The sequence below is a fragment of the Loxodonta africana genome, chromosome 1, assembly GCF_030014295.1.
Source record: "Loxodonta africana isolate mLoxAfr1 chromosome 1, mLoxAfr1.hap2, whole genome shotgun sequence".
Lineage (NCBI taxonomy): Eukaryota > Metazoa > Chordata > Mammalia > Proboscidea > Elephantidae > Loxodonta > Loxodonta africana.
Genome location: NC_087342.1, coordinates 16,733,170 through 16,876,511, shown reverse-complemented (window position 1 = coordinate 16,876,511; position 143,342 = coordinate 16,733,170). Strand labels below are relative to the sequence as shown.

At 39.7% G+C, this 143,342-nt stretch overlaps 1 protein-coding gene and 1 pseudogene across 7 annotated transcripts; both read left to right on the top strand.

The window, feature by feature from the left end:
- Positions 1-23,910: 23,910 nt before the first annotated feature.
- On the top strand, positions 23,911-117,369 carry OSBPL11 (oxysterol binding protein like 11). 7 transcript variants are annotated; one of them, XM_064293235.1, is made up of 14 exons: positions 23,912-24,334; positions 24,458-24,759; positions 47,861-47,929; positions 58,286-58,461; positions 59,464-59,543; positions 61,598-61,774; positions 70,879-71,080; positions 75,103-75,248; positions 79,278-79,418; positions 85,794-86,292; positions 88,551-88,737; positions 100,913-101,095; positions 107,295-107,448; positions 114,690-117,359. In XM_064293235.1, the coding sequence occupies exons 2-14, from the start codon at positions 24,614-24,616 to the stop codon at positions 114,753-114,755; spliced, it is 2,226 nt and encodes a 741-aa protein (XP_064149305.1). In that variant the 5' UTR covers positions 23,912-24,334; positions 24,458-24,613; the 3' UTR covers positions 114,756-117,359. The 7 variants fall into 7 exon arrangements, with proteins under 7 accessions (XP_064149570.1, XP_064149305.1, XP_023407457.1 ...); XM_023551689.2 differs by lacking the exons at positions 23,912-24,334; positions 24,458-24,759 and adding an exon at positions 24,773-25,446 and having other exon boundaries at positions 114,690-117,360; XM_023551691.2 differs by lacking the exons at positions 23,912-24,334; positions 24,458-24,759 and adding an exon at positions 24,774-25,151 and having other exon boundaries at positions 114,690-117,358.
- LOC111751452 (5S ribosomal RNA) lies at positions 29,739-29,857 on the top strand (annotated as a pseudogene).
- Positions 117,370-143,342: the final 25,973 nt, after the last annotated feature.

Here is a 143,342-nt window from a genome sequence, read left to right as displayed (position 1 = left end):
CGGAAGATCTAAATATCACAGTCAACCAACTTGACCTCATAGACATATACAGAACACTACACCCAGCAGCAACCAAGTATACTTTCTTTTCTAGTGCACATGGAACTTTCTCTAGAATAGACCACATATTAGGTCATAAAGCAAGCCTTAGCAGAATCCAAAACATTGAAATATTACAAAGCATCTTCTCTAACCATGAAGCCATGAAAGTGGAAATCAATAACAGGAAAAACAGAGAAAAGAAATCAAACACTTGGAAACTGCACAATACCCTGCTCAAAAAAGACTGGATTATAGAAGACATTAAGGATGGAATAAAGAAATTCAGAGAATACAATGAGAATGAAAACACTTCCTATCAGAACCTTTGGGACACAGCAAAAGTGGTGCTCAGAGGCCAATTTATATCAATAAATGCACACATCCAAAAAGAAGAAAGGGCCAAAATCAAAGAATTACCCTACAACTTGAACAAATAGAAAGAGAGCAACAAAAGAAACCCACAGGCACCAGAAGAAAACACATAATAAAAATTAGAGCTGAACTAAATGAAATAGAAAACAGAAAAACGATTGAAAGAATTAACAAGACCAAAAGCTGGTTTCTTGAAAAAAATCAACAAAATTAATAAGCCACTGGCCAAACTGATGGAAGAAAACCAGGAGAGGAAGCAAATAACTGAAATAAGAAATGAAAGGGGTGATATTACAACAGACCCAACTGAAATTAAAAGATTCATATCAAATTACTATGAAAAATTGTACCCTAACAAATTTGAAAACCTAGAAGAAATGGATGAATTCCTAGAAACACACTACCTACCTAAACGAACACAAACAGAGGTAGAACAACTAAATAGACCCATAACAAAAGAAGAGATTGAAAAGGTAATCAAAAAACTCCCAACAAAAAAAAGCCCTGGTCCGGATGGCTTCACTGCAGAGTTACACCAAACATTCAGAGAAGAGTTAACACCACTACTACTAAAGGTATTTCAGAGCATAGAAAAGGATGGAATACTACCAAACTCATTCTATGAAGCCACCATATCCCTGATACCAAAACCAGGTAAAGACACCACAAGAAAAGAAAATTATAGACCTACATCCCTCAGGAATGTAGATGCAAAAATCCTCAACAAAATAGTAGCCAATAGAATTCAACAACATATCAAAAAAATCATTCACCATGACCAAGTGAGATTCATACCAGGTATGCAGGGATGGTTCAACATTAGAAAAACAATTAATGGAATCCACCACATAAAGAAAACAAAAGACAAGAATCACATGATTTTATCAATTGATGCAGAAAAGGCATTTGACAAAGTTCAACACCCACTCATGATAAAAACTCTCAGCAAAATAGGAATAGAAGGAAAATTTCTCAACATAATAAAGGGCATTTATACAAAGCCAACAGCCAACATCACCCTAAATGGAGAGAGCCTGAAAACACTCCCACTGAGATCGGGAACCAGACAAGGATGCCCTTTATCACCACTCTTATTCAACATTGTATTGGAGGTCCTAGCCAGAGCAATTAGGCTAGATAAAGAAAGAAAGGGCATCCAGATTGGCAAGGAAGAAGTCAAAGTATCTCTATTTGCATATGACATGATCTTATACAAAGAAAACCCTAAGGAATCCTCCAGAAAACTACTGAAACTAGTAGAAGAGTTCAGCAGAGTATCGGAATACAAGCTAAACATACAAAAATCAGTTGGATTCCTCTACACCAACAAAAAGAATATCGAAGAGGAAATCACCAAATCAATGCTATTTACAGTAACGCCTAAGAAGATAAAATACTTAGGAATAAATCTTACCGGAAATGTAAAAGAGTTATACAAAGAAAACTACAGTACACTTCTGCCAGAAACCAAAAGAGACTTAAGTGGAAGAACATACCTTGCTCATGGATAGGAAGACTTTACATTATAAAAATGTCTGTTCTACCAAAAGCGACCTATACATTTAATGCAATTCTGATCCAAATCCCAAGGACATTCTTTAATGAGATGGAGAAACAAATCACCAACTTCGTATGGACGGGAAAGTGGCCCCGGATAAATAAGGCATTACTGAAAAAGAAGAACACAGTGGGAGGCCTTACTTTACCTGATTTTAGAACCTATTTTACCCCTACAGTAGTCAAAACAGCCTGGTACTGGTACAACAACAGATACATAGACCAATGGAACAGAATTGAGAATCCAGACATAAATCCATGCACATAGGAGCAGTTGATATTTGACAAAGGCCCCAAAACAGTTAAATGGTGAAAAGACAGTCTTTTCAACAAATGGTGCTGGCATAACTGGATATCCATCTGCAAAAAAATGAAACAAGACCAATACCTCACTCCATGTAGAAAAACGAGCTCAAAATGGATCAAAGACCTAAATATAAAATGTAAAACGATAAAGGTCATGGAAGAAAAAATAGGGACAATGTTAGGAGCCCTAATACATGGCATAAACAGTATAGAAAACATTATTTAAGAATGCAGAAGAAAAACTAGATAACTGGGAGCTCCTAAAAATCAAACACCTATGCTCATCCAAAGACTTCACCAAAAGAGTAAAAAGACTACCTACAGACAGGGAAGAAGTTTTTAGCTATGACATTTCTGATCAATGCCTGATCTCTAAAATCTACGTGATATTGCCAAAACTCAACCACAAAAAGACAAATTACCCAATTACACAATGGGCAAAAGATATGGATAGATACTTCACTAAAGAAGACATTCAGGTATGTAACAGATATATGAGGAAATGTTCACGATCATTAGCCATTAGAGAAATGCAGACCAAAACTACAATGAGGTTTCATCTCACTCCAACAAGGCTGGCATTAATCCAAAAAACACAAAATAATAAATGTTAGAGAAGCTGTGGAGAGATTGGAACACTTGTACACTGCTGGTGGGAATGTCAAATGGTACAACCACTTTGGAAGTCAATTTGGCACTTCCTTAAAAAGCTAGAAATGGAGCTACCATACAATCAAGCAATCCCACTTGTCGGAATATATCCTGGAGAAATAAGAGCCTTTACACAAACAGATATATGCACACCCATGTTTATGGCAGTACTGTTTACAATAGCAAAAAGATGGAAGCAACCAAGGTGCCCATCAACAGATGAATGGATATTTAAATTATGGTATATTCACACAATGGAATACTACGCATCGATAAAGAACAGTGAGGAATCTGTGAAACATTTCTTAACATGGAGGAACCTGGAAGGCATTATGCTGAGCAAAATTAGTCAGTTGCAAAAGGACAAATATTGTATAAGACCACTATTATAAGAACTTGAGAAATAGTTTAAACCGAGAAGAAAACATTCTTTTGTGGTTATGAGAGGGGGGAGGGAGGGAGGGAGAGTGGGAGACGGGTATTCACTAATTAGATAGTAGATAAGAACTACTGTAGGTGAAGGGAAAGACAGCACACAATACAGGGGAGGTCAGCACAGTTGGACTAAACCAAAAGCAAAGAAGTTTACTGAAGAAACTGAATGCTTCAAAGGCCAGGGTAGCAGGGACAGGGGTGTAGGGACCATGGTTTCAGGGGACATCTAAGTCAATTGGCATAAAAAAATCTATTCAGAAAACATTCTGCATCCCACTTTGAAGAGTGGCGTCTGGGGTCTTAAACGCTAGCAAGCAGCCATCTAAGATGCATCAATTGGTCTCAACCCACCTGGATCAAAGGAGAATGAAGAACACGAAGGACACAAGGTGATTATGAGTCCAAGAGACAGAAAGGGTCACATGAACCAGCGACTACATCATCCTGAGACCAGAAGAACTAGATGATGCCCGGCTACAATCGATGACTGCCCTAACAGGGAACACAACAAAGAACCCCTGAGGGAGCAGGAGAGCAGTGGGATGCAGACCCTAAATTCTCATAAAAAGACCAGACTTAATGATTTGACTGAGACTGGAAGGACCCCAGTGGTCATGGCCCTCAGACCTTCTGTTGGCCCAGGACAGGAACCATTCCCGAAGCCAACTCTTCAGACATGGATTGGACTGGACAATGGGTTGGAGAGGGATGCTGGTGAGGAGTGAGCTTCTTGGATCAGGTGGACACTTGAGACTATGTTGGCATGTCCTGCCTGGAGGGGAGATGAGAGGGTAGCTGGGGTTAGAAGGTGGCGAAATGGGCAAGAGAAGAGAGAGTGGAGGGAGAGAGCCAGCTGTCTCATTAAAATATGCAACGCCCCATAGGGTTTCCAAGGAGCGCCTGGCGGATTTGAACTGCCGACCATTTGGTTAGCAGCCATAGCATTTAGCCGCTACGCCACCAGGGTTTCCAAGGCTGTCTCATTATCGGGAGATTAATTGGGAGTATGTAGCAAAGGGTACATAAATTTTTATGTGAGAGACTGACTTGATTTGTAAACTTTCACTTAAAGCACAATAAAAATTATAAAAAAAAAAAAAAGAAAAGATGAGAGGACTTCATCTTCCTGCCCTGTGTGAATGACCATATTGCAAATGCTACCCTTATGATGGGCACTAGGGCCACTGGGGCTGAATATAAAAGGTCAGCGGGAACAAGGTCCCCACAGAGCCAGGCCAGAAAATAACATCCAGCTGGAGGCCTGTTGAATGTAGAGTCCTGGCCTGAATGCTGTGGGGAGGTGCCAGGGCAGGCAAGGGAAATGCATAGGTACTTTGCCCTTGGAAAAATCCCCATTGCACAAGCCCTTACAGGGCGCCTATTCTGTGCCAGGCTCTCTGTTAGGTGCTGGGATCTAGTAATCTGCCCTCCAAGAGCTCATAGCCTAGGGTGGGAGTAAGGTCTTATGTGAAAGAGATACTTCCTGTTGTGTTGTCTAAGACTGACATTAAAAACTTTATGTAAATGCAAACATGTGCCAGCATGAAACAGACCTACAAGCATAAAACACACAGTAGCAGTTTCTCAGCCTCTTGGGGGAAAAAAGACTGAAAAGAGGTAAAAATATCAAATAGACAACATGTGGGTTTTTTTTCTTTTTTTAAAATTTCTGCCCTACTCTGATCTGAATTCCCAATTGCCTTGGGCCTGTCCTCAGTGGCTGGTGGCCCTAGCACCCTTCTTGTTAGAAGTTTTCCATTACTTCACCATCCTGAGTCTCTCTTACTGCTGGAAAAGAGGCTAACAAGTGAACACGGTGTGCTACCTCCAGTTGGTACTAGGGTAGAGCAGCAAGAGGGTACTCAGGATCGCCTCCTCTCCCAAGCAGGAAGGTATTTTTCCAAGGCTAGGAAATTATTTTTTTTTTTAGGAAAACCTGGTGGAGCAGTGGTTAAGCGCCACGGCTGCTAACCAAAAGGTCGGCATTTCAAATCTACCAGGCGCTCCTTGGAAACGCTATGGGGCAGTTCTACTCTGTCCTATAGGGCTGCTATGAGTCAGAACCAACTCGACAGCAATGGATGGAGCGCTGGGTTACCCAAAAAGCAGGATAAGTGGCTGCTTAGCATGCCACTAAAGCACCCCCAAAACCGAAAAACCAAAGCTGTTGCCATCCAGTCGATTCTGACTTGTAGTAACCCTATAGAGCAAAGCAGAACTGCTCTATAGGGTTTCCAAGGAGTGACCGGTAGATTTGAACTACTGACCTTTTGGTTAACTGCTGTAGCACTTAACCACTGTACCACCAGGACTCCTTAAGCACCCCAGCCCCCAAATTATTTTGAGTTTGGTATATGACATTTCCGAACAGTCTTTCATGGGAGGAGTCAGAACTTTTTGGGCTTGCTTTCATTGATTTTATGGGTCGGTGTTATCTTTATTTTGAATTATATATGGGAAACACTAACATCTTTTCAATGCTTAGGGCTTTCATGGGTGCAGTTTCCCCACTGCAGGCCTCTGTGCTGTCATCGCGCGGGGGAGTTATTCTCATGGTGGGAATTCCAAGCCGTGTAGGAGGAAAGGTGGGGAGTAAGGTATGTGTGTGGAGGGGGCGGTGGGGAATGATGCTAAAACTTGCAAAATAAGGTGAGTTTAAGCTGGATAGATTTCTGTGTAGGAGTTTGATTTGCTTTCTAAAGGTATCTCAACCTTTAACTTTTGTGGTCACTATTCCTGGGAGATGTTCTATGTAAAAGGAGCAATGTGGTCAAATAATTTTGGAACATGTTGCACCTTATGAAGATTCTTGGTGCACATTAGCACAGAAAGTATTCTAAGAAGTCCTGTGATGAAGAAACCAATCTAATTAAAAAAAAAAAATCAGTGTTTCTCAAAAATTTTAAATCTGGTAACACCTCTTAAAAGCCCCAAAACCAAACCTAATGCTTTCAAGTCGATTCCAACTCATAGTGACCCTGTAGGACACAGTAGAACTGCCCCATAGAGTTTCCAAGGAGCACCTGGTGGATTTGAACTACCAACCTTTTGCTTAGCAGCCAGCACTTTACTACGCCACCAGGGTTTCCCATTAGTAACCCACAGTATTGTATGGAGTACATACTGAAAAATGCTGCCAAGTGTTGGCTTTTTTTGGTGATGGGATGCAGATTTTTCAAAAAAGTGATATTGGCACATGTCCTTTTAAGTAAATCAGTGTTCTCCGGCCGACTGATGAATTTGATGGAAATAATAAATTTGCATGCCATTTTGAAAGCTGCCCCAGAATTGATACCCACTCAGTGCATCCAGAATTCATACCCATATGATTTCACACTAATATTAGTTGCTTTTCTCTCTTTTGTTTTCTGTGGAAACTCCTAGCCTTCTCCACTCCATGACAGAATGATCAAGCGACTCCAGTTGAATCCGCATTTTTATGGGTTTCTGTGAGCAAACCACTGTTTTAAGATCTAATTTTACTGTCTGCTGTGTATTTGCGTGAAATACTTTTAAGTTCATAGGGATTCAGGGAGCAAGTGTAGGGAGAGGCAAAGAATGGGAGAAAATTTTTCATTTTATCAAAATCTGGGCACGGCAGCTACTCCTTCCTTTCTTCTCCCTGTTCTTTCTTCCTCTCAGACAAAAGCACTGGATGCCTCTATTTCTTTTACTCCCACAACAAGTTTTGAGCTTGGCAGGGGAGTCTTTTAGTGAAATGTTGCTGTTACAGCGTAGGGCTTCCCAGCTCGGGACTAAGCCCTGCATAGGTTCTTACCTTCTTTTGATCGAGAATGACCAGGAGAGGCTCAGAGGTTCCACGAGAACAAAGGTTTATTAGGAAAAGGTTCGTGAGGGAGAGATGGAGAGCAGTTTTCACCTATGCTAGCCTTCAGTCTCTCCCTGAACAAAGGATTTCTTAGGGCTTATAAAAAGGCATTATCTTTATTCATTATATGGGTGAAGATTTTCAGGAGAAGGGGAGGGATTATGAAAACCAAATGTGCGCGCAGTTGGAACTCAAGATGGATTTCCTCCAGAGGTTGCTGGAACCAAGATGGAGTCCGTCACAAAGGCTGCTGGGATGTCGAACAGGACTTATTCTGGGATGTTGTGCATGGGTGATGTCTCTGGATCCTGGTTCGAGTTCCAGCAAGGGATCTTCGTTCATGATTATCTCACGTGGAAGGTCATTCATAGGTTACGTTGCTTTTTACTGCGCATGCTCTGCACCTGGTGGGGGACTTGAAAAACAACTCAGGAGAGTTATCAGTAATTTATAGCTGGTCAGGCATGTAGGGATAGGAAATATGGCCCCTTATCTTGTCTAAGCACCTAGCTTGTTAGTCACAAGTAGTCCTCGAGTGCCAGCAGTAAAAGTTATCTGGTGGTCTGCGCTTAGGTTTAGATTCCAAGAATACTGAATCAGAGGTTATTTAATTACAGCTGGTCAAGCACACAGGGCCTTGGAATGTAGCCCCTTATCTTGTCTGAGCACCTAGTTTGTTAATCCCACGTAATTCTCAGGTGCTAGCAGTAAAAGTTATATGGTGGTCTGCACTTGTGTTTAAATTCCAAGAATACTGAGACAAAGGCCTTTTAATTATAGCCAGCCTGATCTCTTGCCTCTCTCATTGCTATCCTGGAACCCTTCAACTGAATTACCCAATTAGGGTGAGAAATTGCTACAGGATTTCTGGCTAAGCAGGAGGGCCGGGGGTGGGGGGCCACCTCCCCTCACCAACCCCCCTCCAAAAAAAAAACTTTTGCCATTGAGTGGGACTCATAGTGACCCTGGAGGGCAGAGTAGAACTGCCGCACAGGGTTTCCAAGGCTGATATCTTTACAGAAGCTGACTGCCACATCTTTCTCCCACAAAGCACAAAGGCCGGTGGGTTCAAAGTGCCAATCTTTCGTTTAGCAGCTGAGCACTGAACAACTGCACCAGTTCCTGGTTAATTGAAACTCTCTTTCACCACGGTAGTAAAATCTTTTGTGAATGTGGACATTTTGGCTTCTCAGACATTTCTTCTTTCTTTCTCTTCCTTTTTTCTGGCTACTTTTCCTCCTGTTCTGCCTTCCTCTCCTGGGATCAATACTCCTCCCTAGCTCCCTGCCTCCAGTTTGTGGCCTGTTCTCTTAAGGTGGCAGGTCCTAGGGAAAGCAGGTCTCTTGTACTTCAGTGAAATCAATCACCCTTCTCTCCCCTTCACATCAGGGTTGTTTGTTGTTGTTAGGTACCCTACAGCAACCCCATGCACAACAGAACAAAACACTGCCTGGACCTGCCCCATCCTTACAATCGTTATGCTTGAGCCCATTGTTGCAGCCACTGTGTCAATCCACCTTGCAGAGGGTCCTCCTCTTTTCTGCTAACCCTGTACTCTGCCAAGCATGACGTCCTTCTCCAGGGACTTATCCCTCCTGACAACACGTCCAAAGTATGTAAAACACAGTCTCGGCATCCTTGCTTCTGAGGAGCGTTCTGGTTGTACTTCTTCCAAGACAGATTTGTTCATTCTTTTGGCAGTCCATGGTATATTCAATACTCTTTACCAACAACACAATTCAAAGGCATCAATTCTTCTTCGGTCTTCCTTATTCACTGTCCAGTTTTCACATGCATATGAGGCAACTGAAAATACCATGGCTTGGGTCAGGTGCACCTTAGTCTTCAAGGTGACATCTTTAGAAAGAGAAAATAAAAATAACCACCATTTGCTCAGCACTAACTAGGCCCTAGGAAACCCTGGTGGCATAGTGGTTAAGTGCTACAGCTGCTAGCCAAGGGGTCGGCAGTTGGAATCCGCCAGGTGCTCCATGGAAACTCTGTGGGGCAGTTCTACTCTGTCCTATAGGGTCACTATGAGTCAGAATTGACTCGACGGCACTGGGGGGTGGGGGGGGGGCACTAGGCACTAGGCCCTGTGCTGACTGCTTCCTATACATCCCTTGTTTCATCCTATTTCTGTTTTACAATGAGAAAACTAAGGCTATATGAGAGATAAGTATCTTGCCCAATATCACACACACTAAGTGGCAGAGCCAGGGTTTGAAGACTGATGCCAAAGCTCATGTTCTTTTTTTACATAATTTATTTTATTTTTTGTTATTGTTGTTGAGAATATTCAGAGAAAAAATATACCAGTTCCACAATTTCTACATGTGCAATTCAGTGACATTGATTACATTTTTCAAGTCATGCAACCATTCTCATTTGTCTATGCTAAGAAATTTGGAAGATAACTACCTGGCCAACCAACTGGAAGAGATTTATATTTGTACCCATTCCAAAGAAAGACGATCCAACAGAATGCAAAAATTATCAAACAATATCACTAATATTGCATGCAAGTAAAATTTTGCTGAAGATAATTAAAAAGAGATTGACTCAAGATACAACCTAATGCTGTAGATTGAGTCCTGCCTCATTAACATGACTGTCTTTAACCCCGCTTCATTAACATCATAGATTAGGATTTACAACACATAGGATAATCACATCAGATTACAAAATGGTAGCTAACCACACAATACTGGGAATCATGGCCCAGCCAAGTTGACACATATTTTTGGAGGACACAATTCAATCCATAGCACCTGTGTTTTATTGCCTATGCAAAGGCATTCAACTTTGTGGATCATAACAAATTAGGGATGACATTTCAAAGAATGGGAATTCCAGAACACTTAATTCTGCTCATGGGGAACCTGTACATAGGCTAAGAGGCAGTCATTCGAACAGAGCAAGGGGCTACTTGTTGTTGTTGTTAGGTGCCGTCGAGTCCATTCCGAATCATAGCGACCCTATGCACAACAGAATGAAACACTGCCCAGTCCTGAGCCATCATCACAATTGTTGTTATGCTTGAGCTCATTGTTGCAGCCACTGTGTCAGTCTACCTCGTTGAGGGTCTTCCTCTTTTCCGCTGACACTGTACCCTGCCAAGCATGGTGTCCTTCTCCAAGGACTGATCCCTCCTGACAACATGTCCAAAGTATGTAAGACACAGTCTCGCCATCCTTGCTTCTAAGAAGCATTCTGATTGTACTTCTTCTAAGACAGATTTGTTCGTCCTTCTGGCGGTCCATGGTATATTCAATATTCTTTGCCAATACCATAATTCAAAGGCGTCAACTCTTCTTGGGTCTTCCTTATTCACTGTCCAGTTTTCACATGCATATGATGCGATTGAAAATACCATGGCTTGGGTCAGGCGCACCTTAGTCTTCAAGGTGATATCTTCGCTCTTCAACAGTTTAAAGAGGTCCTTTGCAGCTGATTTACCAAATGCAATGCGTCTTTGGATTTCTTGACTGCTGCTTCCATGGCTGTTGATTGTGGTTCCAAGTAAAATGAACTCCTCCACAACTTCAATCTTTTCTCCATTTATCATGTCGCTCATTGGTCCAGTTGTGAGGATTTTTGTTTTCTTTATATTGAGGTGTAATCCATACTGAAGGCTGTGGTCTTTGATTTTCATTAGTAAGTGCTTCAAGTCCTCTTCATTTTCAGCAAGCAAGGTTGTGTCATCTGCATAACACAGGTTGTTAATGAGTCTTCCTCAAATCTTGATGTCCCGTTCTTCTTCATATAGTCCAGCATCTCAGATTATTTGCTAAGCATACAGATTGAATAGGTATGGTGAAAGGGTACAACCCTGACGCACACCTTTCCTGACTTTAAACCAATCAGTATCTCCTTGCTCTGTCTGAACAACTGCCTCTTGATCTATGTAAAGGCTCCTCATGAGCACAATTAAGTGTTCTGGAATTCTCATTCTTCGCAATGTTATCCATAATTTGTTATGATCCACATAGTCGAATGCCTTTGCATAGTCAATAAAACACAGGTAAACATCCTTCTGGTATTCTCTGCTTTCAGCCAGGATCCATCTGACATCACCAATGGTATCCCTAGTTCCACGTCCTCTTCTGAAACCAGACTGAATTTCTGGCAGTTACTACTACAGCCATTTTTGAATGATCTTCAGCAAAATTTTGCTTTCATGTGTTATTAATGATATTGTCCTATAATTTCCACATTTGGTTGGATCACCTTTCTTGGGAATAGGCATAAATATGGATCTCTTCTAGTCAGGTGGCCAGGAAGCTGCCTTCCATATTTCTTGGCAGAGACAAGCGAGCATCTCCAGTGCTGCATCTGTTTGTTGAAACATCTCAATTGATATTCCATCAATTCCTGGAGCCTTGTTTTTCACCAATGCCTTCAGAGCAGCTTGGACTTCTTCCTTCACTACCATCAGTTCCTGGTCATATGCTACCTGTTGAAATGGTTGAACATTGACTAATTCTTTTTGGTATAATGACTCTGTGTATTCCTTCCATATTTTTTTTTTTCTTAAAATAATTTTTATTGTGCTTTAAGTGAAAGTTAACAAATCCAGTCAGTCTCTCACACAAAAACCCATATACACCTTGCTACGCACTCCCAATTACTCTCCCCCGAATGAGACAGCCTGCTCTCTCCCTCCACTCTCTATTTTTGTATCCTTTTTGCCAGCTTCTAACCCCCTCCACCCTCTCATCTCCCCTCCAGGCAGGACATGCCAACATAGTCTCAAGTGTCCACCTGATCCAAGAAGCTCACTCCTCACCAGCATCCCTCTCCAACCCATTGTCCAGTCCAATCCATGTCTGAAGAGTTGGCTTCGGGAATGGTTCCCATCCTGGGGCAACAGAAGGTCTGGGGGCCATGACCACTGGGGTCCTTCTAGTCTCAGTCAGATCATTAAGTCTGATCTTTTTATGAGAATTTGGGGTCTGCATCCCACTGCTCTTCTGCTCCCTCAGGGGTTCTGTGTTGTGATCCCTGTCAGTGCTGTCTTTGGTTGTAGCTGGGCACCATCTAGTTCTTCTGGTCTCAGGATGATGTAGTCTCCCGTTCATGTGGCCCTTTCTGTCTCCTGGGCTCGTAATCACCTTGTGTCCTTCATTCTCCTTTGATCCAGGTGGGTTGAGACCAATTGATGCATCTTAGATGGCTGCTTGCTAGCGTTTAAGACCCCAGACGCCACTCTTCATAGTGGGATGCAGCATGTTTTCTGAATAGATTTTTTTATGCCAATTGACTTAGATGTCCCCTGAAACCATGGTCCCCAGACCCCTACCCCTGCTACACTAGCCTTCGAAGCATTCAGTTTCTTCAGGAAACTGCTTTTGGTTTAGTCCAATTGTGCTGACCTCCCCTGTATTGTGTGCTGTCTTTCCCTTCACCTACAGTAGTTCTTATCTACTATCTAATTAGTGAATACCCCTCTCCCACCCCCTCCCTCCCCCCTCTCGTAACCACAAAAGAATGTTTTCTTCTCAGTTTAAACTATTTCTCACTTTCTTATAATAGTGGTCTTATATAATATTTGTCCTTTTGCAACTGACTAATTTCACTCAGCATAATGCCTTCCAGGTTTCTCCATGTTAAGAAATGTTTCACAGATTCCTCACTGTTCTTTATCGATGCGTAGTATTTCATTGTGTGAATATACCATAATTTATTTATCCATTCATTCATTGATGGGCACTTTGCTTGCTTCCGTGTTTTTGCTATTGTAAACAGTGCTGCAATAAACATGGGTGTGCATATATCTGTTTGTGTAAAGGCTCTTATTTCTCTAGGATACATTGCAAGGAGTGGGATTGCTGGATCGTATGGTAGTTTATTTCTAACTTTTTAAGGAAGCGCCAAATCGATTTTCAAAGTCCTTGTACCATCTGACATTCCCACCAGCAGTGTAGAAGTGTTCCAATCTCTCCACAGCCCCTCCAACATTTATTATTTTGTGTTTTTTGGATTAATGCCAGCCTCGTTGGAGTGAGATGAAATCTCGTTGTAGTTTTGATCTGCATTTCTCTAATGGCTAATGATCGTGAACATTTCCTCATGTATCTGTTAGCTACCTGAATGTTTTCTTTACTGAAGTGTCTGTTCATATCTTTTGCCCACGTTTTAATTGGGTTATTTGTCTTTTTGCAGTTGAGTTTTTGCAGTATCATGTAGATTTTAGAGATCAGGCACTGATCAAAAATGTCATAGCTAAAAACTTTTTCCCTGTCTGTAGGTAGTCTTTTTACTCTTTTGATGAAGTCACTGGATGAGCATAGGTGTTTGATTTTTAGGAGCTCACAGTTATCTAGTTTTTCTTCGGCATTCTTAATAATGTTTTCTATACTGTTTATGACATGTATCAGGGTTTGTAGCGTTGTCCCTATTTTTTCTTCCATGATCTTTATCGTTTTAGATTTTATATTTAGATCTTTGATCCATTTTGAGTTAGTTTTTGTGCATGGAATGAGGTATGGGTCTTGTTTCATTTTTTTGCAGATGGATATCCAGTTATGCCAGCACCATTTGTTAAAAAGACTGTCTTTTCACCATTTAACTGTTTTGGGGACTTTGTCAAATATCAACTGCTCATATGTGGATGGATTTATGTCTGGATTCTCAATTCTGTTCCATTGGTCCATGTATCTGTTGTTGTACCAGTACCAGGCTGTTTTTACTACTGTGGTGGTATAATAGGTTCTAAAATCAGGTAAAGTAAGGCCTCCCACTTTGTTCTTCTTTTTCAGTAATGCCTTATTTATCCGGGACCTCTTTCCCTTCCATATGAAATTGGTGATTTGTTTCTCCATCTCGTTAAAGAATGTCCTTGGGATTTGGATCGGAATTGCATTAAATGTATAGATTGCTTTTGGTAGAACATTTTTATACTGTTAAGTCTTCCTATCCATGAGCAAGGTATGTTCTTCCACTTATGTAAGTCTCTTTTGGTTTCTGGCAGAAGTGTACTGTACTTTTCTTTGTATAAGTCTTTTACATCTCCGGTAAGATTTATTCCTAAGTATTTTGTCTTCTTGGGGGCTACTATAAATGGCATTGATTTGGTGATTTCCTCTCCTTTGTTCTTTTTGTTGGTGTAGAGGAATCCAACTGATTTTTGTATGTTTATCTTGTATCCTGATAATCTGCTGAACTCTTCTATTAGTTTCAGTAGTTTTCTGGAGGATTCCTTAGGGTTTTCTGTGTAGAAGATCATGTCATATGCAAATAGAGATACTTTGACTTCTTCCTTGCCAATCTGGATGCCCTTTCTTTCTTTATCTAGCCTAATTGCTCTGGCTAGGACCTCCAATACAACATTGAATAAGAGTGGTGATAAAGGGCATCCTTGTCTGGTTCCCGATCTCAGTGGAAATGTTTTCAGGCTCTCTCCATTTAGGGTGATGTCCGCTGTTGGCTTTGTATAAATGCCCTTTATTATGTTGAGAAATTTTCCTTCTATTCCTATTTTGCTGAGAGTTTTTATCATGAGTGGGTGTTGAACTTTGTCAAATGCCTTTTCTGCATCAGTTGATAAAATCATGTGATTCTTGTCTTTTGTTTTCTTTATGTGGTGGATTCCATTAATTGTTTTTCTAATGTTGAACCATCCCTGCATACCTGGTATGAATCCCACTTGGTCATGGTGAATGATTTTCTTGATATGTTGTTGAATTCTATTGGCTAGAATTTTGTTGAGGATTTTTGCATCTACATTCCTGAGGGATGTAGGTCTATAATTTTCTTTTCTTGTGGTGTCTTTACCTGGTTTTGGTACCAGGGATATGGTGGCTTCATAGAATGAGTTTGGTAGTATTCTGTCCTCTTCCATGCTCTGAAATACCTTTAGTAGTAGTGGTGTTAACTCTTCTCTGAAAGTTTGGTAGAACTCTGCAGTGAAGCCATCCGGACCAGGGCTTTTTTTGTTGGGAGTTTTTTGATTACCTTTTCAATCTCTTCTTTTGTTATGGGTCTATTTAGTTGTTCTACCTCTGTTTGTGTTAGTTTAGGTAGGTAGTGTGTTTCTAGGAATTCATCCATTTCTTCTAGGTTTTCAAATTTGTTAGGGTACAATTTTTCATAGTAATTTGATATGAATCTTTTAATTTCAGTTGGGTCTGTTGTAATATCACCCCTTTCATTTCTTATTTCAGTTATTTGCTTCCTCTCCTGGTTTTCTTTTATCAGTTTGGCCAGTGGCTTATTAATTTTTTTGAGTTTTTCAAGAAACCAGCTTTTGGTCTTGTTAATCCTTTCAATTGTTTCTCTGTTTTCTATTTCATTTAGTTCAGCTCTAATTTTTATTATTTGTTTTCTTCTGGTGCCTGTGGGTTTCTTTTGTTGCTCTCTTTCTATTTGTTCAGGTTGTAGGGTAATTCTTTGATTTTGGCCCTTTCTTCTTTTTGGAAGTGTGCATTTATTGATATAAATTGGCCTCTGAGCACCACTTTTGCTGTGTCCCAGAGGTTCTGATAGGAAGTGTTTTCGTTCTCATTGGATTCTATGAATTTCTTTATTCCGTCCTTAATATCTTCTATAATCCAGTCTTTTTTGAGCAGGGTATTGTTCAGTTTCCAAGTGTTTGATTTCTTTTCCCTGCTTTTCCTTCTATTGATTTCCACTTTTATGGCCTTATGATCAGAGAAGATGCTTTGTAATATTTCAATGTTTTGGATTCTGCTAAGGCTTGCTTTATTATGACCTAATATGTGGTCTATTCTAGAGAATGTTCCATGTGCACTAGAAAAGAAAGTATAGTTGGTTGTTGTTGGGTGGAGTGTTCTGTGTATGTCTATGATGTCAAGTTGGTTGATTGTGGCATTTAGATCTTCCGTGTCTTTATTAAGCTTCTTTCTGGATGTCCTGTCCTTCACCGAAAGTGGTGTGTTGAAGTCTCCTACTATTACTGTAGAGCTGTCTATCTCACTTTTCAATGCTGATAGAGTTTGTTTTATGTATCTTGCAGCTGTGTCATTGGGTGCATAAATATTCAATACTGCTCTGTCTTCTTGGTGTATTGTCCCTTTAATCATTATATAGTGTCCTTCCTTATCCTTTCTCATGGATTTAACTTTAAAGCCTATTTTGTCTGAAATTAATATTGACACTTGTGCTCTTTTTTGATTGTTTTTTGCTTGATTTATTTTTTTCCATCCTTTGAGTTTTAGTGTGTTTGTGTCTCTCAGTCTAAGGTATGTCTCTTGTAGGCAGCATGTAGATGGATCTTGATTTTTAATCCATTCTGCCACTCCCTGTCTCTGTATTGGTGCATTTAGTCCATTTACATTCAGGGTTATTATGGATAGGTATGAATTTAGTGCTATCATTTTGATGTCTTTTTTTGTTTGTTGACAGCTTCTTTTTCCCACTTGATTTTATGTGCTGAGTAGATTTTCTTTATATATTGTTCTTTCCTCATATTTGTTGTTAATTTTGTTTCTGCTGAGTCTGTATTTTTCCCTTGTATTTTATTTTGATGAATAGTATAGTTTGTCTCCTTTGTGGTTACCTTTTTATTTACCCCTGTTTTTCTAAATTTATAACTAACTTTTATTTCTTTGTATTTCCGTATCTTCCTCTCCATATGGAAGGTGTATGATTACATTTCTTAGTCCCTCTTTATTATTTTAATCTTGTCTTCTTTTATGTAATAACATTGCCTTTACCCTGTGTTGGGCTTTTTTTTTTTTAGTCTTGCGTTGTTTTTTTTAATCTTGCTTTGTTTTTTTTTTTTTTTAATTTCCCTGTCTGGGTTGACTTCTGGTTGCTCTGCCCAGTGTTCTAGTCTTTGGTTGATACCTGATATTATTGATTTTCTAACCAAAGAACTCCCTTTAGTATTTCTTATAGTTTTGTTTTGGTTTTTACGAATTCCCTCAACTTGTGTTTATCTGGAAATGTCTTAATTTCACCTTCATATTTAAGAGATAGTTTTGCTGGATATGTGATTCTTGGCAGGCTATTTTTTTCCTTCAGTTTTTTAAATATGTCATCCTGTTGCCTTCTTGCCTGCATGGTTTCTGCCAAGTAGTCCCAGCTTATTCTTATTGGCTCTCCCTTGTAGGTGACTTTTCTTTTATCCCTCGCTGCTCTTACACTTTTCTCTTTATCTTTGGTTTTGGCAAGCTTGATTATATGTCTTGGTGACTTTCTTTTAAGATCTACCTTATGTGGAGTTTGATGAGCATCTTGGGTAGATATCTTCTCATCTTTCACAATATCAGGGATGTTTTCTGCCAGCAAATCCTGAACAATTATCTCTGTATTTTCTGTCATGCCTCCCTGTTCTGCTACTCCAATCACTCGTAGGTTATTTCTGTTGGTAGAGTCCCACGTGATTCTTACGGTTTCTTCGATTTTTTAAATTCTTTTATCTGATTTTTCTTCAAATATATTAGTGCTAAGTGATTTATCTTCGAGTTCAGAAATTCTACCTTCTACTTGCTCAATTCTGCTCCTCTGACTTTCTATTGAGTTATCTAATTCTGTAATTTTATTGTTAATCTTCTGAATTTCTGATTGCTGTCTGTCTATGGATTTTTCCAGCTTATTAAACTTTTCATTATGTTCCTGAATAATCTTTCTGATTTCTTCTTTTGCTTTATCTGTATGTTCCTCGGCTTGTTCTGCATATTGCCTCATTTCCTTCCTGATGTCTTGAAGGGTTCTGTATATTAAACTTTTGTGTTTTGCGTCTGGTAATTCCAGGAATGTACTTTCATCTAAAAGATCCCTGGATTCTTTGTTTTGAGAGCCTGTGGAGGTGATCATGGCCTGTTTCTTTATGTGACTTGATATTGACTGTTGTTTCCATCTGTAAGTTATTGTATTAGTTTATGCTTGCTTAGTGTGTCGTAGCTGCTTGCTTTGTTTTGTTTTGGTGTACCCCTATGGGTTGCTTGGGTGAGCTAGCTTGATTGTTTTCCCCTTTGGAGCTCAGGTGTCCTGTCCCCAGCTGGCTAGAGCTGTTTTCAGGTATATCAGTCTAGGAGTCCATTCAGTTTTCTTGTATGAATTCAGCTCAGGTTTCTAGGTTGTTGTTATCAAGTTAGTGGTACAGGCTCTGTTCTACAGTCTTAGAGGGGCAGGGGTGATTGGCGTATATACCCGTATCTGATTGCAGCAGGGGGTCACACTCTGAGCAAGGCAGAGGGCTGAGAACCGACCCCCAAGTGTCTCTGAGGAAAACGCATCTCTGTTCCCTAAAGCGTGCTGGTCGGTGGGCTCTGCAGAGGGACCACAGGCACCCAAAGTTTTTGTTGTAAGGACTGGGAGGTACCAGTTATCCCTGGACCCCTGTCGTGCGTGGCTGTACGACCCAAGTGGAGCCACCAGTCCTTAGGTCCCTGTTGTGGGTAGGTGAGGACCTTGTTTAATATGCAAAGCAATGTCAAACGTCAAACACCCGCTTCTCCACCACACAGCAGAAATAGTTGGAGTCTGCCAACAAGGGCCTAATTTCCTGAAATAGGCCCACACAGGTCCATGCAGAAGGGAATGTGCTCAAGGTCCATGGACGTTTATACCTGGACAGGAGCCGCTTCTGTCCTGAGCTCCTCCAGTTAATGGAGCTAGCAAATTATCTTTTCCCCCCAGTTGGAAATTTTTTCCTTCCCCAAAGCTGGGAGGATGGCTCCAGGTGCTCACCAGGGTCTATTTCAGGCCCAGGGATTCAGCCGCTGAAGCTGGGCGCGGGGGGAGTGCGGTAAAACATACGCAAGTACTTAGCTTTTGCCGAGAGCGCCCTTTTCCTCAGGTTCCAGAGGTGTGAGTGGGCTGTGCCTGGTTGCTTCTCCCTGAGGAAATTGCAGCCAAACGGTATTTCGGTATTCCGAGCCCGCCGCCGTAGCTGCTCCGGGAATGCTGCCTGAGGGCTCCCCACGATTCAGGTCCGGTAACCTCTCTCCGCTTCTGAAAGGTCTCTTCCTTCCCCTGCCCCTCAGTTCGTTGTCTAAGCTTGCCTTTAATGCTCAGGGCTCCCAGCTTGTCACAAATATACTCGTTTCACTTGTTTTTTCAGGTCTTTGTTGTAAAGAGGGCTCCACGGAAGCATCTGTCTATTCCACCATCTTGGCTCCGCCTCTCTCCATCTTCTTTTGTTGCTTCCTGCCTCGTTTAATATTTTCCCCATGGAATCCTTCACTATTGCAACTCAAGGCTTGAATTTTTTCTTCAGTTCTTTCAGCTTGAGAAACGCCAAGCGTGTTCTTTCCTTTTGGTTTTCTATCTCCAGCTCTTTGCGCATGTCATTATAATACTTTGTCTTCTAGAGATGCTCTTTGAAATCTTCTGTTCCGTTCTTTTACTTCATCAATTCTTCCTTTTGCTTTAGCTGCTCGACGTTCGAGAGCAAGTTTCAGAGTCTTCTCTGACATCTGTCTTGGTCTTTTCTTTCTTTCCTGTCTTTTCAGTGACCTCTTGCTTTCTTCATGGATGATGTCCTTGATGTCATTCCACAACTCGTCTTGTCTTCCGTCACTAGTGTTCAATGTGTCGAATCTATTCTTCAGATGGTCTCTAAATTCAGGTGGGATATACTCAAGGTCATATTTTGGCTCTCGTGGACTTGCTCTGATTTTCTTCAGTTTCAGCTTGAACTTGCATATGAACAATTGATGGTCTTTTCCACAGTTGGCCCCTGGCGTTGTTTTGACTGATAATATTCAGCTTTTGCATCATTTCTTTCCACAGATGTAGGCAATTTGATTTCTGTATGTTCATTTTGGTGCACTCCATGTGTACAGTTACCGCTTATGTTGGTAAAAGAAGGTATTTGCAGTGAAGAAGTTGTTGGTCTTGCAAAATTCTATCATTCGATCTCAGGCATTGTTTCTATCACCAAAGCCATAGTTTCCAACTACTGATCCTTCTTCTTTGTTTCCAACTTTCCCATTCCAATCACCAATAATTATCAATGCATCTTGATTGCATGTTCGATCAATTTCAGAGTGCAGAAGCTGATAAAAATCTTGTATTTCTTCATCTTTTGCTCTAGTGGTTGGTGCGTCAATTTGAATAATAGTCGTATTAAGCGGTCTTCCTTGTAGGCTTTTGGATATTATCCCATCACTGACAGCGTTGTACTTCAGGATACATCTTGAAACGTTCTTTTTGATGATGAATGCAACACCATTCCTCTTCAAGTTGTCATTCCCAGCGTAGTAGACTATATGATTGTCCAATTCAAAATGGCCAATACCAGTCCATTTCAGCTCACTAATGCCTAGGATATCAATGTTTATGTGTTCTATTTCATTTTTGATGATTTCTAATTTTCTCAGATTCATACTTCATACATTCCAGGTTCTGATTTTTAATAGATGTTTGCAGCTGTTTCTTCTCATTTTGAGTTGTGCCACATCAGCAAATGAAGGTCCCAAAAGCTTTACTCCATCCACATCATTTTAGGTCGACTCTACTTTGAAGAGGCAGCTCTTCCCAAGTCATCTTTTGTGTGCCTTGCAACCTGGGGGGCTCATCTTCTAGCACTATATCAGACAATGTTCTGCTGCTATTCATAAGGTTTTCACTGGCTAATGCCTTTCAGAAGTAGACTACTGGGTCTTTCTTCCTAGTTTGTCTTAGTCTGGAAGCTCAGCTGAAACCTGTCCTCCATGGCTGACCCTGCTGGTATCCAAATACTGGTGGCATAGCTTCCAGCATCACAGCAACGTTACATGCCCCCACTTGTCTGTCAGTTTGTTGTACTGTGGGGGCTTGCGTGTTTCTGTGATGCTGGAAGCTATGATGGGGCTACTACGTGGCTTAACATCAGGAAAGGTGTGGGTTGGGGTTGTATCCTTTCATAATATTTATTCAATCTCTGTGCTGAGCAAATAATTCCAGAAGTATGAAGAAGAACGCATCATGAAGATTGGAGGAAGACTCATTAACAACTTGCAATATGCAGATGACACAACCTTGCTTGCTGAAGGTGAAGAGGACTTGAAGCACTTACTGATGAAGATTAAAAACTCCAGCCTTTAGCATGGATTACACCTCAACATAAAGAAAACAAAAATCCTCACAACTGGACCAATAAACGACATCATGATAGAGGGAGAATATATTAAAGTTGTCAAGTATTTTATTTTACTTGGATCCACAATGAATGTCCATGGAAGCAGCAATCAAGAAATCAAATGAGTATTGCATTGGAGAAATCTGCTGCAAAAGACCTCTTTCAAGTGTTAAAAAGCAAAGATGTCATTTTGATGACTAAGTTGTATCTGACCCAAACCATAGTATTTTCAAGAGCCTCATGTGCATGTGAGGGCTGGACAATGAATAAGGAAGACCAAAGAAGAATTGATGTGTTTGAAGTATGGTGTTGGTGAAGAATATTGAATATACCATGGTCTGCTAGAAGAACAAACAAGTCTGTCTTGGAAGAAGTACAGCCAGAATGCTCCTTAGAAACTAGGATAACAAGACTTTGTCCTAGGTACTTTGGACATATTATTAGGAGGGACCGATCCTTGGAGAAGAACAGCATGCTTGGTAGAGAGTCAGCAAAAAAGAGAAAGCCATTCAGTGAGTTGGATTGACACAATAATGGGATCAAGCATAACAACGATTGTGACGATGTTGCTGGATGGAACAGCGTTTCTTTCTGTTGTACATAGAGTCAATATGTGTCAGAATGGTAGATGTGAGGTGATATTGCATTGTGGCTTTGATTTATATTTCCTTGAAGACTAATGATGCTGAGAATATTTTGATGACTATTGGCCGTTTGTATATCTTCTTTGAAGAAATATGTATCCAGATCTTTTGCCCAATTTTTAGGTGGGTTATTTATCTTTTTATTATTAAGTTATAGGAACCAAAAACCGAACCCATTGCTGTTGAGTAGATTCTAACTCATAGAGCCCTGGTGGCTCAGTGGTTAGGTGTTCAGGCTGCTAACCAAAAGGCTGGCAGTTTGAATCCACTAGCCACTCCTTGGAAATCCTGTGGGGCTGTTATATTGTGCCCGATTGGGTCACTATGAGTTTTAAGAGTCCTTTATATATTCTGGATACAGGTAATTTATCAGATATTTGGTTTACAAATATTTTTTCCCATTCTGTGAGTTGCATTTTTCCTTTCTTGGTGGTATTGTTTGCAATAGAAACATTTTTTATTTTCATGAAGCCTAATCTATTTTTTTCTTTTTTCACTTTTGCTCTTGATATTGTATCTGAGAAGGCTTTGCCCAACCCAAGGCCACAAAGATTATTTGTATGTTTTCTTCTAAGAGGTTTATAGTTTTAGCTCTTGCATTTATGTCTTTATATAAATTTCACAGTTTGAATTGATTTTTATGTATGGTGTGAGGTGGCATTCTTTCACATGGGGACATCCAATTGTCCCAATATCATTTGTTGAAAAGACTAGAGAGATATATTTTAAAACATAAATCAGACACAGCACTCCTCTGATTAAAACAACTTTCCGTTGCACTTAAAATCCAAATTCCTCCGCCCATCTCTCCACTCTAATTTCACACTACTCTCCCTCTTGGTCACCATGCTCCAGGCTCCATGATCTTTGTTTCACAAAATAAGTCAAGCTTGCTCTTTCCTTTGCTTCCTTATCATTCTTCATCTCTTACTTTAAATGTTATCTCGTCAAAGATGGCTTTCCTCCTTAGACTATTCTTCTAAGATAGGTTATCCACCCCACCCCACTTATTTTATATATCATTCCCTGTTATTTTCTTTATAGCCTTAAGTAGCCAGAAGAAGAATGAACAAGAAGTATAGCCAGAATGCTCCTTTGAGGGGAGGATGGCAGGACCTGTCTTAGGTACATTGGACATGCTATCAGGAGGCGCCAGTCCGTGGAGAAGAACGTCATGCTTGGTAAAGTAGACCGTCAGTGAAAAAGAGGAAGACCCTTAAAGAGATGGATTGACACAGTGGCTGTAACAATGGGCTCAAATATAGCAAGGCAGGACAGGGCAGTATTTCCTTTTGTTGTACATAGTAGGGTTGCTATAAGTGGAAGGTACTCCATGACACCTAACAACAACATTTTGTTTACTTTTTCACTTTGAGTTATACTTCTTTGCTGCCACAGTGCTTTGCATACAGCATACGTTGAATTCAGTCACGTCCGTTGGAAACCCTGAATTTACAATGAGAGGAGTCTTTAGAAATCATCTAGTTAACCATTCTCATTTTACAGACGCAAAAACCAACGCCTAAAGAGAGTGATACATTTGGCGTCAGGAAGAGTACCTAGACCTGATTCTGGGAGCTCTAATTCCCACGACAGCTTCTTTTCCGTTTATAGCATTGATTTGCCTTACTCCAATGTCATGCCTTCTTGCAAAGTCACTAAAAACGACGCGCCTTTTTTGTAATGTCTTATAGAAATGGCAGCATTTTTCTAAGCCTTCTTCCTAACATGCCACTTAAAATGGATGGATGGGGCACAGTGAGGAAGACGAGAAGTCACACTCCACAACGGCACTACCTCAGTTCTATCCTTTCCTTCTCCCTTCTTCTCCATCCCTGTTCCTCTTTCACCCAGCCTCACCCATCTGCCACCTCTGTCACCGCTACCCCAGAGGCTCCGCCCCCTTCAGGGCCGATCTGCCCTCCTCCAAGATGGCGGCGGTGCTTCGGCTCTGGCGGAAGTGAGCTCACGTCCTCCGGAAGGGAAGGCGGGGAGAGAGCAGGCGGGCGGGTGACTCGCTGTGGGCTTGTGGGTGGGGCGGCGGCCGCGGCTGTGGCCCTCGCAGCCGGGGCTGGAGAGAGGGTGAAGGGCTCGCCCGTTTCTGGGAGCCCAGGCGAAGGCTCAGGGCCAGGGCCGTTAAGGAGATTGCCCCGACTCTAGCGTGAGGGAAGGCGACTCCTGAGAGCCCCGACGGCCTCCTCCCCCGACCCTCCTGCCGGGCTGCACGCGGGCGGCCCCGGTCTGTGTCGGGGGCTGCAGCGGGAACGGTGGAGCGGGTCGGAAAGGACCCTCCCCTTGAGGGGCCGGCAGGAGGCGAGGAAGAGGGAGCGCGGCGGGCCAGTCCCTTAGCCCCGAGGTCAGGCCGGGGGTCCCTGTCCGCCGTCGTCCTTTCTTCACCCAGCGCTAGAGTCCGCGACCTCCCCACGCTGCTTCTCCTTGGAGGATGTCACCAAGCCCCCTCGCAGGGTGATTTTGCCTCCTTGCTTTTGCCGGGAGGGAGATAGATATTTAAATGACATCTGTCCTCATCCCTAGCTCTGCCCTCTTAAAAGTTTTTCTTTTCTAAGAATGTGTGTCTCCCTTCCGTAGACCATTTGATGGTCCCGGTTCCAGACACCGTCTGCTTCAGCAAGTGGGATCACATTCAGATCACATCTTAAAAAAAAAAAAAAATACTATCTACAGAACTACCCTACAGACTTGTTCTCTCCCGCCCAAGAAGGGCCAGTGGCCTTTGGAGTTAAGATGCAGGGGGGAGAACCGGTGTCAACCCTGAAAGTCTCAGAGAGCGAAGGAAAGCTGGAGGCCCTGGCCACAGCTGTGACCCCGAACAAGAACAGCAGCAGCAGCAGCAGCAGCCGCGGTGGCGGTGCAAAAGGCTGGCAGTACAGGTATGGCCCTCTCTCCAAGGGAGTTTCCCGGGGCGGAGGTGGGAGTGAGTGCTGCTGGAGCTTGCTGCGTTCCTGCAGTTGTTGAAGGGTAAAGTGTTTATCCACCGACTTCCAGAAGCAACTGGTACATCTCGTTTGGACCTAGGACCCCATCGCTCATTAGCAGGATTTCATTCATTCATTCATTCATCCAACAGGTATTTGTTGAGGGCTGTTGGAAGGACAGAAACGTGTTCTTGAACTCCCTCCACAGCCTGAGAGTTAATCCTCCCCTTGATTTAATTCTGTGCTCACTTCTGGTTTCGCCTGTGTTGCAATTTGTTTACCAGTCTTCCTTCTGTACTGTGAGGGCAGGAACTGTTTAACTCGGTCTCTCCGCTGGCTAGCAAATGGTAGGTGTCGAGAATGTATTTGTTGAGTGATTGGCTGAAAAAATTGAATCAGAACGATTCTCGCCCTCAGGGTGTTTGTGATTTAGAAGGGGAGATGTGCATGAATAATTTGAATTCTGGGGCAGAGGTGCAGATGCCACTGCCCCTGATACTCAAAACCAGGGAGCCTGGAGTCTTTGAGTTGACCCGGCCACTTAACTGCTCTCTGTCTTGGTGAACAATCCTACATTTGTTCACGTCCGTTAATACGAATGGAAGACTTAAGGAATGGGAAAACAGTCCTGGAGGAGCAATGGTAGTTTTGTTTATTTTGGTTTTTGATGTTTAGTATATAGGCAGAAATAACCATCCGGAACCTTAAGAATGGGTGAAATCAGGAGACCCCCATGGTGTTGGAACTAAGGGATGACTTCTTAAGTTTTGGTTAATGGACTCTACCTGTATGCCCGATGCTATTTTTTTTTTTTAGCTTATGTGCTGTATGGAAACCCTGGTGGTGGTGTGGTTAAGTGCCTACAGCTGCTAACCAAAAGGTCGGCAGTTGGAACCCACCAGGCGCTCCTTGGAAACCCTATGGGGCAGTTCTACTCTGTCCTCTAGGGTCACTGTGAGTTCGAATTGACTCAATGGCAACAGGTTTGGTTTCTTTGGTTTTTTATGTGAAATTTGTGTGGAACTTGGAAGGGGTTAAAGCCAAGATTTTGTGAAGGATATTGTATGTATCGATTATGTATATATGTCTATATGTGGAATATGACAATTAACATACAGAAATGAAATGTAGATTATAACCTTATTGGTAAATGACTGTAGGGCAGGAAGACTGTATTTAGTTACTGCGAGGTGTCTAGCCTCACTTTTGGAATTAGCATGATGTTTTTTGTGCGTGTGTGTTTTAACAGGAATTATATAAGATTATTAATTACTTGGCAGGGATTTTTTGATATGATTTCAGGAAGCAAGATAAACTCATATTCCAGCTAGTCAGAGGACAAGTGTCTTGACATCCTCAACTGTTTGAAATCCAGTCTCAGCTGAACTGAAAAGTGAAACAGGCTTTTTAGCACTGGGGAGGGTTGTCATAAAACCATGCACTTTACTCCTATACTTTCATACAGAACCAATTAGCCCATATTTAGGTGTTATTTCATGGTTATATAACTTTCAAACCAGAAGCTATTGGAAGCACAAATGAAGAAGGTTATTAGAGGAAATGGCAGTTGACAATGTGGGACATCCAAAGAAGATTTGAAAAATTAAGATGCAGACTCAACTGTGTTACTTCCTAGTATAGTAATCAGAGCCATAATGACCAAAAGTCATCCAGGAAAGAGTGAAATATGTCCAGCACACTCGGGATGAGAAGGCAGAGAACTGTATGATACAGTGGTGAATGATTTCAAAGAAAACAGTTAAAAAAAAAAAAAAAAAAGATGCTTGTTACTGCATTTACATCTTGACATACATTATGATTTTAATGTGGCTTTCCTGTCCAAGGCTAACCCTTCAATCTAGACCTCAATCTCATTTATCCCTTTGTCCTCTAGGACATCGATTAAACAGTTTCCACCTTTTCCTGTATTGCTTCCTCTTCCCTGACTTCTTCCCCTCCGTCTCAAAGTCTCTAGACTTGAAAACAAAACAATAATAACAAAAAAATCAATCAAATCCTTTCCTCTTGAAAGCAGTTTATACTCACTGCCTCTGTTTTCTTCAGTACACACCACCCCAGTTACTGTTGGCTTTGACTCATGGCAGCCCTGTGTGTGCCAGCGTAGAACTGTGCTCTGTAGGGTTTTTAATGCCTGATGTTTTCAGAAGTAGATCGCCATGTCTTTCTTTGAGGCACCTCTCGGTGGACTCAAACTCCAACCTTTTGTACCAACTGTTGGTACCACTCAAAGACTCCTCCACTTCCTTAAGCCTCATTTATTCCTTAGCCCATGGCAGTTGGCTTCTGTCCTCAACCAAGGACATGAGTGACCTCTTTTAAATACAGTGAGTGTATTTAGATTCTTATTTCAGTTGGTTTCTCTGTAAGTATATGCTATTCTGTTCTTGATTTTTTTTTTTTTTTTTTTTTGGACACTACTTTCTCCTGGTTTGCCCTTTACTCCTCTACCAGTTCCTTTCTCAGTTTCTTTGGTTGGCTCTTCTTTTCCTTTAAAGACTAGTATGGTATTCCACCGTCTTCTCTTCTTATACTACGTGTTTTCTGTTCGTTATCTCATTCCTTCTGTGGCCTTAGCTAGTAGACTGTAGGGTTAGGAAACCTCTTTCTGGAACTCCAGAGCTCTATTTCCAACTGCCTACATCTCATTTCTGTTAGATGTCTCACCAGCACCCTAAACTCTCATCTCAACTGTAATTTGCTGCCATCCTATTTTTAAAATAGAGATTTCAGGTTATGCCTTATGGAGTGGTTGAAATTAGTAAAGACCTTGTGGTTCTTCATGCTGGGTTTTGGCTTTTCAGACTTAGAAATTTAATTCTGTTGGTTACTTAAAATCACAATTAGTATTCATCAGTTTATGAAATATGAATTCCATATGTCCCAGTACACCCTATGCTCAGTTCTGTGAGGGGTGGAAAGAGGTGCCTGTGAAAATTTCTTGGAAAGATTTATCTCTATGGCACAGGAAGTACCCAAAGAATGGTACTGGTTTTAAATGCTCTGTCGTTTGAGAGGAGAGAGTCGTATGGGTTAAATGACTCAGGAGTAGGCTAGCCATATAATTTATGATCAAACTGAGACACTTTTCAAAATGAAAGTGGTGCTGTTAGTAATTATGCTGGAACAACAGGTATAAACCTGGATTGCCGCAGACCAACTGAGACACAGGGTTAGAGTCACCAGAGAGCCAGAAGGGACTTTGAAGGTGTGAACGCAGCCTTCTACGTTGCACAAGAAAGGATCTTCTTGGTCAGAGTTCCAGGAGGGTATATTAGGGCTAAGTCACCGCCCAAGCCTTGAGTGCCAGAGTCAGGCATTTGGACTTTATTCTGTAGGTAGTGGCATCTATTGGAAATGTTTAACTAGGGAAATGACATGGTCTAAAGTGGTATTTTAGGATGATCAGCCTAGCTGCATTGTATAGCAATGTTGTTTTTTGTATTTTTACATAATTTGAATCATGTTCCATTTATATTCTACCTGTTTGTATTAAAACTGTTCCATATTGATATGTAGTCTTCATAAGAATAATTTTTACTGGATGTCTGAGAGTAAGTGGATGGGACAGGATTTACTTTATCTTCTTTGCAAATATATATTTATAACACGCTTTGCCTCCTCTTTCTCCCCTTTTTGGGGTTTCTTTAGGAGAAAATTTCAAAGTAGAATTGGTGGATGAAAGAATATGAGTATTCTAATTATTTTTGGTATATATTGGCAAATTGCTTTCCTGAGAAGTTGTACCATATAATCTGCCTTGCCGTTAGCAACACATGCATGCATAAGTTTTCACTCTGAGTCTGTAGTTATGTATTATTTAAACATTTTAGCTTATTTAACAGTAGAAAAAGTGGTATTTTCCTGTTCTTTTCATATGTTTGTTTATTAATTGTATTTTTTCTTCTTTTAACAGTTTTATTGAGGTACAATTCACATGCCATTTAAAGTATACAATTTAATGGTTTTAATGGTGTGTTCAGAGTTGTGCAGCCATCACCACAATCAATTTTAGAGTATTCTCCAAACCAAACCAAATCAAACCTGTTGCCTTAGACTTGATTCTCGCTCACCACCCCAAAAAGAAATCCCAAATCCTTTAGCTGTCACTCTTTAATCCCTTCATTTCTCCTCCCAGCCCTAGGCAACTACTAACCTACTTTCTGTCTTTATAGCATGGCCTATGTGGGCATTCAGGAGCCCTGGTTTCGCAGTGGTTAAGTGTTGGGTTGCTAACCGAAAGGTTGGTGATTCAAACCCACCAGCTGTTTCACAGGTGAAAGATGTGACAATCTGCTTCCGTAAAGCTTTGTTGCCTTGGAAGCCCAATGGGGGAGTTCTGCTCTGTCCTATAGGTTGGTATGAGTTGGAATCTACTCATGGGCAATGGGTTGGGTTTGGTTTCATATAAATAGAATCATATAATATGTTGTCTTTTGTGACTGGCTTCTTTTACTTGGCATGATGTTTTCAAGGTTCATCCACGTTGTAGCATGTCTCATTACTTCATTCCTTTTTATGGTCAAATAATATTTCATTGTATGGCCAAATAATATTTCATTTGGCTGTTCATCAGCTGATAGACATTTTGGGTTGTTTCCGCCTTTTGGATACTTATGACAAACGCTGTTTTGAACATGTGTGTACAAGTTTTTGTGTGGATATTTGTTTTCAGTTCTTTTGGGTATATAGCAGCAAGTGGAATTACCAGGTGATATGATAATCTTTGTTTAATCGTTTGAAGAACTGCCAGACTGTTTTCCAAAGTGGCTGCACCATTTTACACCCCCACTACCAATGTATGATGGTTCTGATTTCGCCACATTCTCAACAGTGCTTATTGTATATCTTTTTTATTTTAGCCATGATGGGTTTGAAATGGTATTTCATTGTGGTTTGATTTACATTTCCCTAATGACTATGGCCATACCACCCTTAACATACCTGATCCGGTCTGATCTTGGAAGCTAAGCAGGGTCAGGCCTGGTTAGTACTTGGATGGGAGACCGCCTGGGAATACTGGGTGCTGTAGGCTTTTTTGGACATTCTGGTGGCATAGTGGTTAAATCTATGGCTGATAACCAAAAGGTCAGCAGTTCGAATCCACCAGGCGCTGCTTCTTGGAAACCATATGGGGCAGTTCTACTTTGTCCTGTAGGGTCGCTATGAGTCGTAATTGACTCGACAGCAACGGGTTTGGGTTTTGTAATCACCAGTGATGTTGGGGATCTTTTCATGTACTTTTTGGCCATTCGTATATCTTCTTTGGAGAAATGTCTATTCAGATCCTTAGCCCATTTTTTATTGGGGTTATTTGTGTTATTATTATTGGGTTGCAAGAGGTCTTTCTGTATTCTAGATACAAGTCCGTTATCAGATACGTGATTTGCAAATATGTTCTCCCATTCTGGGGGTTGTATTTTCATTTTCTTGAGGTATTGTTTATAACACAAAAGTTTTTTATTTTAATGAAGCCCAGTCAGTTTCTTCTGTTGCTTTGTTTCCTGTGCTTTTGTTGTCATATCAGAGGAATCATTGCCAGATCCAAAGTCACAAAGATTTATCTTTTTTTTGTCTATTAATTTTATAATTTTAATGTTTACATTTAGGTCTCTGATTCATTTTGAGTTTTTTTTTTAATCTGCTACAGGTTTTATTTATTTTTCTGTTAATATTTTTCTTGTTAATATGCTTGAGTTCTCCTTTGAAAGAATATTTTGTTGATTTTTTTCTTTTTGAATAGCTAACGTGTATCTACATGGTATGACATTCCAAGGTAAAAGGGTATATGCAGCGAAGTGTTCCCTTTCACACTTGTCTTGGTCACCCAGTGTTCCTCTCTGGAGATGATTTCTTCTACCAGTCTCTTGACTATAGTTCCAGAAACACTGACATTCCTTCTTTATGTAATAAATCTATAACCATATATATTTTACTTTTCTATGGCTGAGTCTTTGCTATACTTGCTGCAGACATTTTCCTCGTCTCTATATTTTAATTTATAACTTATTTTTTCTGACTTTTGAAAGTCAGAGTTCTTACTCTTTTTTTCTTTTACCTCTAAATATAGAAGGTTACTTTTATAAATACTTGTTTTCATATAGTTTTTAAATAATTTGGTAGTTTTGCATTCAACCTTTTAATCTACCTGGAATTTATTTTGAATATGGTATAAGGTATTGTATTAGTTATTTATTACTGAGTTATAAATTACCTCCAAATTTAGTACCTTCAAACTACATTAATTGTCTCCCAGTTTCTGTGGGTCAGCAATCTGGGTGCAGCTTAGCTGGGTCCTCTGGCTCTGGGTTTTTCACAAGGCTGTAGTCATCTCAAGGCTCACATAGGAAGAATCCCCTTCCTACCTCACTCATGTGGCTCTTGGCACAACTTAATTCTTTTTGTTTATTGGACAAAGGTCTCAGTTCCTCATGAGCTGATGGCTGGAGGCTTCCCTCGATTTCTGGCCACAAGGGACTCTCCACAGAGCATCTTACAACTTAGCAGCTTGCTTTATTAAAGTGAGGAAGTGATAGTGCAAGAGAGAGTGCTGGCAAGACAGAAGTTACAGTCTCTTGTAACCTAATTACGGAAGTGAAATCCTATCACTTTTCACTATTCATTAGAAGCAAGTTTCTAGGTCCAGCCCACACGAGAGTGGAAACACCAATAGGTGGGGATCACTGAGGGCTGTGCCAGAAGCTGCCCACCACAGGTGTTACTATAACGGCCTCTAGATTGTTAGCTATTACTCTGAGATACATTGGACCAGTAGGCAGTTGGGAAATGGTTTCTAAAGCTGGGAGGTTGGGACTGAATTTTATTGTTGGGAATAAGAGGCAGCTACCAGAAGATCAGTTACAGTTATCTAGACATCTACCAGAAGATCAGTTACAGTTATCTAGACATGAGATAATAAAGGGAAGATGTGAGTAGGCTGGAAAAGAAGGGAACTATTAAGAGGAGGAGTAACAGAATTTGGTGGTAGATTGGAGCCCTGATGGCACAGTGGTTAAGAGCTCGGCTGCTAACCAAAAAGTCGGCAGTTTGAATCCACCAGCCGCTCCTTGGAGACCCTATGGGGCAGTTCTACTCTGTTCCGTAAGGTTACTATGAGTCGGAATCAACTCGATGGCAATGGATTAGGTTTTTTGGTTTGGTGATTGATTGATTGGGTGAAGGGTGGTGGTGAGGAAAGGGAGTAAAAATTGACCCCAGTCATTCACCTTTGAAAATTTGAAAAGTCTGGTGGAGAAACAGATTTTGGGAGTATGTATGTATGTTGAGCTTAAGTTGCCCCAATGTTTAAGCGGCATACCCAGGAGGTCCTTAGAGATATATGGGGCATTGGAAGTACAGACAGTTGCTTCCATAGTATCCAGAAGGTTTTCACTTCTGATCCTTGCAACAACTCTTGGAGGAAGGTAAGGCATTGTTATCCCCGTTTTACAGTTGCAGAAAACAAGTCAAACTGAGCTGGCCAAAGTTACATAGCTAGTAACTTTTTCCTAGGTAGTGATTTACATAGTCCATTAAAATTAGATGAATAATTATAGATAAATCCAAATACTCGTTTCATACATGATGGGTTTCAGAATTTACTAGGGTTTTAACTCAAGCAGCAAATCTTTTTGAGCCTCTGCTGTGTGTCAAGCTCTCTGTTAATACCAGATCAGGGTGCATGTGCAGAACAATGGAAGTAGGAGTCCCGGTGCTTATTTTGGGAAGGTCATGGGAAAGAGTTAGAAAAGGGAAGAGCTGTAGCTTCATTTGTAAAACGTCTCATGATGACCTTTTCTAAAACCAAAGTTGAGAAGTGAACTTATTAGATTGGCCTAAATTTTCTTCTTTCCAGAGTAATTTTTACTCATATAATGTAGTCTTAACTTACCGTTTATAGGGAAGACGTTGTTGTTAGATGCTGTCGAGTCGGTTCTGATTCATGGCGACTCCATGTATAACAGAATGAAACGTCCAGTCCTGTGCCATCTTTGGTATATTAAAAAAAATGGAGCCCATCTTGCCATTCCATGAATTGAGGGCTTCCCTTGCCTTCACTGGCCCTCCATTTTACCAAACATGATGTCCTTCTCCAGCGATCAGTTCCTTCTGATAATGTGTTCACAGGAAGGGAGTTAAGTCTTAGATAGTGTTATGTGATCCATAGGGTTTGCACTGGCTAATTATCAGCAGTGGATTGCCAAGCCTTTCTTCCTAGTCTGTCTCAATCTGGAAGTTCCACTGAAACATGTCCGTCATGGGTGACCATGCTGGTATTTTGAAATAACAGTGGCAGAGCGTCCAGCATCACAGCAACCTGCAGGCCACCATAGTACAAGAAAACTGACAGACAGTGGTGGATAGGAAAGATAGACTTCTTAATTCTAGATCCTTCTTTCCTTTTTTATAGTGAATATTCAGTTTATGAAATGTGCATGTTTCCATTATTTTTATATTCTTCATGTCAGCTTTCAGGAAAATTTACAAATCTGCAAATGTGCCACCTATTTTTAAAAATGGGCAGAAGAGAAGTACCCAGAGGAGGAACTGAAAATCAGGGTATATCATGGGTCTGCTTTGTCTTATTTTGGACTCTGTGCTGGTAAACCAGTATTAACACACAGGCGTCTTTGTATTAACGCTTTTAAGTATTACCACACTTTTCAGTAAATGGGTAGATGTCTGCAAATGTGCACTATAGAAATAATTTTTGTAATCGGGCCTGGTGTTTTCCACTCTAAATATTTAGTTAAAAAGAAAAGTACCTATTTACAAATGCAGAAAGGAGATCCACCGAAATATAATTTGTTGTTCACTGCGATAGAGGTTTTACTACTTCTGTTGAGGTTGATTTAAAGAAAAGGTCATAGATGTTTGCTTTTTTCCCTCTATAGGGGATAGAGGAAAGTTGAATGTATACTTCCGTCTCCTAATTTTTGCTTTCCCTGTCTGAAATTTACTATAAATATATGATGCTGGTAAAAGCAAGGGAGAGACAATTTATAGGCATGTAAATGAAAACTCTACAGTATTGTTCCAAAATCTACTTAAAACTATACCAGTCCAGAGGAGCAAGATTCGGTTTATTAGGGTATAACCTGATTTCTTAATTTCCTAAATTTTTGCTCTGCAGATCTAAACACAGTCAATTTGAGTTCATATTTTCCACAGAAGTTATACTGTATTAGAAACCAGCCAGTCACTGTGGAGTCCGTTTTGACTCTTGGTGACCCCATCCATGGGTCAGAGTAGAACTGTGCTCCACAGGGGATTCGGGGACTGATTTCTCAGAAGTAGATCTCCAGGCCTTTCTTCCTAGGCACCTCCAACCTTTTAGTTAACAGCCAAGCACATTAACAAGGACTCCATCAAAAATCTTAACACTCAGGTTAATGTTAGGACATGCACATTAATCTTTTTCATTCTTTTTGGGTAAATCATATAACTTGTATCCTAAAGGAAATTGTCTATCAAATAGCTTCCTAAGAAATAATGTATTTTTAAAACTCCTTTGTTTTTGCCTTTGAACTACCTAAATTTTCACCCTCACCAAGTAGTTACTGAGGAATTACCAGCAATCTGTCTCTACCAGAGTTAAGCTTTACATTGTACAAAACCTTTTTGGGGACAACATCTGACTACAAACATCTTTCAGTCTGGTTGGTTTTATGTGCAGATATGGATCCTAAATTATGTAAGTAGAGCCCAACTGTGACACTTTTTTCAGTAGATTTCTCCTAAAAGTGTTAACTAGAGAAAGAATGGTCTGGGAGACTCAGCTACTCAATGGGTACGTCATTGATACCTGGGTACAAAGTTTTACTTGTGCAAGTTGCAGTGGAAAAATGACTCCTGACTCAGTAGAGAGCAGTAATTAATTCTGTTTGGGGTTTGCATAATAAATCTTTTGATGTTTACCAAAAGCCTTCATCATTTTTTAACATGATTTACTATGATAATTTGGGCCTTTAAGCTTTCTACTGTTTTGCATATTGTAAAAAACAAAAACCAATTGTCGCTGAGTCAGTTCTACCTCTCTGAGACCCTAGAGGACAGAGAACTGCCCCATAGGGTTTCCAAGGCTGTAAATCTTTACGGAAGCAGACTGCCATATCTTTCTTCCACAGAGCAACTGGTGGTTTCGAACTGCTGACTTCACTGGTGGTTTCGAACTGCTGACTTTTGGTTAGCACCAAGCACTTTAACCACTGTGCCGCCAGGGCTCCAGCATATGGTAGTAATAATAAAATTATGGGTGATTACAGCTGCTTTTTATGTATGTGCTATTTTTATGTTAAGGGGCTCTCTGGAGGATACTTATGGAGACTCCCTTGCTAAATATAAGCTTCATGAGGGCAGGGGTTCAATATAAATTTGTTTAATGAATAATCTCAAAAGTTGGTAGTAGTATTCTTTATATTTATCGTCTTTAGACACCAGTTCATTGAATGGTGTTTAAGAATTATATGAGTTTGTAAATTTACTGTATCTCTTCTATTTTTGTTTGATATGCAGAACTGGGAATAGTGGAGAATGTCTTGATGTCAACTACCTGTCTTGAGGAGAAGGAACATCTTTGTATCCTTCCCTAGCTGCGCACAGCCCCTGGTACTTACATGCTTAATAAAATGATTCGTGTCCAGACTTCTTCAGGTTTAAGAACTGAATTGCCTGATTAAATTGGCTGACATTACCAGCTGGATTTTATGCTAATGGTTAAATGCTCCGCTGCCAACCAAAAGGTCGGCAGTTCAAGTGCACCAGAAAGTGCCTTGGAAGAAAGGCTTGGCAGTCTATTTCCAAAAGGTCATCCACTGAAAACCCTACGGAGCACAGTCCTACCCTGACACATATGGGATGATCATGAGTAGGAATCAACTCGACAGCAACTGGTTTGGTTTTTGGTTTATAGACCAATTTATTGTTTGCTGGTGAAGGAAAGGGTTTTCTTTTTGGTTTGCTAGGTATTGCAACAAAGCATCATTTTCCACTGATTCTATCCCTGTACTTGAGGTTTGGCTGCCTTTGCAGTTTCCTATCGTTGCTATTCCTGAGGTTAGCTGGAAGATCCCTGGAGGGGATATGGCTCCTGCTAGCTGCAGCTGGGAAGCCTGAGTCAGAGGGATAAAGGGGAGAGAGGGAGTGAGAAGAGAATGATATAAATGGTGAGATGAAATGCCACCAACAGTTGTTTCTGAAACAGGTTTACTATATTTGATAGAGCTCTTCTTTTATTTATTTATTTTTTTGTGCTTTAAGTGAAAGTTTCCAGCTCAAGTCAGTTCGCATACAAAAAATTACGCGAACTAGGGTTACGGTGACCCTAGTTGCTCTCTCTGTAATGTGACAGCATACTCTTCCTTTCCACCCCAGATTTCCTATGTCCATTCAAACAGCTCCTGTCCCTTTCTGGCTTCTCTTCTTGCCTCTGGACAGGAGCTGCCCATTTAGTCTCATACATCTACTTAAACTAAGAAGCACATTCTTCACGAGTATCATTTCATGTCTTATAGTCTAGTCTAATCTTTGTCTGAGGAGTTGGCTTTGAGAATGTTTTCAGTTCTGGGCTAACAGAGAGTCCGGGGCTATGTCTTCTGGGGTCCCTCCAGTCTCAGTCAGACCATTAAGTCTGGTCTTTTTGCCAGATTTTGAATTCTGCGAACCACTTTTCTCCTGTTCCGTCAGCCCTCTCAAGGCGGCCGTTGGTGGTAGCCGGGCACCATTTAGTTCCTCTGGTGTCAGGCTGATGTAGTCTGGATTATGTGGCCCTTTCTGTCTCTTGGGCTAATATTTTCCTTGTGGATAGAGTCCTTATTAATGTACTGTCTGAGTCTATACCCTCAGTTCTACAAAGGATACTTTTTTTTAAATTAATTTTGTAGATGTTATACGTATTTATGGCCAACATAAATTTAAAATATTTCTAATTTAATTTTTTGGAGTAGGTATTATGTTTAGTTCATCAAAAAAAAAAAAAAAATTAGGAGGTGTACAATGAAAAAGTTTTCCTCCTACCTCCAATTGCTCAGATTGCTCCTCAATCTAAAAACAGAGGGTAACCCCTCATGGCTTCTGTGTGTGCTTCCAGAAATTTTTAAAAAAGCATTAAGCAAATATAATATGTATTCATCCTCCTTTTAATTTTACCACAAATGGCATCATACTGTGTATACACTGTTTTGCACACCTTTAATCAGTTTCCTACTGATGGACATTTAATTGGTTTCCAAAATTTTGTTATAAATAGTGCTACAGGAAATAGCTTTGTTTGCATGTCATCTTGCAAGCATGTGAATATATCTGTGAGAAAAATACTCGGGGGAATTACTGAATCAGTGTATAATTTTAATAATTATCCTTCATTGGGGTGTACATGCCACCAGCCATATACATAAGTGCCTGTTTCCCACCAGCCTGTGTGGTGTCTTCTTAGATTGGCAAAAATCCAAAAGTTTATGATAGGTGAAAATGGTATCTCAGTGTAGTTTTGATTGTTTTTCTCTTACTATAAGTGATGTTTTAGCATAATATTCTGAATGAGGTTTTATCCTGCTTTGCTATCATGGTAAGTAATGTATACTATAGTAATGTATATATTTCCATATATATATTTATTTTTTGCCACCAAAAACCAATGAACACTATTATTAAAAAATCCATAGGGTGTTCTTTGATTTAAATTATGAAGTGCGCTTTTTTATTTTATGTGTTGTTTTTATTTAATACTTAATATTTATAGGTGGTTAAGCACTTGGCTGCTAACCAAAAGGTTGGTGGTTTAAACCCACCAGTGGTTCTGTGGGAGAAGGACCTGGTGGTCTGTTTCAATAAAGATTGTAGCCTAGGAAACCCTATGGGGCAGCTCTGTCACATGGGGTCACTGTGTTTTGGAATCGACTCAATGGCACCCAATAACAATGTTTATAGATAGGTATTTTAAGGAAAAAAACCCTGAATGTTTGAATTAGTTGTTAACGTAGATCTTAAATGTGAATTTTTCAAAAGGTGAATTGACTGTGTCTAGTCAAAAAAAAAAAAAAAAATTTTTTTTTTTTTTTTTTAGTCAGGTAATGTTTGAGAACATTGCCTGGTGTTTCTTGTGTGGTCTTCACCTACTTATTCAAATATGGAGGAAGGGATACACTTTCCTGATTGTTCTTTTTGCTTTCAATTTAGAAAGAATTAGTCTAAAGGAAGAAAACATTTTTATACTCAGTTATTGAATTATGCTGTTAGAGACAGAAATGAAATGTTACTGTAAGCGTGTTTTTGAACTAACTATGGTTGAAAGCCAGAGGAATGTGCGTACAAAAATAGAATGAGAGAACAGACATACAGATGGGGAGGGAAGCAGTGGGATTTAGCGGTTTGCGCTTGTCTATTAACCTAGAGGTTAGTAGTTGAACACACCAAGCACCACCACAGGAGAAAGGCTTGGCAGTCAGCTTCCATAGACATTACAGACAAGAAAATCCCATGGAGCAGTTCTACTCTGTAACACATGGGGTCTCCGTGGTTACAGTGGTAATGGGTTTATGTTTATGTTACACCTACTGTTTTCTTGGTCTGTCATTTCATGGCTTCATTGAAATGGCTACTGCAAAGACTTTTTGGGAGTGTGTGGCAGTATATATTACTATATGAACAAGATATTATACTGGAAATTTTTTCTGCTTTTCTCTAAATTTTTTTTTTAATTGTACTTTAGATGAAGGTTTACAGAAGAAACTAGCTTCTCATTAAACAGTTAGTACACATATTATTTTGTGACATTGGTTAATAATCCCATGACTTGTCAACACTCCCATTTCGACCTTGGGTTTCCTTTTACTATCTTTCCAGTCCCCTCCTGCCTTCTGGTCCTTGCCCCTGCGTTGGTGTGCCCCTTTAGTCTGGTTTTGTTTTATGGGCCTGTCTAATCTTTGGCTGAAGGGTGAACCTCAGGAGTGACTTCATTTTTGAACTAAAAGGGTGTCTGGGGGCAATACTCTTGGGGTTTTTCCAGTCTCTGTCAGGCCAGTAAGTGTGGTCTTTTTTTGTGAGTTAGAATTTTGTTCTATATTTTCTCCATCTCTGTCTGGGACCCTCTAATGTGATCCCTGTCAGAGCAGTTAGTGGTGGTAGCCGGGCACCATCTAGTTTTGCTAGGCTCAGTCTGGTAGAAGCTGTGGTAGTTGTGGTCCGTTAGTCTTTTGGACTAATGTTTCACTTGTGTCTTTAGGTTTTTTCATTCTCCTTTGCTCCGGATGGTGTGGGACTAGTAGACATATCTTAGATGGCTGCTCACAAGCTTTTAAGACCCCAGACACTACTCACCAAAGTAGAATATAGAACATTTTCTTTCTAAACTAAGTTATGCCAATTTAACTAGATGTTCCCTGAGATCATGGTCCCCACAGCTCTCTCAGCCCAATAGTTCGGCCCCTCAGGGGGTTTAGTTATGTCTGTGGAGCTTCATGATCTTACCTTGTACAAGTTTCTCTAAAATTTTTAAATGTGAAATATAATATTGCTCTTATTTTCAAACTTTACTTTTGAAATAACAATTTTCTGTTAAAGGAATCTTTTAGAATTTCTAAGATTTTGTATAACATTTCAGAGCTGAAAAGGAGCATCTAACTCATGGAAAACTGAGGCCCAGAGAAGTTAAGTGATTTGGCCAAGGTCACTTAGGAGTGAGTCAGTGGGAAAGTCTCCCCTTTGGGTGCTCATTCCACAGTATACAACACCCCCTTGCACCTAAGTTTTAGAAACTTAATTTTGAACATAAAGAATATTGAATACCCTGCTAGGGCTGCTGAAAGTCTCATCGAAAGGCAAAAGGTGCACCCTGTCTGTGTTTGCAAACAAGGGTGCCATAAGGCTGGTGTGAGGAAGCGGGCCTCTTTTTCCTGGCTGGGTGGGAGTTCAATCGGTGCAGCTTCTTTTGGAAAGCAATTTGGCATTACCTAGAAAACTAAAAATGCATGTACTTTCCACCTTGTAATTTTAACTTTCAGCAAATATGTACAACTCAGTTTGTCACAGCATTGTTTGTGATAACAAAACCTGGAAACAAATGTCCATCAGTAGGGGGATTGGTGAACAATATAATGATACAGGGGATTGCTGTGCGGAAATGTGTTGAAATGAAACCATCCCTAAGAAAACTGTGCCATGAAAAAAGCAAGTTACAAACAATGTGTATAAGGTGCATCCTTTATTAAAACTGAAGTGCGTGTGTGTGTGTGTGTGTATGCTTATGGGTACATACGGTATCTCTGAACAGATGTACGAGAAATTGAAGGAAGTCCTTGCCTCCAAAGGAGAGAACTGGTAGCAAGAGGACAGGGTTGGTTAAGAGACTTTTCACTGTAATATGCATGTAATACCTGTTGGGAGACAATTCTTCATGGGTCTCTCACGTTTCTGTATGTGCTGTGAGCAGAAATACCGACGGCCTTTTGTTCTGGACTGTTTTTTCAAGAATGTTTATAAAGCAGACAGACAACCGTGGGAGATAGAGATAGTAGCTCCCTCCTGAGCAAAGGTTACTCCAGTGTAATGAAGATAATGCCTACCTCTAGGGCAGAGGTCAGGCAGGCTTACTGTCCATTAAAAGGTGTCCAGTTCCTAAGCTTGAGGTTCTTCTCCTGTAACACAATCCGCTGTATGTGCAGGCATCAGCGGCCCCTCTAGTCATTGCCCTGTGGGAATCACGGCTGATTCTGTTCTCCTGCTGTTAGAGTACTCAAGTCCTTTGTCTCCGACTCAGGAATCTCGTGTTTTTTTGCCAGCATCCATGAAACCGTGGCAGGATGACTTGTTAGCTCACCCCATTTGACGGGATTCCAACTCATCACAACCCCATGTGTTTCAGAGTAGAACTGTGCTCCAGTGAGTTTTCCATGGCTGATTTTTCAGAAGTAGATCTCTAGGCCTTTCTTCCGGGGCACCTCTGGGTGGATGCAGACTGCCAATGTTTCGCTTAGCAGTGGAGCGCTTAACTTTTATGCGCCACCCAGGAGTTTCATTAGCTTACAAGCAGGGTAAAATTTCAGACCCTTCACAGTTCCTGACAAAGCACCTACTAGAGAAAAAAAATACGATAATTATTTTTAATAAATAAGTGGAAGTCATAGGGCCTTTTAGGTCCCATCACTCTGACTTGAATATGTCAAGCTAATAAGGTAAGAGAAACCTAGGAAACTGATCTAGAAAATGAGCCCTTTGCCTACAGAGGAATCTGACTCCCTGGAGTGGGAGAGAATTGATACTTGCTGAGTGTTTACCATATTGAAATATGTTTTACCATATTTACCATGTTGAAATATAGGGGTTAAAATAAATTATCTCTTATTCTTTCCCCATTGCAAAACTGCAAGGTAGATGTTCTTATTCCCCTTTACAGAGGAGGAAATTTAAGGATCATATCTGTTACTTGCCTAAGGCTACACTGGACTTAATACATCTGGTGTTAAGCCCATGTTCTTTCCGTTGCTAATAAATGACTTCTTTCTGGTGGAGGTGACTTTCTGTTTTTCCATTTAGATGTTTCTTCTGTCCCATCAATTCAAGCTCTGTGACCAAGTAGTCAGTACATGAGTGAGGGATTTCCCAAAGTTAGTTGTCTATGACAGTTAGGATTACATATGGGATTTTTTTTTTTTTTTAGTCTGTATGTTGTTGTTTTTAGCTCCTGTCAAGTCAGCTCCCAACTGATGGTGACCCCGTGTGTTACAGAATAGAACTGCTCCATAGGGTTTTCTCAGCTGTAAACTTTATGGAAGCAGGTTGCCAGATCTTTCTTCTGTGGAATCACTGGGTGGGTTCAAACCACCAATGTTTAGGTTAACACCCAATTGCAAACTACTTGTGCCACTCAGGCTGCTTGGTTTGTATAGGCAAACGTTTTACAGCTGTGCTTCTCAAGCTAGCTTCATCAAGTACCCCTTACTGCATAAGATATTAGGTACTCTCAGGAGATCCAGTTTATGGTTTAAAGGAATCCATGACTGATGCGACTTTTTTGGAAGTTTTCTGTACGGTCTTCAAAATTCATGAATATTTGATATTCTACTCTGTAACGTGTGTTATCATAACAAATTATGGACAACATTGTGAAGAATGGGAATTCCAGAACACTTAATTGTGCTCATGAGGAACCTGTACATAGATCAAGAGGCAGTCGTTTGAACAGAACAAGGAGATACTATGTGGTTTAAAGTCAGGAAAAGTGTGCATCAGGGTTGTATCCTTTCACCATACTTATTCAGTCTGTATGCTGAGCAAACAATCTGAGAAGCTGGACTATGTGAAGAAGAACGGGGCATCAGGATTGGAGGATTCATTAACAACCAGCAATATGCAGATGATACAACCGTGCTTGCTGAGAGTAAAAAGGATTTGAAGCACTTATTGATGAAGATCAAATACCACAGCCTTCAGTATGGATTGCACCTCAACATAAAGAAAACAAAAATCCGCACGACTTGACCAATAAGCAACATCATGATAAAGGGAGAAAAGATTGAAATTGTCAAGGATTTCATTTTGCTTGGATCCACAATCAACGTCCATGGAAGCAGCAGCCAAGAAATCAGAAGACACATTGTATTGATCAAATCTGCTGCAAAGGACCTCTTTAAAGTGTTAAATAGCAAAGATGTCATTTTAAGGACCAAGGTGCGCCTGACCCAAGCCATGGTGTTTTCAATCACCTCATATGCATGTGAAAGCTGGACAGTGACTAAGGAAGACCAAAGAAGAATTGATGCCTTTGAATTATGGTGTTGGCAAAGAATATTGAATATAGCATGGACTGCCAGAAGAACAAACAAATTTGTCTTGGAAGAAGTGCGGGCAGAATGCTCCTTAGAAGGATGGTGAGTCTTCATCTCATGTACTTTTGATGTGTTTTCAGGAGGGACCAGTCCCTGGAGAAGGACATCATGCTTGGTAAAACAGAGGGTCTGTGAAAAAGAGGAAGACCCTCAGGGAGATGGATTGACACAGTGGCCACAACAAGGGACTCAAACACAGCAACGATTGTGAGGATGGCACAGGACCTGGCAGTGTTTTGTTCTGTTGTACATAGGGTTGCTGTGAGTCAGAATCTACTCAATGGCACCCAACAGCAACAACAATATATGTTTTTGGGTTTTTGAGAGGTCAGTAAATAATATCCTGAGTTCAGGACCATTTGAGAGAGGCAGGGGATACAGGCATTAGACTGAACGCAACAAATGATCAGTTTTATTACTGGAAAAGCTGATTGGAGAAAGTGGCTTTAGCGTGGGTCACGTGTTGTTAGTTACCATCAAATCTTGGAGACCCCATGTACAGCAATGAAATGTTGCCTGTTCCATCTTCACTATTGTTCGCATGCTCGAGTCCATGTCGTGGCCTCTATGTATTTTGAGTGCCTTCCAGCTTCAAGGGCCCTTTCTAGCATTACATCTGACAGAAGGCTGTTGTGCTCCATAACGTTTTTATTGGCTAATTTTAGGATGTTTGCAGCCGTTTCTTCTTATCTTGAGTTGTGCCACATCAGCAAACGAGGGTCCCGAAAGCCTGACTTCATCCACATCATTAAGTTCAACTCTACTCTGAGGAGGCAGCTCTTCCCCAATCCTATTTTGAGGGCCTTCCAACCTGAGGGGCTCATCTTCTGGCACTATATCAGACAGTGTTCTGCTGCTATTCATAAGGTTTTCACGGGCTAATTTTTTTAGAAGTAGATGCCAAGTCCTTTTTCCTAGTCTGTCTTAGTCTGGAAGCTCAGCAGAAACCTGTCCACCTTTGGTGACCCTGCTGGTATTTGAAATACTGTTGGCATAGCTTCCAGCATTGTAGCAACATGCAAGCTACTGCCATACAACAAACTGACAGTCAGGTGTTGGGTGGGTAAAGTAGGTTTGTTAATATTTCACCCATGAATTAGGCACACTAGGCCCCTAGGTGGCACAAATGGTTTGCACTTGACTGCTAACCACCCAGGCTACCATGGACGGAAAGGCCTGACGATCTGCTTTTGTTAAGATTACGGCCAAGAAAACCCTTTAGAACACTTTTATATAACACGTGGGGTTGCCATGAGTTGGAATCCAGTCTAGGGCAACAAACAACAATAGCCCATTCAGTCACCAAGTCACAGGTAGCTTGGAATACTCATGCTTCACTTCTGGCAGGAAGCAGATAAGAATGCCTCCCCTGGGAAGACAGGCAGTTCCTAAAGAGTCCAGCTCTGGGAGGAGCGAAGGGAAGAGAGAAGACAGGAGTTCTCTGGGGGAAGCTCTTCCACATGGGACTATGTGAGGGAGGAGCAAGTTTTTTCAGAACATTTATGTGAGTTTTGATATAAAAAACATTTTTACTTTCTTATAGTCAAGTAAATTTGCTCAAGAAAGATACTCTATACCGTGTTCTCCCAGGCACCCAGCCCAGTTTTGGGTGTATGTAACCGAATTTGGGAAGCAGAGGCTTACTGGAAACATCCCAAAAGAGCAATGCTCATATGATCACATTGGAAAGTTTTAAAAAAATTGAGTTCCTACATGGTAAGAGGTACAAATAGCTCTGTGCCTGGATTGTGTCCCCCAATTCAAAATAATTAAACATTTTTAAATGTTTTATTTGATTATAAAAATAATATGTATTAAAATTCAAAAATATGAAAAATGAAGTAAGCCATCCAGTGACAACCATGGTTACTATTTTGTGTACTTTTGTTCTGTGCATATATTTTATATGTTATATAAAATTTTGTAACCTGCAGCTTTAGTGATCATAATAAGCACTCCCCATGTTGTTAGAAATTGATAAACATTTTAGTTGATGCATGCTGAGGTGTAAAGAATTACTTACTATGGTACTTCTAGCCATAGTCTTTGTGACTCACATACAGTGATTGACTGGGACTTTGCAAATAAGGTCTATGGAACCCTAACGAAGGGATTGATCAGCTTTGCCATCCCACTAGGCTTAAAACGAGCCATCTCTGAGGCAGGAAGAGAAGACCTCACTACCACCAAGGAAGAAGAGCCCGGAGTGAAGTGTGTCCTTGGACCAAGGATCCCTGCACTGAGAAACACCTGGTACCAGGAGACTACAAGAGACAGAGAGAGAGAGAACTTTAACACTGAAGACGGCAAGAAGCAGCAGCAGAGAAACAGTGGTAGGAGACAGTGCAGTGTGCTTCCTGGCCCACAGAGTGAGAAAGCTGAGTGCCTTTGGGTAGAAGGCTTGCTGGTGGAGTAGAGTACCTCTCGGCACCTGGTGAAGCCAGGTTTCCCAACCCATGGAGCTAGAGCTGATTGCCTTCAGGCCAAGGCTGACTGGCGGAATGGGGTGCCTCCGGGCACTTCTCAGTAGAGCTACAAGAGCTTTGTCTAACACTTGCCCAAACAGGGCAGAGGCCGGGCCAAGATGCCAGAGAGAGGTGTGCCTGCAGGCATGGCTGAGAAGAGGCTGTCCTGATGGAAGAACTGTGTCCTGAGTGTTCTTGAACCTGAATTTTAACCTGTTACTTCCCTAATAAACCCCATAACTGTGAGTATGGCCTGTAAGTTCCTTGTGGCCCTTTCAATGAATTATTGAACCCAGGAGAGAGTGCTGTGGGAGGGATCGTTGTGTTTGAAGGAAGGACCTGCAGACAAAAAAAAACCAGACATTTTTTTCTTTCTGAATTTTGAGCAAGCAGTTTGCCTTTGGGTGCATTGAGGCAGGAAAAGTGAGTGCCCATCAGAACCCCCTTCCAGGACTGGAAGTTAAAGGGAGCTGGTGAGTAGACAGCCTGGTATGCTTGCCTTGGGTGACCATCTGGTCCACTCAAGTGGAGGAAGTGCAGCAATGAAGAGATGGGCTTGAGTTTGGATGGGGAATAGGAATGAGAGCGAGAGAGTGCTGGCTGATCATGAGTGCAGGGAGTTGTGTGGCTCCTGAGCTTATGGGTGGTGCCTATTGACCTAGCCCATGGGAGCTAGGGATGAGGAAGAGAAAGAAGGGGCTGGCCAGTCTGAAGTGCTGGGAGGTGTGCATGAACTCCCAAGCCTACAGCTGGATCCATTGTGACGTACCTTGGATTGCTAAGGTTGACAGTTCGAGTCCACTAGCTGCTCCTTGAAAACCCTGTGGGTCTGTTCTACTCTGTCCTGTAGGGTCGCTATGAATCTGAATCCACTTGAAGGCAACAGGTTTGGGTTTTTTGCTGGTTTTCTATTTAGAAGGTAATTTAGAAAGTAATTGGGTTGAACTGCGATGAACAGATTTGAAAACTTCCCAAAAAGTAGCTTAATTTTAAAAGCTCTGTATATGGGTCTGATAAAGAGGGGGCAAGAAGTCAGTGTGTTTTAGCCATGGAGCTTTAGGAGTTGAAGCAGTCATCATTAAGATATTTAGGGAGGAGACGAGCATCAAACTAAACATTCTGATGATGCCAGTTGGCATCGTTCAGCTAATTAGCATCCAATGCTGTGGTAACAGGTATTAAAGGTCACAAATGTACCCAGTTTGTCCAGCAGTAGAGTTGCTGAAGAACTGTAGGAGAAACTCACTTTTTCATAACTTGTCATTGCATTAGTCTTTTTGGGCCATCACCTGTACTTCACAGAACACAAAATAGTAGTATGATTTAATCAAGAGATGTGTGTTCCCACTTTAAAAACAAAATTTATTCATATTAACAGGGACATTAAACATCTTCTGTAAAAACGGTACGTCTTAAGTGGGAGCAAGTGTGCCATCTGGTGGCCAGATAGAGAGCTTTATGGTTGCACAGCTGTTGGTCACTTCTTTCTTCTTCTTTCTGCCTGCTTATAACTGAGTTATTATGTAGTAAGTGCCTCTAACCCTTGCTTTGCTACTGTGTTGTGTGCACCCTTTATTTCTGTGAAAAATGGCTCCTAAAAAGCAGTGAAGTGGTCAGAGCGAATCCCTCCAAAGCCACACGTGAGGGGGTTGAGGAGAGCAAGAGGAAGGAGTTAAAGGAGTCAGGGATGGCTGGCTAGCTCTCCAAAGTGCTACAACCTCAGCAACTTCAAGATCACGGGCGAATCGGCATCGCCTGAGGCCCAGGCAGCGTCAGCGTTCCCAGAAGAGCTCCAGAAACTCATAGAAGACGAAGGCTACCTTCCAGAGCAGCTCTTCAGTTGGGATGAAACAACCATTTCCATGGTGTTTACATTGTGTTAGGTATTCTAAGTCATGTAGAGATAATTTAAAGCATACGGGAGGATATGCGGAGGTTACATGCAAGTACTTCACCATTTTATATAAGGAACTTGCACATCTGTGGATTTTGTTATCTGAGGGGGTTGGTGGGGGTGGCAGTGGGATCCTAGAACCAATCCCTTGTGGATACCGAGGGCTGACCGTATTAATGAAGTATTGCATTTTCTATGACATACTATAACAGAATATACCTGTAGTAAACAACAACAAAAAAAGGGTGTGTGTGTGTGCAGGGAGTAAAGAAACTCAGTTGTAGGAAGGCTAATGATACAAGTCCCAACTAAAATCTTTGCGTGGGCAAGACGTATGGCCTTTGCCTTATGCCTGTCTGGGTCGGGGATTGAGAGTGGGGTGTCATACTGTCATCAGAAGGAGGTCTTCATTTTAGAAGTCCAAGGAATCAGAGACACAACACATTGGCCTCGTGTGTCCCACCGGGGTAAAGAGGCACTATTCAATCTGGAGAACTTTTTTAGTTGTTCTAGAACCCTAAAACTGGATTTTATCGCTTTCATTTTGAGTAAGTTGTACTATATTTATGACATTGATGCTTCTAGAATATTTATTCTGTATCTTTGTAATTACTTTCTATAACACGATGTTTCTGTTTGGAATATTTATAATATAATAATTTATTATAGATTATACTTCTTCTGAAGAAATATGGTAAAATAAAGTTCCGTGGATATAAAATTTGGGGGATTAAACACCTCTTTATGTGTTAAAAATATATCTGTGTCTACAGATATTTTCAGACCTGTACACTTAGCATCTTAGGCTTTCTTATAATTTCCACTGACTTTGGCTCTTTCTGTTCTTTTTGAAACAGTGATCACATGGAAAATGTGTATGGCTATTTAATGAAGTACACCAACCTTGTCACTGGGTGGCAGTACAGGTAAGTGTGATTATTTTATGGCGCTCAGTTCTCCTGAGAGACCAGAAAAGTGGGGCTGGTAATTTTATATTACTTCAGTACGAACATGGCTGTGAAGCCTTTTAAAGAAGGCTTGTTGGTTCTTCTTTTATTGACGGTGTTTTCTGAAAGTCTGGTGGCTTTCTTTTCCTTCTTAAAAGGTGGGAGGAAAGAAGATAAAATACTTAGGAATAAATCTTACCAAACATGTAAAAGACCTATATAAACAAAACTACGAAGTACTACTACAAGAAACTAAAAAAGACCTACTTAAGTGGAAAAACATACCTTGCTCATGGATAGGAAGACTTAACATAGTAAAAATGTCTATTCTACCAAAAGCCATCTATACATACAATGCACTTCTGATCCAAACTCCAATGACATTTTTTAATGTGATGGAGAAACAAATCACCAGCTTCATACGGAAGGGAAAGAAGCCTCAGATAAGTAAAGCATTACTGAAAAAGAAGAAGAAAGTGGGAGGCCTCACTCTACCTGATTTCAGAACCTACTATACAGCCACAGTAGTCAAAACAGCCTGGTACTGGTACAACAACAGGCACATAGACCAATGGAACAGAATTGAGAACCCAGATATGAATCCATCCACATATGAGCAGCTGATACTTGACAAAGGCCCAGTGTCAGTTAATTGGGGAAAAGATAGTCTTTTTAACGAATGGTGCTGGCATAACTGGATATCCATTTGCAAAAAAATGAAACGGGACCCATACCTCACACCATGCACAAAAACTAACTCCAAGTGGATCAAAGACCTAAACATAAAGACTGAAACGATAAAGATCATGGAAGAAAAAATAGGGACAACATTAGGAGCCCTAATACAAGGAATAAACAGAATACAAAACATTACCAAAAATGGTGAAGAGAAACCCGATAACTGGGAGCTCCTAAAAATCAAACAGCTATGCTCATCTAAAGACTTCACCAAAAGAGTTAAAAGACCACCTGGGGATTGGGAAAAAATTTTCAGCTATGACATCTCCGACCAGCGCCTGATCTCTGAAATCTATATGATTCTCTTAAAACTCAACCACAGAAAGACAAACAACCCAATCAAGAAGTGGGCAAAGGATATGAACATGCACTTCACTAAAGAAGATATTCAGGCAGCTAACAGATAAATGACAAAATGCTCTCGATCATTAGCCATTAGAGAAATGCAAATTAAAACTAGGATGAGATTCTATCTAACTCCAACAAGGCTGGCATTAATCCAAAAAACACAAAATAATAAATGTTGGAGAGGCTGTGGAGAGACTGGAACTCTTATACACCGCTGGCGGGAATGTAAAATGGTACAACCACTTTGGAAATCTATCTGGCGTTTTCTTAAACGGTTAGAAATAGAACTACCATACAACCCAGAAATCCCACTCCTCGGAATATACCCTAGAGAAATAAGAGCCTTCACACAAACAGATATATGCACACCCATGTTTATTGCAGCTCTGTTTACAATAGCAAAAAGCTAGAAGCAACCAAGGTGTCCATCAACGGATGAATGGTTAAATAAATTGTGGTATATTCACACAATGGAATACTACACATCGATAAAGAACAGTGACGAATCTGTGAAACATATCATTACATGGAGGAACCTGGAAGGCATTATGCTGAGCAAAATTAGTCAGAGGCAAAAAGACAAATATTGTATAAGACCACTATTATAAGATCTTGAGAAATAGTATAAACTGAGAAGAACACATACTTTTGTGGTTCCGAGGGGGGGAGGGAGGGAGGGTGGGAGAGGGTTATTTACTGATTAGTTAGTAGATAAGAACTACTTTAGGTGAAGGGAAGGACAATACTCAATACACGGAAGGTCAGCTCAACTGGACTGGACCAAAAGCAAAGAAGTTTCCGGGATAAACTGAATGCTTCAAAGGTCAGCGGAGCAAGGGCAGGGGTTTGGGGACTATGGCTTAAGGGGACTTCTAAGTCAATTGGCAAAATAATTCTATTATGAAAACATTCTACGTCCCACTTTGAAATGTGGCATCTGGGGTCTTAAATGCTAACAAGCGGCCATCTAAGATGCATCAATTGGTCTCAACCCACCTGGATCAAAGGAGAATGAAGAACACCAAGGTCACACAATAACTATGAGCCCAAGAGACAGAAAGGGCCTCATGAACCAGAGACTTACATCATCGGAGACCAGAAGAACTAGATGGTGCCCGGCCACAACCGATGACTGCCCTGACAGGGAGCACAACAGAGAACCCCTGAGGGAGCAGGAGAATAGTGGGATGCAGACCCCAAATTCTCATAAAAAGACCAGACTTAATGGTCTGACTGAGACTAGAAGAATCCCGGCGGTCATGGTCCCCAAACCTTCTGTTGGTCCACGACAGGAACCATTCCCGAAGACAACTCATCAGACATGGAAGGGACTGGGACAGTGAGTAGGAGAGAGATGCTGATGAAGAGTGAGCTACTTGTATCAGGTGGACGCTTGAGACTGTGTTGGCATCTCCTGTCTGGAGGGGAGATAGGAGGGTAGAGAGGGTTAGAAACTGGCAAAATTTTCACGAAAGGAGAGACTGGAAGAGCTGACTCATTAGGGGGAGAGTAAGTGGGAGTATGGAGTAAGGTGTATATAAGCTTATATGTGACAGACTGACTTGATTTGTAAACGTTCACTTAAAGCTCAATAAAAATTATTAAAAAAAAAAAAAAAAAAGTGGGAGGAGTTGACATCTGCCCAAAATGGCAGCCTCCATATGTCTCAGAAGTTACTGTTGTTTTAGGCCAGAATCACTTGTTCACCTGCCTGGCCTTTTATACTTGCAGAGGTTAGTTAGGCTCTTGGTGGAGAGAAATTGAGGTTTGGAGACAGGAAACATTTGTGTTAGGGGCCTATTTTATGCAGATTCTCAAAGATTCTTTGGGATCTTGGAGAAGCTAAATAACCCACCCAAAGTCAGCTATCTCAAATACTGTATGGAATTGGTAGTTGTGGGGTGGGGAGTTGAACTTCTTCTGCTTTTTTTTTTTTTTTTTTTAAGTGATAAAACTAGAATTCGAACCCAGATAGCTCTGACCCCAGAGTCTGTTCTCCCATTATATCACGCAGCCCCTATTTCACATGATCATTTGGAGACTTCTGCCTTTGGCCCTGATGGAATAACAGGAGCTGGGTTTGCCTTCCTGCCTTAACCAACTAGAAAACGGGGCATAATATATGGGAAAAAAAAAAAAAAAAGTTTTCTAGATAGACATGTGAAAGAATATTAGAAGCGTGGGTTAAAGTTATGATTATTTAAAAGGGAGGCAGTTTGGGTCGTGTTTAGTTTGAAGTAACATTAAGGAGAAGGTCCCTGGGTGGTGCAAACATTTGCGCTTGCTTGACTGCTAACTGAAAGGTTGAGGGTTCAAACCACCCAGTGATACCATGGAAGAAAGGCCTGGCGATCTGCATCTGTACCGATTACAGCCAAGAAAACCCATGGAGCGGTTCCATTCTGTAACACACAGGGTCACCATGAGTTGGAGTCAAATCAACGGCAGTGGGTTTGGTTTTTTGGTTTAACATTAAGGAACTCAGGTGGGAGATGCCCTGCAGGAAGGTGGAGGTCACGAGAGGGCAAAGCTGGATGTGGAAACTGAACCATTCCTGTTGAGGCGAAAGGGAAGTTCTTCCTATCCTTCATAAAAAAGCAAAGTCAAGAATGAAAGCCTTTTCAATTTGCCTTTTTCCATCTCAGTTTTTATGCAATTTTGTGGAAGCGTATACATTTAAGTGATATACAGAATATTAAATTAAAAAAAAGATTTTACATTACTTTGCTCATAGCACTGTTCTTTGTTTTCTTTCTTAAAAGGCAAGTAGGTTAGCTTTTCTCCTCCAACGTTCAACAGCTTTCAGTCATGTAATATATTGAGAAAGTGTCACAGAGAACACAGAAAGCCCCCAAACAGAACTAAGCATATAAGATATAGTGCATGTTAAAGGTGGCATTTCAGGTCATACCAGGGGAAGAAGGTGCAGGTTTATATCTTTGCATGGTAGAGGCTACCAAAAAGATCATTGAGCCGCTGGTTACCTGCGGAGTCATCTAGCAGATGCAAGCCAACTCTTCAGGATATGAAGGGAGCTCTGCTTCTGCCAACTTGCTGCATCCAGCTCTGTGAGAGGCCGGTTTTAGCAGCACCAGAAAGTGTGGAGATGAGAACAGCACATCCCTGTTCGCTACTGAGAACACCGAGCCTTTTACCAACCTGCCCCATCAGAGAGGTCTCAGCTTGTCAACTCAATTGCCACAAGCCCACTTTAGAAAAACTTCCATGTGCAGTTTTCTGTCAGCTGGGCTGGTGTCACGTGGCACAACACAGATACCCTGGGTCCTCATCATGGGACAGGTAGATCAAATGGCAAAAGGCGAACAGGAAGGAAGGGTTATGATCCTGTGGAAGGGCCCTAGGCTTGGTAGCTCATTCCCCTGCCTTGCCTGGCCACTTTTGTCCACGTGCTGCAGATGCATCTCCGGTAACAAAAGCACTGCACCTGCGCTAGATCTTCGAGCCTGCTTCCTTGCCTTCCATTTCTGTTTTGACTAAGGCCAACTAAGAGTAGCTTGGAGAAATCCAGCACGGGCATTGTCGTCGTCGTCCAGTGCTGCCGTAACAGAAATACCACAACTGGATGGCTTTGATGAAGAGAAATGTATTTCTTCACAGTAAAGTAGGCTGAAAGTCCACGTTCAGGGTGTCAGCCCCAGGGCACGGCTTTCTCCCTGTTGGCCTTCTCATCAGTCTTCCCCTGGATTAAGAGCTTCTCTGCACAGGGACCCTGCGTCCAAAGGGCGTGCTGTGCTCCCAGCACTGCTTTCTTGGTAGTACGAGGTCCCTCCTCTCTACTCATTTCCCTTTTTATCTCTTGAGAGATAAAAGTTGGCGCAGGCCACACTCCAGGGGAAACACCCTTTTCGTTGGATCAGGGATGTGACCTTAGTAAGGGTGCTACAATCCCAACCTAATCCTCTTTAACATGAAATTACAATCACAAAATGGAGGACAACCACACAATACTGGGAATCATGGCCCAGCCAAATGGATACACACATTTTTTGGGGGGACATTCAATCCATGACATTCCACCCTTTGGTTCCCAAAAAAATCACATCCTTGTAACATGCAGAACATATTCATCCCATCATATCATAGCAAAAGTCCTAACTCCACGTTCAAAATCCAGAAATTCCTCTTCATTTGTGAAATCTAGAATGCAGGTTACCTGCTTCCAAAGTCCAGTGGTAGAACAGGCACATGCTAGACATTTCCTTTACAAATGGCAGAAACCGGAGGGAAAGAAGGCATAACAGGCACCAAGCAAGTCAGCAGAACACGTTGTATTAGCACCCAAGGCTTTGAAAATAATTCTGTGTTCTCTGAGACCATTTACACAATGGCCGTGCCCTCCAGACTCTAGGTATTGGCCACCCTCTCCAGATTCTGAGTGGAGACCCCTCGGCCCTGGGTTTCAGCTCCACCTTCCAGGCCCACTGAGAAACACCATTCTCCTAGTCCATCTGAGTGGTGACTCCACGCTTAGAAACACCAGAGGCCATGGCTCCACCCTTTGAAGCCCCAGAGGTCATGGTCATACCTTTTGAGACTGAGGCAGCTCGGGTTGTGTTCCTTGTCTCTTCAGCTTCTGCTTCCTGGTTTCTTGGCCTCTCTGCTCTGGGGCCTCACGCCCACATCTGCCCTGCTGGGGCTAATGTTCCAAAGCTCTGTAGCTCTGCTGGTGAGTGCCCGGAGGCACCCCACTCTGCCAGGAAGCCCCCTGCACACAGGCACTCAGCTCTCTTGCTCTGTAGGTCGGCCCCAGTGCCATCTCACGCTGGCCTCCTGGGTCTGCTGCTGCTGCTGGTCCTCTGTCACTGCTGCTCCTCTATCCATTCACAGTTTCAAAACTACTTCCACATTTAGGTGCCTGTTAGAGCAGCACCCCACTCTCTTGGTACCAAATTCTGTCTTAGTCATCTACTGCTGCTATGGCAGAAGTACCACAAGCAGATGGCTTTAACAAAGAGAAATTTATTTCTTCACGGTAAAGTAGGCTGAAAGTCCAAATTCAGGGTGTCAGCTCCAGGGGAAGGTTTTCTCTCTCTCGGCCTTCTCATCAGTCTTCCCTGAACTAGGAGCTTCTCCGAGCAAGGACCCAGGTCCAAAGGACGTGCTCTGCTCCCGGCACTGCTTTCTTGGTGGTATGAGGTCCCCCATCTCTACTTGCTTCCCTGTCCTTTTTATCTCTTGAGAGATAGAAGGTGGTGCATGCCACATTCCAGGGAAACTCCGTTTACATTGGATTGCGGATGTGACCTTAGTAAGGGTGTTACAATTCCACCCTAATCCTCTTTAACGTAAAATTACAATCAAAAATGGAGGACAACCACAAAATACTGGGAATCGTGGCCCAGCCAAATTGATACGCACATTTTTGGGGGGACATAATTCAATCTATGACAGGCATACTCTAAAGAGCTCCTTGCTCTGGAATGTACTGCCCTAGAAAAGTACACAAGCAAGATCCCCCCCGGACCCATTTCCCTCCACTTTCAACTCTTATTCCAGAAGGTGAGAATGGCTTCCCATGTGGCTTAGAGGTTATGCACACACTGAGCATTAAAGCCCTGGGATGGCCTGAGCAAAGTGCATGGTTGCCTTTCCATCTAAAATCGTCACTAAAGTTTATTGTTATCATCATGAGACACACTTCCAAGTCAGAATAAACTTTAAAGTTGCATTTGATGATACTGCACTTAAAGGTGTGGGTTGTCCCAAAGATTAGTCGTTTTCCTAAACTGGCAGTCTTTGGTATTTTGAAATTACAAACACAGTTAGGCCAGTCTTAGCAACATTTTCTTTTAACAATTCTGGTGAATTTTCTGTATGTAAAGACTTACTCCGAGTCCTAAGTTTCCCTGTCACACTTAGCCTTTGTTTCTACATTTCTGGTTCATTGGTTAGGCCAACTTGCTACTAAAGAATCTAGTACCCTTCTGGGCTTTATTAAGTTCCTTCATCGTACAGATTGTCTTTCCATCCCCAGTCTTCACATCTTGTAAGATATCTGTTCATAGAAGGGATCAAGGGAGGACGTTTGGATTAATCCATTGTCTTAGTCATCTAGGACTGCTATAGGAGAAATACCACAAGTGGATGACTTTAACAAAGAGAAATTTATTTTCTCATAGTCTACTGGGCTGGAAGTCCAAATTCAGGGTGTCAGCTCCAGGGAAAGGCTTTCTTTCTCTGTCAGCCATCTCATCAATCTTCCCCGGACTAGGAGCTTCTCTGCACAGGGAGCCCAGGTCCAAAGGACGCCTGTGGTCCCAGCACTGACGCCTGTGGTCCCAGCACTGCTTTCTCTGCTTGCTTCCCTTTTCTTTTTATCTTTTGAGAGCTGGAAGGTGGTGCAGGCCACACCCCAGGGAAACTCCCTTTACATTGGATTAGGGATATGGCCTGGGAAAGGGTGTTAAGATCCCACCCTCATCCTCTTTAACATAAAATTACAATCACAACATGGAGGACAACCACACAATACTGGGAACCGTGGCCTAACCAAGTTGAGACATATTTCTGGGGGCACAATTCAATCCGTGGCATCCGTGCATACTGAAGGATGCCTAAAGTGCTCTGTTATTGCTAGTGGGTCCATAGTATCACCTTGTATTGGAAAGCTATCAGTTACTGGCCTGTTTGTATCATTTTACCAATTCTTCCTCAGCGCTGCTTTCTGTGTATCTAGATGAGTGCCTTCCATGTTGTAAATTCTGAGATAAGAAATACCTGTTCATAGCAAGTTTGAGAGTTCCAAACATGTTGTACTCTAAATTGTCTTCAATTCACTGTTATTCAGAGGGGAGACCAGTCGTTTTCCTTTGTTTATTTGAAAGGAATATGCTTATTTCTTGGGACAATGGGAAGATTTTCCTTTGTTTCTTCCTTTCTCTTTCTTTATGTAACAATTTTATTACAATATAATTAACATACCATATAGTTTACCCACTTAAAGTGTTTAATTCAGTGGTTTTTAATATAGTCAAGAGATTGCTTTCTTGCCAACATGAAACATACCCCTTTAAGTTTGTTTGATGAACCAATTTTTTTAGAAGATTTACATGGCGGTTTACGGACGGGTCATATGTTTTATAAATTTCAGATGATGTCAGTGGGTGTCTTATTTTAATTCAAATAATCCCTTCAAACCTTTGGAAAAATAAACAATCCTATTGGAACGGGCAAAAATGTGACAGGCAATTCACTAAGAATATAAGTTTAAAAACTTAAAATTTATTATTTTAATTTAAAAAAATTTCTCGTTAAAAAATTTATACACCTATTGTTTTGTGACATTGGTTGCAATTCCCACAACGTGACAGCAGACTCCCCCCTTCCACCCTGGGTTCCCTATGTCCATTCGACCAGTACCTGTCTGCTCCTGCATTCTCATCCTGCCTCCAGACAGGAGCCTCCCATTTGGTCTCATATATCCGACTGAACCAAGAAGCACATTCCTCATGTGTATCATTCCTTGTCTTATAGTCCTGTCTAATCTTTGTCCAAAGAGTGGGCTTCAGGAATGGTTTCAGTTTTGGGTTAACAGAGTGTCTGGGAGCCATAGTTTTGGGGGTTCCTCCAGTTTCTGTGAGACCATTAAGTCTAGTCTTTTTATGTGAATTTGAATTCTACATTTTTCTCCTGCCCCATCCAGGACTCTCTGTTGTGTTGCCTGTCACGGCGGTCATTGGTGGTAGCTGGATACCATCTAGTGCTTCTGGCCTCAGGCTGGTGGAGTGTCTGGTTCATTTGGTCCTTTAGTCCTTTGCGCTAATATTTTACTTATGTGTTTGGTTTTCTTCATTCTCCTTTGCTCTGAGTAGGTTGGGACCAATTGATGCATCTTAGATGGCCTCTCACAAGCTTTTAAGACCCCAGATGCTACTCACCAAAGTGGGATGTAGAACATTTTCTTTATAAACTGTGTTGACCTAGATGTCCCCCGAAACTATGATCGCTAGGCCCCACCCCAGCTACTCTGGTCTTCAAAATGTTTGGATGTTATCTAGGAAACTTCTTTCTTTTGCTTTGGTACAGTCGTGCTCAGTTTCCCTGTATTGTGTGTTCTTCCCTTCACTGAAGTCGACCCTTGTCTGCTATCTAGTTAGTGATTTTCCCTCCTCCTCCTTCCCAAAATCTATTATTTTTAAATCAAAAAATGTTAATATGATTTTAAAAATCCGAAGCATGCTAAAAGACATGATAAAAACAGTAGTCCTTTACTTTCCCATCTCCCGTCTCAGGCAACTGCTGTCAGTTTCTTTGGTTGCTTCTCTTCAGTTCTTTTTCTTCTTCTTAATGTAGGCCTCATCCCATTCTTTCCCTGGCTCAGTGTGGTATGGTTGCCACGTTGCTTGGGACAGTGTCTTCCAGGGACTTGAACTGCATCATTTTGTCCACCAGATTCTAGTACAGAACATGGTAACTTGTGGATTGCCAGACTACTCCACGTCCAGACATCAATTTGAAAAAGTTGAGACTTTTTAGAAGTTTGTTTTTTTTTTTAAAGGAACTACTACACTACTTAAATTGGGATCTTAATTAATTTCCTAGAGTAGTTAATCTAGAGCCAAATCAGAGAACCTCAAATTCTCCTCCAAAGTGTATCAGCATTTCATCATTCAGTTTCAAGTCCCTTATGTTTCTGCATCTCTAGTTGCAGCTCTTTCATTTTTAAACAGGACAAGTAGTCTTTGGTTGTGACCTACTTAATGATACATTCACAAAGTCTTCCCCCTTCCCCATCATTATTCTCGTTGTATATATTTCACTTATTAAATCTTAAATCAGTTTTCATTTCTTACCTAGCATTTAGTTAACGTCAGAATTCATGTATTGATTTGTTTCTGGTGAACGTTAAATAAAAATTCTCACTAGTGTTTGACTTTGGGCAATTTCCCCTCCGTGGTAATGAATTCTGCAGAGACATCTTCCTCTGAAAGGTACTGTATCTTCGTTTCCTTTTGTGGATTACCTGGTATGCCTCCTTTCCATCAAGCATCTCTTCCTCAGCTGAAGATTTTATATCTTTCATTAACCTTTTTCAGCTTTTCAATAATCTTTATTGCTAGGAGATACACTGCAATATATCCAAATGCTACTTTTTAAAATGCCGTTGAATTTTACTTGTTTAATAGCAAAACCCCCTGAAGTGTGGAAGTGATTGAAATCTGGTTTGCTTTAGTTTGGCTAGAGGAATTAAAAACTATGACTTTTTTTTTCTTTTTTAAATCATTATAGGTTTTTTGTTTTAAACAATGAAGCTGGACTCCTGGAGTACTTCGTGAATGAACAATCTAGAAATCAAAAACCCAGAGGTACTTTGCAGCTTGCGGGAGCTGTAATATCACCCAGCGATGAGGACTCCCACACCTTCACTGTTAATGCTGCCAGTGGGGAGCAGTATAAACTCAGAGGTAGGACTGAGAGAGAAGAATTAATACTGTGATTGAGAAGTTGGTGTTCTTCCCTGCTTTCATTTGGGTTTGGGAAATAGAAACTACTGTGATGTAGATGGAAACCCTGGTAGCGCAGTGGTTAAGAGCTATGGCCGCCAACCAAAAGGTCAGCAGTTCATATCCGTCAGGTGCTTCTTGGAAACCCTGTGGGGCGGTTCTACCCTGTCCTATAGGGTCGCTATGAGTCAGAATTGACTCCACAGCAACGGATTTCGTTTTTTTTGGTGGTGTAGGTACAGTATTCTAATTCTTGGAATTGCTTTTAAGATATTATGCGATCTATTTTAATAAATAACTTTTTCAAGTGGGTCAACAAACAAGTCTTTATAATTGGTCTCTCTAAAAAATTTATGTAGACAAAACCCTGATTACTGAGACCTGAAAACATAGACATCTTTAAATGATTTTTTTGCATTTGCCTTGGAGATGTATTTTGCACCTTTACCTGATTTGATCTGCATGCCCCCTTTGTGGTTTTCAGTGACTAATGTAATGAATTGGGATTTATGAAAATGTCCATATTCATTAAAATAAAGTATAACTCCTATTTGGATAAACTTAATTGGTGTTTTTTTTATGAATACACAGAAAGTATAATGGTAGTCCTAATTGAGCATGTTACTGGAGATCTGTAAGTACTGAGGACGCACCAAATGCTTAATAAATGTTATTTCTGTAGATAAGAGCATGTTTTTATGAGAAAACTTAAGACATGTCAGCCTCATATCCCCGCTTTAGCTGCTTGCAGTTTACCCTCCTTAGGAAATAGCACACTCAGCTACTGTGTTTCCTAGCAAGGTTGATGCTTTGGCCTCTTCCCTGCCTCTGATCAGGGACATTGGCTCTAGGGGAGCAGGACCAGTCCCTGGTTTTCAGTTACCCATTCTTCATGCTCTGGACAGTTAATTGTATTCTCAAAATGAATGTAAAAGTGAATAACCTTTAGATTCTTTTTCTTAGCCACAGATGCTAAGGAGCGACAGCATTGGGTTAGCAGGCTTCAGATATGTACACAACATCACACTGAAGCTATTGGGAAGGTATGTGGATTTAAATACAATCTTAATACACACAAATGGGGAAACAATGTTCTTCTTTTTAGTTTAATTTTATTTATATTTAAAAAATTGAGGTATGGTTAATATACCATAAAATTCACCCTTTTGAACAATTCTGTGGTTTTTAATTTATTTACAAGGTTGTGCAAACATCACCACTATCTAATTATGGAACATTTTTATCACCCCAAAAACAAGTTCTATGCTCTTTAGTAGTCACTCATCTTTCCCCACTTTCCCAGCCTCTGGGAACCACAAATGTGTTTTATGGAGTTGCCTATTCTGGGCATTTCATGTAAATGGAGCATACAATATGTATTTGGCTTCTTTCACTTAGCATAATGTTTTCAAGGTTCATCCATGTTGTAGCATGTATCAGTACTTCATTTTTTTTTTATCACTGAATAATATTCCATTGTATGGATGTACCACAGTTTAACTGTTCATCAGTTAATGAACATTTGGGTTGTTTACATTTTGTGGCTATAATGAATAATTGTTATGAGCATTTGTGTATAAATTTTTAAAGTTTATTTTAATTTTGTTAAGAATATACATAGCAGAACATACATCGATTCAACAATTTCTATATGTACAATTCAGTGACATTGACTACATTCTTCAAGTTGTGCAACTATTCACACCCTCCTTTTCCAAATAGTTCCTCCCTCACTAGCATAAACTCACTGTCCCCTAAGTTTCCTATCTAACCTTAAGAGTTGCTGTTATGGTTCTATATAGATAATTTTTAAAAGAACACAGTGCTCAAGGCAGACAGTTTTTACTAATTAAGCTAAAGTATTGTTTGGTTTTATGAAAACTTCAGGGAATATTTTTTAATTTAAGATTTAAAGATTATCTCAGGGCAGTAGTTTTGGGGGTTCATCGTAATTTCAAATTCTGTTCTGTATTTCCTCCTTTTGATCAGAATTCTTGTGTAGAATCTTTGATCAAAATGGTCAGTAATGGTAGCTGGGCACCATCTAGTTCTTCTGGTCTCATGGCAAAGGAGACAGATGTTCATGGAGGCATTTAACCACACATTCCGTTTCCTCCTCCTATTCCTGACTCTCCTTCATCTGTTGTTACGGGTGAATAGAGACCAATTTTTGTACCTTGGATGGCCACTAGCAAGCTTTTATGACCCCAGGCCATTGGTGGACAGCTTTTTGTGTGAACATGATTTCAGTTCTTTATTGTATAGACCTAGGAGTAGAATTGCTGGCTCATATGGTAATTCTGTGTTTAACTTTAGAAGAACTGCGAGACTATTTTCCAAAGTGGCTGTACCATTTCACATTCTCACCAGCAGTGTATGAGGGTTCTGTTTTCTCCATATCCTCAACACTTGTTATTGTTTACTTTTTTGATCCTAGCTGTCCTAGTGTGTGTGAAATGATATCTCATGATAGTATTGATTTAATTTCCTTAATGACTAGTGATGTTGAGAATCTTTTCACGTGTTTATTGGTCATTTGTATAACTTCTTGGAGTAGTTTTTTATTTTTTAATACTTGAAATGTAAGGTTAGAGATGCCAAAAAAATAATATACGTTATTTCATACCTAGGCAGTAGCTTGACTTTCATTATGTAATTTTTTTTTCGTTCTCCTGGGTTTTTTACCCCAAAGTAATTTTTTTTTTAATTTTAGACCTATAGCCTAGTCTTCAGGAAATCCAACACAAAAGCTTTACTTATACTGCAAAATTTTTAGTAATACTGATCAGAAAGTACTAGTTTGTTCCAAAAATGTTACGTTAAAAATTTTGTTATATTGCATATTGCTGAATATATTTTTTGTTTCAATCATGGTGTTTAAAAATCTGAAATTATAAATTCTTATTATTTTAATATTTGCAAAATGTGAAAAAATAGTTTTGATATCACAAAACTGGAAATTAATTTTTTAAATAAATCACCAGTTTACTGTGACACGTGTGAAGTGCTTAAATTTTGAGTATCTTAAATTTTATCGTTTTCAGAAATGTAGTCAACTCTGAGGTTAAAGAAAGGAATGATTTTGTTTGTTTCACAGAATAATCCTCCTCTGAAGTCACGGAGCTTCTCACTTGCTTCTAGTGGTAATTCTCCCATATCCCAGAGGAGACCAAGTCAGAATGCCATTTCTTTTTTTAATGTCGGACATTGCAAGCTGCATCCGGTGAGCAAAAGAGCCCACTTACCTCCAGACCATCTTGTGGAAGTCAGAGAAGTAAGTATGAATTGAAGTCAAGTTAAATATACAAAATAATATCTTACCTGCTTGGTTTTGTCACAGAATTCTTCTAAACGCTGTTTGCGTCTTCTGGGACTCTCATTGTTTTTCCCTTCTGGTTTGCTGAAATAATGTATAAGTCATAAAGATTGTCTGGTTACATCTTATATCCTAAGTTTTCTCATGTCTGTCGACTGTCCATTGTGTATGCTGTCTGTGTATGCTGTCATTTTTCAATTCTCAACTGAAAGCACCAACTCCTGTCATGTAAAATTTATGATCAAAAGGGCTATTAAGCCTAGTGGGAAGGGTCCATGGCCAAACAAATGACTTTTTTTTATTCCTTCAACTTAAAGTAATGTTAATAATTAATAGTATTAATTGATATAATAATAATTACTACTGGAAAATGTAAAATATGCACAAAAATAGGATAGTTACATCCTTGACATTGCCTTATCTCACCATTTCCCTCTCTCTTTTTCAAACTGAATATCAAATATTCTAGTTAATAAAGGATTCAGTTTGTTAGATTCTAAATATTCTAGTTATTATTTGTTGAGATAAATTTGGTAGAACTTATATCTGTGCAGTAGATTGACAATAATGTTGTAAATCACACCCAGGTGATTCCGGCCGGGAGGCTGGGGAGAATGTACCCTCTGTCGAGTCATTTGGGTTTTGTTTATAGATGAGACAGTTGAGATTTAGAGAGACGAAGCAACATTCTTGAGATGCACAAATAATAGCTCTTGACTTGCTTTCCAGTTCTGTTGTATAAAGAAGAAGAGGTGATTACAAAGACCCTTTTTCGTTAAACAATGTATTTGTATTATTCATGATGATGGTATTCAGTTTGTAGATAAATCATCAAAATTTGTCTCTTAAGGAAGCCAAGGTACTTCTGTATTAGTCTAGAGTAAAAGAATAGGAAACATTATAAGTTTCTTTTTTTCTTTTTTAGTACCAGAAATGTGAGGTTAGTGATGTCCAAAAAATAATATACATTATTTCCATTCATAGACAGTAGCTTGACTTACCGAGGATAAAATAAGGAGTAGTGTTAAAGGATGTTCCTTAACCCTTTAAAAACTAGGCAGCCGTGAAATTTTTGGAGCTCTTCAGTAGTTGCCAGTAGTGGGAGTTCAAGGGTGGGGAGGTTCTGCGATGCTGGTCATGTTCTCTTTCTTGATCCAGGTGTTGGTTACATGGTGCGTTTGATTATGAAAATTATTATGTCCATACATTGTGATATAACTAACTTTACTGTGTACGTACTATAAACATCAGTATATTTCAGTAAAAAGTTAAAAGCAAACAAAAAACACATAGTTGAAGTTGTTGTGGGTTACAGTGCACATTTTCAGGGAAAAGGAACCCTTTTATGTTTGAGATTTTAACCTCTGTAGAGACCTTCTAGGAGCCCTGGTAACGCAGTGGTTAAGAGCTCAGCTGCTAACCAAAAGATTGGTGGTTCCTTGGGAGAAAGATGTGGCAGCCTGCTCCTGTAAAGATTTACAGCCTTGTAAACCCTGTGGGGCAGTTCTGCTCTGTCCTACAGGGTTGCTGTGTGTCAGAATTGACTTGGTGGCAGTGGGTTTGATTTGGTGGGCAGAGATCTTCTGCTTTGGTCTCTGACCTGATGTACTGAGACCATTACCATAATCTCTCTTAGCTTTTCTTCTGTTGTGAAGGCGTTAATCAGCCTCATCTTCTCTTTCCTGCTCTCATGACCTGCCATTCTCCCTGGCCCAGGGGTCATTTCTCATAAGACCCATACACTGTAGTGTCCTGAAGGATAGTTTTCGTATCATGATGTCATGTTAACGTTTAACATATAACTCTGACACTTCTGTGTAGAGAGGGTTTGTGCGTAAAGTTTCACAACTACTACTTTGGGGAGGGCAGGTATTTACTTACAGAAATGACTCATTTAATATCAGCCTCTCCTTGAATTATGGTTCCAGTGATGATAATATTATAGGGTTTGTGTGGTAACCGTTGTTTGGCAGTCCCCATGCCACTGCCTTTCTCTACCCACATGGACGCACCTCCCCCCAAAAAAAAAGTCTTAGTTGAGTGGATGTGTCTTCACTAGGTTGCTGTTTTTGCTTTTAAGAACACAGCTGTAAAATTATGACTAACCATATCCCTTTGGAATAATTCTGTTTCTGAGAAGGTTAATCCCTTTGGAGTGTTTATATCATTTTTTTGTCCTCCAGACAAATGTTAAACAAACACACCTCCAGAATCACTTTTCCTCTAAATTTAGCTTATTGCTGGTTGTTTGAAATAATCATAATCTAGTCTCTGAAGGAATATTTTTTCATAGTCTGTGTTTATGATGCCATCTTATATTTACAAATTTTGTTTTAATTTGTGGTTTAAAGGTATTTCATTATGGGAACTATAAGCACTTTTTGAAAGTCAAAGTCAAACAGTTTTTATCCAAGACAGTCACGAAAAATAATTGCTTAAGCTAAAACCATAGTTAACAGTTTTCAGAAATTGAGAAAACTTTTTATTTTGAACTAATTTTAAATTTACAAAAAAGTTGTAAAAATAGTACAGTGTTTCCATATATCCCTCACCCAGCTTCCCCTAATGTTACCACCTTATATAACCAGAGAATAATTATCAAAACCAGGAAATTTCATTGATACAATACTGTTAAGTATAGTACTTATTCAAACTTCAGCAATTTTCCTACTAGTGTTCTTTTTCTGTTCCAGTATCTTATCCAGGACCCCACCTTGCATTTGATTGTTATTTCTACTTCATTTCCTCCTGTGTGTAATTGTTCCTCAGTCTTCCCATGTCTTTCATGGCCTTGCTGCTTCTGAAGATTGTTGACCAGTTATTTTTAGAATGTTCCTCAACTTGGATTTGTCTAATGTTTTCTCATGCTTTGAATGAGGTTATGCATTTTTGGAAAGAATACCACAGAAAGGGTTTGTATCCTCAGTGCATCCTACTCGGAGTGGAGGGGGATTCATGGTATCATATGTCTTCTTACTGGTGATGTTGCCCTTGATCACTGGGTTAGGATGGCTTCCACTGGATTTCACCACTCTAAAGTTGCTATCTTTCTCTCTGTAGTTAATAACTATCTTGGGGAGATACTTTGAGACTGGGCAAGTTCTGTTTCTCCTGAAAAAAGTTGAGAGAGCTTTTGATACCAAGCTATCCTGTGGTTCTAGATAGAAGTTCTCAAACTTTTTGGTCTTGAGACCTGTTTCACTCCTAAAAATTATTGAGAACCTCAAAGAGCTTTTGTTTTATATGGATTAAGTTTATGGACATTTACTGTGTTAGAAATTAAAACAGATATTTAAAATCACTTATTAGTTTATCTTAAAATAATAAGGATTGATAAACTCATTTTGTGTTGACCATAAATAGCACACTCCTATGTCAAACAGTTATATTTTCCAAAACAAAAATTACCAAAAAGATTGGATTTTTTTTGCATTTTTACGGTCTCCTTTGTATCTGGCTTAATAGAAAACAGGATTTTCATGTCTGCTTCTACATTCAGTCTATTGCAGTATGCTTTGGTTGAAATACATGAAGAAAATTTAGTCTCACACCAAAGATAAGTGGTTGGAAAAGGAAGGAATGTTTTAATAGCCTTTTCAGATAATTGTGTTTATTTTTCTTTGATGCTGTGCTGAACTTGAGAAGAGGTAGTTTTTTTTTTTTTTCCAAAATTTTATTTGGAGCCCTGGTGGAGCGACGGTTAACAGATTGGCTACTAACGAGAAAGTCAGCAGTTCGAATTCACCAGCCACTCCTTGGAAAGCCTATGGGGCAGTTCTGCTCTGTCCTGTAGGATCACTATGGGTCGGAATCAACTTGACGGCAATGAGTTTTTTTAATTTTATTTATTTTGTTACTGTTATTGAGAATATACACAGGAAAACACACCAATTCAACAGTTTCTACTTGTATGATTTAGTGACTCTGATTACATTCATAACCATTCTCACCCTCCTTTTCTGAGTTCTTCCCTCATTAACATAAACTCACTGCCCCCTAAGGTTCCTATCTCATCTTTTGAGTTGCTGTTTTTTATAGATAGTTCTTAAAAGAGCATAGTGCTCAAGACAGACTTTTTTTTTATTTTACCAGTTAAGCTATTTTTCAGTTTTCGGGTAACTTCAGGGGATATTTTTGGTTTAAAAAGATTATCTCAGGGCAATAGTTTCAGGGGTTCATCCACCCTCCATGGCTCCAGAAAGTCTAGAGTACGTGAGAATTTGAAATTCTCTTCTGCATTTTTGACAAGGGGTAGTTTCTTAAATGTTAGATACCATATTGGATCTGAATACATATCAGTCAACTTTTCATATTCTGTTACGTGAAGATCCACTGGTCTTTCTTGCACTTTGAATGGTCGGTTGACTTAATGTAACTGTGCACTGATCATTTGGGAAATATTAGTTCATTGAGTTATGCAAGGCTTGCAAATGTTGACCCATTTTTCATTATTCAATATAAAAAAAATTGTTAACATTGCCACCATTATCATCAGAAAAGACTTTCAGTATGGGGAAGACGTCAAGCTTACGGTGGCGGATATATGTTTTCCAAAATCCTAATTTTCATTTTAAAGCTCAGATTTTATAAATGGCGACAACTACTGTCAGTTGTTTTTCTTGAGGTGACAGGCTCACTTTGTTTATTTTTTAAGAAAACGTCTGCCAAATACCCAAAGTCTGAAAATCCATAGTTTCTGTCGTTTTCAAATCAAAATGGTGATCCATGAAAAAAACACAGCTAGTTCAGGTCTTAACTCAGCTGCGTAAGTGCCTTTTTTCGAGGCAAGCACCATCTTTGATACGCAGCTGAAGTGTGTCCTGTGCACTTCCCATTTCTCACATAGACTGTTAAAAGGATATATAAGAGTCAAGATTTAGTAAAACTAATAATTTCTTGCTGCTTTTTCAAGGACATTCTTAAGTAGAACTGGCATTTTATTTATTTATGTATCATATATTTACTTATTTATTTTTACTGTGAATGCGTGGCAGTGAAGGATGCAGTCACTACTGGGGCAGTTGGTGTCCCTGTGCTTATTCTTACCAAGATGCCAGCAGTGGCACCCACCATTGCTTTTGCACCGTCAGTGCAAATGTCACCACAATGGAAAACACAGATAACTTCTCAGAATTACTTGAAAATAGTTTTGACTTCAGAGACCCTCTGAAGGGATCTGAGTCCCACAGGGGTCTGCAGACCATACTTTGAGAACTGCAGTTCTGGAGTTATCTAGCTCAGAGGGAGAATAACGAAAACTAAAGACACAAGGGAAAAATTAGTCCAAAGGACTCATGGACCACAACTACTACGGCCTCCACCAGACTGAGTTCAGTAAAACTAGATAGTGCCCAGCTACTACCACTGACTGCTGTGACAGGGATCAGAATAAAGGGTCCTGGACTGAGCTGGAGAAAAATGTAGAACAAAATTCCAACTCACAAAAAAAGACCAGACTTATTGGCCTGACAGAGACTGGAGAAACCCCGAGAGTATGGCCCCCGGACACCCTTTTAGCTCAGTAGTAAAGTCTCTCCTGAGGTTCACCCTTTAGCCAGAGATTAGACAGGCCCATAAAACAAAACCAGACTAAAGGGGCGCACAGCCCGGGACAAGGACTAGAAGGCAGGAGGGAACAGGGAAGCTGGTAATAGGGAACCCGAGGTTGAGAATGGAGAGTGTTGACATGTTGTGGGGTTGTAACCAGTGTCATAAAACAATGTGTACCAGCTGTTTAATGAGAAGCTAGTTTGTTCTGTAAACCTTCATCTAAAGTACAATAAAAAAAAATAAATAAAAAAGAAAATAGAGTTACCTAGCTCAGAGTAAGTTTGAAAGGAACGTTTCAATCAAAGCCTGTGGGGAAATCCTGCACAGATTAAGTGGCGACTGGTAAAGGCTATTGAGGATGGTGTCATAATGTGCTTGAGCATGAATTTATTACTAAAGCTGTACCTAATTAACGTGGTCTATTTTTGCACTTACTGTTTAGTAAGTACTATCTGTTGATTCACGCCATTGTTTAGTGCATGCTAAGAAATGCCCTGGGAGTGGCTGAGATGACCAGTCTGGAAAGGGAGACAGACAACTTAAATACAAGTGATAAAACTGTGCCTTCTAATCTGTTTTTCAGACAAAACTACTGCCACCTGAACGATGTCCTCTATCCCCATGCTTCTGCCATAGCCACAAAACGCAGCTTAACTGAGTTTTCAGGTTGCCCGAAGTTTTCTTTCTTAAGGAACCTGTTTTATAGGGGCAGGAATAATCACAAAAAATGTTTTCCATTTTCTTAGAAATATATGGTCAACTCATTGGTTTGTTTTGGAGTGAACCATTACCAGATATTAACAGTTGTGCTTTACTTGTATTTTAAAGTTTTTTTCTTTTTTTTTAAGCCAAAAACATCACTTTCTTAGACATCTTCACTTCCGATAGCAGCGCTAGCAGGCGGCTGTTATGGGTCATTTGCACAAAGAAGCACACTTTTTATTTCTCTTTCCTGTGTTGTTTCATTGTGATTGCCGACTGTTTTAAATATACTGTTGTTAGGTGCCATCGAGTCAGTTCCGACTCATAGTGACCCTATGCACAACAGAACGAAACACTGCCCGGTCCTGTGCCATCTTTACAATCATTATGCTTGAGCTCATTGTGTCAGTCCACCTCATTGAAGGTCTTCCTCTTTTCCACTGACCCTGTACTCTGCCAAGCATGATGTCCTTCTCCAGGGACTGATCCCTCCTGACAACACGTCCAAAGTATGTAAGATGCAGTCTCGCCATCCTTGCTTCTAAGGAATGTTCTGGTTGTACTTCTTCCAAGACGGATTTGTTCGTTCTTTTGGCAGTCCATGGTATATTCAGTATTCTTCGCCAGCATCACAATTCAAAGGCATCAATTCTTCTTCGGTCTTCCTTATTCATTGTCCAGCTTTCACATGCATAAATTGTGATTGAAAATACCATGGCTTGGGTCAGGCGCACCTTAGTCTTCAAGGTGACATCTTTGCTTTTCAACACTTTGAAGTGATCCCTTGCAGCAGATTTACCTAATGCAGTCTGTCGTTTGATTTCTTGACTGCTGCTTCCATGGCTGTTGATTGTGGATTAAATATACTAGGTATGTTTTTTTCCTCTATTAAAATTTTATTGGCCTATTTTTTATAATATACAAAAATACACAAATCTTAAGTGTAAGTCTTGATATAATGTCCAGATAACCACTTCCTGGATCAAGAAATTAAATATTACCAGCACAACACCATCTCATGCCTCCCCCGTCACTACATCCCTTCCAACTCTCCTGATTTCTAACATCATAGATTTGTTTTGCCAATTTTTGAAATTTCTAAAGCTGGAGTCATATAGTATATACTCCTTTGTGTCTAGATTCTTTTTAGTTAACGTTATATTTTTGAGATGTATTTACAATACTGAGCGTAGCAGTCTCTTTCTTTTCATTGCTGTGTAATACTCAATGTATGAAGAAAATGCCGTGATATTTTTTATCCATTTTATCCACAAAGAAGCACACTTTGTCTGCATATCTGTTAGGTATATACTTAAGGGTATAATTATTGCATCATGGAGTATTTAGCTCAGTAGATATTGTCAAGCTGCTTTCCAAAATAGTTCTACCTATTCATAACTTTGGATGATTGGAAATTAATTTCCAGATGTATTACACACAAACACACACACACAGCTAGCACACATGTATTTGCATGTGTAAATGTGCATATTTGTATACTTCCACCCCTACATTTCTCGTTTAAAAACTTTTTTCGGAGAAGGATGAATGTTTGATCCCTTCCTGTGGCCTAAGTTTTCAGGGAGATATTTCAGGCATGGCACACTTGATTTGCTTGTCGGTGTCGTTTTGCATCTCTCTTTCACTAGCCCTCTGATGAACTGTATTAAAAATCATCTGAAACAGTCTCTGAAAGCTAAAGGAGTCTCTCCACTCTGGAGTTTCTGTGTGAACTAGTGTCCAAAGGATGGGTGATCTGAGAGCCTTAAGGATTTGTCCTTTCAGCTTTCATCTAAAAAATTTCGTTTTCTTTTCTTTATTGTGCTTTAGGTGAAAGTTTATAGCTCAGGTTAATTTCTTATATGAAAATTTATACACATATGGTTATGTGACCCTAGTTGCAATCCCTACAATATGACAGCACACTCCCCCTTTCCACCCCAGGTTTCCTGCGTCCATTCAGTCGGCTCCTGTCCCTTTCTACCTTCTCACCCTACCCACAGACAGGAGCTGTCCATAAAAAATTCAGTTTTCATCTTAAAAAATTGGGATGATCATCAATCATTGTTATTCCATTGGCTGTGGTAGGAAAAGTGGACAGGGCTCCTAATCAAATCAGAGTGTGTTAAACTCCTTTAACTTGCTCCAAAATTAGCCTTATGGGACCAGAAAGAAAGAAGGAAAGAAGAAGCAGGTACACTATCATGTTTTCAGTGTAGATTTAAAATGAGCTGACTGGAGATGCTGAGAAGGAAGTGGTTGAGAGCTAGACCAGGAACTAGTTTTACTTTGGAATGAAATATTTGATGCTGCTAATATAGGTGTTCTGGAATGTTCTTCCTAGTGACTTGTATAAATTTGTACTGTTAATAAAAAGTGGGAAATCTTTTGAACTCTGTTGCCTCCAAAGAAAAAGTACAGCTGCCAGAGCTCACCACTGTATGTTCAATTGATAAATACAATGAAATACTTGTTAATTGAGCACTGTTAATAGCCAAGCAAACTTGAAATATATTTGTTAAGTTAATAAAACCAAAAACCCATTGTCATCAAGTTGATTCCGACTCATAGCGACCTTGTAGGACACAGTTGAGCTGCCGCCTAAGGTTTCTGAGGATCGGCTGATGGCTTCTGTTAACCTTTTGTTCAGCAGCTGAACGCTTAACCACTGTACCACCAGGGCTCCTTCTAAGCTAATATGTCCTAAAAAGTGACTCAGAAGCTGAATATGGTAATTAAAATGGCAACTGTATGTATACATGCTATACAGAAATCATGAGTGTGACCCACAGAACAGTTGTTTTCCTCAGATGATGTCTCATGCCGAAGGACAACAGAGAGACTTAATTAGAAGAATTGAATGCCTTCCTGCTTCTGGCCATCTTAGTTCCTTGGACCAGGATCTCCTGATGCTCAAAGCAACGTCCATGGCAACTATGAACTGCCTCAATGACTGCTTTCACATTCTCCAGTTGCAGCATGCATCACATCAGAAGGGCTCACTGCCTCCAGGTGAGTTCTAGATAAAAGGTAGGGTTTAACACTGAGGGCCAAAATGGGGAAAAGACTGTATTCGTTGTAATTCTAACTCCAGAAAATCTTAATTAAGTGAACAGATAAAAGCACGGCGAGCCTCTCGGTTTTTAATTTTCACATTAATTTTATACGAATTCTTCCTGTTGTGTTCTTTGGATCTAAAAGGATTCTAAGTCTAATGTTTAGTGTCTTTGAATATTCCTTTAGAGACCTCAAACTCAGCATGTCAAAAACCAGCCTCAAAACCTATTATCTTTTATATTCCTGTTAAAATTATGGCATTATAATCCTCCTAATTGACAAAACTAGGAACTTTGGCATCATCTCTTAAGTTTTGGCTCAGTTTACTGTTCATTATTTTTATATTGATATGTTTGTAAGGTCTCTTAGTCCCTTTTCAGTTTGAAAAAATAATGTATCTGTCTAGTATTTGAGAGTATCTATTTATTGAAATTGGTTGAATGTGGGAAAAGAATGTTATTGCATGGAATTATAAAATGAATTTTTCTATTAAGTGAGATGAATAAACACCATCACACTGTATTAAGTCATAACTTAGTATTTCACAACAACTTATATTCTCTTATCCAACTGACCCCCTTTGTGTAAGAAAGAAAGGTATTTTAAAAAGACATGAGTCTCTGCTCAGGAAAAAGTTCACCATTATCAGATCTTGATATGGATATGATATGAATCCCATCCTCACGTGTGCCCAAATGTAGCATTTCAAACCAACAAACAATTTTTGGTGGCAAAAGTAGGTATAGGTCAGGGCACTATTATAATAAACTGTGTATATTCCCCTTGAGGACCTCACAATCCAGTTAGGGAAGAAACATGGACATTGGTTAACTGTAATATAATATGTGAAGCACTACTAACAATAGGGAAAAAGTACTGTGGGAGAATAGATGAATGGGCAAATAATTCTGATTAAAAAAGGCCTGGAGGTGCCCAGCTACCACCAGTGACCAGACCACCCTGACAGGAAACACAACAGAGAGTCCCTGACAGAGCAGGAGAAAAGTGGGGTGCAGAACTCAAATTCTATTAAAAAGTCCAGACTTAATGGTCTAACTGAGACTGGAGAAACCCCAGAAGACATGGCCCCTGGACTCTCTGTTAACCCAGAACTAAAACCATTGCTGAAGCCAACTGTTTAGACAAAGATTAGACTGGACTATAAGAAATAAAATGATACTCGTGAGGAGTGAGCTTGTTTGTTCAAGTAGATGCATGAGACTAAATGGGTGGCCCCTGTCCAGAGGTGAGATGAGAAGGCGGAAAGGGACAGGAGCTGGTTGAATGGACATGGGAAATACAGGGTGGACAGGAGGAATGTGCCGTCACATTATAGGGGTGGCAGCTAGGGTCACATAACAATGTGTGTATAAATTTTTGTATGAGAAACTGACTTGAGCTGTAAACTATCACCTAAAGCACAATTAAAAAAAAAAAAAAAGGCCTGGAGAAGTCACAGAGAAGCTGTGATAACCAATTAGTTTAGGAGAGAGGGCTTTTCAAAGATTTATAAGCATCTAAATTATATTGTGATCTGAATTGATACTTTGGAGAAATGTTGAACATTTAAGTTGTTTCCAAAGTGGCTTTACAAAAGTAAAATGTACACTAATACAAAGAGATCAATAAACTTAAAATGCCATGTATTAAATGAAATTAATAATTTAATTAATTAAAATACATGGTATTTTAAACTTTAGTTTCCTCTGGTTTAATCATAGGCTGGAAGAGAAAAAAAAATGTTTCCTGGTCTTTCCATTCTTATATGATTTACTGTTTTAGAATTAGTATATAATTTTGTAAGCCAAAAAACCCATTGCCATCAAGTCTGACTCATAGCATTGCTATAGGATAGGGAAGAACTGCCCCATAGGGTTTCCAAGGCTGTAAATCTTTATGGAAGCAGACTACCACATCTTTCTCCCGCAGTGGCTGGTGGGTTTGAACTGTTGACCTTTTGGTTAGCAACTGAGCGCTTAATTACTGTGCCACCAGGGCTCTTTATATAATTTATAATGACAGTATTTTAAAAATAATAAAGCATTCTTGGTTAGCCTATACAAGAAGCAATTCCTGGGGGAAATTTATGATTTTTGTTCTCTTTCTGATTAGTTTATAGGTAATATAAAAGATTCTATTCCTTTTTTGTTTATTGGAGTGTTCTGTTTTTTGGTTGACACACCCCAAGATCTGAAATTTGGGTTAATTCTAGTGTTAGTAATAATAATTTTGTCAGGAAAATTACACAAAGCATTTCTTTACAGTTTATGCTGCTTAATTTCTGAAAAGTTCATCAGGTTGAATAGTTCCTGGTACTAGATGCTCAATAAATACTTGATTAATCAAATACTATTTTTAATTTTTTTAATTCTTTCTCAAAAATTGGGTTTGTGTAGTTTAAATTAATGCAGTCTTATTTTTAAATGGTTGCTTCATAAATAATAAGCACACACAATATGAATTTGCATTTTTTTATTACAGAAGTGAAACATAAAGCTTATAGGAGTGTTTAAAGGGAAAGTGGTTCTCCCACATGGTTAGTTTCTGGAGCACAGGTTTGTGGGCATTTGGCGAAGTGAATGAACTGGTATGGGTATTTCTCACTAGCCATGTTTTCAGAATTAGATCTGTAGACATTTCTTCTTAAATCACTTGAGAGTGAAAATGTAACTGTGGAAAGAAAAAACTGAATTACATTCATAAATTACAAGGTACCATGAGAAATGAAATTAAATTCAAATTATGTTTAGTCCTGTAAAGTCTCAATGTATGTCATCCAAAGGCTCAGTAGTGGTCATTGATTTAGGGAACTGAGACCAAATGATTTATTTGATACATGATTTTGTTACAATTTCCAGTATGTTTAAGGATCTCTTAAATTTAGTGTTTATGTGTATTTTATTTTTAGGAGTAAGGGAATTTGGATATTGATATTCAAAATATTTTAAGGTAGGAGCAAAGATTTTTCATTGCTTTGGAATTTTAAAACAAGACCCATGAACTTATCCAGGGCATCCCCCAACTATGAATTCCCCCCAATGCTAAGTGAGACTGAGCCCATTGGCAAGGCAAGATGCTATGGTAGCCTGGCAGGTACTTTGTAATTTATTCATCTGCTGAAGTCTGGGGCTGAGTAAATTCCTTACTCATTTCAATTCCTGCTCCAGCAGTCTGAGCATCCCCTACTGTAACACTCTATAACCAAGCTTCCGGGAAACCTAGATCAGCCTCTGAAATCAAATGGAACGTTTTCATTATTGATTAGGTATAGAATCCACTTTGTTAAACTAGTTGAGGGTAATAAGAGACATTTGAGTCATTAACTGAGAAGATGACAGGTTTCCAAATGCGAGCACTGTCTTTCACTAGGTCAGCTATTATTTATTCAGCAGAAGAGCCTTTCAGTTTAAAAGTATATGGGACTCTTCTACATCATGAAAAATAATAAAGAGAATGGACATGTATGTGAAGTTTTTAAATTAGATCCAGGGGCTTATCCTGATCAATCAGAAAATTGCTGCCAAGAATAAGGTTCAGTCCTAAAGTGAAGCAAATTTCCGTTTCACAGTCCCAGACTCCTCCTATAGTTGTGACCCCCTAAAGCCTAACTGCGTACTTTTTTTTTTATCACAAAAGAGATAGGGTTCATGCAGTAAGGTCAGCAAATCAGTTGTTAGGGTAGGGACTGCACCTCAGTGATTCACAGACTTACCCCGAAACGGAGTTCAGGTCAATTCAGGGCTGATTCTTTTAAATGGCATCTGATTTCAAGTTGTAGATTGGTCTGTTGTGAACTGTTGCCCAATCGCTGTGCTCCTGCTAATGAGATACAAGTGGCTGTCTTGCAGGGTCTCCTAACAGGTTGAATTGCTTTCAGTCTTGCAGGCTGAAAACAAAATTGTTTAATAAAATCCACAGCTGCTGGACTTGCCAGATTATGAGCAAGTTTCAGCAGAAGTTTTCTCTTACTTCATCAGGGACGACAATCGAGTGGTTAGAACCAAAGATACCTTTATCAAACCACTATAAAAATGGAGCCGACCAGCCCTTTGCTGCGGAGCAGAGTAAGCCATTGGCAGTCCCGGAAGAGCAGCCTGTTGCAGGATCTGGACTATTAGCACGGGTAAGGTATTGTGAAAGTACGATATTGATGTAAAAAAATAGCAGCCCCTGAAAAGGTTCCGTTCCCTTCTTGTCAGGGCACGCAGGTCACAGAACATCAGAACAACAAACACTTGCAGATTCTAGACATTGCTGTTGTTTTGAAATTGCATTGGTTTTAGAAGTCTGTCGTATTAAACTTGTACTTGTTTTTTCCAGGTTAAATTATGGACGCTTTTTAGTTTTGGTTTACTTTTCCTTGCTAATAATGTATTTTAAAAATTTGCTATTTGCATGGGTGTTTTTTTTTCTCTAGGAATTAGCTTATGTAATAAGTTTGCATAATGTTTATCTCCTGCGGTTCTTACTTCATTATATTATTTAATATTGCTTACTAAAAGCTTAACAATGAAGTTTGTAAGATTACTATTCTTTTTGACAGTCAACCTCTTACCAAACTAGTTTTTTAAAGTGTTACTCTACTTAAAATAGCACATGATTTCAGAGTTCAATATTTTTATAAAATATTTAGTCCTCATTTCTCATAAACTAAGGAACATTTTAATTTATTCATAATTCCACTGCTGTAACATATATTGTTTTTCTCGCCTTTGTGTTTACTTCTGTTCTTTTTATGGTCGTTGTAATTACATAGATAGTTTTATATTAAGTTCTTTTTACTTGATATTTCTCATAAGCATTTTTCTATGTTGCTTTGGTCTATATAATTAGTTTTAGAGGTTCAAGCAGGTTATTGAGTTAACATCCCCATTCTGAATATCTAGGTTGTTTTCTTATTTTTTGATATTGTGAATAGCGCTGTATCACCTTCTGACAGCTTTTTTCTTCCCTTTCTCTAGATTATTTCTTTAGGTTATATTCCCAAGTAAAATTGCTGAGTCAAGAGTAAATACTGTGGCTATTTATATATTAGCAAATTACTTCATAAAAGAAATGTATGGGACAGGGACTTCCAAAGCTGGCAAAGCCCTTGGTGAGATGAGGCCGGCAGTGGGGGCAGAGTGGGTGGGGGAGGAGAAAAAAAGAGTAACTTAGGAGTTAGCCTTTCATTAGCTCATTTGTGGAGTCAGCACACAGCAGGTATTTCTTAAGCTGTTGTCACAAGCTCAGTTTTAGGAATTGGAGGAGACGCAAAAAAATATAAGACATGATTTTTTTCATTGAAGAGACTTGGAATCTTCTTGGGGTCCCAGTCATGTACCCTGAAACAGTGAGATGATAATATGAGGATTTGTTTTGTTTTGGTCTTAATTGATATGATTTAGGTTATTAAAAAAATATATGGATATTCAGAGAAAGGAGAGAATCTAAGTGGAGTAAATGAGAAGTGCTTTGGCAAGGAAGTGGGATTGAAATTGGGCTTTGAAAGGAGGACAAGATTTGGAGAAAAGAAGAGCAAGGGAATCTAGAGCCGGAGGTGGAGGCGGAGAGACACAAGCAGGGATAGTGAGATAGATACGCTCATTGTAGAGAAGGCTTGCCTGATGGTTTTGAATCCAGGTTCTGCCGTTTGGCAATATGTGGGCCAATTGATGAACTACCCTTAGTTCCCTCACCTGTAAAATAGGGATAGTAATACCTTATAAGATTGTTATGAAAATGTAAAATGAATTTAGGAGCAGACTTAGGCTGTTGGATGTCACAGCTCCATGTGGTGGCAGCATTCACGTTGCGCTCTATGTGAATGTTGCTCCCTGGAGCACTGTCCCAGAACAGAGTGTAAACTGTGGCCTCTGGGGTTGTGCAGCACAGGGAAACTGGGTCAACAAATTTTACCAGTTGTTTATTTTTAACTTATTATTTTTAAAGGAATTAAAAATCATGCAGAAGTTGATCTTAATATGGTAGACAGAGGGGTCATGAGCATGGGAGGGGTGTTATATGTTTAAGATTGATGGTATATGATATGAATTAGAATTAAAGTGTACATAGAAGGCTGTGGAAATAGAAATGAAGACAAATGAATAGATAGGGTACTTTTCAAATAAAAAATCAGTTGGGCTTATGATTGACTGAATATTGGGGTGGATCAAAGACAACTCACACGTTTTTGAGCCTAAATGCTTAGATAAAATTGTGGTGCCATTCATGAGGAAAATTAGGAAGAAAGAACCTTTTGAGAGAAAAAGGGCTAGTATGGTTATGAGCATATTGAATTTTAGGTGAAAGGAAGATATTTGATTGTAAATGTATATAAAAAGCAATTGGAGATAATAGAACCAAAGCTTTGGAGTGAGACCAGGACTAGGGATGTAATTTGTAAGTGAAAAATTATAAAATAAAAGCCACATACTCTAACATCTTTATTCTAGAAGAGAACACAAGACACGTTGGAAATCAGGATGAAGGCACATGTTAGAGGTGGGACGTAGGGTCAAGAGGGAGAGGATCAGTGTGTTTCCAGTTCTTGTGAAATGACAAATGACATTGCCTGGTGTAAGCGGAGGACAAAAAAACTGCGTAGATTTTTTTTTAGTTACAAAAGACATAAGACTTCATTCAAGCACATCAGGATAGACCTGAGTTTTCCAAAAATTTCACAGTTGTCTCTTTGAAACATGAGTGCTGAGGCAAGCGGGAGACCTATATTACAGCCTTGGAGATTTTGCTCTCACCTGAGATAGAAAGTAAACCCCGAGCAGGCTAGAAGGAAGCCCACAGTTCCATTGTGCTCCACATCAGAAATCAGAAGGACAAAATGAAGTTAGTATGCATTTTGTGGAATATTGGGGTTACCCTTTGCCATGTAATCTCCAAATATAGAAAGTCCCAGAAACTCAACAGGTCTTGCCACTACATTTTTGCTAACCATTCTGGCTTAGGATTTCATACATTTGAGTGTCTGTTTGAATTTGGGTAATGCTTTTACCTTAAGCTTCTCTTTAAGAGAGGTTTGGTGGCCAAGAAGAGGCAGCTTAAGAAGAAAAGAGTGCTTCCCAATTCTTCTGTTCACACCACGATTTAGAATCGGTATTTAATTAATATAATCCCTCTTTTTTCTATTTTACTAAGTAATTTGACCATTTTTATTTTGTACCAGATGAGGATTTTTGTTTGCCTAGCTACACAGAATAGATGGGTTCTTTGTTTGATAAGATTTTATTATGGAGGGGGGAAATCAAAGTTAGAAAAATTAAGGCATTTTCTTTTTAAAACCCTCAAGTTAAAACCTAATAGAAATCTAAATGATAATATCCTCCTATAAAGCTCTCTTACACAAAGATACTAACAGGGTGTACTGCTGAGAGAAAGGACACCACCGCAAATAGATATGGAAATGACAGCTGACAAAATCCTGTAGAATCTTGGGATTTGAAACCAAACACTGTTGTTAAAATAGAAGTTAATTTTCTCTTAACCAGTTATTTGAAGCCAGGACCATATTGAGGTGATAAGTAAAGATTTTCAGTTTTTGAAGGAGTTGTTTTATTGATTGGATTTAAGAGCTATGCAGAGAACTTTCTGTGGCGTTAAGACTGCATGAGCAGCTAAAGGGTTTCCGTACCTCCATGCAGAATTCTCTCTAACCCCAGGGTATCTTCCCGACCACCCCAAGAATGAGTGACTGTCAAAGCATACGTTACAGTAGTCAAACTTGACATGTGCAGTCCCTGCAAATTTCAGTTTACTTATATAGTTTCAGCTTTTTAAAGACGGCAAAGATTTACTTCTTAAAGCATTTTGAATGTAATTTATACTTCGTTTTTTTTTTTTTTTTAGTAGTATCCCCAGGCAGGTAGTCAAAGCCTGCAAAGCCTGAACTGCACTCTTTTTAAAAACTATCTGTATTTTATATGTGAAATAGATGCCAAAACCACAGTATGTTCAATGTCAGCGATAATGGGTTCTAGGAAGAGAATCCATTCCATGATCAAGGGATGTAGGCTATATTTTCAGAAAGATTTTTGCCTGTTCTCAGATTTACTTAGGCCCCAGGTCAGTGTCTTCAAGTCTGGCATTTATATTTTTATTCTGAACGAGTATTCACACGCATTCGGAACACTAGAGTTTTGTTTTGTCTTGTGTCAAGGAACCTGAAGAAATAAATGCAGATGAAGAGGTGGAGGACACATGGGATAACAAGGAGGCCGACCTGGGAGCTGTGGAAGAGCAGCGCAGTGTTATTCTGCATCTCCTGTCACAGCTCAAGCTGGGCATGGATTTAACAAGAGTAAGTAATGGGATAAGCTGGTCGTGGAGATCATTAAGTCAAGACTGTCCCTGTAAATGTTAATATTGTCAGGGCTTCATACTCCTTATCATTTGCTTTCTTAGTCTCTTAATCAGCATTTCTTATGCTCATAAAAAAAGGTAACGCTTTTCTGTGGAGTAGGAAGTTGCAGGGCAAATAAAGGCCTACAGTTTTCTTGTTTCTGTCTGACGTGAAAGGGGTCCATTGGTATGTTGTTATTATTGTTAGGTGCCGTCGAGTCAGTTCCAACTCACAGCAACCCTAAGCTAACTGTGACCTACCTCCAACTCTCAGGATCAAAGCCAGAACATATCTGGGGGTGAAACAAGTATCTTCTCTTAATCCGGCAGCAGGGCACAGAGAAGAAAATAGGAGCATCATCAGCAGATGTCAGCACAAGACAAATACAGATAAAAATTGGAACTGGACAAGGTTTATTGTTGTTAGGTGACATCGAGTCAGTTCCAGCTCAAACTGACCCTATGTACAACAGAACGAAATGCCGCCTGGTCCTGCGCCATCCTCACAGTCATTGCTGTGGCTGAGCCCACTGTTGCAGCCACCGTGTCAGTCCATCTCTGTGAGGGTCTTTCTCTTTTTCCCTGACCATCTACTTTACCAAGCATGATGTCCTCCTCCAGGGACTGGTCCCACCTGATAACATGTCCAAATTACGTGAGACAAAGTCTCACCATCCTCCCTTCTAAGAAGCATTCTGGCTGTACTTCTTCCAAGACAGATTTGTTCATTTTTCTGGCAGTCCATGGTATATTCAGCATTCTTTGCCAACACCATAATTCAAAGGCATCAATTCTTTGGTCTTCCTTATTCACGCATATGAGGCGATTGTAAACACTATGGTTTAGATCAGACACACCTTAGTCCTCAGAGTGGCATCTTAGCGTTTTAACACTGTAAAGAGGTCTTTTGCAGATTTGCCCAATGACGTGCATCGTTTGACTTCCTGACTGCTGCTTCCATGGGCGTTGGTTATGGATCCAAGTAAAATGCAGCCCTTGACAACCTTCGTCTTTCCTGCATTTATGATGATGTTGCTTATTGGTCCAGTTGTGAGGATTTTTTTTTTTCCTTTATGTTGAGGTACAATCCATACTGAAGGGTGTAGTCTTTCATCTTCATCAGTAAGTGCTTCAGGTCGTCTTCACTTTTAGCAAGCAGGGTTGTTTCATCTGCTTGTCGGAGATTGTTAACAAGTCTTCCTCTGATCCTGTTGCCAAGTTCTTCTTCACGTAGTCCAGCTTCTCAGATTATTTGCTCAGCATACAGACTGAATATGGTGAAAGGATACAGCTCTGACGTACCCCTTTCCTGACTTTAAACCATGCAGTATCCCCTTGTTCTGTCTGAACAACTGCCTTTTTGTCTATGTACAGGTTCCTCATGAGCACAATTAAGTGTTCCGGAATTCTCATTCTTTGTAATATTATCCATAATTTGTTATGATCTACACAGTCAAATACCTTTGTGTAGTCAGTAAAACACAGGTAAACATCTTTTTGGTGTTATCTGCTTTCAGCCAAGATCCATCTGACATCAGCAGTGATAGCGCTCATTCCATGTCCTCTTCTGAATCCAGCTTGAATTTCTGGCAGTTCACTAACTATGTACTGTTTTAACTGTTTTTGAATTATCTTCAGCAAAATTTTACTTGTTTGTGGTATTAATGTTATTGTTTGATAATTTCCACATTCTGTTGCATCACCTTTCTTTGGAATGGGCACAAATATGGATCTTTTTCAGTCAGTTGGCAAGGTAGCTGTGTTCCAAATTTCTTGGCATAGATGAGTGAGCACCTCCAGTGCTGCATGAATTTGTTGAAACATCTCGATTGGTATTCTGTCAATTCCTGGATCCTTGTTTTTCGTCAGTGCCTTCAATGCAGCTTGGACTTCTTCCTTCAATACCGTTGGTTCCTGATTACATGCTACCTCCTGAGATGGTTGAACATTGACCAGTTCTTTTTAGTACAGTGACTCTGTGTATTCCTTCCATCTTCTTTTGATGCTTCCTGCTGTCTCCAATATTTTCCCTCTAGAATCCTTCAGTATTGCAACTTGAGGCTTGAATTTTTTCTTCAGTTCTTTCAGCTTGAGAAATGCCAAGCATGTTCTTCCCATTGGTTTTCTAACTCTAGGTGTTGGCACATTTCATTTTAATACTTTGTCTTTTCTAGTCACCCTTTGAAATCTTCTGTTCAGCTCCTTTACATCATCATTTCTTCCTTTCACTTTAGCTACTCTGTGTTCATTAGCAAGTTTCAGAGTCTCTTCTGACATCCAGTTTGTCTTTTCTTTCTTCCCTTTTTAATGACCTTTTGCTTTCTTCATGTATGATGTGCTTGCTGTCATCCCACAACTCGTCTTGTCTTTGGTCATTAGTGTTAAGTGCATCACATCTTTTCCTGAAATTGTCTCTAAATTCAGGTGGGATATTCTCAAGGTCGTATTTTGGCTTTTTTGGACTTGCTCTAATTTTTTTCAGCTTCAACTTGAACTTGTATATGAGCAATTGACAGTCTCTTCTGTAGTCGGCCCCTGTCCTTGTTCTGACTGATGATATTGAGTTTCTTCAATAAATCAAAAGGAAAATTAGTTCCAAGCTATGAATTTTGTTCAAACTCTCAGTCAAACATGAGGGTCCCTGGCCTTGTTCTGAACTGATGATTTGAATTTCTCCAGTAATCAAAAGAAAAATTATAGTTCCAAGCTGTGAATTCTATCCAAACTATCAGTCAAACTTGAGGGTAAAATAAAGACATTTCAGATACATGTATTCTCCCATTTTGCCTCCCATGGATGTTTCTCAGCAGTTAAGGAAGGTCTGCTCCACTAAAATGAGAGGCAACCAAAAAGGAAAAAAGAGGTAACACAGGAAATGGTCAATACAATCCCAGGAAGACAGTGAAAAGATATTCCAGGAAAAAGGCCTCCTTCCACAGATTAGTTGATTTGATTCCTGTGTATTCCATCCGGTGAGTTCCGCATGTATAGTGGCCATTGCTGTTGTTGAAAAAAAGTATCTGCAGTAAAGTTGTTGCTCTTGCTAAATCCTGTCATGTGATCTCCAGCATTGTTTCTATCACCGAGGCCATATTTTCCAACTACTGATCCTTCTTTTTTTCCAACTTTCGCATTCCGATCACCAGTAATTTTCAATGCATCTTGATTGCATGTTCGATCAATTTCAGACTGCAGAAGTTGGTAAAAATCTTCAATTTCTTCATCTTTGGCCTTATGGTTGGTGGGTAAATTTGAATAATAGTCATATTAACTGGTTTTCTTTATACACATGTGAATATTATCCTCTCACTGACAGCATTGTACTTCAGGATAGATCTTTAAATGTTCTTTTTGACGATGAATGTGATGACATTCCTTTTTAATTTGTCATTGCCAGCATAGTAGATCATGTGATTATCCAATTTAAAATGGCTAGTACCGGCCCATTTCAGCTCGCTAACACATAGGATGTCGATCGATGCAAGCCAAATACAGATAAAATTGGGTCAAGGTTAACTAGGGCAGTCTACCCTTGTTTAAAATGGTGATACAGTGGTGGCTTGAAGTGTAGATGACAGTCTTTAGTGTCTGTCTCTTGAATCACAGCACTCCATCCTGGACCTGTTCTCTGCGTCTGCTGTATGGCTTTTTTCCTGGGATATCTTTTCACTGCCTTCCTGGGCTTGTCTTCACCATCTCCTGTGTTATCTCTTTTTTCCTTTTTGGTTGCCTCTTTTTAGTGGAGCAGACCTTCCTTAGCTTCTGAGAAACATCTGTTGAGGGCAAAATGGCGAACATGTGTGTCTGAAATGTCTTTATTTTACCCTCATGTTTGACTGATAGTTTGGATAGAATTCATAGCTTGGAACGAATTTTCCTTTTGATTATTGTCTCCTTGCCACAGGGTCCTGGTGAAGAGTCTGAAGCCATTCTGATTCTTGAACTTTTTTGTGTGATTGGGTGTTTTTGTTGCTTTTCTGTCTGAAATTTTATGGAATCTACTCTTTATCCCCAGAAGTCTTGAAATTTCATGTTGATGTATTTTGGTGTGGATTTCTTTTTATCCATTGTACGTGGGTACCTTTGTGCCTGATAAAGTTTTTCAAAAAGCATCCTTATTTCATGTAAATCATCTCTCTTAATTCTTTGAAGATTATTTTTTATGTTTTTTCCACCTCCTGTTTCTCTTTCCTCCAAGTTGAGTTTTCTATTTATTTTGGTTTTGGTATCCTTAATTAGAGGCTTTTCTTGGATTTCTGTTCACAGTGAAGTTTTGGGAACTGAAAACCAGATTGTAAGCTTTGAGCATGTGGGTGGGCCCTGTGGTCTTCTGTGCAGAGTAGTCTGGATGGGCCATTGGCTGGAAATCTCGTGTCAGTATCATTAGGTTTTTCCTCTAGGCTAGACTCCCCAGAGGAGAGTTGTTCTAATCTCCTGCTTGGTGGTTTAAAGCCATTAGGAACTGAGAAAAGAAAGAAGCCCGGGTGGGAGTTGATCTCTGTATTTAACATTTAATTTTTACAAAATTACTTAATACCTCTGTTATCAGAGTGAGAGCCCCTGTCTTAGAAGTCCCTGATGTTCCCTAGTGCAGAGGAGAAACCTCCCTGTCTCACTCTCCAGATATTCCACCCCTAGACTTCGGCTGAGGTTAAAGGGCCGGTTACCAACTCTGTGGAGTTGGGGGAGGGGATTTCGGGATCTAATTGCTGTGCACACAGATTTCACTCAGTCCTTTTTCACTTGAGCATCTCCCTTCCCCACTAGATCCAGAGATACCAGGTGCTGTCAGTTCCCAAGCCTTTTCAGGATTCCGTATTGTAAACTACTGCTTAAGATTCAGCTTTCTATTTAACAACTCCCAAAATTTGTTTTTTGTCTCCTTTCCTGGTATCTCTGGGTTTGCCTTTATAAGAAATTTATTTACTATAATTTCAGGAAGAAATGAAATAAAGATGCAAGTATTCAGTCTACCATCTGAACTTGAAACAGCCCATATATTTTGTTACTGTATCATCTTCATAACCATCTTTTTAAATGACTATAATTGTCCGTTAAGTGAACATTCCATATTTATCAAACACCCTTGATAAAAATGTAGATTAATTTTTTTGTTACTGTAAACAGTACTGTGGTGAACTTTTTTCCCCCACATTCCTTTTCCTTCATTATTATTTTCTAAGGCCAGATTCCTGAAAGAATAATCAGTAGGCTAAATGGATATGGGAAACTCTGGTGGCATACTGGTTAAGAGTTCAGCTGCTAACCAAAAGGTCAGCAGTTCGAATCCACCAAGTGCTACTTGGAAACTCTGTGGAGCAGTTCTATCCTGTCCTGTAGGGTCACTATGAGTTGGAATTGACTCTATGGCCATGGGTTGGTTTTTTTAATGGGTATGAACACCTTAATGTTCTTGAAAAATATTGTCAGATTGCTTCCTCAAAGAATTGAACCAGCTTGCAGTGCTTCTCCAACTGTACTTTAAGTGAGATGTTTAATCTTCCTTATAAACCTGGCTTTGGAGGTCAGAAATTCTGTTCTTGGAAGTAGTTCCCTTGTGCTTGAAATTCAATATAAGTTACAGTTTTTGCTTTGATCAGTGTTGTCTTTAGTCTGTCCCCAGGAAGTGGCATTTATTGTCTTTGCTTGTATCTTGATAAGCCATAGTTCATTTTTAAAGGAAGAAAAGCATGGCTGACGTGCCCTTTGACTTTTACCACCATTTCCCTGATGCTGCTTTTTTTTTTTTTTTAAGAGTCTGAGGACTTTTTTATAAATTCTTTCTGCCTGACCTTCTTGAAATCCTGAATTGATGTTTAATCTTGACCACTTGGGCAGGCTTTCATTTGCTTTTAAGCATGATTATTTCTTAATGGAGCCCTGTTGGTGCAGTGGTTAAGAGCTCAGCAGCTAACCAAAGACCCGCAGTTTGAATCCACCAGCTGCTACCTGGAAAGCCTATGGGGCACTTCTACCTTGTCCTGTAGGGTTGCTGTGAGTTGGAATGGACTCGTTGGGAATGGGTTTGTTTTTTTTTTATGGAGCCCTGGCGGTGCAGTGGTTAAGAGCTCAGCTGCTAACCAAAGGTCGGCAATTTGAATCCACCAGCCACACCTTGGAAACCCTATAGGGGCGTTCTACTCTGTATCACCTCAGCGGCAACAGTATCTTTTTTTGGTTTATTTCTTAAAGAGGCCAAATATTTTTACTTTATAACTTTGTTTTTAATACTTAGAGCAAAATGTTTTCAGAGAGATGAGTAGTTGTCTACACGTAAACACATGGATTAGTTTTTCCCCCTTTGGTTGACCTTTTGTTGTTGTTGTTGTCTCAGGTGGTGCTGCCCACATTTATCCTCGAGAAGCGTTCCTTACTGGAAATGTATGCAGACTTTATGTCTCATCCAGACCTATTTATTGCCGTCGCCAATGGAGCCACAGCTGAGGACAGAATGATTCGCTTTGTTGAGTACTACCTTACCTCATTTCATGAAGGCCGTAAAGGAGCCATTGCCAAGAAACCATACAATCCGATCATTGGAGAAACGTTTCACTGTTCCTGGAGGCTGCCGAAAAGCGAGGTCGCATCCGGTGTCATTAGCAGCTCTTCCACCCAGGCGATCACGACTCAGGCCCCTGTGTCAGAGGAGCCTTTGAGCCAGGTGGGCTCAGACTGTTACACAGTCAGGTTTGTTGCCGAGCAGGTGTCCCATCATCCTCCGGTCTCGGGATTTTATGCAGAATGTGCAGAGCGGAAGATGTGTGTAAACGCGCATGTCTGGACTAAGAGCAAATTCTTAGGCATGTCGATAGGCGTGACGATGGTTGGAGAAGGTAAGCAGAAAAATCGCTGGCCGATTTTTAATATCAAACTACAGTCTTAAACTTGGGGAAGCTAGACGAACATTAATCATACATTGGAAATGTTATGTGTACTACTTTTGTATTCAAATTCCAAGTATGTTCCAGAATGTTTGTCTGTGGAGATGAGGGGCTTATCTATGGACTAATGTAAATGCTATTTTTAAATGATTTTTTTTTCTGATTTTAAATACGGAATATATATAAATATTATATTTAAATATGGCATAATTAAGCCTATGACTTTTAATATTTCAAGATTGCATTATTGTAGCTGTGAAGAAAATACTTTATCCCCTTTTTCAGTTTTTCACATTTTAAGTTCTGTTGTGATATGATTCTTTCTACTTTCCACATAACATTTAAGGTTAATTAAAACTTTTTATAACGTTAGAAAGTACTCTTGTTTTATTAGTCAAAAAAAAAAAGGCTTGCTGTGTTCGGTTATAAACTTCGTGACATTAGCCCTTGGCTCTTCGTAACCCGGCCTATTTGTTTTATAGGTGAACGTTCTGAAATCTAGAGGTGAGGGAACATGCTCAGTGTCATAAAACTAAGGCATGGCCAGATTTAGAACCTCCTTCGTTGATATTCTCCCCCCCCCCCCCCCCGCCCCGGACGGTTACTCTTACCTGTTCATATAACAGAAAGAATCTGGCAATGGTGGCCTCTCCCACGCCAGGAGAGAAAATACCTCAAGAGATGAGGAAGACCGTTAATATCTTAACCATGAATTAATTGTGAAGGAGATATTGAAGTCTTTTTTTTTAAGTGTTAATTATGTATTCATGGGTGATCTTTTAAAAATGAAATTGCTGTTGGTACCCTCAACAGAAAGTAAGTAAAAGTAGGGAATGGACCTTATCACAGTTCATTTTGCTTCTGTTAGCTGTATTTTTTCTTCAGTAGTAAGGGGAAATTCCGTGTAATCACTACATAAATGAGATTTTAGAGTTCTGTGGATCTTAGTTATCCTAGCTAATCCATCAACACGTATATTCTGAAACTGCGTATTTCTTCCGATTTTAAATCCCACAATGTGAGCTACTTATGCTAAATATGTTTTTAAATGCTCAAGATCATAAACCCAATTTGTAAGATCACACATTTTCAGAAAAGTAATAAAAACAAAGCATCTGTTCCATCTTAAATTCAGCCAATCAACGATTATTATTAAACCCTGGAAATATACCCCAGTATTTTATATTTTGTCTGTATATGTCTTGACAGCTCCCATTATATATATATTACAGCCAGAACCATGTACTTTATGAAGTGAGTCAGTAATTCCTGATTTATCATTGCTATTTGTGAAGACTCTTAAGGGCAAGCCAAAAAATAGTTGTCGCTTTATATAAAATAGACTTCTTTAGAATTTCAGTTTATTTATTTGCTAATTCTAAAAATTAACTATATTGAAGTATTTATCATAACCTTTGTCCTCATTTGTGAGCATTAAAAACAATATGTGGTCTGATGGTGGCCCAGATAATGAACTTAGGAGGTTAGTAATATACCGGGAGGTCGGGCATCCTAATGTCACTTCATGATATGTAGATCGATACATATTCAGAGTGACTATTCATTAATGAAGTACTCTTTTTATGTGTTTTTTAAACCATCTTTAATATAGCATCACTTAAAGAAACAAGCTCCGTTAGCATAATACTCAGTTGAAAGCAACCATTTATATCTCTTGCAGCTTTACTCTAAATATTTGAAAATTTGGCAAACAAAATGTTGATTACACTGACCATGATTTTTCTGACAGAATGAGTCTTTTCTTCCTTAATGTACATAGAATAGAATGACAAGCACTTTTTTCATTATACCACCTAACTTGAGATAGACTCTGTAACATTAGACGTCTGAAAAAGTTATAAGCACTAACTAATGATCAGAACTTAACACAGGGCAGTACAGCATGGCCTTAAACGCTGACTGAAGGTTTTAGTTTATATTTAGGAGCATTAGAAGAAACTCTTGAAACGGTTTTGTCCCATGAACCTGAAAGGGATAGCAAGGTCATAGTGAAAGTAACCTTGACTCACTACCACTAGGATATATTTGTCTGATATCGTTGATGTAAATGAAGTTAATTTTATCCCAAGTTAAATGAAAATAAAGCAAAACAATGACGTTTATTTACGAGACAGGGAAAAAAACAGTATGGATTTTTTATGGCTGTTTTTCTTGTAAGATGTTAACTACCATAATGTTTTCCCATTCAGGTATCCTCAGTCTGTTGGAACATGGAGAAGAGTATACATTCTCTCTGCCTTGTGCATACGCCCGGTCAATTTTAACTGTTCCTTGGGTAGAACTGGGTGGCAAAGTCAGTGTCAACTGTGCAAAGACTGGGTATTCAGCCAGCATCACTTTTCATACTAAGCCATTTTATGGTGGCAAACTGCACCGGTAAGAACATTTTAATGGTACCTGGCTCTTACTATTACCACTTTGATCCTATGTTATAACTCCTAATTCTTTTTCTGCTTTGTTTTATGTGTATGGGGTTGGATTTTTATTCATGTTTATTTTTGTTTAATGTATTTAGTCTTTCAAGTCATTCTGGAAATCATTATCTAGTTTGAAAAACACTGACATTAGTAACATATCTGCTTTTAAAATATTTCTGGTGAAGTACCTAATGAGAGATGTAGAATTCCTGACAAATAAATAAGCAGCCTTTGGCCCAGTCTTTATCTTTAAAGGAATTCAGATTTGAATCCAGACCTCAGTGGAAACAGCCATTGCTACAAATTGGGGCAAAAATATATCTAATCACAAGAAAATAGTTCAAGAAGTAGAATGGTGGAAACCAACATGATATCTTTAGATAACAATAGTGAATGGTGGTGTTATTCTAATTTCATCTAGCAACTGGTCAATTATTATACTCCCATCTTGGCTTGTTAGTCTCTTCAGCATTAGTCTTAAGTCATCCCAGCTACATGAAGACAGGTTTTGTAATGTTTGTTGTTGTATAGCTTCAAGTCAATTCTGAATCATAAAAACCCTGTAGTGCCCCGTAGGGTTTCCCTAGTCTGTAATCTTTACGGGCCAGGTTGCCAGGTCTTTTCTCCTGCAAAGCCACTGGTGCATTCAAACCGCCAGCCTCTCGGTTAGCAGCCGAGTGCTTAACCATTACTGCACTGGGGTTCTTCAGCTTTCTAATAGGAACCTCAAAAGGGTACTAACTCTTTCCTTAAGCCCCTGATGCCTCTTTTGACTGTCCCTGAAGTAGGGGTAGTTTTATCTTTTATAGCCTTTTTATTGAAGAACAATATGTATACAAAAGTATACACGTTGATGAAAACACGGAAGCACTCTGGTCAAGACACAGAGCATTACTAGCATTACAAGAGTCCACCTCACGCTCCGCTGGTCACAAACCTCCACCCAAGGTAGCCACTTCCCTGATTTCTGCCAGTGTAGAGTAGTTTTGCCTGTTTGTGAACTCTGTATAAATGAAGTCGTATATTATGTGCCCTTTCATATCTAGCTTTGTCGGTTCAAAATTATGTTTTTGAAATTCATCCACATATAAAAAACCAAAACCAAACCCATTGCCGTCTACTGGATTCTGACTCATAGTGACCCTACAGAACAGAGTAGAACTGCCCCATAGGGTTTTCAAGGAGCAACTGGTGGATTTGAACTCCTGACTTTTTGGTTAGCAGCTGAGCTCGTATTTGTTTCAACATTATGTTTTTGAAATTCATCCGCATAGAGCTGTAGTTCATTCTCCTTGCTGTGGACTGTGTTCCGTTGTATGACTAGGCCACGGTTTGTTTATTCATTCTACTGCTTATGGGCATTTAAGTAGTTTTCAATTCTTTGCTATCACAAATACTACCACTACAACATGATTTAGTAAATATAAATGTGAGTTTTTGTTGGATAGGCACCTAGGGGTGGGATTGCTGGGCTGTAGGGTATGCGTAAGTTGAGCTTTAGTAGATACTGCCAAACAGTTTTCTTCAGTGGTTATACCAAAACACACTCCCTCCTGCCATGTATGAGACTTTGAATTGCATGTGGCTGTATTACTTTTTCACTGGATGACTGATACTCAACAATCTACGAAGAACTAGAAAGAAAGCTTGCTTGGCTCCCAGGCATTGAATGGGCCTATAAAAATATGGGTTTCCAGACACTGAAGCAGAGAATATTTTTCAGAAGTGCAGCTCACCTAAGCTGAACCACTAGACAGTGTCTGAATGGTCACCTTTTACCCTTAGAGAAGGTATTAATATGGTTTGTTTGTTATACATGCTTCTGTTTACTCCTCCCATCATAGTAATTTAAGTAACCTAAGCTTTACAATTAGAAGGGACTTTAGGAGTCACTAGACCAGCACTTACTAGATGGGTAAATTCCTTTGCAACATGCCTGACAACTGATTTGTTCAATCTGTGTTAATATTATTAGCACATAGCTCATGGTGCATGAGAGGCAGTCCATTCCATTACCGTTTTTGACAATGGTGGCAGTAATTGGCAACGTTTTTCCTCCTGATCCAGGAGGATCATGGATTACATTTTATTTTCATGTCCCTTCAGTGTCCTTTAATTTGTAATATTTTCCTAGTCTTTGTCTTTTATGACATTGACATTTCTGAAGAATACAGGCTGATTTTATAAAATGTTCCTCAGTCTGAGTGTGCGTTCCCTTGAATTAGATTCATGCTATGCATTTTTGGCAAGAATACAATATAAAACCAAACCCATTGCAATCACATTGATTCCAATTCATAGCAGCCCTATAGTACGGAGTAGAACTGTCCTATAGTGTATCCAAGGAGCAGCTGGTGGATTCAAACTGCCAACCTTTTGCTTAGCAGCTGAACACTTAACCACTGTGCCACCAGGTGTTATACCCAGAAGTAATATATTTTTAAAAGATTAATCCGGTGGTGAGTAAAGAATGGATTGGTGGCAGGTGAGGACAGTTTGGAAGTTAGGAGACCAGTGAGGCATCCAGAATCAACAGATTTCAAGGAGTAAGTGACAGGATGTAGGGGGTGAGGGGGCATCTAAGACAGCTCTGGATGATGTCCTGGTTATCTACTGCTCGTAATAAACCACTCCAAAACTTAGTGCTTAATTTAAGGAGCAATTTATTATGATCTCCCACAGTTCTGTGAGTTGACTCGGCTCAGCTGGGCAATTCTCATGTGTGCTCTTTCCAGTGATTGTAGTCAGATGTTAGCTGGCGCTTCAGTCATCTAAAGGCTCCACTAGGCTGGACGTCCAAGGTAGCTCACTCACGTGCGAGGCAGTTGATCTGGCCTATGGCCCGGAGCTCAGCTGGGGCCTTTCCATGTGACTGGGGTTTCTCCCGTATTCACACCTGGGTTCTTAGGGCACCCAAAAGCAAACTTTCCAGGAGCCTTACTGGCTTTTCAGACGTGGTTTTCAGATTTTGACTTTTTAAGACTCAACTTCAGATGTTGTTGTTGTTAGGTGCCATGGAGTCCATTCCAACACATAGCACTCCTGTGTACTACAGTCTTCCATATTCATTGTCCAACTTTCGCATGCATATGAGGTGATTGAAAATACCATGCTTGGGTCAGGCACACCTTAGTCTTCAAAGTGACATCTTTGCTTTTTAACATGTGAAAGAGGTCTTTTGCAGCAGGTTTGTGTAATGCAATACACCATTTGATTTTTTGACTGCTGCTTCCATAGGCATTGATTCTTGATCCAGGTAAAATGAAATCATTGACAACTTCACTATTGTCTCCATTTATCATGATGATGCTTATCAGTCTAGTTATGAAGATTTTTGTTTTCTTTATGTTGAGGGGTAGTATATTCTGAAGGCTATAGCCTTTGACCTTCATCAGTAAATGTTTCAAGTCCCCTTCACTTTCAGCAAGCAAGGCTGTGTCATCTGCATTTCACAGGTGGTTAATGAGCCTTTCTCCAATCCTGATGCCATGTTCTTCATATAGTCTAGCTTCTTGGATTGTTTGCTCAGCATACAGATTGAATAAGCATGGTGAAAGGATACAGACCTGATATACACTTTTTCTGATTTTAAACCACACGGTATCCCTTTGTTTTGTTCAGTTGACTGCCTTGATCTAAGTACAGGTTCCTCATGAGCACAATGAAGCGTTCTGGAATTCCCATTCTTCCCAGTGTTACCCAAAATTTGTTATGATCTGCACAGTCGAATGCCTTTGTGTAGTAAATAAAACACAAGTAAACATCTTTCTGGTATTCTCTACTTTCAGCTAAGATCCATCTGACATCAGCAAGGATATCCCTCATTCCACATCCTCTTCTGAATAGGCTTGAATTTCTGGCAGCTCCTTGTCAGTGTACTGCTGAAAGTGTTTTTGAATTATCTTCAGCAAAATTTTACTTGGATGATATTAATGATATTGTTCGGTAATTTCCACATTCTGCTGGATTATGTCTCTTTGAAATGGGCACAGACACGGACCTCTTCCAGTCTGTCGGCCAGGTACTGTCTGCCAGATTTCTGGACACAGATGAATGAGTGCTTCCAGCGTTGCAGCCATTTGTTGAAACATCTCGATTGGTATCCCTTTGGTTCCTGTGAGATTTGTTTTTCACCAGTGCCTTCAGTGTAGCTTGGACTTTTTCCTTCCGTACCATCCCTTCTGGATCATATGTTAGCTCCTGAAATGGTTGAACAGCGACCAATTCTATCTGGGTCAGTGACTGTGTATTTCTTCCATCTTCTTTTGATGCTTCCTGTGCTATTCGATATTTTGCCCATGGAATCCTTCAGTATTGCAGCTCGAAGCTTGATTTTCTCCTCAGTCCTTTCAGCTTGAGAAATGCTGAACGTGTACTTCCCTTTTGGTTTTCTGCCTCCAGCTCTTCCCACATTTCATCATAATACTTCACTTTGTCTTCTCGAGCTCCCCTTTGAAATCTTCTGTTCAGCCCTTTTACTTCAACATTTTTTCCATTTGCTTTAGGTACTCTACATTCAAGACCAAGTTTCAGAGCCTCTTCTGACATCTAGTTTGGTCTTTTCTTTCTTTCCTGTCTTTTCATAACCCTTTGCTTTCTTCATGTGTAATGTCTTTGATGTCATCCTGTGACTCGTCTGGTCTTCGGTCATTAGTGTTCAGTATGTCAAATCTGTTCTTGAAATTGTCTCTAAATTCAGGTGGGATATATTCAGGATCATACTTTGGTTCTTGTGTACTTGTTTTAATTTTCTTCAACTTCACCTTGAACTTGCATGTGAACAATTGATGGTCTGTTCCACAGTTGGCCCCTGGCCTTCTGACTGATGATATTGAGTTTCTCCATCATCTCTTTCCACAGTTGTAGTTGATTTGATTTCTGTGTATTGTATCCAGCGAGATCTGTGTGTATAGTCACCACTTACATTGTTGAAAAAAAGTATTTGTAACGAATAAGTCGTTGGTCTTGAAAAATTCTGTCATACTGTCGCCATCGTTGTTTCTATCACCAAGGTCATATTTTCCAACTACCAGTCCTTCTTCTGTTTCCAGCTTCTGCATTCCAACCACCAGTAATTATCAATGCATCTTGATTGCATGTTTGATCAATTTCAGACTGCAGAAGTTGATAAAAACCTTCAATTTCTTCATCTTTGGCATTCGCGGTTGGTGTGTAAGTTTGAATAATAGTCATATTAACTAGTCTTTCTTGTAGGCATATGGATATTATCCTGTTACTAACAGCCTTGTATTTCAGGGTGAATCTTGAAATGTTCTTTTTGAAGATGAACGTGATGCCTTTCCTTCTCATTCAGGGCATAGTAGCTCAAATGAGTGTCAGATTCAGAATGGCCAGTACCAGCCCACTTCAGCTCACTGATGCCTATGAGATCGGTCTTTACGCATTCCATTTCATTTTTGACTATTTCCAGTTTTCCTAGATTTATCCTTCATATATTTCACCTTCTGATTATTAATGAATGTTTGCAGCTGTTTCTTCTCATTTTGAGTCCTGCAACATCAGCAAATGAAGGTTCTGAGAGCTTGACCCCATTTACATCATAAAGGTCAACTCTAGTTTGAGGAGGCCACTCTTCCCCAGTCATATTTTGACTGTCTTCCAACCTGAGGGGCTCATCTTCTGACACTGTATCAGACAATGTTCCACTACTATCCATAAGGTTTTCACTAGCCAATTTTTAGAAGTAGAACGCCAGGCTCTTCTTTCTAGTCTGTCTGAATCTGGAAGCTCTGCTGAAATCTGTCCACCATTAGTGAGCCTGCTGGTTTGAAATATTGGTGGCATAGCTCCCAGTATCAGAGCAACACACAAGCCCCCACAGTACAACAAACTGACAGACAAGCAACTTCAGATAAATATCCCCATTTTTGTTAATGATCAGTCATTACTCTCTCTTGTTTCTTTGACTTTATTACTTAAGTTGGCGTCTTTTTTCCCTTTATACCTTTTACCTCTCAACAAGACCACATTCATTGTATTTCTTGTCAGTTGAGTCTTAACGCTTTTATCTTCCATACCCTCTCCCTCTCCCCTTTGAATTTACATGCACACTCTTCCCATAACTCTTGAGGGCTATTTTTGGCTGACTCTAAAGTTCCCTTATTATTTTTTCCATTCTGATCACCCTTAAAACCAGTGGTTTCACCTGATTTCTCATTTAGAAGATTGACATTAAAAACAGAATTCCCTATTCTTGATATGTTTTTCTTTGATTTTAAAAATGTTGTAACTAAGATCATCTTTCGTGCCTTTATTAATGGCTGTGACTCCCTCCTCAGACACAGCCTGGTTTTTTATTGCTGCCTGCAATAGGAGCAGACATTGCCTTTGCTATAATATATTCTCTTCCGCCTGTCTTCCCGTACTTTCATTTTCCACAGCTATTTTTTTTTTTTTTTTATCCTTGATGCAGCCAAGTGAGCCTACTTACTGTTCCCCATTCCATTGTCCATCACCTGACCCTGTTTTCCATACTCACTTTAGGATGAGGATATATATTATATACTGAGTGGTATAAGTTATTCAAGATTATATTGACCACTTCCTACTGACAGGTACTTTTCTGCATACTGGAGATACAGAGGTGAAAAAAAAGACTGAGAGCCTTCAGTAAGCTCTCTAACTAGTATTAGAATCAAGGGCCCTATTTTGGAAAGCATTTGTAAAGCTTTTAGGAAAAACTCGTATAGTAGTTAAAAACAAAATCTATAATTATAATAACTAAAAAGATAGAAACGGACAACAATACTGTGAAACTGGGATTAGATGATTACTATCCTTGAAAATAAAATTTAGTTCTGACTCACCTGTTAAAATAAAAGGGAAACATGATGCTCAACATACTTCTCATTGTCTGATAAAGGAAACATATCACTTTTTCAGGAGAGAGAAACTATTTTCCTGGCACTCAGTTCTAAAGGGATTTGTTGCAGGTATCCTTACAAAACAGCATCGAGTAACATAACAGTGTCTTCTTTCATAGTTCTGCATAGAATGTAAAAATTACCCTTCATGTGAGTATTTCTCATATGTACCATCAATAAAAGCCAAAGCTAAAGTCTTAACTTTTAACCAATAAAAGCTTTTCTATAAGAAACTAAGGTATTATATCCAGTGGTTTTTTGCTGTTCCAAATGGCTAGATAGAGAGTCTACAAAAAATTAAAGACTGAATTGCTGTCAAGTTTTTAGAAAGTGAAAGAGCAAATGCTTTATCAGTTACTAGTTGAATTACTCTCGTTTTGGAGATAAGTAGAATGGCAATTTAAGATTCAGTTCTTTGATAAGTATCTTAAGGGCAGCATGTTTTATGTTATTTGTTGATACAAGACCAACACATTTTACATATTGTACATTTGGTGAAGAAGCCCCCTTTTCCTTATTTTGATGAAAATCAAATTTTAACTTGTATTCTCACCCAGATACAGTAGGGCCATCTCACCTCCATAAGCCTGAGTTGTGCGGGGAAGGCAGAATTTTTGTCAAAAGGAAATTTCTGATTTGCTCAAGTACTTGGTTGAAATCTCAGATTTCTGTAGTAGAAATATTCTTCATCTTTCTAATTTTAAGAGGGCATTTTGGTGTTCAATTGTCTCAGCCATAAAGGATCCAGAATTTGACTGATACTTTGCGAACTTGCTTCATAGTGGGTGTGCTGAGATGTTAGCTAGATAGCACCCACAAGACACCAATGTCTTAGCCTGTTACAGGAAATTATTTAAATCTTATATTTGAGTACCAGGCTTTGGTTTTGACAGAGTTTAAATAATTATTTTTTCTAAAATATAATTAGCCTTTTGATAAAATTGCTTCTTAAAGCTTTCTTGATTCATAAGGATACTCATCAAAGGCCGAGGTTGGATAATGAGTACAGTTTATTTAAAGTTATTTTCATCATTTCAATTAGTAATAGTCCCAAATATGTGTACGAAATTGGAAGACAAATTAATAATCCGGTTAGCATTGGACAAGAGAAACAGAAATAGCTGCTGTTGAGGCACAGTACTTAGCAGGAAAAGAGAACATATCAAATTGGCATAGTCCAGCGAAATCAGAAGATCATTTGATCACAGGTTTAACTTTCTGCCCACTGTGGATGGCCACCTATAAAATTTTCATGAAGTTAAAACTGGTAAATAAGTGTTTTTATAAAACATTACCTAAAATCTCACAGCATCCCTTTGGAGGGAGAGGTATTAGTTTGCCCGTTTTACAGATGAGGATATGGAAGCTCAGACCTTCCACAGAACGGTTCTTTCTGGTTGACAATGTGCTCTTTCCATCCTGACCCTGAATAAAGTATTTCAGAATTTCCCCAAGACTAGGAATCACTTACCATAACTTGTTTTGCCTCATGTGAAGCATTGGCATAACTTCGTTATGTACTTTTCCTATGGTGGTTTTCAAAATCTGGTAAAAAGGTTTTGCTTTCTATTTGGGTAGGAAGCCCATGCTACTGCACGGAAACAGAAGGATGGGGTCGAATCTGAGCAGAGTGTAACTTCATTTCCTTGGGCCGTTTCCTCAACTCCCTTTTATCCTGTAAAATGTGTCTCTGAAGTACCTCCTTTTTATCTGTATATCACAGCTACATGATGTTGGTAACGTCAGACCTTAGATCACATAGTTTTAAGAAATTTTGTACCTAGAAGTACTGAAGTCCATTAAACCTAGTAGATTAAAATCTTGACTGCTGTTTTCTAGTGTTGTGATGTGGGGCAGTTTACCTAAGTTTTTGAGCCTCAGTTTCCTTATCTACAGAAATGGGATAGTCAAAAGGCTTGACAAGATAATTTATGTAAAATGCCTGGTGTAAGTATTCAGCAAGCGTTAATCTCCTTCACTCACCCATACACCAACACGTGCATTCTTTTGTACATGCTTTTGCTCACACTTCTTCATTCTAGGTAGTGATATTAATTAGAGCACATCCTTTCGGCTGTTTGAGGCTTTGTTTTCTTATTCATCAATTCAGACAACATTTGTTAAGCACCTACTTGGAGCCTTGGTGGTGCAGTGGTTGTTAAGCGTTTGGCTGCTAACCGAAAGGCCACCAGTCTGAATCCACCAGTCGCTCCTTGGAAACTCTTTGGGGGCAGTTCTGCTGTGTCCTCTGGGTCGCCATGAGTCAGAATCAACTTGATAGCAGTGGGTTTGGTTTTGGTTTGGTGCCAGGTACGAGGCATATGGAGATGAGACCCAGTCACTATCTGTCAGGACCTCATGATCTAGTGAGGGAGACGGCAAATCAGTACTAACATTGCCATGTCATCAGTGCCCTGGGTGCATACAAGAGGAGCACCTAACTTGGGGCAGAGGATTAGAAATGACTTCGTGAGAAAGATGACACTTGAACTAGTCTTGAAGGATGAGTATACTTGGGGAGGAAGGGTACATCAGGCAGAGAGGGAACCGCATGTTCAGAGGTAAATCATGTAAAATGAGTCAGATGAGATTATAGCTGTGAAAATTCCTTGTACATTTTACATTAGACCAGAGGTCAGCAGATTATGGTCTATAAGCCAAATCTGGCCCACCACCTGTTTTTGTTAATAAATTTTTATTGGAACACAGCCATGCCCATTCGTTTACCTACTGTCTGTAGATAGATGCCTTTGTGCTACAGTGGCAGAGTTAAGTAGTTGGGACAGAGACAGTCTGGTCTGCAGACTCTAAGATATTTACTTTCTGGTCCTTTAAAGAAGTTTGCTGACCCTGCATTAGACTGTTGTGAGGAATTGTTAATGCTAATGTGAGTGAGGCCCTCGTTTTGTAAGTGCTCCGGTCCTACCTCTGGTATGTGTGATTCTTGTCCCCTGCACTGGTTTTCTTCGCGGGGTCCTTGCCGTGCAGCCGCTCTGAGCAGCAGGGACCTGTAGAACCCAGCACGCATGGACGACAACCTAGGGTTTGTTATTTGTCGGATGGAAAGGCCTATGGGAGATAATGGTAACTTGAGAGATTATGCTGTGACAGTAAAAGAGAGCCCACGTGAGGAATGGAACATCGTCCTTCAGTTCTCAGAATCTTACCGTTCTGGGTGTATGGGTGGAGAAGGGAAAAAATAAGTAGTCACTGTTGTTTGCTCATGTCTGTTTAGTTAAATTTGAATTTTCAAGGAAGGGAAGACTGTTGGCAGGTAAGTAAGAGAGGAAATGTGGAATGATATAAGAAACATGCAGTCAGGCAAGACAGACTTAGCAGGGCAGTTATTTAAATTCATATGCTTAGGAAGGGCTGACTCATTAGGGGGAGAATAAGTGGGAGTAAGGAGTAAGGTATATATAAGCTTATATGTGACAGACTGACTTGATTTGTAAACGTTCACTTAAAGCTCAGTAAAAATTATTGTAAAAAAAAAAGTTATTGCCAAACACAATAAGCTTTCCTCATATTTCCCTTCTTCTTGTCTCCCATGCAGGGGCTGACCCTGATAACTGTTCTTCCTTCCTGAATCTTAGCTCCTGGCACTCTGGGACCTTGCACTTTCTTGGTTCACTACCTTCCTCTGCAGTCCTTCTCTAGCTACTCTTCATCTCTGCTCATCTCTTTCTATACTTCTCTCCTCATCTATCTCATTTATACTCTCAAGGCTCCTGCTAACACTTGTATTTAAGAAACTGCCAAATGCTATCATCTAACCTTCCTGAAAAAAAAAAAAAATTCGTATGCTTAGAAATATAACCCAGGGTTTTCACCCCTACTGTAATCAAGCATACTTGTAGACCTGGTGTTCTTTGTGTCCAGTGAGCTACAGTTACTCCTGACTTTTGATTTTGAGTGTTGGTTTGCTCTTAGGTTCCAAACCCTTATATACCTGGATCTCTAAGATCTGGTTCCTAAATCATTCACGTATTGGACTACACCTCTGCCTTTGAGCTCTGGGTTTGCAGGCTTTTGACTTTCCCTTGACTGAAAACTGTGGACTCCCTAAATTCCACTTCGTCCTTCTGGTTCCCAGGCCCTTGGCTTACACCTGACGAACAATATTTAGGACTCATGAGCTGCTGCCTGAACCTCTGGGCTTGGTCCCTTCGATTCCCCTTTGAACCTAGATAAGCCATAGTCTCTGGCACACTGATTGGACCCTAACTTTTGCCTACTAAACTCTGAACCCCTGTCTAATCTGACCCTGTCATTACCTGTGTCCTGGAGTGAATATAAAATACTTCATTAAAAATAATTAGGCCTGTTTCTACTCCTAGCCTTCATTTGAGCTGCATCCTACCTGTCTGTCGGCAGGACAGGGAGATAACTCTTCATTAAACTTTTAACAACAGTAGTGCTTGAGGTCTCTCCGTGTACTGTGGTGATGATGATAATTTTTGTGTACTAGTGCTCTTTTAACCTTTCTGTTTTGGTAAGAGAATTCTAATTTTTTTAATGCATTCTTTTGTATTTTTCTGCTCCTAGTTGATTCATCTGGTCTCTATACTATATTAAATTTAAAATTAAGCTTACTTGGTTTTATATAGAATTAAAATGCCCAGAACTTCAATACAGTGGCTCCAAGCTTTCAAATAACAGGAGTAGTACAAAAAACAGTGAAATGGATGGTAGTGTGATAGTAATTTTAGACTGTAATTTAAAGGAAATGTTAATGTTTTCCCCTGGTGGCATAGTGGTTAAGTGCTATGGCTGCTAACCAAAGGGTCGGCAGTTCATGTCCGCCAGGCGCTCCTTGGAAACTCTCTGGGGCAGTTCTACTCTGTCCTATAGGATCGCTATGAGTCGGAATCGACTCGATGGCACTGGCTTTGGTTTGGTTTTTTTGGTTAATGTTTTCATACTTCTGTTACCTAATTTTAATATTATAATAATTTTGCTTGTAGCAAGAACTTTAAGACCACACTTTGTGACCATTTATGGTAGCTAAGTTTTTAGGTTGATTCCCAGTCTTCTTTCTAAAGATTAAAATTGATGTCATTTGAAAAGGTTCTCTGGGAAGCTAGCATAGGCTTTACAGAGCATCTGACTTTGGCACAGATATATTAAAGTTCACTGTATAAGTAATTTAAACAAGATTCACTGCGTGTGTTCTTGGGATTCAGAAGCCTAAGAAACAAGCCCAGTGTCACTTCTTGGAGCATATCGTTATTTCCTGCCTGCTTCTAGGGTAACAGCAGAAGTAAAGCAGAACAGCACCAACACGGTGGTATGCAGAGTGCAAGGGGAATGGAATAGTGTCCTTGAGTTCACTTACAGCAATGGAGACACAAAGTATGTGGACTTGACTAAACTGACAGTGACGAAGAAAAGAGTAAGACCTCTGGAGAAGCAGGATCCCTTCGAATCCAGGTATGTCATCCTTGCACCCACTCAGGAACGAGTCAGAAGCTCTGGGACTTAACTTAAGCCCTTTTACTTACTTGTGACCTTCAGCAAGTTGCTTCAGCAATTTGCATCAGCTTTCTCATCTGTAAAATGAAAGGGCTGGGGTCTGATCTGAGGTTCTGGAGCCCCTTGTCAGCTATGACATTATATGACATATAGTCACATTGTAGTAAAAATCACAAATTTGTAAACTGGACAAAAACATTAAAATTTACAGTCAGAGGATTACTGTCCTTATCATAAAAGCTCTTACAAATTTTTAACAAGACAGGCACCCCATTAGAAAAATGGGTAAAGAACATAAAAAGGTAGTTTGCAAAAATAGAAAAATGCCCACTAAGGAAAAAAAAAAAATTGTTCAGTGTAATTAGAATTCAAAGAAACACAACTTAAACAATGAAACAATTTACTTTTTAAAATAATACGTCTTTTAAGGAAAGGTGTGAGCAAATAGGCATTTTCATCATACTGCTGGTTAGATGGTAAACTGGTACTTTGTGAGTGGCCATCTAAGGGTACTTGGCAATAGGTGTCATAAACTTTTTTGTGTGCCTGCTTTAGATGAAGGTTTACAGAGCAAATTGGTTTCTCGTTAAACAATTAATACACATATCGTTATGTGACATTGGTTGCCAACCCTACAGTGTGTCAGCACTCTCCCTTTCTTGAACATGGGTTCCCCATCACCTGCTTTCTTGTCCCCTCCTACCTTCTCATCCTTGCACCTGGGCTGATGTGTCCATTTAGTCTCGTTTTGTTTATGGGTCTGTCTAATCTTTGGCTGAAGGGTGAACCCCCAGAGTGACTTCACTACTGAGTTAAAAGGGTGTCCAGGGGCCATACTCTCGGGGTTTCTGCAGTCTCTGTCAGACCAGTAAGTCTGGTTTTTGTTTTGTTTTGTTTTGTTTTTGTGAGTTAGAATTTTGTTCATTTTTCTCCAGCCCTTGCCAGGTGGAGGCTGTGGTACTTGAGGTCTATTAGTCTTTATGCCTAATCTTTCCCTCATGTCTATAATTTTCTTCATTCTCCCTTGCTCCAGACAGGGTAGAACCAGTGGAGTACCTTGTATCTTAGATGGCCACTCACAAGCTTTTAAGACCCTAAACACTACTCACCAAAGTAGGATGTGGAGCATTTTCTTCATAAACTGCGTTATGCATATTGAGCTGGATGTCCCCTGAGACCATAATCCCCAGCCCTCAACCCAGTAATTCAGTCCCTTAGGGAGTTTGGATGTGTCTGTGAAGCTTCCATGACCTTACCTTGGTCAGGTTGTGCTGACTTCCCCAGTATTGTGTACTGTCTTACCCTTCACCAAAGTTACCACTTATCTATTGTCTAGTTAGTGTATTTCCCTCCTCAGCTCCCCCCCCCATCAAAGATTTCTTTCCGTGTAAACTTCTTCATGAGTTTTTGTAATAGTGGTCTCATACGGTATTTGTACTTTTGTGATTGACTTATTTCATTCAGCGTAATGTCCTCCAAATTCATCCATACTGTGAGATGTTTCGCAAATTCGTCATTGTTCTTTATTGTTGCATAGTGTTCCATTGTGTATACGTACCATAGTTTGTTTATCCATTCATCTGTTGATGGGCACTTAGGTTGCTTCTGTCTTTTTGCTATTGTGAATAATGCTGCAGCGAACATGGATGTGCATATGTATATTCATGTGACGGCTTTTATTTCTCTAGGATATATTCCTAGGAGTGGAATTGCTGGATTGTATGGTATTTCTGTTTCTAGCTTTTTAAGGAATCACCATATTGTTTTCCAAAATGGTTGTACCATTTTGCACTCCCACCAGCAGCATATAAGAGTTCTGATCTCCCCATAACCTCTCCATTTGTTATTTTCTGTTTTTTTGATTCATGCCAGTAATGTCGCAGTGAGATGGTATCTCATTGTAGTTTTGACTTGCATTTCGCTATTGGCTAGTGATCCTGAGCATTTCCTCATGTGTCTTTTAGCTGCCTGAGTGTCTTCGTTGGTGAAGTGTCTGTTCATATCCTTTGCCCATTATTTAATTGGATTGTTTGTCTTTTATAGAGATGTTGGATTTTCATATAGATTTTAGAGATTAGGCCTTTGTCGGATTTGTCATGGCCAAATTTTTTTTCCTAGTTTGTAAGTTTCTCTTTTTACTCTTTTGGTGAAGTCTTTTGATGAACCTAAGTGTTCAATTTTAGAAGATCCCATTTATCTAGCTTATCATCTGGTGTTTGTGTGTTATTTATGGTTTGTATCCTATTTGTGCTGTGTATTAGGGCCTCTAGCATTGACACTATTTTTTCTTCTATAATCTTTATAGTTGTTGGTTTTACATTTACGTCTTTGATCCATTTTGAATTAGTTTTTATGTATGGTGTGAGGTATGGGTCCTATTTCATTTTTTTGCAGATGGACGTCCAGTTTTGCCAGCACCATTTGTTATAAAAGACTGTCTTTCCCCATGTAATGGACTTTGGGCCTTTGTCGAAGATCAGGTGACCACAGGTGGATGGATTTACACCTGGGTTCTTGATTGTGTTCTGTTGGTCAATGTGTCTGTCATTTTACCAGTACCAGGCTGTTTTGACTACCATAGCTGTACAGTATGTTCTGAGGTCTGGTAGTGCAAGTTCCCCAACTTCATTCTTTTCTTCAATAATGCTTTACTTCTCTGGGGCCTCTATAGGGTCGCTGTGAGTTGGATGATTAGTTTTTCCGTCTCTTTAAAGATGCTATTGGTATTTGGATGGGGATTGCATTTTATTTGTAGATTGCTTTGGGTAGAACTGACGTTTTCACAGTGTTGAATCTACCAATCCATGAGCATGATATGTTTTTCCATTTAAGTAGCTCTCTTTTAGTTTCTTACAGTAGTGTTTTGTAGTTTTCCTTGTATAGATCCTTTACTTCCCTGGTTAGATTTATTCTTAAGTATTTTTATTTTTTAGGGGATATTATAAATGGTATTGCTTTCCTGATTTCCTTTTCATAGTTCACTTTATTGATGTATGGGAATCCAGCTGATTTTTGTATGTTTATCTTGTATCCTGCCACTCTGCTGAATCTTTCTGTTAGTTCCAGTAGTTTTCTTGTGGAGTCTTTTGGGCTCTCTATGTATAGTATCATATCATCTGCAAATAGGGACAGTTTTGCTTAACAATTTGGATGCCCTTTATTTCTTTTTCTTGCCCTTTTGCTCTAGCTAGGACTTCCAGCACAATGTTAAATAGGAGTGGTGATAAAGGGCATCCATGTCTTGTTCCTGTTCTCAAGGGGCATGTTTTCAGCTTCTCTCTGTTAAGGATGATGTTGGCTGTTGGTTTTGTATACAAAACAACCAACCCAGTGCCGTCTAGTCGATTCCAACTCATAGCGACCCTATAGGACAGAGTGGAACTGCCCCATAGAGTTTCCAAGGAGCTTTTGTATAGATACCCTTTATTATGTTGAGGAATTTCCCTTCTTTACCTATTTTATTGAGAGTTTTTATCAGGAATAGATGTTGGACTTTGTCGAATGCCTTTTCTGCGTCGATTGAAATCATCATGTGATTCTTTCATTTTATTTATGTGGTGGATTGTGTTGATTGATTTTCTAGTGTTGAACCATCCTTACATACCTGGTATGAATCCCACTTGGCTGGGGTGCATTATTTTTTTATATGATTCTGAATTTTATTGGCCAGAATCTTGTTGAGAATTTTTACATTTATATTCATGAAAGTTATTGTTCTGTACTTTTCTTTTTTGTGTGGTGTCTTTGCCTGGTTTTGGTATCAGAGTTACGCTGACATCATAGAATGAATTCGGAAGCATCCGTTCCTTTTCTATATTCTGAAATAGTTTGAGTAATACTGGTGCAAGCTCTTCTCTGAATGTTTAGTAAAATTCTCCAGTGAAGGCCTCTGGGCCAGGGCTTTTTTTGTTGGGAGTTCTTTTTTTTATTTATTACATTTTCAGTCTCTTCCCTTGTTATGGGTCTGTTCAGATTTTCAACCCCAGTTTGTGTTAGTTTAGGTAGGTAATGTGCTTCTAGAAATTTGTTCATTTCCTCTAGGTTTTCAAATTTGTTGGAGTAGTTTTTTTTAATACCCTGTTTTATGTTCCTTTTTATTTCAGTTAAGTCTGTTGTAATGTCCCGCATTTCATTTCTTATTTGGGTTATTTTCATCCTCTCCTTTTTTTCTTTTGTCAATTTGGCTAAAGTTTGTTAATTTTATTGATCCTTTTAAAGAATCAACTTTCAGTTTTGTTATTTCTTCCTATTGTTTTTTCTGTTCTCTATTTCATTTATTTCTGCTCTGATCTTTATTATTTCCTTTCTTCTGGTGGCTGTGGGCTTCTTTTTCTGTTCTCTATTTGTTCAATTTGTGTAGCTAGTGTTTTGGTTTTGTCCCTTTCTTCTTTTTTGATGTGTAGATCTATTGCTATAAACTGACCTCTGAGCCCTGCCTTTGCTATGTACCAGAGGTTTTGGTATGATGTGTTTTCATTCTCGTTTGATTCTAGGAATTTTTTTATTCCACCTTTGATTCCTTCTATTACTCAGTGGCTTTTAAGCAAGTGTTACTCAGTTCTCATGTATCTGATTTTTTTTTCCTTGCTCTTCCTGTTGTTAATTTCTAATTTTATGGTGTTGTGATCAGAGAAGATTTGTATTATCTCATTGTTTTGGATTTTATTGAGGATTGCGTTGTGACCTAAGATGTGATCTATTCTGGAGAACGTTCCATGTGCGTTGGAAAAGAATATATACTGTCATTGGGTGTGTAGATGTTTATTATGGTTGTGTCCTCATGGTGGATTTGTCCCTCGAATTGTTATATAATGTCTTTCCTTTTCTTTTATGGTGGATTTGTTTTAAAGTCTATTTTGTCTGAGATTAGTATGGCTGCTCCTGCTCTTTTTTTGGTTGCTGTTTGGTTGATGTATTTTTTTTTCCATCCTTTTATTTTTAATATATTTATGTGCTTATTTCTAAGGTGTGTCTCTTATCGATGGCATATCTCCCTAAGTTTAAACCAGTCTTTTATTACTTGGTATTGCCTTTACTTCCTCTCCATTTGGAAGTTCTATACCTACACCATTTATTCCCTCTTTTATTGCTCTGACGTTGTTGTCATTTACAGCTGACCTGTCTGGTTCCCTGTTGCAAATCTTTTAATTTTATTTTATCCTCGAGAGTTCATTACCAAGGTGTTGGTATCTGGCTAATTCTGTCCTGTGTCCTGGATTCAGGTTGTTGCCTGAGGTTGTTGGTTCTTTACCCAAATGACTCCCTTGAATAATTCTTGTAAGTTTGGTTTGCTTTTTAAATATTCCCTTAATTTCTGTTCACCTGGAAATGTCCTAACTTCACCATCATATTTGAGTGAGAGTTTTACAGGATATATTATTCTTGGTTGGTGATTTTTTTCAAGGTTTTATATATGTCACCCCATCGCCTTACCATGATGATTTCTGCCAAGTCTTACTGTTTCCTCTTTGTATGTGACTTTTCTTTTTCTTGAGCAGCTCTAAGGACTGTGTCTTTGCCTTTGGCATTAGTGAGTGTGATTATAATATGTATTGGTGATTTTCTTTTGGGATCTATCCTATATGGAGTTCGTTGAGCTTCTTGGATGGTCAGCTGTTTATGTTTTTTGATATTAGGGCAGTTTTCTGTCAACAAATCTTCAGTGACCTTCTCTGTGTTTTCCCTTTTCTCCCAGATTGTTCTCAGGGTTTCTTCATTTTTCTTCATTCTTTTTCTCTAATTTTTCTTCAAAGTGGTATCCAAGGATTTGTCTTCAATTTCACTGATTCTGTCTTCCATTGTTTCAAATTAAAGATGCAAATGTGGTCTCTGTTATATCTCAGATTTTTTTTTAACTGTATTTCTTTTTTTGCTTTTTATTTCCTAAGTTTCCTAAAAATAAAAGTGTTTCTTTTATGACTTGGAAAAAGACAAATTGTTTTTAATTAAAAAAAGCAGCAGCAGCAGAAGCACTCTGGACGTTAACGCCAGCAGCAGAGTATCAGTGTTCTTGCAACTTATAGGCATGAAATTAAAGATCTGATTTAAGAAAAAAAATTTTTTTTTTAGTTACTGTAATTTTGACGTTATCAGCTCTTTTTTTTTTTTTTTTTTTTTTTAAAGAAGGTTTGTAAAATATGTGGATTTCTGATTTCAGACGATTATGGAAAAATGTGACCGACTCTCTGAGGGAATCTGAAATTGATAAGGCCACAGAGCATAAACGTACCCTGGAAGAACGTCAGAGGACTGAAGAAAGGCATCGAACTGAAACAGGCACACCCTGGAAGACCAAGTATTTTATCAAAGAAGTAGGTTCTGTGTATCTTCAGGCCGAAACCCATTATCTACATCATGAGAACTTGGAGTAGCTCTTTTGCATTGCTATCACTTCTAAATCTTTATTTCTAAATCAGTCTAGCTTAAAGTGAGCTTTTTCATGAGCTTTTCACCATTTTTCAAAGTAAAATGGCGTACCAGCAGTTTGGATGGAATAGATTTGGGGATTTCAAGTGACCACAAAAGAAAATGCTAATAACTTTCAGTCACGATAATAGAATATGCAGTTTAGAGCCTACTGCCTTTTGTACTGCATCTGCAATTCTGCACTCATTTCCAGAGAACACGATTTAAGGGAGGCATGAGGAACTTAGTTGGCTGTGTGCACAGAAGATAGTGAAGTGGCTAGAATCTTTGTATCACTTAAGGAAAAAGAGTGAAATGGGGATGTTTACCCTAGAAAACAGAAAATTGAGGCCATTCGTTATAATTTTCTTCAAATATACATAGGCTTATGATGTAGAAAGGAAGCCCTGGTGGCGCGGTCATAAAGCTCTCGGCTGCTAATTGCAAGGCCAGCAATTGCAACCCTCCAGTCATTCCATGGCAGAAAGATGTGGCAGTCTGCTTCTGTAAAGATAACAGCCTAAGAAGCCCTGTGGGGCAGTCGTTCTCTGTTCTGTAGGGTCGCTATGAGTTGGAATCAACTTGATGGCGTTGAGGAAGGATCATGTAGAAATTTTTTTTTTCTTTGGGATAGTAGACTAGAGCTAAGCCCAAGCTACCAGGAAGCAAATTTGGTGTTTAACATAAGAACTGAATTGTATAACAACCGAAAACATCCAATAATAACAAGAATTTACATTGTATAGTAGTGTATACCAGTCGCTAGAACTATATAAGCAGACCACAGCTTATGTAGAAGAGTTTTATGTACTGATTTTGAAGTTGGACTAAATGACTTCTGAAGTCTTTTCTAAATCTGAAATTTTTAAAATTCTTGTTGTTGTTGATACTGTCTGGTAGAAGTCAGAATAAGATGAGTAATGGACCTGAGCTGAAATCGAAAAAGTTTTCTAGTCTGTAGCCAAGTGTAAAGGAAACCAAATTGAACGTTAATATTGGTCCATAAGAAAGGAATCTGGAAAAAGTAATCTGATTGTGATTTTTGCATATTTGCTGTCCTTAAAAACCCATGGTTTATTGCAGTAGTTGTATTACTTCTAAAAGACAAGGAAAGATAGAAAGCTAGATGGCGAGAATACTGAATACCACCAAGCTAGAAGGTCTGTAAGCGATCAGAAGATACCTGCCATGGGACTTGTTGCCTAGAGCAGGAGAGTGGTGGTAAGAATTTTGGTACCTAGTGAAACTGATGCAAACAGGATCCAGCATTGCCCTGGATGGTTTTACTACTTAAATATTTAAAGGAGTATGTGAAAAGAATCAAAAATATACCTTTTTAAATAGTGTTTATTCATTTACCCAACTAATACAAAATTGCATTCTTGTTTTTTAAAAAAGTTAACAGCACATAACTATTGTCAGATAGAGAGAGTCCTGCATCTCACTGCCCTCGCACGAAGGACTCACTAGTTAACAATTTTGGTGTATATCCTGGTCTATTAAATGCATCTTTAAGCCCATACTTCACCCTGCTTTTCTAGCACCTAGCAAAGAGCCTGGCACATGCTAAGCATTCAATAAAATGCCTGTTGAATAACTGAGTGCCTGAAAGAAAAGGACTCCAGTACATTAGAGAAGCAATTAATAAATTGTGCTGAGATTTTTGTGTGGCTTTTAAAATTTAGTCTTCTAATATAATTTCTATTTTTTTTAAACAGCAGGATTAAGTGGATAAAACAAATTCTTTTTTATCAGTGTTTAGAGTAGCAGTATATCCTCGTTACAGAGAAGCTGCATAGGAAATCAGTAGCATCCTAACACTGGCCTTGCAAACCCAAGCCTTGAAAAGGGAAGAACGGTATCATAGATATAGGTCTTGACTCACAGATGATCCACATCCTTAATTCCATTTTAAAGCTCCTATGAAAATACCTGGAAATGATTTTTTTTTTTTTTTTTTAATTTTGAAACCAAGAGCAACCTCCTCCCGTTTATAAGCACGATGAGAAAGAAAAGCGAGCATGTTCCATGTTACATTAGTGCAGACCTTCAGCCTGTCCTTTTTAAATGTGAGAATATATATTAAGAACCACAAAAAAATCAATAACCTTTGACCTAGTGATCACATGTCTAAAAATGGATTCTCAGGAAGAATCCAACATTTGGAGAAATTTATTCTCAGAAATGTTTCTTACAGAAGTATTTATAACACTGGAAATCTAGAAACAGTGTATATATCCCTTGGTAGAAAATGGTTAAGTAAATTAAGGCTTCATGCTGGCTGATTTTGAAGACCTCTGTAGTAACATGAGTCGGAATCGACTCGACGGCACTGGGTTTGGTTTTTTTTTTTTTTTTTTTGTAGTAACATGTAGAAATCGCGCACTGTATAACTAAAAACAAGTAAAATACAAAATTGAATATGCAAAGGGCATGGCGAAAATAGGCTGGAAGGAAAAGTACATTAAAAATAAATATTAAGGGGATGATCCTTTCCCAAAGGAAAAAGTTACCACTGTACACTTGGCTATTTGCCACTGTTGTACAAATTATAGAAGGGATATTGGCTTTTCCTGTGCATGTCACACTCCTAAAAATTATGTGTATTATATAATCTTCTGGGAATTGTGTTCAGATCGTAATTTGGAGGTTGCCCTTGGTTTCCAAAATTTGGCCTTAAAATTAGTCACGTTTCCTATTTTCTAACCACCCAGTTAAGTTCTAATGTTAGTTCGTTCATTCCAGAAATATTTATTTAGCTCTTCATACCTGTGAGACCTCCCTCTTAGATTTTTCCTCAGTTCCTATATATGTTATAAAGAAATACCCAAAATTGCTTGCATTTTGTACTAATAGGGTAGTGAAAGTTCTTAGATAAGGACACGGGGATGTTGAACAAGTTGGTTTGGTGGTTGGTATCTGTTCATTTATTCACTCAGTGGTTAATAAGAGCTTCTGCTTTTGGGTGTTGAGAATATAGAAACAATAGACATGGTCCTTTTAATCTCATTGAGTGTCCTTTCTTGTTGAGGAGGACAGGTTAAATAAGGAAATAAACAGATATATAATTACAGAGTAAGTACTATGAAGGCACCTAACTGATATACCACAGAGAATAATGGGAGAGGACCAATTTTAAATTAAATTTGTCATTTGATGGTAGATGCCAAGGAACCAGAGATGTATAGAGCTTTCTAGGCAGAGGGAAGCGGCATGATGAAGGCCCAGGGGGAAAGACCTGGGCACATTTGAGGAACAAAAAGAAGTGCGGGATGATAGGTGCATACTGAACATGTAGGTAGGTAAGAATGGCATGGGTGGGGCCAGAGTTGTTGGCAGGAACCCAATTATTCCGGGTCCTAAATACTATATAGGAAGTTTGGGTTTTATGGTAATTGCAGTGGGAAGTCATTAAGAGTTTTTAAGCAAGGAAATGATAGGATCTCGTGGCTGCTTGTGATAAGAGTGCCTTGGACCAATTAGGAGGCTATTACAGTAGTCTGGACAAGGCATGATAGTGGCTTATATTGGAGTGGTCGCAGTAGATTATCAGTAGATTATATCAGGGTGGTCACAGTAGAAATGAAAAGACAAACCAATGTGGAGGTGTGTGTGGGAAACATGTCAAAGAAACTTTCTGATACCAACTGTGAGGGTAATAATCAACATAAAACAAAATCCCCACTTTTTACTTCTCTGTTCGGCCACCAGCTGCACTGTGGCACTTCCTCCTCTGACGCTAATCACCTGGAGCTAGGTCAGAGCTCACGAGTTAAAGGACACTGTCCTCCAGACTGCCATGTTGGCCCCAGACTTTAGACACCAGCTGTCAGCTTGGGAGTCCCCTGCACCTCCCCACACACTAACCTGATGACTGTAAACTTAGGGGTTCCCTCTATCCCCTCAGAATACCAGCTGCAAGCTCAGGAGTCCCCATACCCCTCACTTCTGACCCCAGGACTCTCTTGGGTTTAATAATTCACTACAACAATTCACAGAACCCCCAGAAAGTGCTATCCTTATGATTACAGCTTTATTATAAAGAATACAAACCAGGGAGAGCATAAAGAAGAGATGCATAGGGTAAGGTCTAGATGGGTTCCCAACCCAGAGCTTCTGTGTCCCAAAGATGGCATGTCACTCTCCTGGGGGCAGATGTCGTTTGCCAACCAGGAAGCTCATGGAGATTCAGCGTCCAGCACTTTCATCGGAGATCTCATTGCATAACTGCATGCTCCAACCCCTCTCCCCTGAGGTCAGTCAGTATTAGGAGATGATCACAGAATGAGATCATCATGACCATATCATCATGAGGCGATCATCCTGAGATAGGTCCCTCTGGCCTGGCCAGTGCCCACCCCAGAGTCACCTGATCACCTTACCAGCATAGCCTGTTAGGTGTGGTCTGGAGTCCTTATCAAAGACACTTAAATTCCAAAGTTTTTTTTAGAAATTACCTCTCAGGAACTGAGGACAAAGATCAAATTCTGTGGGTAAAGTTAATGTAAATCCCACAAGGTGTAATCGAAAGTACTCAACATGGATTGGGTGAAGAGCTTGAGGGCAAGTGAGGTATCTGGCTTGAGCAACCGGGTAGGTGGTGGTACCACTTACTTAGAAGGGGAGCAGTTTTGAAGAGGAAAATCCACAATTCAGTGTTGGGTATTTAAAATTCACAACTTCTGTGAGACACCAAATGGTGATGTCAAATAACAGTTGGATATAAAAATCTGTTATGCAGAAGAGGAGTTTGGGCAAGAGATATAAATTCATGTGTTACTGCATGTAGATGATATTTAGTCATGGAAATGGGTGAGCTCACTTAAGAAGAATGTCTACAGAGAAGAGGAAATTGCCCCCATTCTTCCCGTATAGAATTTCAGTTTATTTATAGCTCCATTTACCCATCTCCCAAAGTCTGTATTCAGATTGTACAACCCTATAGAATTAAAACAAAAAAAACAAACCCGTTGCCATCAAGTCAATTCCAACTCATAGCAACCCTACAGGACAGAGCAGAACTGCCCCATAGGGTTTCCAGGGAGCAGCTGGTGGATTCGAACTGCCAGCCTTTTGGTTAGCAACCAATCTCTTAACCACTGTGCCACCAGAACTCCCCCTATAGAATATTGGTTCTCAAACCAGACTTGGCTGCTCCTCAGAATCCCCTGGGGAGCTGCCATAAGCCTTTTTCAGTTTAACGTAGCCAGCTTCTCTGGACAGGCAAAATATTCTGCCTCAGAGTTGCAAGTTTGTTGTGAGTCTTTCATCTCCCTGTACTTTAATTTCTTATTTCTGAAAATGAATGCCATAGTGTTTCCCCTGATCTATGGCAGGAACCCTAAAGATGAGATAGTCTGTCCAGTCTTGTTTTGAGCCTTTTAGAGGACAGGCACCATAAAGGCCAAGGCAGCATTGTCCATGTATATCTTAAAGAATGGTCTGATTTATGTCTGGTTATTTTACTTGCCCAGGGCCAGTTGCAGGTCCAGGACAGGAGCCTAGATCTCCTGATCACTGCTTTAGCCTCTTTTCTTATCGCACTGTGATGTTGGACAGATGCAGAAAGTGGTGGCAAAATATGATTGTCCAGTAAAATAGTGAATTTTTTCCAACCCAGATGGCCTTCAGTTGATGGAACAGTAGACTAGAGATGCAGGATCAGATTTGGACTCTCTTGGGTGGTAAGGCATAAGCAGGGCTTCCTACATGCTGTGCCACACACAGCGGTACAAAGGCAGGTTAGAGCTGAGTCAGCACATTCATTCCCTAAGCTCTTGGGGCAGCCACGTTGCATCCTGTGTGTGGCTAGACCACGAAGTGTGTGCAGCACTGCGGAGTACAGGTGAGGCTGATGAGGATGGCAGCCAGCCCGGCTTGAGTGGTGCCGTACGGTTCATAAGAAATTTGCAGCTATGTGTGTCATGTCTGGCACTTTGCTAAGGAGACTCATGTGTTATTGAAAAGTAGATTTTGTCTCGTCTGCGGTCCAGCAGAGTGCTGAGCACATAGTAGGTATTTCATAAATATTGTTACGAGTAACAAGGGCTTTTCCACTCATTTGGTGCTTTCCTTATCATTCTCAGACAGACTATAGACCAGTTGGGAGTTGGGGATAGCTAGATGGAGGAATAAAGAATAGGTTGACTTTTATTATAAAAAGAGAAGGTAGAGTAACCATAAGCATGGATGAACGAACCAAAAACGTTTCCAGTATCATCTAATCACACTCGCCTCCTTTTCCTGACCATTTCTCACTGACATTGAGTTTATTAGATTCTCCATTTCCTCCTGTTTGTTACTGTACATGTTAAGTTGTATGTAAATATTAGCAGGAAAGCTTTATGATATAGTGGACCAGGTTGGAGTCCGGTGTGCTAAGTTTAAGTTCCAACTCTTACCCTGGATAGTTTGTTTACTATGTCTGACCTCAGTTTCCCCATCTGTAAAATGTGGGTAAATATATAAATTACAAAGATTAAAAAGAAAGTATTGTAAGCGTTCATTAAAAAGAGCTCTGCCCCTTCCTGGGTGAAGTTGGGTGACTAATTCCACTGCTCTGAGACTCCGCGTCTTCATCTAAAATGAGACGGTCAGGTATCACATCTTAGCTTCTTAATTGGGCATTCTATAATGTTGTAAGGTGACAACTTTTTCAAAGAACAGTATAGATGTTGAGAATTATCAACAAGATGATTTAATATAATAAACCTTCCTATGATTGCTGGCAGTGTCCCTGGGTTGTGCAAATGACTAGCGCACTCAGCTGCTGACCAAAAGGCTGGAGGTTTGAGTCCACCTAGAGGTGCTTCAGAAGAAAGCCCGGGCAATTCACTTGCCAAAAGTCAGCCATTGAAAACCGTAGGGGCACAGTTACGCTCTGACACATGTGGAGTCGCCATGAGTCAGGGCCATGCCGTGGCCGCTGGTGGTTTTATGTTTGCTTTGAGCCAAATAATGACTGGCCTTAAATCATTGTTGGAATAAGGCAGGGTGAATTAAAAATAAAAATATAGATAAATCAGAGGAGACGTGGGGTTAAGGAGAAGAGACTTCCATTTCCAGGGAGGTGGGCATCGGCTCCAGTTTTGGTTATTGATCTGGAAAACATTGGAAGAATGGCTCTTTATTTTTCTACTTGTTTCAGGGAGATGGCTGGGTTTATCACAAACCCCTTTGGAAAACAATGTCAGCGACACAACCAGCGGAGTGACATACGCTGTGTAAGATTCGCCTGAACGAGGTTCTTCTCCGTTTACCCTTCACCCTCCCAGAATGGAGTCATTGCACTGAGTGACCTGCTTCCTGGTTGCACAGACTGAAACTAGCTAAAAACGAACGTACCTACTAGGCCCCTGCAGGACTGCAGCGAGACCAAAGTGTGGAGAAACACAGTGGACCTCTCACCAGCTTGTTTCATGTGATGTGAGCAATATCACCTGAAAACCTTTTACCTGAGATACTAGATGATTAACCTTTTCTCCAGTTCCTGCTCCTAAGGCACAGTTTGAATCCCGTTTTTGCACAGGGGCGCCAGATACACTCAACAGTGAGAACTCAGTGGTTCTTGTTTCTTTAAAAAGTGAATTCTCTGTCAGCGTTTGTGCTTTGCCCTCTGTCAGTAACTGAAGTGTTCACTACCCTTATGAACAGACTAAGGAGGAGGAAGATGCCCCAGAAGTGGATTCAGCCATTGTGCCTGCGATCAGTGTTAAAAAAACAACCAGGTTGTAGTAACAAGGCATTCTCTTCCTTCAGAAAGATGGTGTGCCTGTGTCCAAGAAACTTACCCATGATCCACCTCTGCTGGAACGCTTTTAGAAAGTCTATTTATAAATCAATTAGAATTCTAACCATGGAGAATTTTTTTCTTCTGAACATTTTAATATACTTGAAAACAACATTGACTTGAAAAATTTCAGAACATTTTTCAATATCTAGTTTTATTAAATATTACACTTGAGAGACAATTTTTTTAAATGTGTTCATGTCAGTGTGATGAGATTTCGGTCTTTCTCAAGAACTAAGGCGTTAAAGAAAATAGCAAACATTAAAAAGTAAAGCTGTTACTTTTCTCCTTACCTTTTTTTTTTCACTTGTAGGTTAATATCCAGTATTATATGCTATCCCCCTGGATAAGTATGCTTTATCTTACCTCTGTTCAGTGGAAATTTCAAACAGCTCTTACATATTTGTCAGTAATTCAGAAGTTACATATGTGACTGAGAGCATGTAAGGTATGGTTTTATTTTCTTTTCAAGGTAACTTGAAAGCTGAAGAAAGTATGAAATAAAATGATACCAGGAAATTATATTCAGGTACAAATCTTTTTTTTTTAAATAGTATTTTATCGAGGTTGAAGAATTGCTGGCAATTAAAAGAATAGTGCTAATTATGGCTTTCATCATTCATTTGAGTATTTATCGAGCACCCGCTTACAGTGCTCAGCATTTGTTACTACGAGCTACCTTAATTTTCGAGAGTGGTGCCTTACTCTGTCCTTCTGATGTGGTCTCCAGTCAGTGCGTGGAACACACACCTGGTGTTCACCAGCCACTGTAGGGGCCTCTGTCTGTTGCGTCATTGTAAGCTTAAGCTTTGTGCTCTGACAAATTGTGTTTTCTTAAAGAGTTTCATAGAATGAAAACAGCAAAACAAGTTTTTTCAACAAATTGTAAATTATAAGAAGAATTGGTTTATGCACAACCATTTTAATGATCCTCTTGTTCGTTTTTGCTGTGAAATGCACTGAAAAATCTCAAAAATGAGTCATACATAGTTCATTGTGTTGGGAAAATTGAAAAATAATAAAACTAGAGAACAGTGATGCCTTTGTCTGTTTTGTGAATGGTGGGAAATAGAAAGATTATATTTAGTAGAGTCCTTGCCATGTTTGTTTGGGAGGGACATTGATTTTTTCTTTTTATCTTCAGGAATCTCCAGCTTAGGAAATAAATCTTAATAAGAGTTTTTAAAAATTAAAATGGTTCTGCATGTTTTTCTGTCTCTTAATCATACTTAAATATACAGGAGATAGAGCAAGAATGTAAAATGAAACCAGAGATATTGTTGTTTGTTTGTTTGAACTGTTTGAGTGCTCATTTATTTCTTTTCATTGTTGAGCCATTTTAAGAATTACTGAAATATGGTTTTAATATTCTTATGAAAAACAAATACATTTATGAGTAATTGAATCTGGGGCCCTGGTGGCACACTGGTTAAGAGCTCAGCTGCTAACCAAAAGGTCAGTAGTTTGAATCTACCAGCTGCTCCTTGGAAACCCATAGTGACAATACAGGACACAGTAGAACTGCCTCACAGGATTTCCAATTGCCAGACGCCACCTGCCGACCTTTTGGTTAGCAGCCAAATGCTTAACCACTGTGCCAGTATCTACATATTGATTCACTAAACTCTGTGTCATACTTCCTCTAATATCAAATAGTCACCAAAATTATAGTAATATTGAACCCTTTATAACTCTAGCACTTATGCTTTACTTTCTCTATAAATATATGGTACTTGATAAGCCAGTTTATACAGATGAATTCTTAGAAGAATTTATCAATTATATAAGCCTGAAATTTCGTTGAATATATTTATTAAGGTGAGGGCTAATTTCTGTTTGATGTGTTCCACCAAAGAAAGGCAAATTGGTGTGAGTACTCCAGGATCTATACTTTGGAGGGACCCTTTACAGCTACTACAGTGACTAGAAGCTAAGCAGTGATTTACCAGGCATAATAGGAAAGGGTTTTTTTTGTTTTTTAATAGGAAAGGGAGGAGAAGATTCTACCAGATAGGGTTAATAAAGACAAAGTACATATGCATGAAAACGCTAATAAGATGTATATCCCAGTGGTATAAAATCCCTACTTGGTCCCAAAACCAAGCTGCATAAGAAATATGTACATATTACAAAGTGTTTCATATGTTTTCGTTTGATATTCATAACAACTCTGTGTAAGTAGAAAGCTGAAGCAGCTGTTAGAACTTTATAGATTAGGAAGTGACTGCCTGCAGAGCTGACGTGCTCGCACCACGTCCCCTGCGTAGACCTTCGTTCATTCAACAGACATCTGCTGAGTTTCTGAAGCCAGATGGTGCGTTTGACTCTGATGTGGCAAATACCATTCCTGTCCTCAAAGATCTGCCCAGACGCATGAGGAGACGAGTAAAAAATCATTACTAAGACAGTCTAGAAAGTTCTATAATAGTTAGGGTATAGAATACAGAGGAGTCACACCAAGTCAGAGTATGAAGAAACATTCTTAAGAGATGGTGCTTGAACTATGTGCTGAAGCGGTGGAGAGCCGTTGAAGAATCTGAGCGTGAACTTTGGAGATCCCTCTTGTCTTGTAAAGGACTGAAACTCCTCAATCCACTCACTGGATTATGTTCAAAGAAAATCAGATACTCAAATAGAAAGGTTTATGTTTAAAAGATGTACATTGCGATGTTTGTTTTTATCATGGTCAAAAATTAAAAGAACCTAAATATACAGTAAAAGGGAAATGGTTAAATTATAGTATAATCACATGATGAAATAGGAGTGTAGCCATTAATAGGGATATGTTTAAAGTATTTTGATGAAAGAAAGTGCTCACAAACTAAGCAGAAAGAGAACATCTTGACTCCAGTTACATTTTTTTTTAAAAAAAAAAAGACTAGAAGAAAATAAATCCAAATGTATTGGGGTGGTGGACATATCAGTAATTTTTTTATAGTTATGATTTTCATTAAAAAAATTTTTTTTCCCACAATAAGTATGTATCACTTTAATAGTGGAAGGAAAAACCTATTAACTTTAATTAAGGGGAATAGAAAAGAAAATTTGCCTTCAGGTTAGACATGGCAGACTATCTCTGTGTCCAGTAAAAGAATAATCCCACACAAAGACCAATAGAGGAAAGGACAGTGGAAGAGGAGAGATTTAACAAATTTTTAGATGAAAGAAATCTTGTGGATCACAACTTTAGGTACAAGGGCCAGAAGTAGTTACAGACTTAGATGAGGGAAGAAGCTAAAATCTAAATTCCTGAATGGGAATATTGATGAGAGGCAAGACTATTGATCTTTCCAAACCCCAGAAAGGCATCATAGGACCTATGGACTGTAGAAGGCAGAGGTGAGGGATGAGAAAAGAAGAGAATTGGTCCAAAGTCTGCATAAGAAGCCCTGAACAGTGCAGCCAGGTGACTAGCCATTGTTCCACCCTATAAGAGCCTCTGGAGAGATTAAATCAGAGAGGTTCTCAACATGGGAACACAGATGAAGTGATAAACTGAAATAAGGATGTCTTAGTTACCCAGTGCTACAGTAACACAAATACCACAAGTGGGTGGCCTTAAAGAACAGAAATTTATTTTGTCACAGTTCTGCAGGCTAAAAGTCCAAATCAGTCTTGGCTATGTCAGCTCCTTCCTTGTTGGTAGCGTTGGGCATTCCTTGATTGCTTGGCATTCCTAGGCTTGTAGAACTTCCTCATATGGCATCTGCCTTCGTGTGTGTATGTGTGTGTGTGTGTGTGTGTGTGTGTATCCTGGTCTTTTTATAGCTCAGAAGTGATTAGACTTAGGATCCACCCTACACTGGTATGACTGTATTAACAATACAAAAGAAAAGCCCTGTTTCCAAACAGGATGACATCCATAGGTACAAGGGCAGAAATTCGACACATATTTTGGAAGGATGCAATCTGGTACATAATGGATTAAAGTTTCCATACTAAAGGGTGAAACCCTCTAGTCCCCTTCCCTCATCCTCCTAAAATATTGGCTGTCAGGCTTATATCTTCAGATGAGATTAGAAGACCCTTTTTTGGGAGAATAACTCCGGCAAAAAAGTCCAAAAAAATCTCAGCTGACCACCCTGTTAATCACTTTACAGTAAATCAAACCAACATCCCCCTCCTTTATACTCCCCCCCCACCCTCTCACGAACAAACCACACACATCCACCTCACCAACACACCATATGTAGACAATAGTTAGGGATCAGACATTTGAGGGAAGCCTCTAACATGAATTTAAAAAGAGATCAAAACAAGAAAAAAGGAACTTAGAGGAGGCAGATAACTTAGGAAATGGCAGAAAATAACTTAAGAAAAAATTAAATCTTCAGACAGATGATCTTCTATGAAACATGAACAAAAGGCTGTTTTTAAGATGGACTGTTCAGAAGACAAGAAAGAGATGTTGGAAATTAAAAATATAGCTCAAATTAAACCCTCAGTAGAAGTTCTAGAAGAAAAATAAAGCTCTCAGCAAGCAGTACAAAAGAACAAAAGATTGACAAAAAATATTGAGAAATAAGAAAGTTAGAGGAGCAGTTCAGGAAGTCTTAACATACAACTAACTAGTGGGGGATCCAGGAAGAAATCAATGAAAGGGAGGATATTGTTTTAAAAAATTAAAATTACATTAATAACGGATTCTTAGATATAATACCAAAGCACGAACAGCAAAATACAAATAAACTGGACGTCATCAAAATTTCAAAAAATAGTGCATCAAAGGACTTTACCAATGAACCGAAGAGAAAACATACAGATTAGGAACAGATTATTGGGAACTATATATCAGTAACTGTTTAGTGTCCAGAATATATAGAAATCCTAAAACTTAACATAAATAACCCAATCAAAAAAAAAAAAAAATGGGCAAAGGAAGTGAATAGACATTTCACCAAAGAGGATATACAGTGGCCAATAAACACATGATACTCCATATCATTAGTCGTTGTTGGTTAGCTGTCATCAAGTTCGCTCTGACTCACAGTGACTCCATGTACAACAGAACAAAACGTCTGGCAGATGCAAATCAAAACCACAATGAGATACCACTTCACCACCACTAGAATGGCTATGACAAAAAAAAATGGAAAATAACAAGCATTGGAGAGGATGTGTGAAATTTGAACCATTGCCAGCAGGAACACAAAATGCTGCAGCCACTGTGGAAAACAGTTTGGCAGTTCCTCAAAAAATTAAACATAGAACTACCATTTGTTGTTAGGTGCCTTCCAGCCTGTTCCGACTCATAGGACCGTATTGTACAACAGAACAAAACATGGCCTGTGCGTCCTCACAGTCGTCGCTATGTGTGAGCCCATTATTGCAATCGCTGTGTCAATCCGTCTTGTTTAGGGTCTCCCTCCTTTTTGCTGACCCTCTGCCTTACAAAGCATGATGCCTTTCTCCAGGGACTGGTCTGTCCTGATAACATGTCCAAAGTACATGAGATAAAGTCTTGCCATCCTTGCCTCCAAGGAGCACCCTGGTTGTACTTCATCCAAGACAGACTTGTTCATTCTGGCAGTTCATGGTATAGTCAATATTCTTCAACAACACAATAATTCAAAGGCATCCATTCTTCTTCAGGCTTCCTTAATTGTTGTCCAGCTTTCACATGCATATGAGGCCATTGAAAATACCATGACTTGGGTCAGGGCCTTAGTCCTCAAAGTGACATCTTTGCTTTTTAACACTTTAAAGAGGTCTTTTGCAGCATATTTGCCCAATGCAGTATGTCGTTTGATTTCTTGACTGCTGCTTCCATGGGCGTTGACTGTGGATCCAAGTAAAAGAAAATCCATGACAACTTCAACATTTTCTGTTTATCATATTGCTTATTGGTCCAGTTGTGAGGATTTTTGTTTTCTTTATCTTGAAGTGTACTGAAGGCTGTAGTCTTTGATCTGCATCAGTAAATGCTTCAAGCCCTGTTCGCTTTCAGCAAGCAAGGTCGTGTCATCTGCATAATTTGATTGTTAATGAGTCTTCCTCCAATCCTGATGCCTCGTTCTTTATATAGTCCAACTTCTCGTATTATTTGATCAGCATACAGATTGAATAAGTATGGTAAAAGTATACAACCCTGATGCACACCTTTCCTGATTTTAAACTTCCCAGTATCCCCTTGTTCTGTTCAAACTGCCTCTTGGTCTACCTACAAATTCCTCACGAGCACAATTAAGCATTCTGGAATTCCCATTCTTTGCGGTGTTTTCCATAATTGATTATGATCCACATAGTCAATAAAACACAGGTAAACATCTTTTCTGGTATTCTCTGCTTTCAACCAAGATCCATCTGACATTAGCAGTGGTATCTCTTTCTATGTCCCTTCTGAATCTGGCTTGAATTTCTGGTAGTTCCTTATCGATGTACTGCTACAACTGTTTTTGAATTATCTTCTGCAAAGTTTTACTTGCATGTGATACTAATGATATTGTTTGATAATTTCTGCATTCTGTTGGTCACCTTTCTTTGGAATGGGCACAAATAGGGATCTCTTCCAGTCTATTGGCCAGATAGCTGTCTTCCAAATTTCTTGGCATAAACAAGTGAGCACTTCTAGCACTGCATCCATCTGTTGAAACATCTCAGTTGGTATTCCGTCAATTCCTGGAGCCTTGTTTTCCACCAGTGCCTTCAGCACAGCTTCGACTTCTTCCTTCAGTAAGATCAGTTCTTGATCATATGCTACCTCTTGAAATGGTTGAATGTCAACCAGTTCTTTTTGGTATAGTGACTCTGTGTATTCCTGCTATCTTCTTTTGATGCTTCCTGCATCATTCAATATTTTGCCCATAGGATCCTTTAATATTACAACTCGAGGCTTGAATTTTTTTCTTCAGTTCTTTCAGCTTGAGAAATGCCACGTGTGTTCTTCCCTTTTGGTTTTCTAACTCCAGGTCTTTGCACTACCATATGACTGAGCAATTCTAATTCTGGTATATATATTAAAAAAAAAAAAAACTGAGAAATGTATGCAGTGTCAAAAGGAAAAACCAATCAACTAGTGAAATTAATCAACAGGATTTATTGAGCGAGAAACAGTTCAAGAACAGAGAGCATCAAAAACTAAAAGTGGTGGGGAGCTCATCCCAGCAGGACAAGTAGGTTGTTAAAGGCAGTTAGGGGATAGCGAACAGGGAAGTCACAATGACTGGGTCCTAGTTATATCCTTAACTGAAGGGAGGATTTACAAAGTAAGAATCTTTCTGTTGGCTTTATAGGTACATGTCTGATGGGAATTGGTTGTGGCTGGTATGGCAAGTCAGAAACATCCTTAAATGTCAAGTTGACCTGCAGTTAGAATACTTTGAAAACTCCCATTGTACTGTCAAGGTTTGTACCTGGCACAGATGGCCATTTTGATTTATTGTATTCGGAAAGGTTCAAACTCAACACCCATAAAACAGCCCATCGTCAATTCTGACTCATAGTGACCCTATAGGACAGGGTAGAACTGCCCTATAGGATTTCCAAAGCTATAAATCTTTATGGAAGCAGACTGCCACATCCTTCTCCCGTGAAGCAGCAGGCGGGTTCAAACCGCCAACCTTTCAATTAGCAGCCAAGTGCTTTCGCCACTTTGCCATCAGCGTTCCTTGAACTTGACACAAACGGTCATTTGGTTCTTAACAACAGGAACTTGTACACCAATGACCATTGCATTAACTATTCGCAATAGCCAAAAGGTGGAAACAACCTAAATGCCCATCAACAGAGGAATGGATATACAAAATGTGTTATATACATACAATGGGATACTACTCAGCCATAAAGAGAAATGAAGTCTTGAAACATGCTACAACATGGATGAACCTTAAAAATGGGCTGAGTGAAATAAGTTAGATACAAAAGGGAAATATTGTATGATCCCGCTAATATGAAATAGGCAAATATATAGAGAGCAAAGTTTAGTAGTGGCTACCTAGGATAGAAGGGAGGGGGAAGGAAGAGTCTTTATTTAGGGGGTACAGAGTTTCTGTTAATGGTGGTGGAATTATTTGCAAATGAATAGTGGTGATGGTTACGCATGATGAACGTGATCAATGTCACTGAATTGCACATGTAAAGAATGTTGAATTGGCAAATATTTCTTATTTGTGCTGATATATATTTTCATCACAATTTAAAAAACACGTAAGTAAATAATCCAAGAAATTTTCCCAGAACTGAATGACATGAATCCAGTTGACACTGCTATGAATGCCCTGCACAACCGGGGGGTGATGTGGGGAGTGGGGGTGGGGCAAAACAAAAATTCTGAAAGCAGAATGGCATCAACCTTATGAATAGCATCGCTGACAGCTAGAAGGCAACAGAGGAATGCCCCAAATTTTATTTAGAATTTTATACTCCAACTATGAATGCAAAATCTAAAAAAAAAAAAAATATCCTAACATTTCTTCTTCTGGGAGCTATTAAAGTATATGCTCTGGCAAGACATAAGAGGGGATAAAACGTGGGTTCGGGAAGATATGAGATCAAGAAAATAGGATCTAACACTGGAAAGAAGCAAGGGGGGGATACCCAGAATGACAGCTGTGCCGCAGGCCTGGAAAGCAAGCAATCTAGATTAGAACGGGGTGGCAAGGCTATTGAACGACGGTCTCCAGGGGCCAGGGGTGGTGGTGGAGATTATTGGATACGCTTAAACAACAAACAAGAAGAAAATTGTGATTGTGAGTTGTTGGGGAGTGAGCGAACATTTAAAGATAGAAAACAGCAAATTTGAGAAGGAAAGGTAATTATTACTCCAGGAAAAAAGCCGGTTGTTCAAGAAACAGAATCATAGTGCACTACTTGACTCAGCAGTGAAAATACTTTTTAAAGTGATCTAGTTCTACAAAATATGAAACACCAGCGTTTTAATAGCTTATTCAATTGTTCTTTATATGGTGGGACTTCACCTCATCACTGTCCTGAAAATGCAGTGTGTCAATGTTATGCAGACTACTCAGAAAAGACCACAATGTTTCAGGCAGAATCTTGTTTTAGACCGTTATGTCTAATATGGAGCCCTGGTGGCGCAGTGGTTAACAGCTCAGCCGCTAACTAAGATGTAGGCAATTCAAATCCACCAGCCACTGCTTGGGAACTCTGTGGGGCAGTTTTACTCTGTCCTATAGGGTTGCTATGAGTCGGAATCAACTCCACAGCAATGGGTATGTCTAATGTCTATTTTTAACAGCTTTATAATGTGTAATGGATACATTTTTAAAGTATACACATTGATAAATTTTGACATAATAACCCATGAAACCATCATTACAATTATGACAATGAAAATATCATCTCCAGAAGTTTCCTCTTGCCCTTTGTAATCTCTCCTTCCCATGCCCTCTACCCTCTGCCCTGTCCCATTGCCAGGGAGACACTTGTATCAGTTTCCTGAGGTCACCACAAATCAGGTGGCTTAAAACAACAGATATAATTGGCTAGACCATGGACTGCCAGAAGAACAAACAAGTCTATCTTAGAAGAAGTACAGACAGAATGTTCCTTAGAAGCGAGGATGGCAAGACTTCATTTCACATACTTTGGACATGTTATCAGGAGGAATCAGTCCCTGGAGAAGGACATCACACTTGGTAAAGTAGAGCATCAGCAAATAAGAAGAAGACCCTCAATGAGATGGACTGACACAGTGACTGCGACAATGGGCTCAAACATAACAATGACTGTAAGGATGGTCAGAACCAGTGTTTTGTTCTGTTGTACACAGGGTCGCTGTGAATCAGAACTGACTCAAAGACACTTAACAACAATAGAAACTTACTCTCTCACAGCTCTGGAGGACAAAAGTCTGAAATCAAGGTGTTGACAGGGTGACACTCCTTTTAGAGGCTCTAGGGGAGAGCTTGTTCTTTGCCTCTTCCAGCTCCTGGTGACTGTGGGCGTTCCTTAACTTGTGGCTGCATCACTCCAATTTCTGCCTCTATGGTCTCTTCTGTCAGTTTCAAGTCTCCCTTTGCCTTCCTCTTGTAAGGACATGTGTCATTGGATTTAGGACCCACCTGGATAATCCAGGAGGATCTCATCTCTAGATCCTTAACTACATCTGCAAAAACCCTTTCACCAAATACAGGAATACAGTGTCAAGAGGAAAACCTGATCAACAAGTCAATTAGAGTTAACAGGGTTTACCGAGTGAGAAGCTGTTCGTGAACAGGGAGCACCCAAACAGAAGATGGTGAGGGGCTCGAGTTTACACAGTTACAGCTTGGCCTTTTAAAGCAAAGATGAGGAGGTATCCTGCCCTTTTGGGAGGAAATTGGTCATGAATGCTAGGTAGCTTGTTTTGATTGGGTGAGTATTGTTTATTTATGCTGGTAAGTATTGCTAATCCCTGCTGATAAGGAAAACTTGTTGAAGTTTTGATGCTGTGTAAAGTTGCTGTTTCTTGTAAATGACCTTAAGATTAATTTTTGTTTGGCTCTTGGCCCAGGTAAGCCATTTTAATTCTTGCCTCTATAAAATATTTAACAATAAATTTCAGGGATTAGGATGTGGACAAATCTTTTGGGTAACCATTGTTAACAATACACCACCTATTGGTCAAATAGATTTTTTTGCCTTTTCTAGGATTTTATAGAAATGGAATCATACAAGCTAGGGAATCTGGCTTATTTCTCTCAGCATAATTATTGTTGCATGCATCAATAATTCGTTTCTTTTTACTGATAAGTAGTAATCCATTGCATGGATTATACTGTATTTATTCATTTGCCTGTTGATAGACCTTTGAGTTGTTTTCAGTTTTTGGCTATTACCAATAAAGCTGGGAAGATCCTGCACAAGTCTTTGTATGGACACATGCTTTCATTTTTCTTGGGTAAATTCCTAAAAATGGAATAGTAAAAAAAAAAAAAGGTGTGTGTTTTTAGCTTTTTAAGAAACTGCCAAATGGCTTTCCAAAATGGTTGTCCCATTTTACATCTCCACCGGCAGCCTGAGAGTTCCAGGTGCTCCACTTCATTGACAACACTTGGAATGGTCAGTCTTTTTAATTTTTGGTATCCTAAAAAAAAAAAAAAAAAAAAAAATTTTTTTTTTTTTTTTATAGCATGCATGCATGTGTAGTGGTATCTCATTATGGTATTAATTTGCATAACCCTAAAAAAAAGTTTTTGTTTTTTTTTTTAATGACTAGTGATGATGAGCATCTTTGCATGTGTTTATTTGCCATTCATATATCCTCTTTGGTGAAATGTCTGTTCAAATCTTTTGTTCACATGTTGAGTTTTTTTATTGTTGAGGTTTGAGATTTCTTTGTATATCCTGGATACTAGGGTTTTACACTGGTTTGCAAATAACTTCTCCCAATCTATGGCTACTCTTCATTCTTCTTAACAGTGTCTTTTGAATATTAGATGTTCTTAGTTTTGATAAAATTCAATTTATCAAAGTTTTTTTTTTTTTTAATAGTGCTTTTGATGTTATGTCTAATATCTTCCCTTACCCAAGGTCATGAATGTTTCTCCCAGAAGTCTTATAGTTTTAGCTCCTATATTTAGGTCTATAGTTCATTTTGTGTTTCTTTTTTATTGAAGATGGTGCACTGTATGTGTCAAAGTTCATTTTTTTACTTTACTTTTCTTTCCTTCTTTCTTTTTTTTTTTTTTTTGCTTATGGATATCCAACTCTTCTAGCCCCATTTCTTTAAAAGATTATCCTTTTCCCACTGAATTGCCTTTGCACCTTTGTCAAAAATCAATTGATCATAAATGTGTGAATATATTTCTGGACTCTATTCTGTTACCTGTTACATTGATCTATCATTTATATCATTCGTCTATCTATCTACATTGTCTAATTTTATGCCAATACTATATTGTCATGATTACTATAGCTTTCTAATAAATATTATAGTCAGGTAGTGCAAGTCTTTCAACTTTGTTCTTTTTCAAAGTTGTTTTGGCCATTCTAGGTTCTTTGCATTTTCATATAAATTTTAGGATAATCTCACTAATTTCTACAAAAATAGACTACTGGGAGAAAATGACATCTTAATAATATTGAGTCTTCTGAGCCATGAACATAATATAGATCTCTACTTCTGTCATCTTTAATTTCTCTCAATTATATTTTATAGTTTTCAGCATACAGATCTTAAACATTTTATGTCAGACTATGCCTAAGTATTTCATATTTTGATGCTATTATAAATGGCATTTAAAATTTTTTCAATTGCTAATTGTTGCTAATATTTAGAAAAAATAAATGAATTTTTTGTATATTGACCTTGTATCCTGCCACCTTGCTAAACTCAGTTATTACTTCTAGTTGCTTTTCGTGTATTCCGTAGGATTTTCTACATAGACAATCTTGTCATCGGTGAGTAAAGACAGTTTTACTCTTTCTTTCCAATCTGAATGCCTTATTTCTTTTTCTGGCTTTATTGCACTTATTAGAACCTTCAGTGCAAAATGGAATAAAAGTGGTGAGAACAGACATCCTTACCTTGTTCCTGATCATGGGAGGCTGTCTTTCACCACTGATACGTTAGCTCTGGGTTTTCCATAGAAGCCCTTTATCAGTCTGAGGAAGTCCCTTCAATTCTTACTCTGCTGAGAGTTTTTATCGGGAATTGTTGAATGGTTATTGTTGCCTAAGTTTGCACTAAAATTTGGAAACCATTTGGTCAGCTGTTTATTGAGTATACAGTCAACTAAAAACCTCATCATCGTAATACTCCTTATGGCCAAATCACTAAGCAGTACTGAAAAGTAAGATTGGCAGAATTTGAAGCCTGAAGACCCCTTTTTAGTTCTTGGTTCCACTATTTACTATCTAAAGAACCTTAGTCAAGTCATCTCACCTAGCTCTGAGACTCAGTTTCCTTATGTTTAAATTGGTAATGACTAGATGACATTAACAACAATGCTGTTTACCTCACAGAGAGTTTATGACGACCCTATTTGCTAACTGGTGTAGAAATGGTTTGTAAAATGGAAACTGCTGTACATGTAGGGCAGACCATTACACACGACCAGGACTAGGGTGAGGCACACAAGGCCCCAAGGGCACAAAATAGAGGCCACCCTCCCAGGTCCATGCAACTGGAGGGTTGGATCTTGCTGAAACCTAGGTGCCATAGGTGCCCGTCTTAGTTATCTGGTGCTGTTGTAACAGAAATACCACAAGTGGATGGTTTTAACAAACAAATTTATTCTCTCACAGTTTAGGAGTCTAGAAGTCTGAATTCAGGGTGCCAGCTCCAGGGGAAGGCTTTTTCTCTCTGTCGGCTCTGGGAAAGTCCCAGTCATAAATCTTCCCCTGGTCTAGGAGCTTCTCGGCACAGGGACCATAGGTCCAAAGGACATGATCCACTCCCAGCTCTTCTCTCTTGGTGGTAGGAAGTCCCTCTCTCTCTGCTTGCTTCTCTCTCCTTTTATCTCTTGTAGGATAAAAGCGATACAGTCCATACCCCAGGGAAACTCCCTTTATATCCCATCAAGGCTGTGACCTGAGTAAGGGTATCGCATCCCATCCTAATCCTCTTTTATGTTACCTAATCTGTCCTCATTAACCACAGACAGAGATTAGTATTTACAACACCTAGGACAATTACATCAGATCACAAAATGGAGGACAACCACACAATACTGGGAATCATGGCCTAGCCGATTTGACACATATTTTGGGGGAACACAATTCAATCCATGACAGTGCCTCACTTGCCCACGCTGACTCCAGCCCTGCGTTACGATTTCTCTTCCACTGAGTTGCTGAAGATTAGTGTTCTCCAGCACTCTGATGCTCCGAACCTAGCTAGCCTTACCCTCAGCTGGATTTTTCAGAAATACGACATAGTGGGGAAAATTCTCAATGTATAATTTCAAATTTCTTGAACCTGGATTGAGATTTCAGCTCTGCCTTTTTACTAGCTATGGGATCTTGGGCAAATTATTTGACCTTTCTGAACTTCACTTTCCCAATTTGTAAAATGAATAATAACACCTGTCTTACCTGCCTCGCTGAGTGTCAAAAAAAGCTCGACAAAGTGAAGGTGGAGAAAAACCACCGTCACTGTAAATCATCAGTCAAGTATATAAATTATTATCATGGCCGATTGTGAGGACAGGTAACTGCTGAAAGCTTGATAAATTCCTGCAAAGCGCAGACATGCTAAGGAAATGGCACAAACATGTTCAAAGTCTACAAATTTGTTGAGCCATATCCTTCCCTTGGTGCGTGGTGAATCAGCTATTCAGTCACATTTAAATACACTCAGAGGACTAAAGCGGAAGCTCAGATGGCTCTTTATGAGATCAAAGATCGCACCTTGGAGTAAACAACTGCTTTCCTTTTTAATTGAAGCATAATTCATTGGCAATAAAATGCCCATATCTTAAGTATACAATTCAATGAGTTTTTAAATAATTTTTATTGTGCTTTAAGTGAAAGTTTACAAATCAAGTCAGTCTCTCACATAAAAACTTATATACACCTTGCTACACACTCCCAGTTACTCTCCCCTTAATGAGACAGCCCGCTCTCTCCCTCCACTCTCTCTTTTCATGTCCATTCCACCAGCTTCTAACCCCCTCTACCCTCTCATCTCCCCTCCAGGCAGGAGATGCCAACATAGTCTCAAGCGTCCACCTGACCCAAGAAGCTCACTCCTCACCAGCATCCCTCTCCAACCCATTGTCCAGTCTAATCCATGTCTGAAGAGTTGGCTTTGGGAATGGTTCCTGTCCTGGGCCAACAGAAGGTCTGGGGGCCATGACCACCAGGGTCCTTCCAGTCTCAGTCAGACCATTAAGTCTGGCCTTTTTATAAGAATTTGGGGTCTGCATCCCACTGATCTCCTGCTCCCTCAGGGCTTCTCTGTTGTATTCCCTGTCAGGGCAGTCATTGGTTGTAGCCGGGCACCATCTAGTTCTTCCAGTCTCAGGATGATGTAGTCTCTGGTTCCTGTGGCCCTTTCTGTCTCTTGGGCTCGTAATCACCTTGTGTCCTTGGTGTTCTTCATTCTCCTTTGATCCAGGTGGGTTGAGACCAGTTGATGCATTTTAGATGGCTGCTTGCTAGCATTTAAGACCCCAGACGCCACTCTTCAAAGTGGGATGCAGAATGTTTTCTTATAGATTTTATTATGCCAGTTGACTTAGAGGACCCCTGAAATCATGGTCCCCAAACCCCTGCCCCTGCTACACTGGCCTTCGAAGCATTCAGTTTATTCAGGAAACTTTTTTGCTCTTTGTTTAGTCCAGTTGTGCTGACCTCCCCTGTATTGTGTGCTGTCTTTCCCTTCACCTAAAGTAGTTCTTATCTACCAACTAATTAGTGAATACCCCTCCCACCCTCCCTCCTCTTGTAACCACAAAAAAATGTTTTCTTCTGAGTTTAAACTATTTCTCAAGTTCTTATAATAGTGGTCTTATACAATAGTTGTCCTTTTGCAACTAATTTCACTCAGCATAATGCCTTCCAGGTTTCTCCATGTTATGAAATGTTTCACAGATTCCTCACTGTTCTTTATTGATGCGTAGTATTCCATTGTGTGAATATACCATAATTTATCCATTCATCCATTGATGGGCACCTTGGTTGCTTCCATCTTTTTGCTATTGTAAACAGTGCTGCAATAAACATGGGTGTGCATATATCTGTTTGTGTAAAGGCTCTTATTTCTCTAGGATATATTCCAAGGAATGGGATTGCTGGATCGTATGGTAGTTCTATTTCTACCTTTTTAAGGAAGCACCAAATCGATTTCCAAAGAGGTTGTACCATTTTCCATTCCCACCAGCGGTGTATAAATGTTCCAGTCTCTCCACAGCCTCTCCAACATTTATTATTTTGTGTTTTTTGGATTAATGCCAGCCTTGTTGGAGTGAGATGAAATCTTATTGTAGTTTTGATCTGCATTTCTCTAATGGCTAATGATCGTGAACATTTCCTCATGTATCTGTTAGCTACCTGAATGTCTCCTTTAGTGAAGTGCCTATTCATATCTTTTGCCCATTTTTTGATAGGGTTATCTGTCTTTTTGTAGTTGAGTTTTTGCAGTATCGTGTAGATTTTATAGATCAGATGCTGATCAGAAATGTCATAGGTAAAAACTTTTTCCCAGTCTGTAAGTAGTCTTTTTACTCTTTTGGTGAAGTCTTTGGATGAGCATAGGTGTTTGATTTTTAGGAGCTCCCAGTTATCTAGTTATAATTCTGCATTCTTAATAATGTTTTGTATACTGTTTATGCCATGTATTAGGGCTCCTAATGTTGTCCCTCTTTTTTCTTCCATGATCTTTATCGTTTTAGACTTTATATTTAGGTCTTTGATCCATTTGGAGCTCGTTTTTGTGCATGGAGTGAGGTATGGGTCTTGTTACATTTTTTTGCAGTTATGCCAGCACCATTTGTTGAAAAGACTGTCTTTTCCCCGTTTAACTGTTTTGGGGCCTTTGTCAAATATCAACTGCTCATATGAGGATGGATTTATGTCTGGATTCTCAATTCTGTTCCATTGGTCTATGTGTCTGTTGTTTTATCAGTACCAGGCTGTTTTGACTACTGTGGGGGTATAATAGGTTCTAAAATCAGGTAAAGTAAGGCCTCCCACTTTGTTCTTCTTTTTCAGTAATGCCTTATTTATCTGGGGCCTCTTTCCCTTCCATATGAGGTTGGTGATTTGTTTCACCATCTCATTAAAGAATGTCCTTGGGATCTGGATCAGAATTGCATTAAATGTATAGATCGCTTTTGGTAGAATAGACATTTTTATAATGTTAAGTCTTCCTATCCTCGAACAAGGTACGTTTTTCCACTTATGTGAGTCTCTTTTGGTTTCTTGCAGAAGTGTACTGTAGTTTTCTTTGTATAAGTCTTTTACATCTCTGGTAGGATTTATTCCTAAGTATTTTATCTTCTTGGGGGCTACTCTAAATCACATTGATTTGGTGATTTCCTCTTCAATGTAATTCAGTGAGTTTTGACAACTGTATACACTTGCATAACATACATACAAATCAAGGTATAAAATATCTCCTTCAGCCCAGAAAGTTCTCTCAGGCCCATTTATAGTCAACTCCCTCATCCTCCCAGAGGCAACCCCTCTTATTTCTATCACGAATATTAGTTTTCCTTATTTTGGACCTCATACAATGAAATTATATAAAATGTACTGTTTGAACAACTCTTTTTTATTTTTGTTAAGTAAGATCCTAATTAAGCAGAGCTCAGCTAATGTATCCTGGTTTCCTTGGGGATTTAAAAGTAAAGAAAGGCAACTCAAGACTTACAGTTGCATCAAGAATTGTCATAACTCTTACTTTTCAATCTTCATACTGGTTTTCAGAGCTAGCCTAGTGTAGTTAAAGGGCAACCATATAAGCAAGAAGTCAGAAATCGTGGGTTTTAGTCCTTGGGTATGCTCTGAACTGTAAGGTCTGGCCCATAGGGACCTTCTAGCTTTCTATTATTCTAATCAAATTCACTGTTAAAAATAGATGAGTTTCTCATAAACATTTGAAACTTTCGATTTTCTGTGTAGGTGAACTTTGGGGGAAGTTATATTTAGCCCCTTAGACCTGTTCTGCTGAGCTCAAGACATTTAAATCACCTGCATCATATGTCACTTCTTTCAAACCAAGATGATGTTGTAGAGCCCAGATACCAGCCTGAAAGGCTGTGGTTGTGCCAAGTACTTGTTTCTCGAAACAAATCATTTCATTTCTGGAAAAATCTTATAGTAGTTGACTCTAAGGTGGGAAAGTAAGAGGCTGATTAAAAGTTGAAAGATGACCTTTTTATGATATACCTTTCTGTACCAAGCACATGTGTTCATTTTTCAAAAATTTTAAATAAAATTGAAAAGTAGTGGGAAATTGAAATTGCACAGCTAGATATGAGTTATGAGGCATAACGAAACGCCTTGTTAATACTATTTGCTAAACATCTGATTAACCAGCAAGCCAGTCACTGGACCATGCCTGATGGTTAAGCTAAAGTGGGCCATTTGCTACTAGTCCCTCTCTCTGCCCACCACCTCTCTGTCATTTCCCAGCATGCCACACTCTTGCCCTTCCCAGTCCCAGTGCCATCGAAGGACATGATAGTATTGGGTTTCCCCAAATATACTTGTTTCATGCCTTAGTACCTCTCCTGACACAGCTTCCATCCCCTTTAAACTCCCCAATCCACCACACCTTTTTTTTTTAATTGTAGTAAAAATATTTATAAGAAAACGTTTGCCATTTCAACATTTTTTTGCATGTACAATTCAGGGACACTAATAACGTTCACCATGTTGTACAAACATCACCACTATCCATGTCCAAATTTTCCCATCACTTTTCACAGAAACTCAGTGCCCCCTAACCAATGACTGCTTCTTTCCCCCTCCCTCCAGCCCCGGGTAACCACTAGCAAACTTTGGTCTCTATACATTTGCCAAATTCTAGGTATTTCATATAAGTGGGATCATACAATATTTGTCCTTTTGTAACTGACTTATTTCACTTAGCATAATACTTTCAGGGTTTATCTGGGTTGTAGTATGTGTCAGGACTTTGATTTTCTTTATGGCCAAGTAATATTCCATTGTATGCATATACCACATTTTATTTATCCATTCATCTATTGATGGACATTTAGGTTGTTTTCATTTTTTGGTTATTGTGAATAGTTCTGCAGTGACCACTGGTGTACACGGATCTGTTTATGTTCTGGCTTTCAGTTCTTTTGGGTATACACCTAGAAGTAGAATTGCTGGATTGTATAGTAATTTTATGTTTAACTTTTTGAGGAGTCTTTGGTCTGTTTTCCACAAGGGCTGTACCATTTTACAGTCCTACTAGAATGGATGAGCATTCCAGTTTCTCCACATCCTTTCCAACATCCTTTGTTCTCTGGGTTTTTTTGTTTTGTTTTATCATAGCCATCTTAATGGGGATGAAGTGATATCTCATTGTGGTTTCAATTTGCATTTCCCTAATGACTAAGGAGCCCTGGTGGTGCAGTGGTTAAGTGCTTGGCTGCTAATCAAAGGTTGGTGGTGCTCCACAGGAGAAAGATGTGGCAGTCTGCTTCTGCAAAGTTTACAGCCTTGGAAACTCCATGGGGCAGTTCCACTCTGTCCTATAGGGTTGCTATGAGTTGAAATCAACTCAGTGGCAACAGGTTTTTTTTTTTTTTTTTGGTTTAATGACTAATGATGCTGAGCATCTTTTCATGTGCATGCTATTTGTATATCTTCTTTGGTGAAATGTCTTTTCAAATCTATTCCCCATTTTTTTATCGAGTTTTTTTTTGTTGTTGTTGCTAGGTTTTTTTGCCAAGGAGTTCTTTCTGTATTCTGGATATTAAACCTTTATCCTATATATATGGTTCCCCCAAATTTTCTCCCAATCTGTAGGTTGTCTCTTCACTTTGTTGATAAAGTCTTTTGAGGCACAGAAGTTTTTAATTTTGATGAAGTTCAGCTTATCTGTTTTCCCTCCTGTTGTTCATACATTTGATATCATATCTAAGAATCTATTTCTAAAAACTAGATCCTAAAGCATTACCCGTATGTTTTCTTCTAAGAGTTTTATAGTTCTATTTCTTACGTTTAGGTTGTTGATTCATGTGGAGTTTATTTTCTTACATGGTGAGAGGTATAGGTCCAGCTTCATTCTTTCACATGTGAAGGTCCAATTGTCCCAGCACCCACCCCATCTCTTAACCTGAGCAATTCTTCCCCTTCTTTGCTTTACTACCTTCCAGTTTGGGATGAAGGCTCTTCCTCTGTGTTCCTGTACTTATCATACAAAATTATAAGTGATTTTTTTCTTTTGAATAACTTTGTTAAATTACAAAAGTAACTAATGCTCACTGTAAAAGTTAAAATAGTAGAGATATATATTAAAAAAAGGAGGGGAGGTTTCCTGCATTCCAACCTTCAATCCAAATTCTAAGGATATCAATGGGTGAGTTTCCATACTTAAGAAAAAGTTATGCAAATCGAAGTTTATAAAGTAACAAGTGAAATCACTTCCTTTGATTTCATTCTCAATTCCCTTCCCCAAACTATTAATAGTATGATATGTACCCCTCCAGGCCCTTTTTCTGTCAATTTTACATATATATATATACACACACATGGCTTCCCAAAGCGGAATAATATAAATACATACATATATGTGTGTGTGTGTGTGTGTGTGTATGTATATATGTGTGCTGTAGTGGTTAGGTGCTATGGCTGCTAACCAAAAGGTCAGCAGTTTGAATCCGCCAGGCGCTCCTTGGAAACTATGGGGCAGTTCTACTTTGCCCTATAGGATCGCTGTGAGTCAGAATCGACTCGATGGCAGCGGATTTGGTTTGGTTTTTTTTGGTATGTATGTATACATATATATATGTATGTGTGTGTATATAAATATAGGAAAGATGTGTGTCAGGGTTGTATCATTTCACCATACTTAATCTGTATGCTGAGCAAATGCTGTGAGAAGCTGGACTACACGAGGAAGAATGTGGCATCAGGATTGGAGGAAGACTCATTAACAATCTGTGATACGTAGATGACACAACCTTGCTTGCTGAAAGTGAAGAGGACTGGAAGCATTTACTGATAAAAAATCAAAGACTACAGCCTTCAGTATGGCTTACACCTCAACATGAAGCAGATAAAAATCCTCTTAACTGGACCAGTAAGCAACATCATGATAAATGGGGTAAATATTGAAGTCGTCAAGGATTTCATTTTACTTGGATCCACAGTCAACACCCATGAAAGCAACAGTGAAGAAATCAAACGATGCATTGCATTCGGCAAATCTGCAAGACCTCTTTAAAGTGTCAAAAAGCAAAGATGTCACTGATATGGCCTCTTAACAAAGAAAACCCATTCCCAAATGGAATTATAACCACAGGTATAGGGAGTCACTAGCCACAGTGATTCCGACTCATACCGATGGCATGTGTGTTAGAGTAGAATTGTGGTTCATAGGGTTTTCAACGGCTAATTTTTCACGAGTAGGTCACCAGGCCTTCCTTCCTAGATGCCCTGGTGGTGTAGTGGTTAAGAGCTACGGCTGCTAACCAAAAGGTCAGCAGTTCGAATCCACCAGGCACTCCTTGGAAGCTCTATGGGGCAGTTCTACTATGTCCTATAGGGTCGCTATGAGTCGGAATCGACTTGACGGCACCGGGTTTGTTTTTTTTTTGGTTTGGGTATAGGGATCAGGATTTACAATGCATATTTTTAGGGGACACAGTTCAATCCATAACAGTTAATATCTCAAAATATCATTCTACCACATACGTTTGGTTCTCATTTCTGCAGAAGTTACATCAAGGCATTCTTCTGCTCAAACTCCCTACACCATCGCCTGCCCCATTACTTTTGTTGCTGTTATGTGCTCCTGAGTCAGTTCTGACTCACAGCAACCCTATAGGACAGAGTAGAACTGTTCCGTAGGGTTTCCAAGGAGCGGCTGGTGGATTCGAACTGCTGACCTTTTGGCTATCAGCCTGAGCTCTTAACCACTGCACCACCAGGGCTCCTCTATTACTATTAGCAGATGTCATTTCCCAACTTCAGTGAGAAAACCTACGTCACTAGAGTGGAACTCCCTTGCTTTCCGGCTACTCCACCTACAAATGGCAACTGCATCTGTTCTCCTTCCTTCAGCTTACAGTGGAAGTGGTTTTCTTCCTCCTGTCTGAGAGAATTTCTCTCCACGATGCTTGATTTTCCTCCCTTCTCTCCTCTGGGAAGGGTGGGAACCTTTATTAAGTATCCTTCCAGTCCTCCTAGCATGTTCATGGTCCATCTTTCCAGCTCCCCAGCTTCTTCCTGTTAGTGTTTGTACTTGTTCAAGTTCTTCTCCTCTTTAAACAACCCTCTCTCTACCCCCATAAAAAAAAAATAACTGTAGTTCTCCCTCTTCCCTTTTTCACATCTGAGGTTGATGCCTAGATCCAAGTCTCTATCCGGATCTTTCTCTGTAGCTGTGGACCTGAATATCAATCTGCCTCCTGAGCATCTCCACTTGGATCTCCCCCAGGAACCTCAAATTCCCTGTGTAAAAACAGAAGTCCATCTCCCAAGCTTGTTCTTCCTCATATGTTCCCCATTTTAGCAAATGATACCACCTTCCATTCAGGTGCCCAGGTATCATCCTTGACTCTTTCCTCTCACACTGCCACTCCCCAAAGGATCACCTTCAACTCCTGCAGTTTCTACTACCTAAAGGGCTCCAAAATCTATGTGCATGTTAGTAGCTCCGTTCCCACTATCTCGAGTCAAGTCACATTACCTATGGATAGGTAAAATGTGTTTAGAGCAACAACAAAGTGGGGACAAAAAAAATAAATTGATGAATAACTTTGATTCTTCAAAACAAGCAATGAAAATAATGTCCATGAGGAAGATTGGGAATTCATTGGACTTCCTTATACTCTATAGTAAAAAGTGAATTTTCACTTTTCAGAAGAAAATTAATCTTCTTTTACTGCTCTTCTCCACTATACCTGTTCTTTTCTCCAGATGTGCTTAACGGCTCTGTTTTCTTGTGCAACCAGTTGGAAACATTCTCTGAATATATAAGCATAAACATATACATAAATGGGAGCACACTGTCTGTATATGTTGTTCTATATCTGTTTTTGCTCTTATCAACATTTCTCTGAAATAATTTCATATCACTACAAATTGTGCTGCCTCATTCTTTCAACAGCTGAGAAATAATTCTATTGGATGGAGGTCCCATATGTATTTAGCAAGCCTCATAATGATAGACATTTAGGTTTTCCATTATTTTGCATTTATAACTGATATTGTAATGAATTACTTTGTATATATGTCATTTCCCTCATATGTGAGTATATCTTTAAGACAAATCCTTAGCATTGGAATTGCTGAATCAACAGCTGCAAATGTAAAATTTCAGCAGATATTCAAAAATTGCTCTTCAGAGATGTTGTACCAATTCATAGTCTCACTGTCAATGCATGAAGATGCTTTTTCCCTACACTTTCCTCTATTCAATAAGTTATGAAATTTTTAATCTTTGTCAACTTCCAGAATTAAAAAAAGAAAGGTGTCTTAGGGTAATTTCAATTTGCATTGCTTTCTGACTTACGAGAATACAAGTACCTGGTCTTTGGGGCCACAGTATAGATCAAAAGCAGGAGGGACTAGGGAAGTTTACCATAAATTTGGAGTGCTTTGAATTAAATAATTTTGGAACAAAGTAGATGTATAAAGAAAGAAATAAGCAAGAAGTTGCAGGAAAGGGAATAACAATATTTACCAAGGTTGTTTATGGGTATCGGCGAGTCAGATGGACAGACACCTGAGAAAAATATAAAGTCTTCCACAGGAAAGAATCTTAAAGACTAGTCCAGTCCTTTCATTTTATAGGAGAAGAAATAGAGGACCAGAGCAGTTAATAACTTGTCCAAGATCACCAGCAGTTCAGAGACCAGATCTTCTTCTAACTTCCAGTATAGCTCTTTGGGTGATTCAAAGTTGGGTGGAAAGGGAAGAAAATACGTACAATTCTGTCTTAGTTATTGAGTGCTGCTGTAACAGAAATACCACAAGTAGATTCTCTCACGGTTTAGGAGGCTAGAAGTCCTAATTCAGGGCACCAGCTCCTGGGGAAGGTTTTCTCTCTATCGGCTCTAGGGTAAGGTCCTGGTCATCAATCTTCCCCTGGTCTAGGAGCTTCTGAGCACAGGGACCCCAAATCCAAAGGACTCCCTCTGCTCCCAGCTCTTCTTTATTGGTGGTATTAGGTCCCCTTCCTCTCTGTGCACTTCTCTCTTTTATATCTCAAAAGAGATTGACTCAAGATAGGACCTAATCCTATAGATTGTGTCCTGCCTCATTAACATAACTGCCTCTAATCCTGCTTCATTACCATCATAGAGATTTAGATTTACAACACATAGGTAATTAAATCTGATCACAAAACAGAGGACAACCACACAATACTGGGAATCATGGCCTAGCCAAGTTGACACACATTTTTCTGGGACACAATTCAATCCATAACAAATTCTAAAGGATTTTGAGATGGAAGACAGGAGTTTTTGCCAGCACCAAACTCCAAATCCAAAGTTTAAAACGGGGACAGCAGAAAGGCTCCAGTAGGAGGGAGGGTAGAATTGGCCAGACTTGGAGCAAACAACAAGCAAACCTGTTGCTGTAGAGTGAATTCCGACTTATAGCAACTCTAAAGGGCAGAGTGGAACTGCCCCATAGAGTTTCCAAGGCTGAAAATCTGTACAGAAGCAGACTGTGACACCCTCTTGTGGAGCGGCTGGTGAGTCCTAACCAGGGCTACAAACAGATTCAAACCAGTTCAGTGATAGCCGATTAAGCGAAACCGGAACAAAGCCTAGTTTTTACAATTTGGGTGATCTGGAATAATAACCTGAAGGGAAAAATTATGAGTTGAAGTCCTGGATTGGGAGACTCAGAACCTGAGGCATAGTGAGGTCTTTCAGGAGCCTGATGTGGGAGACTGGATTATTGCCAGGGCTGTGGAGGGTGACACATATACAATGCAGTGGTCAACTACTATCTCTGAGCAGGGCCCCACTGTTTCCAACTTTGCTCAAAGTCCGAGGGGCAAGAGATTGCTATGCAATGAGTACGCTGACTTTGTTTTCTAAGAGGGAGATTAGCTTTCTAGCAGGGCTTTGACCCGTAATTTTTTCCGTTCCGGTTATCATTCTGGTTCACTTAAATTTAAAAAATTCAGGTCTGTTCTGGTTTTGCTTCCTCAGCCATGACTGAACCCAGAAGAGCTGGTTCAAAGCCCTGGTTCCAACTGCTGACCTTCTGGTTAACAGCTGATCGCTTAACCCCTGCCCCACCAAGACTCCTGGAGCAAACTATAAATGAATTCTGAGAAAGTTTTGCAAAAAGAAATGAAGTTATATTGAATACATGCCAGTCAAGCTGTGAGGATCGGGGCTTCTCTAGGTTCCTTAAGCAACATGATTTTGGGTTATTTAAACTCATCCTGTTACTCTCTTCTGAGCTCACTACAGTTTCTATCAACTTCATGGCCAAGAGAGGAAAGTAGCTCTTCCTCATTTGAAGCTTAACAAGGAAGGTTTTTGATTGGCCCAGCATGGATGATGCTCACTCTCCTAGACCAATCACTGCGGCCAGGTGAATTCACCTGTGAAAGAGCCCCGTCTCATGTAGACCACATAGCCATAACTTGGAGGAAAAATAATTTCGAAAATGAGAGGGGTACTGGGCAGACAAATAGTAAATTTTGACTCTAATAATATTCCAGGAACTATTTTAAATGATAACAAAGAAAAAGCTGGATGGGTAGGGCCAGGGAATAGTATGTCTGTCATCTTTCATGAATAGGAGACAAAAAAGAATAAAAGATAGTAATAATAATAGTCAATACTTTTTAAACACTTATCATGGCCAGGCACTATGCATCACTTTAATCCTCACAGTAAACCGGATCTTAACTAGTCAGTCTGGAAGGGGCCAAGGGGCAGTAGCTTTGGCTGGACTCTCTGGGAACAGGCCTGGATGTTGAGAGTTGTGGCCCCCAGAGCACCTCATGAATACTGAGACGTTTACTCTGAAGGGTAGAGGTAGAATTGGATAATTATTTTTCCTATCAAAAGCATACTTGAAGAGTCTGAAATTACCACAAAAAGAATTAGATGATTATTTTTCCTATTTTATATACATTTAATACATGTTTGTTGTGGAAAGATTAGATAATACGCATACATAAAAAATACCATTAAAGGAGGTGGAGCCAAGATGGCGGAATAGACAGACGCTTCCATCGAGCCCTCTTTACAACAAACGCCCGAAAAAAACAAGTGAAACAAGTATACTTGTGACAAGCTGGGAGCCCTGAGCATTAAAGGCAAGCTTAGACAGTGAACTGAGGGGCAGGGAAAGGAAGAGACCGTTCAGAAGTGGAGAGGAGTTACCGGAGCTGAATCGTGGGGAGCCCTCAGGCATCATTCCCGGAGCAGCGGCGGTGGCGACGGACTGGTACTTGCGTTCAGCCGCAGTTTCCTCAGGAGAAGCAGCAGCCACACAGCCCACTCACACCTCCGGAGCCTGAGGAGAAGGGCGTGGCTCTCAGCAAAAGCTAACTACTTGCATATATTTTAATATGCCCCCCACCCACAAGCTGGCTTCAGTGGCTGAATCCCTGGGCCGGAGATAGACCCTGGAGAGCACCTAGAGCCATCCACCCGGCCTTGGGGAAGGAAAAAATTTGCAACTGGGGGGAAAATATAATTTGCTAGCTCCATTAACCAGGGGAGCTCAGGACAGAAGCGGCTCCTGTCCAGGTATAAACTGTCCGTGGACCTTGAGCATGTTTCCCTTCTGCATGGACCTTTGTGGGCCTATTTTGGGAGAATAGGCCCTTGTGGGCAAACTCCAACCATTTCTGCTATGTGGTGGGGAGGTGGGTGTTTGACGTTTGACATTGCTTTGCCTATTAAACAAGGTCCTCACCTACCCACATCAGGGACCTAAGGACTGGTAGCTCCACTCAGGTCACCCAGCCACCCGCGACAGGGTCCATAGATAACTGGTACCTCCCAGTCCTTACAACCCAAAACTTTGGGTGCCCATGGTCCCTCTGCAGAACCCACCCACCAGCATGCTCTAGGGCACAGAGACGTGTTTTCCTCAGAGACACTTGGAGGTTAGTTCCCAGCCCCCTGCCTTGTTCAGAGCATGACGCCCTACCGCAATCAGATACCAGTATATACGCCAATCTCCCCTGCCCCTCTAAGACTGTAGGACAGAGCCTGTATCACACACTTGATGATCAGCTACCTGGAAACCTGAGCTGAATTCATACAAGAAAACTGAGTGGACTCCTAGACTGATATACCTGATAACAGCTCTAGCCAGCTGGGGACAGGACACCAGAGCTCCAAAGGCAAAAACAATCAAGCTAGCTCACTCAAGCAACCCATAGGGGTATACCAAAACAAAACAAAACAAGCAGCTACGACACACTAAGCAAGCAAAAACTAATACAATAACTTATAGATGGCTCGGAGACAACAGTCAGTAGCAAGTCACATAAAGAAACTGACCATGATCACCTCAACAGGCTCTCAAAGAATCAAGGGATCTTCTAGATGAAAGTGCATTCCTGGAATTACCAGATGCAGAATACAAAAGTTTAATATACAGAACCCTTCAAGACATCAGGAAGGAAATGAGGCAATAGGCAGAACAAGCCAAGGAACACACAGATAAAGCAACTGAAGAAATCAGAAAGATTATTCAGGAACCTAATGAAAAGTTTAATAAACTGGAAAAATCCATAGATAGACAGCAATCAGAAATTCAGAAGATTAACAATAAAATTACAGAATTAGATAACTCAATAGAAAGTCAGAGGAGCAGAATTGAGCAAGTAGAAGCTAGAATTTCTGAACTTGAAGATAAATCACTTGGCACTAATACATTTGAAGAAAAATCAGATAAAACAATTTTAAAAATTGAAGAAACCTTAAGAATCACATGGGACTCTATCAAGAGAAATAACCTACGAGTGATTGGAGTACCACAACAGGGAGGGATAACAGAAAATACAAAGAAAATTGCTGAAGATTTGTTGGCAGAAAACTTCCCTGATATTGTGAAAGATGAGAAGATGCTCATCAAACTCCACATAAGGTAGATCTTAAAAGAAAGTCACCAAGACATATTATAATCAAGCTTGCCAAAACCAAAGATAAAGAGACAATTATAAGAGCAGCGAGGGATAAAAGAAAAGTCACCTACAAGGGAAAGCCAATAAGAATAAGCTCGCACTACTTGGCAGAAACCATGCAGGCAAGAAGGGAATGGGATGACATATTTAAAAAATTGAAGGAAAAAAATTGCCTGCCAAGAATCATATATCCATCAAAACTGTCTCTTACAAGGATGCCCTTTATCACCGCTCTTATTCAACATTGTGCTAGAGGTCCTAGCCAGAGCAATTAGGCTAGATAAAGAAATAAAGGGCATCCGGACTGGCAAGGAGGAAGTAAAATT

Excerpts from the sequence above, each read along its gene's own strand:
- OSBPL11 (XM_064293235.1), top strand. The coding sequence starts at position 24,614 with ATGCAGGGGGGAGAACCGGTGTCAACCCTGAAAGTCTCAGAGAGCGAA. Across the intron at positions 88,738-100,912 it reads TATGGTGGCAAACTGCACCG|GGTAACAGCAGAAGTAAAGC; the intron begins GTAAGAACATTT and ends GCCTGCTTCTAG. Across the intron at positions 107,449-114,689 it reads CCAAGTATTTTATCAAAGAA|GGAGATGGCTGGGTTTATCA; the intron begins GTAGGTTCTGTG and ends TACTTGTTTCAG.